The following is a 144,179-nucleotide window of genomic DNA, read 5'->3' as shown; positions in this document are numbered from 1 at the left end:
TAGTACTGATTAGTAGTGACATGAAATAGTGACATCATTAGACTATCCACATTATTCTGCCACTTTGTATGATAGAATGAGGCCTGTTATATTTGAAGTGCCATGTACAGACACATGGTATATTTGTAGAGAGACAATATATTTGTTGGGATATGTTGTTATGTATTATGTATGGATGTAGAGAGACATGCATTGAGTGTGTGCACTTAGAATATGAATTGAGCTTTGAGTATAGTGCTTGGTATGAATGAATGTGTTAGGCACTACATTCGAGAATAGAGAAAGCATGAAGCCATTCCACTGAATGAGATGCACAGAAGCACTACAGAGTGCAGGGAGTTGTTATGAATTAGAGTGTACAAGAATGCGTAAACAGTTTTTGTTGATAAGAGGTCGCCTTTGCCTTATTATAGTCATGGAGAAGGAGGCTTTATCACCCTGGGGTGGTGATACGCAGACAGAGAGAAGGTGGGGGTAGGCAGCACCATGACGGGAGAGGAGCTTTGCACAGAGAGACATGCAGAAGGATCGAGGGATTTGAATGGAGAAATATGAGAAGATGGTGCAGGCAGACAGAAGATAGACATGGTATAGATATGTAGAAAATGTCACGTTGACCAAAACACGCAGTGATTGAAAAGTACAGTACATGCATCACAGACATTTAGGCACTGCTCACATTTAGAAATGCTGACAGAAAAGGGAGGCATTTTAGCTTATAGAAAATGAGTGTAACCATGGATATGTACACATCATTGATCAGTATAATGAGAGGTGAGGCTTTGGGAGTTTCTAGTGGTTGGAGATGGAGTTTTGGATGGAGCTACTCTCTGAGAGGTTGAGAGGTCGAGAGACATTTGGATGACTCTGAGATCGAGGGAGCATTGGGGAAGCATTCTGAGCAAAGCTGATGAGATTGAGCTGGCAGGGATCTGGCATAGAGAGGCCTGGCCCTGACTGACTGGCTGGTTGCAGAGTTAGCGGGAGAGGATAGACTTAGCAAAACAGAGAAAGAGAAAAGGGGAGTATTGCTGAATAAGACGCATGCAATTGGAATTAGAATAGATTCTCACAAAGAGCTTTGGCTGACATCATAGATGGGGTAATCAGACAGGGTTTGTCTTAGAGAGAGAGTGTGAAGTATGGTGTGGAATGGAGAGGAATGGCGTGGCTATTAGATTGCTTGCATTACAAGCCTGTAAGGCTTACAGTCATTGCATTGCTGGTAGATTTGCACCAAAAGCTTAAAAGGTGCAAATTCGAGATTTGCATTATAGTAGTGTTTGCATCATGCATTGCTATGTATGAATAAAAGTGTTTCTATTGTTGAATCGATTCATGTGTTTTCTTTGTGTCTCATGTTATTGTGTCCTTAGGAGTAAGATAGGAGTAACACAGTGCACAATGGTCCTGAGATACAAGAGCAGGGGGGGCATAGTGATCCACATCCCCCTAGGAGATTGTCTAACACTGACAGCAGGTTGCCCAAGTGGGGGTAGGCCAGAGGTAGATTTGTGTTACTTCCTCACAACACAGGACTTCACTGATGCTGATTGATAACATGGAACAGAGGGTCTAGTCTGCAGAGTTTTGCAGCTAGCTTTGATCCACTTATCGATGAACTGAAGAAGAAGTTTGAACATCGTGTGCAGCTGTGTTTTCTGTTAGTTCATGGGAATATATATTTTATGTTTGTTGTTTTGTCTGTCTTGGAGATGTTATGAATTAGAGCATGCTTCATCCACAATTTTGTTCACCGTAGGACGGGGAACGCAATTGTCTGACTGACTTTGAATCCGGAAATATTAATTGGAATTGATCCAGAGCAGTATTTCATGACTGGCAATTTTTGGGAATGAATGTACATCCATTTGGCCGAGCTAGAAAAACATTTTTTTCTTGAAGACGCTTGTGGTATTTTGTTTGTTTGGAACTCTGCAGAGACTGACACTTTTTGGGGAAATCTGACCTTTGTTTTGTATTCCTATTGGTTGGAATTTGTGCACATTTTTTGGCAAGTCGACGACTGTTTCTGCATGTTTAGAGAAGTCTTGAAACTTGTTTTTTTTAAACTCATTTAAGTGTCGTGAGGTTTGGTTGAAGAGAAATCCTGAGGGTTAAAATAATTATTACTGCAAAACGAGCACTTTTATTTAGTGACTTGATGTCTGGGAAGTTTCACCTGCACCAACCATAATGATTGAAGAATTGAAAGTGAAGAGTGAAGTAGCAGGAACAGAAATTACACCATATATTAGTGACTTGCAAGCAATAACATATCGTCTCTTTGGGGGACTCATGGATACATTGGTAGCCAGTGCATGCAGAACACTGTGGAATGGCTGTACATCTTCGAATCCCTCATGTAGATGTGCACTGGTATGGAGTGCGTGGCATCTGGTGGCTGGTTTTGCTTCCTTTTTGTGCCACTTTGGCGACGCAGCATCATCCAGCCATTATTATTGTCCATTTTGGAGGGGCCAGTTTAGGACATGTTTACCAGAATCTCATTGCAGTTTGCGATGAAGCAGGCACTTGGGAAAGTCATGGACATGTTTCCAAAATCCCGAGCAATTTTCTCTCGCATTGCCCAGAGACAGATGTGGCTGCGTTCTTCTTCATTTGGTCCACAGATGGAGAAAGCGAGGCGCAATGTGAACAAGGCGGTTGCACCTTTTTGAGAGACGTTGGCATGTCGTCCTCCCACAATAAAAATATTACGTCTCGTAGCAACAACATTTTCGTAGAGATGGAGTCCATCTTACTGATGCCGGAAATCAGCTTTTTTGCGAACTATCCATCTCAGACATTTGATTGAAAACTGGGAAGATGTCCCAACAGCTTTGAATTGCCCATTGAAGTCTTTGTAAACAGCAGTGATGGGTGGGAACAGAGTTCCTAGGGAAAACCTGGTAGGGGTGAAGCACAGAGTAGTGCATGGAGAAGATTTGAATATTGTTATTGGGGAGAAAGAGTTACCTCAGAATAATGACAGAAATAGTGTGATCCAGACAGCAGTTTGTTCCACTGATAGTGCAGCAATAATTGCAGCAACAGCAGAGGAACAAATTGAACAGATTTAACAAGATGTTTGCCAGGAAATAGAGGAAATGGAGAGTGCATTTTTGACAGACATATCCAGAATGCATAGAGGATTTGCCTATGAAGATTTGCATTATGAAACTGTATCATTGGAGACACGTTTGCATGGAAACAGTTATGTGCATGGAAGCAGTTATGTGAAAATCTTTAATTTGAAATGCCACTGTGAAAGCTAACAGCATTGTAAGTAACTGTGAGTTGATGTGAGGAGATGGTACAAATTACAGTATGATTATTTGGTAGGTTATACAGGGCAAGTGGCAGGCACCCAGTTTACATGCATGCACAATATATACTTGCTATGCTTTGGTAACATACATGCAGTTTTCATTTTCTATGTACATTCTGGTCATTTTGCAGTAGGTGTGTTAGTGGGAAAAGTGATTGCAAAAGTGACAGAAGAAAAGAAGAAAACAACAGTTTCCACATTTAGCTGGGTAATAGGAGAAAGAATGCATGGTGTGGTAATATATTGAAGTCTCACATAGGATCTGGCACTTGAATTTGCTATACAAGTGTTACCAATGTGTGTTTTTACAAAGAAATCAGAGAGTGCTGCTAAAATTAAAATATGTGGTTTGCAGTTGTTATGCAATGGGCATTAAAAGAAAACTTTGAAAGCACACAGCATTGTAAGGAACTAACACTTGATGTCAGGACATGGGACACATTAGAGTATTATTATTGATTAGGTTATGCATAGTAAGTGGCAGGCACCCTTGTCAAATGCATGGAATATATACACTTGCGATGCTTTGGTAACATTAATGCAGTTTTCGTTTTCTGTGTGCATTACAAAACATATGCATACCTGTAGTTTGTGTTGCTGGATGTAGATCTGGATGAATCTGGAAGTAGAAATCTTGGAGTTTTGCAGTACTTTTGGATGCAGGTTCTTGGGATTCACAGGAGACCTGTACTCTGAGTGTTGAACAGTACATCTGGAGTGTTGAACTGAGATGATAGAGTTAGATGTAGAGATCTTGGATGTGATTGGTGGATGGGTGTGTGATTGCTTACCAATAGCCAAAGAGAGAGTGCTGTAAAAGTGTGAAGTGGAAAGGGAAGAAGGGCTGCTCGCATGATATGAGATCTGCGGACACGTGTTGCATCCGGGGCTTGTCAGCATGCTTGGCATGGAAATATGAGTGTACTATTGGGGATTATCCAATTAGGTGTTACGGGTGTGCTTTACAGGAAGGGAGGGTTATACTTTTTTACATTGCTGTGTTGGTTGTATGGTGAAGATGGAAGGATATTGTGTCTGGGTACTTGGTGATCGGTTTATTGCTGATCTGGAGAAATATTCAAAATCAAGAGGTGTTTCTGGAGATTTTGGGTTTCCAGCCATGGAGGTTTTGTGGTGGAGTATGCCTGGACGTAATTTGGAGGAACCGGCTTTTCTTTGTAGAAACATGTCTACTTTTGGCAGTCCAGACATCTTGTTGGTGCATTGTGGAGGAGAATATTTGGGGTACATCTGTGCCCCAAGTTTGATTCACATTTTGTAGTCCTTTATGGAGAGAGTAATGCACACGTTTCCATGTGCAAAAGTGGCATTTTCAGAAATATTACCAAGAGCACTATGAAGTCAGCCAAATTGTTGAATCCCCAGCAAAATCTTGGAAGTTTGCAGGTCAATAAAGGTATGGGTGTACTTATGCGACGTGCAAATATGTATTTTTTTTTCAATGACAACATTGACTGTCTTAATGTGCAGTTGTTAATGGCGATGGAGTTTCATTGTCCATTCTGGGGTATGCTTGTTTTTTTCGTAATGTAAGGGATGATGTTAAGAGGCTGAAAAAAGGAGGGAAGGAAGATATTTAATAAAGGGTTTTTTGTTGAAGCACCTTTAAAAAAAAAGGTCTTTTCAGAGCCACCACTAAAGATGAAATCACCTACCCTGATTGAAATGTATTCCCCCACCCCTGTGCAATGCACGATATGTCAGAGGACACCACAGTAGTCTGCGGATCGCATGTGCCACATTTGGGGCTTTTGAGGATGGCAGGCATGGAAATGGGATTGTGGAGGCTAGGGGGTCGGTCAATAAGGTTTCCTGGGTGTGCTGTGCAAGGAGAGAGTGTGGCAGAAGGTCTGTTTGCAGAGAGGAGTGCAGATGGCTATAGCTATGGCTGTGTCCTTCAGGAGGCAGAGTGTATGGATTTTGGGGGACTCATGGATACATTGGTTGCAGGTGCATGCAGAACACTGTGTAGTGGCTGTACATCTTGGATTCCCTCATTCAGATGTGCACTGGTATGGAGTGCATGACATCTGGTGGCTGGATTTGCTTCCTTTCGGTGCCACTTGGGTGACACAGCATCATCCAGCCATTATTATTGTCCATTTTGGAGTGACCAGTTTAGGACATGTTTACTGGAATCTCATTGCAGTTTGCGATGAAGGAGGCACTTGGAAAAGTCTCGTAGCAACAACATTTTCGTAGAGATGGAGTCCATCTTACTGATGCCGGAAATCAGCTTTTTTTGCGCTATATCCAGGATGCATTGCAGCCCTTTTTGCAACTGTAGCAGGAATTTTCACAGTTAGTATTGTGCAGTTGAAACCTTTCACAAAGAACAAAGAAACCCCAAAAAGGCTCTTTTCAGAGCCACCTTTTTCTCCCGGAAAAGAATGCAATTTTTTTGATAGCGCCACCCCCTACATGTTTTTAGAAATCAGCAGACTACCACACTGTCCGTGGACTTTTCAGAATGCCCAGGGACCTGCACCATTTCATTGGAGGAAGATGTTATGTTCGCCTCATGGAGGTAGGGTGCAATTTCCTTTGTGGTCCCAGACGGCAGCCTCAGAACCACCCCCAAACTACTCACCCCAGCAGAGTACTGCATCACAGTACATACACAAAACAGTGACCTTGGAAAGGTAAGGATCCACTGCGGTGTGTATGGCCTGTGAGGCTGCTTGATAAATCCTCTCTCCCACAGGAGTGTTCCTTGTGGTGACAGGAGCGAATGTTGAGGTTGCTGCAGAGGAACTCAACCTACTACCCTGTTCGAAGGGGATGACCCTCCAAACTGCTGCTTTGTGATTGGTTCTTAGGTGTTGCCGCATGGAAGTCGTCCATTAACTGTACAACCCAGGTTTGTCGTGACTGAGTATGAAGCCACACTCAGTGCAGCAAACCTTGGCCGCACTAGCCTAGTCCTTATTTCCAATGGTGGTAAAGAGCCTTCGCACACAAGACTCACGCTGTGAGCTGGTAGTGAGGACTTCAACTACCTCATTCTACATTAAGAGAAACTTAAAATAGGATTTCCATTTATGGGCATAGAAGACAGTTATGTTAGTTTAGATAAATGGAGATAAACACTGTAACAAGAGTGACTAGATTTAAATGTGTGAATGTGGCCCAACTGTGGATTATAGTGGTATACCATAGGATTAAATGAAATAACTGAAGTATTAGTTGTAGTTCTATTGTATGTTTTTATATAATAAATGATTTATGCTTTTGAATTCTACTGAATTATTAGTGTAGCGTGTGATTGTATTGTGTAAATAACTAAATAAATGGTGCCTGCTCTGATGACTACAGAATTCCATAACATGTTTGACACATTTTAATGTAAGTGTAAAAGTGTTGTTTGAAAATGTTGCAAGATAATTATTAAATGTTTCTTTTTACAAGTATAACCATTTCAGAGCATGTGCTGCATATGTTACAATTCTAGTTGTTATGCTGTTATTTTTCATTAACCACCCTAACAAATAAGTGCTTAATAATTGATTGGTTCTTTACTATATTAGTTTGATCTAATCTAATGTTGTTATACATAATAAATGTTACCCACGCTTGATCAATAATGATACATTAATGCTAATGTAATACTGATACTTTTCACAATACATTTCTTTGTTAGAAAAGAAAGTGAATATAATTTTTGTTAAATACAAAAATAGTTTTAAAATATCAACATCTTTAGCGAATGCATTCAATTGATTTTGTAGGCGAATAGAATATACACCAGTGTAATAAATATGCAATTTATTTGATAACTTTTTTTATATCACCGTCTTGTGGCCAATGCTGGATTTGACTTTTATGGATTTCATTCATTCATGGTGCGTCACTCTTTCTCAACTCTCATGCTGGACTTCCTTTGCATTTGTACTCATGGTGGCCCTGAATCATGCTGTTCCCATCTTCATCTTGTATCCTGGCTTGCAACATTATGTGTTACTAATGACTTCTGCAATTGTATTCACTCTCCACTCTTGCTTCTCTACTCTTTTCGACTGCTTAGTCTCTGTTCTCTCTTCCTTTCCCTTCTTCCTTTTCCTATCTCCTCCCCTTACTTTCTTCTATGCACTTACTCTATCAGAATTGTCCCTGGACCTAATATGATAGCAACCTCGTCCGTTTCCTCCACCCTCCCATTACTGTTTTTTTCCTCCCCCAACCACCTCCAGCACTATCTGAAATGTCATCAGACCTAGTATGATAGTCGCTTGTTTTGTTCCATCCCTCGCTTTCTGCACCCCTCTCCCTCGCCTTTTGTTTTTCTCCGGCTCTACCAGAAATGTCGTCAGGCCTAGTACGTTAGTCACCTGTCTGTTTCCATTTCCTTCCCACTCTCCCCCTCCCTTCCTTATCTATGTCTTAGCTCTTGCACTATCTGAAATGTTATCCGGCCGAGTATGATAGTTAATTTCACATCCTTACTGTTCATGGCCTGCAAGAATGTCATTGTATTTTCCCTTGTTCCCTCCCTTGCCTTGAAGTGCTTTGAAACACATTGTGTATAGGCGCTATATAAATAAACTATCATATCATATCATATCACATATTATGTTAGTTGATGTACTATAGATTTTGCTATATCAGTTTTTTGTTGTTTTAAAAGTTACTGTATACTAACACAGTCATGTTAAACAGTAACACATTTTCTTATTAAATTCAACTCAATGTTACATTATTTATAGTATGGTATATTAAAAAATAATATATACATTTGTATGTGTGGGTGTTATACTCTCCAGTACTGCCCAAGTGATTATTGCACAACATCTTAGATGATTGGGTACATGGAACATATATTACTGTACTGAAATGATAGGCACAAAGGAAATGTACTTGCATTTTTGTATTGGTCATATATTCTATTTACATATTGATTCACTGCTTTCTTGTTTATTGTATTTACAATAGAGGCACAGTTGGATGTCAGTTGCCATTGTGCTTGCTGAGAAAGGTGAGTTGTTAAACTCCTGTAGGTAAGAGTTTTCATGCATACCTGATTATAATATAAGTTTTACTACATTTGTTTGTGGTGTTGGAAATAAACATGTAAGAATTGCAATCAGGGAATGTAACATAACCCTTGAAATTCAGTGATTCTTTTTTAGTTCAAGCACAGTTAAAATTAAACACTGATGTTACAAAACCTTTGACATTTGGTGAAAAAACAGTAGATCAAGTTCAGTTAAGGTGTGGATTTAATTATTATTATTCATTTCGTATAAAACACAACATGCCCATAGGCCACAGTGCACACAAAAAACAATACAAACAACAAGTCAAATAAGAAAACATTATAAGGCAGAAATAAAGTAAACTAAGAATGTACTTTACAAAACCGAACAAAACCCCTGAAATATGGCAGGTGCTGGCAAGTACACACCTTAACTATAAGGCATGATTTGCACAGCCATTAAGCACACTGATGACATCATAATTTACATCACTCATAATATCACTTAAGGCATCATGAGTGACATTACTGGTACAGCAGATCACAAGTGCAAGAAAGAGAGAGATACCATTTAAAAAGTGTATTTCTGCATATAAGGGAGTATTTAGTTGCATTTAAAAACAATCCCTGTGATATGGAGACGTATCTGGGTAAGCTTCCCAAAAATGTACTTTCCCAAATATGGTACATGTGTGCATTAACATTTCACTGTGTCTGTCAGCATGCAACTTTCACTTTTCCATGCACATTAACCCTGATATCTACATGTGCAGTGACTCCAAAAAAAACACTGAATATAAGCCAACGTGTGCCCATAATTGATAATACTTGCAAGGTTTTCAGTGCTTCAACTTTATGTACTTCCTAGCCACTTAGGACATGTAAGAAGCCATCAGTGGTGACATCCCATGAAAGGTCAGGCAGGACATTACCTGCAACCTCATTAATGAGCTTTGTCCATCCAATACGTTTCCTACTCTAGTCCTGATTACGTTGAGTCCTCACAACATAAATATGTTTTTTTTAAATTGTTGCTTGTTGCAGGGCACCTGTCTTAGGCTCAACTATTTAACATGGTTATGGCCTAGCACTTGATTTGTTATAATATCTGCCATGGACTTCGGAACCTGCACATTATTATGTATGTTGTATTCTTTGGTGGACAAATCATAAATGGAGTATTAAAATATCTTCTTTGCATAGGATAATGTTTTTAAAACAGAGTGATAAAGGTACAAGAGTAGATCATCATGGTGAATGTGCAATCAATCAGATTAACTCTGATGGCCAAATTTACTATCTATGGGCCTCATTACAACTGTGCCAGCTGGAAACATTGGTGCCAGTAAACTTACCTAGAGTCAGACCTGCCTGGCGGGATGGCACCCACTTGCAGCATTCTCACGGAAGTACCAGCACTATTGTCCTATGGGAGTCCATGGGAATGGGGACTAACGAAATGGCTGGCGCCTGACTTTCTGGCCACTGGACCTGGAATAGCCCAGTGGCACCGGGAAGTCAGGCACTGGTAATTTTTTCAAAGTCCGGCGGAAACATGCCAGTTTTACCGGCAGGGTTGACGCCGGACCCGTAATGAGGTCAAAATTATTTTCTCCTTGTAAGTTATGTGATGGTCATTTCATCATACGTGCAGTGTAAGTTATGTCAAATCCAGCAAAAAAGGGAAAACTTACACCTTTCAAAAATTCAGACATTAGTCATATCTGATTCACTAAAAAAAAGGAGGTACACATGCCAGTGAACACGGAAAACAAACGTACAGCCAAACATGACAAACCTTTTCACTTTGCACTCAAAAACATTTTCACATACACTCACACACTTTCGCCATCGCTACATTACTGTGCGAATCCCCAAACATTCATGCATCAGTTACAAAACTTAAACAATCAACTTCATGCTTTATGTTTTGACAATCGACACATGTCTCCCAAGAGTTATGTTAATTTAGTGAATACCTGCATATTTGCACTTTGGGGGGATCACAACCACTGAGACACTCAAAACCTTTCACATGCCCATCTAAACAATAACACACCCATGGACACACCCCAGAAAAGAGGGACACACCTAACAGCACCCAGCAGAAATAGTCTCACATCCACCAACACAAACACAAATCACAGGACACACCCGCAGAAATGCCCACATTATGTGGGGCAGAGAGGCAGAACAACATCAGAAAGCACACCACTGATGCATTCACATTACATGTCTGATTTCTGGAATGAGAAATGAAGCCACAGGATAGTGTAACATCAGCCAAATGTAACATCAATGCCAAGATTATGTCTACATGGACAAGACACGCACAACACCAATAGGACATACACATCACACAGAGGCACAGAGACGTTCCAGCAGATGCAAAGATACAAACACTTAGAAGGTACACAATGACCAGACCACACATGCAACCCCATTAATAACACTTGGATTCTCAGTCTGCAGAAAAGGTGCATGCTCAGAAAAAAAGTGAATGTCCTGTCCACATGGTGGACTTGACACCTACATGCTCACTCAATAAACACATCAAAATGTGTTTGACAACACAAAACAGAATGACGTACACATCCTAATTACCGTCAAATGACTCCACCTCTGAAAATCTACAGAAACTCACCACACTAGTGGCCACAATCGCTGCAGAGTTCATGGTGTCCAGCAAGATGGAAACTGCCAAGGAGGTCTCGTGCAAGATGAACGTCATAAAAGGAGAGGCGGACATGACGATGGAGTTCATCCACAGCCACTGAGCCACCACGCTCTAGCTGACTGGACACCTCCACATGTAGAGCCAGTGGGACGACCCGGGCATCGAGCAACCCAAACTGGAGGAATTGCAAAAGAAGTGGTTGTACAACAAGTGTTGGATCAAACTGAAATACACCCAGTACACTCTGGCCCAATCTCTTGGAGGAGAACAAACAGTCCCTGGGTTGTATCTCATTCCCAGGGAACAGAAGACCCTGAGCCTGATCCAGGAGAAGGTGTGAACTGGCATATGAGGCACAGTGACATGCATGGACTTGGTAAGCACATCACCTTTGCACTACCACTCCAATCCCCATCCCTGCCACCCATTCAAAATCTGAAATAAGAATATGACTGCTCAAAGGGAACACAACATGTACGCACACAGGCCTTTACCCATACCCATTGCAAGTACACCGAATCATCCTACCGTGTGAAGGACACACCCCAGCACAAATGACTACACAGACCTGGATGCAATCCCTCATGAAGGTGACACCACCACTGGCAGAAGCATCACTGACCAGCAATAAATGCTCATAACTCAGTCACATGGATATCTTTGATACACCCAAAGGAAGTACTCCACCATGCCACATGTGCCACTTTTGACATATTACACACCATGCCTATGTGAGCCCCAACACCATCACCCATCAAGACAACCCACACATGACCCATGCCCCAACACTCTCAATAACCTCAAAAGTCAAACCACATGGACACAGGGGACATGATGACCACATGCAATGCACCTTCACCTACACGCAAAGCCATGCAATGAATCTAGGTGATGCCACCCTACCAATGCACACAAACACATGACACTTCATCATGTTGTCATCACATGCACCAGTCATTTCCAATGGCAGTACCAGCATATCTACAGGGGTCATTCATACATGGACAACAACAGTGCAATCAGAAGATGTGTGAGGACCACATGCATGCCACGATATAGCAATGTGTCAGTACAATAACGTCCCCTAATTGCACACATCATTGCAAGGTCATAGAATGACATGTCTCCTTTACTTTCAACTTCACAGCCATGGCTATAGAGGAAGAGGCCCCTGAAGAATGCTCCAACAGCATTAATGAGGGATAACAACACCTGCCTGCCCAGACCGTAAACACTGAGGAAGCCCTGGAGAAGGACGACTGGGGGGAACACATCTCCCAAACATAGGAGAAGCCAAGCCTAATTGCCATCGAGGTAAAGGTGTGTGAGACTCTGAATCACTCCTGCAGAGGAGCAACAAACACCAGAGGTGCTGGCCAAGGACAGCATGCCCATTGTGCAGGCAGAGGAATTCGATGGCTACACCAAAAGCAGAGACTCCACGCACTTGTTTGGGCAGCTTATAACTTTGCTCTCCCTGGACTAATCCTCACCAAACTTTGCAAAGTATATGGCCCACTCTGAATTTTTTTGCAACATTTGGTGAGGTTTGGTCCAGGGGGGCAAAGTTATAGAGGGTGTCCCAGAATGTATTTTTTTCCCATAGACTGAATGGGAAAACTACAGCCCAAACCGCTGGATGGAATTTCACCAAATTTGTGGTAGGAGCAGCGGCTTGGTCCCGAAAGCGTGCTTTTGTAAATTTGGTGAAAATCCGTCCAGTAGTTTTTTTAAAACAACCAAAAAGTAGGTCACAAATAATTAGTGATATATATGTCCGCTCCGCGGACACACTTCCCTGTTTGTTCCGCGGACATGACACTGATTGGTTCATCGGCTTGCGTCATGTCCGCAGACATACGACGTGTTCGCTGATTGGCTGGAATAAAGCGTGAGGTGCGTCACATTGTTTTGATGCGCTCGCCATCTTGGATCCGCAGACATCCGCGGACAGCGCGCTGATGAATCGGGGAGAAATACAACTTTGAGGATTGTGTTGGTGTGTAAGCGTGTTTGGGGAGTGGGGAGTAAGAGATGGGTCAAATGCCGTATTTGTTTGGGTGGCAGGTGTCCCTGATATGTTCATCATGTCCGCGGTCACCGGGGCTGTACCGGACATAGGACATAAAAAATATAGCATAGTTAAAATGTTTGATTCTAGAGTCTAGAGTCTTGGGTGCATGGCCAAAGGCCGTAGGTCATAGGCCATGCACCCAAGACTCTAGGCCATGGCCGCAACCACCGCAGCATATCACACCCATAGATCACACCCATAGAATCAAACATCTATCAAATATCTGCAAATCTACAGTTTGTGTACTGTTTGATTTATATAGTTTGTATGTGAAGTTTTGGCTACGTCATGTAATTAAGATTGTAGAGTTTGGTAACAAGCACTGCAGTATAACATATCCATGGAAGTAAACATTTTGTACTGTGCTGTATGGTTAGATGTTTGCTTCAATGATTGTGTTATGGAGCAGTATTTGTGAGTTGAACTATTATATACTTAATGTTTAATTATTTGTGATTGGATATATTTGTTTCATAACTTGTGTAACATGAGCATATATTCTTTTTCAATTTCTGTGGTAAAAGAACAGATCATGTTAGTGTAGGTAGTTTATAAAGACTTATTGCATTGCATAATAGACATTTCTGCTTTATTTTGACTGTCATGTTTAGTAGTTTACAAACCAGTGTACTGTGCAATTTGCTCACTTTCTGTGGTTGTTTCTTAAATCATTGGGTCTGTGGGGAAAACAAATCCATGTTGGATTAAAAATACACTTTTTTTGTTATGGTACAGTACATGTCTTTCTTTGTTTTCAGTGTTTATTTGTTGTGTATGGCACTTCTATCTGTTGACTTGATACAGATTGTTAGATACCTGTTGACAAATTCTAACTGGTTAGAGTTTTTTATTTATATTTTCAAGTTGCTCATCCGTCTGTTGGGTTGTTGCAAATTTTTGGGGCAGTTAGATACCTGTTGGCGTATTCTAACTGTTTATTTCTTGTTATAATTTAGTGGTATTGATTTATTTGTTTGGTTGTTGGAGAATCTTGGGGCAGTTAGATACCTGTTGGCGTATTGTAACTGTTTCGGGGAAGTTAGATACATGTTGGCATATTCTAACTGTTTATTTCTTGATATAATTTAGTGGTATTGATTTATTTGTTTGGTTGTTGCAAAATCTTGGGGCAGTTAGATACCTGTTGACGTATTCTAACTTTTTCTTTCTTGTTATACTTTAGTGGTATTGATTTATTTGTTTGGTTGTTGCAGAATCTTGGGGCAGTTAGATACCTGTTGGCGTATTGTAACTGTTTTGGGGCAGTTAGATACCTGTTGGTATATTCTAACTGTTTATTTCTTGTTATAATTTAGTGGTATTGATGTATTTGTTTGGTTGTTGCAAAATCTTGTGGCAGTTAGATACCTGTTGACATATGATAACTGTTTATTTCTTGTTATAATTTAGTGGTATTGATTTATTTGCTTGGTTGTTGCAGAATCTTGGGGCAGTTAGATACCTGTTGGCGTATTCTAACTGTTTTGGGCCAGTTAGATACCTGTTGGCGTATTCTAACTGTTTATTTCTTGTTATAATTTAGTGGTATTAATTTATTTGTTTGGTTGTTGCAGAATCCTGGGGCAGTTATATACCCGTTGGCGTATTCTAACTGTTTATAGTTTTCTAAGTGCAGTGTTATTAATGTTTATGCACAGATTAGTTATAAAATTTTGGTTTTAAGAATATTAAATAAGTGTGTATAAGATTTGCTGTTAATCTCTGCTTTATACTAATGGTACTATCATTACATTCAAACCATCCACAATGTTTTTTATATATGCAGCGTAGTGACCTGTCTTGGCTGTGGCTCCTGTGTGGTAGATTATGCCTATTGTGGTGAAGGTTTTCTTACCAAGTGATACTTGACCATGTGTAAATCCAGTCAGCTTGCAGTGGTTTTTGGTACCATCTATATTGTAACGTAGAAGCATTAGTATTACATATTTACTATGTGTTTGTATTTGTAAGGTGGAGCAATTATCTGAATTGCAGGTAGTACATATTCTGCCATGGATTGCATTTTGTACACTTTGCTGTAATGGAACGGATTCACAGTTAGGTTTGGATTGATACTCAAAGTGTTCATTAGGGATTTGTTCCTGTGCCACATTGTTTCAGAGAGTGCATGTATGTTTCCACATGTATGAAATCTGGAAGATTTCATTTATAGGTATGTTTTTGTTTTCCAGTACTTGTAGTAAGTGCATTAAGACATTTTTATGGATATTCTTGTGAGTTTGTAGTGAATTTCACCATTACAGCACAGTAGTGCAATTCTTGTCTTATTCCATGAACACTGTTTGTGTTGTCAGGATTGTTGCTTGCATTTCTATAAAGGACTAACTTTTGCAAACACAATTGGTCTGTATTGTGAAGTAAATGTTGTCAACAATTGGTGGCAATTGGAATAGAATATTTATTTCTACATTTGCGCAGCAATTTACACCAGTTATATTTGAAAATTTGATTGGACCAGATAGTTCTGTGTCCAAGTCATTTGTTCTGAGAATGTGTTGCTTCTTTGAAAAAGTACCTGAGTTACTTTGAGTAGTAGATTCTACTTTGGTTGTAGTAATTGATGAAGTATTAGCTTATTTTACTCTTTTTGGAGGATTTGCAGTGAGATCCTGTTGCATTTCTGTTTGAAGTAGTTTTCTTTTACAACGTTTTGTATTTTGTGGAACAGGATAGGTTTTTTATATGGGGTGTACTGTGAACGTAGTCTATTGTATTAAAAAATGCAAGGAATATCAGTGTTTACTTTACTTGCATCAAAGTTGATTAGAAATAGACCGTCAAGTGTACGTAAGCATGATAGTGCTACATAGCTCATGCCTTCTTTAAAGATTGTGTTCACAATATCTATTAATGCTTTATCTAGGGTATGACCTTGTGATTTGTGAATGGTGACTGCGTATGCTTGAGTTAGAGAAAATTGTGTACATACATGTCTTTGAAAAGAAGGAATCAAGCTGTTGCGGGTCCTATCTTTTTCACTTCTGATAGTTTGTCAAAGAGAATATTGACAAACTGAATGTTTTTGTCACGTGGGTATGTTTGAAAGCCAATAACTGTACCAAGTGCTCCATTAACTAGTCCTTGCTCCACGTCAAGGTTATGTTTAAGCATTACTCTACAGTTTAAAGATAATTTTAATATTTTCTTCAAACCAGCTGTGTTGGAGATAGAGTTTTCTAAGGTATTTAGTCTTGTTGTGGCTTGTTGACACATGGGTGGAGTCATACCATGTACATCCAGTTTTTCTATGGAACAAATTCCAATTATTGGTTGCATTTCTTTTTTCAACATTGTTTCATTGAATTTTGAACAGCTTGCAAGAGTTGGCATCAAGGACATACAAGTGACATTTATCTGTGCTAATTTTTCCATGACATCAGTAGCACATGAATTATGGCCATACAGTGCATGGATGTGCCGGCTTTTTAATATTGATTGTGCTTCTTTAGGTAGTACAGCAACTCTAATACTTTTTAAAATGTTGGCGTATGTGAGGTCTGCAGACTGGCGCATGTTTTCTGTTAATTTCTCTGTATTGGAAATGTTGCCAAAGGTTGGCATTTCCTATGCTGCCAACAGTTTTACGGCAGAGTTTGTGTCCTAAGGTTTTAAAAATAGGTTCACCTTTCACTGGTGTCAATTGAAGAAGATCTCTGAAAACAATAATGTGTTTTCCTCCAAAGAGCTCTTCGTAGTTTGTTTAGAGTACTTCTTGTAATCTGAGGTGAATCAAGGCCAACATTAGGTTGGAGACCATGCTCACTTCATCTATTAGTAGCATTTTCATTTGTTTTAACACTCTGTGTAGTCCATTGCAGCTTCTGTAGAAAGTTTGTAATATTCTAATTTGTTTTGGTGTTCTACTGGAAGGAGTAGTAATCAGTGTATAGTGACACTGCCTATGTTGTAGGCAGCTAAACCTCTGGGGGGCAGTTACAACAGCTGACAGTTTGTTATTTGTCAATTGTTGAAGGAACTTGCTGATGATTTTGATTAATAATGTTTTGCCTGAACCAGCTTGAGCACTGACATATACTAGTATAGGTTTGTAATTTTGGCAGATACATTGTTTATTTTCATGTTGTACACCATGTGCAATTTCTTTTGTTACTTCTTTAAAAATGGTATGCTGCTCATTGTTCAGTTTTGATTGCAGTACAGTAAAGTCTTCTGTATCATCTTCATAGTGACACATGGTGTTTTCTACTTCTGTCATAGCTAATTCTGTCTCATATGCTATTAGTGGCTGTCCCAGTGGTTCTTGGCTTCCTGTTATAGAAGGATAACTACTTGTTAGGAAAGATTTCTTAATTGTGGGTAATTTTCCTCCTGTGTGGCAACCCCTTAACTTTTTGCTGTTGTTTTCACCATGATCTAGACTTTGCCAGAGAAGTGCAGCTTTCTGCCGCACTCCTCTGGGCTTTCGCTAAATTCTTACGTGGAAACTGACATGCCCTTAAGACAGTCGGTACCGGGAAACGTTGTTTTCCGTAGTTCTTTTATCATGTTGCGGCTTTCGCGCAACCAGGCACAAGAGGGCACTGTTAGCTAAGTTACTGCTCTCTTGGGACTCTAGTCTTCTACAGGCCCTAGATACTCTCTTTGGATTGTTAACGAGCGGTGCAAGTGAATCACGGAAGGGACTGGTGGCAGCGATCGTTTCTTTGTGTTTTGAGCTCCTTTTGGCTGTTTAAGCACATTTCTCACGCTTAGCCCAAAATGGTGGCCTGGCTCCCAAAATGGCCAGACCACGAGGCTCTTTGTCCTGTCTGCTGAACGTCTTGCCCCCTTCACCTTCCCCAGGTCGATCCGACCCAGGGCCTTTCTTATTTGGGCATGTACTTTCCCGCGAAACACAGATGCTTTTGCGGGCTTCTACAGGCCTTGTGTGTGCCTCCAGGATGTGGGCTGGGATGTCTGGTCCCAATACACATCCTGGGTGCCAGAGAGTCTAGTGTGTCGTGAATGCCTGGGACCACCGTGGTCCGTGATAGGTCCATGTATGGTGTGAGTGTTTTGTGAGCAGATCTCCCATTGGGTCCCCTCTGTTTTGGCGCGAAGGGAACCGTGGATAAGAGGAGGCTGGAAACACCACTACCACATAGATCTCCTGAGTTCTCACGAAACGGGTGCAGTCAAACTGTAGTGGATTCTACCTTGTTAGACTCAGAGGAAGTTGCCAGAGCTACTCTGATGCCCACTAAGTTGGCTGACAGCCCACCTCGCATGTTTCCAGTAATACCTGTAAATCTTACTTTAAATGGTACAGCAGTCAGGATTCCAGTGAGCATTCAGAGAAACGTCCCAGGAAAGGTCTTGTTGGGCAACGATCTCAGAGCTTTAGGGCTCGTAGGAGACACTGCCGACAGACCCTGCACACGGTCTCAAACACAGGGAGCATTGGCCAAGACCAATACGCCGCCCCAGCCAAAGGGGAAACCCAAGGCGAAAGGAGTAAGCAAGTCAATACGAGGGAAAGAGAATATTCCCCCGAACTCGCCTACCACTGCGGTGGAGGAAGTTGGTCAATCACCCGGGCCTGACGAGGAGGTGGCGTTGCCTGAAGTATTTGACCCCAACGACCATCCTGAACTAAAAGACTTGTTCGTAGAAGGTGGTCCTGACAGGGAAGAATTCAGTAAAGGCCAACGAGAGTGCCCATCTCTGGAAGGCCTAAGGAGACAGGCCTGCTCCCAGCTTGAGGGTGAACCTCCTGGGACGCATCACATTTATTGGGAAGGTGGACTCCTGTATAGTGAGCCCACAGAGTCTACAGAAGGAGACCATAGGAGGTTGGTGGTTCCCCTTGCTGTAAGACCCTTCCTCCTGCAGTTGGCGCATGAAGTACCCCTTGCTGGTCACCTTGGTATTAAGAGGACCAAGCAAAGGTTATCCATGCACTTCTACTGGCCCAAGATGGGGGTGCAAGTAGAAAGTCACTGCAGGAGTTGAGCCTCCTGCGGTTATCTGGTAAGAGTGGCTCAACAATCCAAGCTCCATTGGTACCACTCCCAGTTGTGGGAATACCATTCGAAAGGGTAGGGATCAACATCGTTGGTCCCCTTGACCCGCAGACATCCTCAGGCAATAGGTTTATTTTGGTGCTAGTCGACTATGCTACCAGATATCCTGAGGCCATCCCATTGAAAACTGTAACTGCCAAGTCGGTTGCAAAAGCGTTACTTGGCATCTTTACTAGGGTTGGCTTCCCTAAAGAAGTTGTGTCTGACAGAGGCAGCAACTTTATGTCAAAGTATATGCAGGCTATGTGGAAAGAATGTAGGGTCACCTACAAGTTCTCTTCTGCATACCACCCCCAGACCAATGGTCTGGTGGAACGTTTCAACAGAACGTTAAAGAACATGCCAAGGAGAAGACAGCGTTTTCTACTCCAGACGGCCTTTACCAATTCAGGGTAATGCCGTTCGGGTTGAAGAATGCACCTGCCACTTTCCAGAGGCTTGTGAATCATGTGTTGAATGGGTTGGATGAATTCTGTCTTGCATATCTGGATGATATAGCAGTTTTCAGTGCCACCTGGGAAGACCATGTGAAACACCTCGGGATTGTGCTCCAGGCTCTTCAGAAAGCACACTTGACCATGTAGGCTAGTAAATGCCAGATTGGACAAGGCTCAGTGGTTTACCTTGGACATGAAGTAGGTGGAGGGAGGCTACAGCCTCTTCCCAGTAAAGTACAAGCAGTACAAGACTGGCCTACCCCCACTACACAGACCCAAGTGAGATTCTTCTTAAGACTCACAAGGTATTACCGCAACTTCATGGCACACTATGGCACCATAGCTGCCCCTCTGACTGCCCTCACTACTCCGAAGAAACCCAAGAAGGTAACTTGGACCGACGAGTGTGAGAAGGCCTTCAATGGCTTAAAAGACTCCTTGTGCCAGGCCCCTGTCCTCAGGGCCCCTGATTATCAAAGACCTTTTATTGTGCAGACGGACGCCTCTGACACTGGGATAGGAGCTGTACCATCGCAAGTAGATGAGAAGGGTAAGGAACACCCTATTGGTTTTATTAGTCGCCAGCTTAAGGACAGAGAGCTCAGATGGTCCACAGTGGAGAAAGAATGTTTCTCTTTTGTGTGGGCCCTACAGAAGCTGAGGCCCCACCTCTATGGAACCCACTTCACTGTGCAAACTGACCATAAGCCCTTAAAGTGGCTAATGAACATGAAGGGAGAGAATCCAAAGTTACTTAGGTGGTCCATAAGTCTACAAGGCTTCGACTTCACTATTGAGCATAGGCCTGGTGTCCAACATAGCAATGCTGATGGGTTGTCCAGAATGTTTAACCGACCTGAACAAGAGACTCATCCAGGGGTGGATTAGTTCCCCCTGTTCATAGTCTGGGAGGGGCGAGTGTTAGGAAAGATTTCTTAATTGTGGGTAATTTTCCTTCCATGTGGCAACCCCTAAACGTTTTGCTGTTGTTTTCACCATGATCTAGACTCTGCCAGAGAAGTGCAGCCTTCTGCCGCACTCCTCTGGGCTTTCGCTCCATTCTTACGGGGAAACTGACATGCCCTTAAGACAGTCGGTACCGGGAAACGTTGTTTTCTGTAGTTCTTTTATCATGTTGCGGCTTTCGCACAACATGGCACAAGAGGGCACTGTAAGCTAAGTTACTGCTCTCTTGGGTCTCTAGTCTTCTACAGGCCCTAGATACTCTCTTTGGATTGTTAACGAACGGTGCAAGTGAATCACGGATGGTACTGGTGGCAGCGATCGTTTCTTTGCGTTTTGAGCTCCTTTTGGCTGTTTAAGCACGTTTTTCGCGCTTAGCCCAAAATGGTGGCCTGGCTCCCAAAATGGCCAGACCACGAGGCTCTTTGTCCTGTCCGCTGAACGTCTTGCCCCCTTCACCTTCCCCAGGTCAATCCGACCCGGGGCCTTCCTTTTTTGGGCATGTACTTTCCTGCGAAACACAGGTGCTTTCGCAGGCTTCTACAGGCCTTGTGTGTGCCTCCAGGATGTGGGCTGGAATGTCTGGTCCCAATACACATCCTGGGTGCCAGAGAGTCTTATGTGTCGTGAATGCCTGGGACCACCGTGGTCTGTGATATGTCCACGTATGGTGTGAGTGTTTTGTGAGCAGATCGCCCATTGGGTCCCCTCCGATTTGGCGCGAAGGGAACTGTGGATAAGAGGAGGCTGGAAACACCACTACCATGTTGATCTCCTGAGTTCTCACGAATGAAGGAATACAGGAGCCAAGTATCCTGCAACTACGAGGCTGAACCGAGGAATCGGTGGTGACCCGCTGAAGGACTGCTCCTCTGCACTGCTGTCGCTTGGTGAAACCCTTTCTACCTCTGATCGAACGAGAAGGCCTGTACTGGTACTTCAAACCCTTGGAATAGTGGGAACAACTATTCTCAGCATCTTCACCATGTCCTGCACGTAAGCCTTCGGAAGTGTCTCTGGGCCATCCAGTGGACTGACCAGCCTACCCAGGAGTCTTGCTCTGTAACCGCCATCAGGTTGTGTTGTATTACGAGTCCTTGTCACTCTCACACGATTCATACACTTGGCATTCCCAGGTCTGAAGTGAGTAGTGTAAATTGGGCTGAAATACACACGCCACTCTGTTGCTCTGCTGTGGTAAAAAACTGTGCGGGTTCACTGCGTTTAGGACATCCTCAACTCTAACTTCTGCTGCTGCGGAATCTACTTGACGCCGAGACGTCACCTGCTCGTATCTGAACCTGCCAGCACTGAAACTGACACGGAGAAGCCTGGGTCTGCCTGCATCGGGGACCGGTGAGTAGCATCGCTAGGAACTGGTCGCCCTCCTGTATTAGCCCATAGATTTTCCTCGCTGTGTCTAACAGCACGCCTTTCCGTACTTGCGCTCTGCTTCTGCCCATAGTAGAGGCTGCGCTTGAGTCGCGGAGCTCTGTTCATCTTCTTTTTTTCATAGAACTTAACTGCCTGATTCCCTCGAAGAGACTCCCCTTTGCCCGTTGGCACCAGCGTGTGCAGGTACTTTTGAGCACAAGGCTCCACTCTTTGTAGGGCTCAGACTTCCTTTTAGTTAGGTGCCTCTGAAGGTGGACTGGGTCTAACTATTATTCGCACTGCCGTTTTCCTCCCCATCTAGGTGGTCTACACATTTCATGCGTCTAACCCGTTAGACTCATTTGTATTTGTATATATATTTTATTTGATTGGTATGTGTTGGTTTACTTGAGTTTTATTGTGATTTCTCGCTACAGTCAATGTTACAAAGGCCTTGTAATAAATGTGTCTATATTTTTAATATAACACCTGCTTGGAGTAATTTGTAAGTGTCCTTGCTTTGTGTGCTCATTGCAGGCTTTCAGTCACCCTCACCCCTCTTGAGACCTAGTCTTGACCGCCGCAATCGCTACCCTGATTGGTCTGGCTTGTCCAGACGTTACCCTGTTCCAAGAAACTAGGCTGGCCTTCTGAACCTCTGCCCCTCCAGGACAGAGTTCAGAAATCCATCTTAACACTACTGTCGGGAGTGTATTTATCTAGTTGGGCCTGGAGTTCTTCTTTATGTTGCTGTTCATTGTGCAACATGTTTTGTACTGTGTAAACATTACATCGGTTATAGTGCTTTCTTTTGATTTGAAAGTGTCTTCATAGGAGTCATAGATATCTAGTAACTCTTCTTCTTTTCTTTCTTCTTTATGATTAATTATGCTTTGTTTGGTAAATTTCACTAAGTTGCCTTCACAATTTGGCACTCTGTATCTACCTTTATTTTCATCTGGTTTTATATTATTTTTATATGTGAAGTTTTGGGCTATGTGGTCTAGAGACATGGGGCCTAATTATACAGTAGGCAAAGGACCTAGGTGCTATTAGCACCTTGGTCCATGCCGGTAAAATACCGGCACCGCCTTGGTGGAAATACCGGCACCGCCCTATTCCAAGATTGGCAGGGCGGTAATTCCCCCTTCCGCCATTGCCCTTCCCCATTTCCATTTTTGCCCCATAGGCCTCTATGGGAATGGGGAAGGCGCTAATTACGGTGCTGCAAATTGCGGTACCGTAATTAGCACCCTGGTCCCTTTGCGGGTTGGTTTTTAACGCCTGCTAAACAGCAGGCGTTAAAGTACCTACCCGCAAAGGGACCTCATAGTAAGGCGGTAAGTGTTAACGGTCACCGGTACCATTACCGGTGACCGTTAACCATTACCGCCCTCCATGTAATGAGGCACATGGTTTCTAAAGTGGTACTCCTGTTTGGGTAGTATGTGTCTAGTAAATTGATTTTCAAAATTTTCTTGACTGTTGGGATCATTTTGGGCTATTGTTTCTATGTCATCGTATGATTTGAGAACCAAGACTTAGCCATACTATATCTTCTGATTTCCCATACAAAGCAGTACCGGTTAAAAGATTGACAGCTTCATAGCAGCCACATTCTCTATGAGATAGCATTTTTATGCCTAAACTGTACAATTTCTGAGACAGTGTTTTGTCTGATATAGGTCATCCCAGAGGCTTGAAGCTCTGTTTTTTCTGCTTTGGGTAAGTAGGCTGTAACATATTGTGCAACTGCAGTGGAATTGTCTGCAATGTACTGCACATCTATGTTTGCATTCTATAAGAGGGCAATGATTGAATTGCAATCATTGATATATTTTGCTTATTCTGTTCTTTTTATGTAACATGTGTTTTTAGGTGATTTACCTTTTACACTATAATTAAGTGAATACATTATGTTGTTTGCTTGACCTGTTGCTGTAACTTGTCTAGGGAAACCAAAGCGGCATTTGGTGTAGTATTTCCCTTTGTTTTTGTATTTGCGATGACAATATTTACACATTTGTGTCTTTGAAATCGTACAATTTGTGCATGAAGATCACTATTTGTTGTTTCTGATGAAATTTCACGAGTGACATATTTTTTGATGAACTGTTAAACAGTGGCATCACTGTCTTGACCAAATTTAGGAGCATTTTTTATCCATAAAAGCATGTGGATATGTGGTGCTCCTCTGGCTTGGCATTCTTTTCTCCAAAAGAAGTGTTGCACTTTTCCAAGGGGAGGAACAGTTTTATTACAAATAAAGTGTAGCATAGCAATGAAGTGATGATGGAAATATCTTGAAACATTAACAGGATCTAGAGAGCAAAGTTCTCCAGGTGTTAGTATATCTATATGCGTTTTTTTTTTGTTTGATATGCATAGGAAATCATGTAAATCTTCCCATGCATATTCTGTACAACTTAATCTAACAAACCAAGTGGGTGGCCCAAGGTTTCTTATCTTACAACGTAAATCTCCATGACGTCGAAACCAGTCCTCTTTAGTACCATGCATGCTTGCTAACAGATTTGTAATGCTTGATTGTAAAACCTCATCTTTTTCTTGCACATTTTGTAGTAATTGCGTAGCTGATATATTTTGAAAGTGGGTACCTGATTTCAATGTGTGTGCAACTCCATAGCATAGAGTTGCTAATTCAATTTCAAAGAGTAGGTGGAATATGTATTCCACATTTTGTCTAAATCTGGGATCTTCAGAATACCCTCGTAACAAGCGGTATTCTGATGCTGTTATCTGAGTGGGTCTATCATCGTACCTTCCTCCTTTCCCAGTAGGAAAGAGTAGAAGAAAAGCATGTGCTCCTATACTTTTTTCCCCATTTGCTGATTGGTGATCCTTTGGTTTGTCGCATTTGGTATGTTTCTAGTGCATCATCTATGATGTCTTTAGAGTGTAATGGATGAATTGTATAATGGGCTAAAATATTGGATACTGTAGGAGGATCTAGAAGTTCAAATTGACCAGTTTTTGGTGACTCTTGAATTATGTCTGTCGTTTCCCTTAGGTTTTCTTCAATATTCATTTATTTGTAGTATTCATTGTTGTCTTTTATATATTGCAAGGCTTGTCTAACTTTATGTAACTCTACGAGTTGTTTCCAAATGTGTTTGTCTTTTGTAGGCACACCATTTACTAAGACAATTAAAGATTGCTCTATTGGACGTTGCACTCCTAGAGCGTGTACATTTTCATTCAGGTCTAATGGTAAATAAAATACATTGCCACAAATGCCTTTCACTAATTCTGAGGGAGGTAATTTTGCTGTTTTTGGTTGAAGGCATATTATTGCTTGAAATGGATGCCCTGTTTGAATCATGATGCTCTCATAAATTGAGTTGGTGCAAGGGTTTTGGTAGTGGGAATCATTCTAAGTTATTTGTGATAGCACGAGAAGAAGTTTGGTTGTTGTCAAGTTTTGCAGTGCAGTAACTGCAAAGTATTAAGGGGCCATTTATTTTGTATTTGTTTTCTGCTATAAGGTGTGTTTATATCATTTTTGTTGTTGCCAAATGTTTTTGGGGGTCATTACGAGGTTGGAGGTAAGGGATTACCGGCACTGGTAAGGGTGCCGATGCCGGTAATCCCTTACCTCCATATTCCGAGTTCCCTTTGCGGGTCCTTCCTACCTCCTGCTTTTAGCAGGAGTTAAGTACGGGACCCGCAAAGGTACCTCGGAGGTAATTACGGTACCATAATTTACGGTGCCGTAATTACTTCCTTCCCCATTCCCATTGAGCCCTATGGGGCAGAAATGGGAATGGGGAAGGGCAAAATGTGAATGGGAAATTACCGGTCCTTCCAACCCTGGAATGGACTGGTAATTACTCCATTCACCATGCCGGATTTGGGACGGTTCGGAGGCAAGCATGGAGCTAATTACTCCATGGTTAGCTCCAAACCTGGAATGAGGCCCTTTGTCTTTTGTAGGTACACCATTTACTAAGACAATTAAAGATTGCTCTATTGGACATTGCACTCCTAAAGCGTGTACATTTTAGATGATAATGTCCCATAGTGACTGAGGATGTCGGATAGGGATATTATATTTCTTCTCCTAATTTAGAGAGAGGGTTTTCTGTTGTGGAGATATTGCAACAATTGCTCACCTAACTGGAGTTCTTTCTATTTTTCTTTAGTTAGTAAGGTAAGTGCTTCCATGTTAGGTGAGCAATTGTTGCAATATCTCCACTACAGAAAACCATCTCTCTATACTTTCAAAACGTTCACCAAGCAAGCTCAGAAAAGAAGCAGGAGAGATGTGGGAGGAGGTACTTAATGGTTTGGTGCCTTGAGGGCCATTCAAGGGATATAGAGGCAAGCACTTCATCCACAATGCACATAACAGGAACAGCCTCAGATGGGAACAGTGATGCAGACCCACTGGCCGAGCATTGCAGTTTTGAATTTCAGATGTCTTGGAACCTCACAGAAATACAGCTTCAAGGTAGCACCTGCGTTCTATATTTGTCAAACACTCCTCTGGCATCTGCTGTCTCCTGGAGGAACTTGACCTTGATGTACTTCGTCTCACCGAGACATGGTTCACGCCCAGCTCCATCACAAGCTTTGACACTCTCCTCCCTGATGGCTACAAGATCCTCTCTACGCCCAGATATAACCGTTCCAGTGGGGGTGTAGCCCTAATATTCCCGGAGTGGTTTCCTGGCTGTGTCATCCCTATGCAGGCCTACTCCTCTTTTGAAAGCCTCACCTTCAAGCTCTCTCTCTCTCTCTCTCCTAGCCATTCACTTACTGTGGCTACTATCTATCGGCCACCTGGTCAGATCTCCTCCTTCCTCTCCTCTTCCCACCTGGTCTCAACCACTCAACTCCTCCTTCTTGGAGACTTAAACATCTGCCTGGATTCTTCTTGTCCTTCCTCCGGACTCTTTTGCAACATCTGCAACTCTCTCTCAATCTCTATTCTCCCCTCTGGCCCGACTCACTCTGCAGGGCACACTCTGGATTTTCTGATCTCTGGAGACCTACCCCTTTCTATCTGTTAGGCAGAATCCTGTGCAGTGCCCTTAGGGACTACTACACACAATTAAGACCACGGTGGCAATACAAGTTTACCTTTGGTACAAGCCTGTACTACTAAGTTATAGTGGTATCAGTAGCAGAGCAGCCAGGCTTATCTCAAGAGTATATGAGCAGTAGCAGAGATTACACAAAGGGACCACAATTACTTTGACTCAAGCAAACACTTACTCAAGGTTTCAGGTAAAAAAATATAAGTACATTTATTTTTACACCATCAGTTATAAGCACAACACCTCTATTAAACCATAAACAAAACCACATGTTAAATATGCTACAACTAACCAATTCACTTTGTACAGTATGTCTCAAGGTAAGTACCCTGTGTTTGAATGAACCAGTGTTATGAACAAAACACGATACCGCGGATACGGTTGCGATCACTTTTTGACAGTTAGGTCTACTTAATATACACGTATCCGTGACATGAAAGGCTACCGGGGCAAAAGCACACTTAGCACCTGAGATACGCAGAGGGAGTTGGAGGAAAAAATCACAGGCAACATTTAGGTTAGGCAGGCAGTATCAAGAAACACTCAGAAACAGGAGTTCAAAAGTCAAAGGGTCGGAGCGAGGTTTAGGTGACACCGGAGATCACACCGTTAGACAGTTCACGATTCAGCGTAGCCCAAAAGTACTTGGATATTGTCAAATGTTCGGAAGCAAAAGTTATAAGAAGGAGGGAAGACAAGGACGAGCCTTGAAGATGAAGAAAAGGGGTTCACCCAGTTTCCTCAAGTAGGACATAGTACCTTATTCCAACGATGCAGCTGGTGCCCTGGCAGTTGTTCCTGTTGGTTTCCCGCAGACTCACGATTCCTGGAGCTTCGTTGTGAAGGAGGACGTCTGAAGGGGGTCTGTACCACGTAGGGATGAAGCCAGTAGCAGCGACAATGAAAAAGTTGTGCTCCTTAAAATCAGGAGAGGCTCAGCAGGTGGCTACACGGACCACTACAGCAGTGTGCAGGGATTTCAACCACAGCGGAGATCTCTGGCTGAAGAAGATGAGTTGGTTATCCCCAACATGCTCAAGGGAAGAAGACTCCGGACTGGATCTCCTCTTAGTCGTTGAAGGGAAGATAGCTCAGGAATGCAGCAGGGCTTCACCGGGATGGGGTAGTTGCAGCAGCCGTCGTTCTCTCCGCTTCTCTTCGGTTCCTTGTAGTTCCAGAGGCGACTCTGACTTCTAGCCCAAGAGACCTTCCTTTTATGCGCAAAACCCCCATTCACACAGTCTGGCTGTCAATCACGCAGCAGGGGGGGTTGTCCTGCCGGGACAACCACCTCAGCCAATCCTGGCAAAGTGTGACTTGGGTTTCCTAGGATACACTGTGCAGGGGGTGACTACACCCCTTCCCCACATTCAGTCTACCTAGACACCCAGGTGCCAAGAGGAGGGCTTCTCTGCAGAAGCCTGCCAAAAGACGGTGACTAAAGAAGGCGAACCTAGTTTGTCGTGCAAAGTAAAACACAAGAAGGACTTTAACAAAAATAAATGGCGAATAAACCCAACCGGAGCCAAAAGAAAGACGATTTGGTCAAGCAGGTTTATGTTCGAGGCTAATATAATAGCCAAGAACAGTCCCACGTTTATTTAATATAATCGCGGCAGAAAAGTTAGGGTAGATACCACTGCCACCAGCCAAGTCTAAATGTTAAAAGAGCAAAACAATGCTCAGGGAGGTACAGACAGGAAAGGGGTACAAATTAGCCCTTTCCAGTAATCCATGTAAGATGGGGTGTACGGGGTCTGTGGAAAAAATGACTATGTAAAGTAAATGGCAACTTTACCTTTCTCTGGGGGACTGTAGTCAGCCCCAGCGAAATGGAGTCAGAGGGAAGCCTTAAAGACAACCCTGGGTTACTACACTAAAGGTGCTGTGTAACGCGTACAAGAACATGGGCAGCTGGAGTGGTGTGCTCCAGTGCCCAAGATCACACAATGAGTACAAAACACATAGGCCAAAACACATGTAAGAGTGGAAAAAGGATGTACACTCTTACCAGGTGGAAAAAATAAACTCCAGAAATCCAGCAAAGCTGCTGTGGGACCCACTAGGTGAGGGAAATTAGTCCTAGAAGGAGAATTCTCCCTAACACTATCCCTCTCACCACTCTTCTCTCCTGGAGTGATCACTTTCTCCTCTCCTCCCAGCTCATCCTCTCTACCCCTCAGGCCAGGCCAACTCCAGTACTGCCACCCGCCTTCTCGGTCATCCGACCCATGAAGCGCGTGTCAGTTGAGGCTTTTGCTACCACCTTCTCACCCTGCTCTCCCCCTCTGGCTGACTCACACCCTGACACAGCCCTTTCCATGCTCCACTCTGCTATATCTGATACTCTCAACGTACTTTCCCCTGTCATGAGGATCCACTTGAAGTCCAAAGCCAAGTGCAACTCCTGGTATGACTCAGACCTCGTCACCAAACACAAGTGCAGGGTGGCTGAGAGGAAATGGTGTGCTTCTGTACATCCTCTGACAAACCGACCTGCCGCCTGCTCCAAAGGCAATAATGGCTCTCTGTCTGCACCAAGAAGAGAGCTCACATTCAAGCCTACATCTCTGCAGCATCGAACAACTCAGCCAAACTCTTTAAAATCTGCAAGGAACTGGCCAATCCCGCTGCAGTCTCTACCTTTCCTGTCCCTTCCCAGGCCCTCTGCATGGCTTTGGTTTCTCATTTCATCTGTAAACCTCAGGACATACTGTCCTCTCTCTCTTCCTCTTCCCCTCCACCCTCTACTCCTTGCTCTTCCTCTGGCCCTTCTTTCGGCAACTTCTCCTCCCTCCTTCTCTGCCTTTCCCCTGTTATCCCCAGACGAGGTTTCTAGACAAGTCGATCTATGAAAGTCTCGTCAAAACAGGTTTATCCTTGCTCCTCCAAAGCTATCAAGGACCACATCAACTCCCTGGCTCCTGCTCTGGCCGACTTCTGCAACCACTCCTTCACCACTGGAGTCTTCCCATACGCCCTGAAGCACTCCCTTGTGCAACCTCTTCTTAAGAAACCCTCTGCAGACCTGTCCTGCTGGCTAACTATTGCCCAATCTCCATCATTCCTTTCCTGGGCAAATTCCTGGAAAAGCTGGCTATCTTCCAGCTCAATCTCCACACTGAATATGTTAGTTGTCTTCATGATGATCATCAGTCTGGCTTCAGAGCTGCCAGAATCATGGAAACTGCTCTCCTGAACATCTGTGAAGACCTGCTCTCCAACCTTGATTCCAACACCCCCTGTGTCCTCATCGTGCTTGATCTCTCTTCTGCCTTTGACACAGTCAACCATGACATCCTGCTCAGCCGTCTCCGTGATAACCTGTGTATAACCTGTGTATCACCGGTCAGGCCTTGGCGTGGCTGGCTTCTTTCCTCTCTGATCGACCCTCCCAGGTCCAACTTGGATCATTCCTCTCCTCTATCTCTATGTCTACCTGTGGTGTTCCCCAGGGATCTAAACTCTCTCCCTGGCTGTTCAACCAATACCTAGCACTTCTTGGCCACCACATTGCTGCTCTCTGCCCCAACTTTCAGTGCTATACGGATGACACCCATCTCATTTTCAGGCTACCTTCAGCCACCTCTTCTCCTTCACTCATCTCTGACTGTCTCTATGCTATTCAGGAGTGGTGTGCCACCAATGGCACACCACTCCTGATCTCTGCCTTAATACCAGTAAGACTGAGATCTCTTCATCGGCACACCCGCTCCCTCCTATCTTGCCACTGTCTGGCCAGCCTCTCTTGGCCTTCTTCCTGCTCCCACCTGCAAGGCTAAAAACATTGGGTTTGACTCCACACCATCCTTCTCTCCTCACATCTCTGATGTCTCTAAGAAGTCACACTACCAGCTGCATCTCCTCAGAGGTATTCTTCCTTTCCTCTCCTTCCCCCAGAAGCTCACTGTCTCCGGAGCTTTGGTTCTCTCTATGCTGGACTATTGCAACAACCTTTTTCTAAATCTGCCTGCTTCTACTTGCCACCCTCTGAAACTCACGCAGAACAGGACTGCAAGACTTGTCCTTGGCCTGAAGTCCAGGGATCGTATCTCTCCAGGACTGAAATCTTTGCACTGGCTCCAGTGGCTGCAAGGATTACGTTCAAAAACCTCTGCATTGTCCACAAGCCTTCTGGGGCCTGGGGCCTCAATACCTTCAACTCTCTCTTCCTAAATATCTTCCATCTCGAGCTCTTCACTCATTCACCTCCAACTCTATCAGGTCAGTCGCTTCTCCACGCAACAAGTTGGTGGTAGATCTCTTTCCTTGATTAGGGCCTCCCTCTGGAACAGCCTCCGTGTCTCCCTGAAACTCCGGAAGCACCTTAAAACTTTCCTCTTTGCTTCTGCTTTCTCTCCCCCTCTCCCCTGCTGAATTCCTGGCTGTGACTGAAACTGCACTGGTTACCTGGCCACCCTTCTGATCTCGGGCCCAGGTCCCGCCAGTTGCCCACCTGCACTGCCTCCCTGGCAACCCCCGCACCTGTAGACTGTTTTTCTGTTTCCCTACAGTCCGTTACCAGAATTTATGTCTGCACTTACCTTGCACTTGCCACCAGGTGGCCGTATTTTCTTTTTAAATGTATCTTATTTATTCTATTAGCCCATGTACTGCACTTTGCCCTCCTCCACCGCACGTTTCCCCTTCCCCCTCCCCATGCACTTGCGCAATCTGAATGACACTTGGCCCAGTAAGATCGTTGTCTGTCGTTCTCTGTTCCCCCTCCCTTGCCTCATCGCGCCTTGAAACACTTCTGTATAGTTGTGTTATAAATGCCATATCATATCATATCCTACACCTCCCTTTAATATTGGTACCTGTTGGAATTGGGAAGGGGGCAATGGGACAGGATTCAAAACAACCTATAAAGGTGAAGGAAGTGTCAGATAGGGAGGAATATCATGCCTCAACATCAGATGTCTCACCCCCACTCCCCGAGGACCCCTCACCTAGGTGATCCTCCTACACTTGTCCACCACTGTGTCTGGATCCAAGGGTGATGACCATGCCCTGCCCACCTGAACATGAGATCCCAGGGGTTCAGAAAGCGAGACACCCTCAGGTTTTTCACACTAAGTATGTTTAATTTCATTACTTTATACTACAACACAAACTGATGTTTCACTATATAACATATATTTGAAAATTACAAAAGAGTAAAACCAAGACAGACCTATGCCTACAAACATCAGAAATAATATATTTAAGGTGACAGCATAATAAACGTTATTAATACATTTAAAAATATTATATTTAAATAAAAAATCTTAACTCACCCCGTTTTAATATTTGTTTTTTGCTCTAAAATATTTATATTCACAGTGATACGTGTTGCGTGAATATTTGTTTATTAATACAAATGTTAAACAGTTTTTATCTATTTATGTTATTGATGTGCATTCCATTTGTGCTGATTTTGTTAGTATTTACAGTTTTTATTATTTACTAAATTTAATTTAGCACACATATTAAAGGTTTGCATTGTTTATTGTGGTGAATCGCGGGAATTCGTACTTTCTCCCTAAGTGGGTCCTCCCCGTGAGGCTAGGGAGGTGTGGCTGCTTCGCAACACCTACCCTAGGGGCAGTGGCATAGCGCAGAATTACAGGCCCTCCCTGCAAGACCAGCTGCTGCCCTCCCCCAAAGCTCCTCGAAGCAGCAGAGGTTGCGCCACAGACTCCAGGGCCAGCCTGGAACACCATGCATGCACAATGTTCAGGGTGATGATGCTGCTGCAGGGGCACACCAAGCACTGCACTTGGTCAAATGTGTAGTTAAGCTTTTATATCTTTCACATAGAGAATCAACAAGGAGGCAGTGTCTGACCCCAGTCATCAAACAGTACTTGCCATCACTGTGAATGGCCAGTTACATTAGTATGCACATGCCACTGTTGGGAGGATGGCCAGCTCCTAAGAAGGTGCTGGCATTGTAGACAATTCAAAGTCAGTGGCAGCAGGTGCATATTTAGGTGGAGGGGCATTAGCATCTGCAACAAATTAATTCAGGCTAGGTTGTTGTCCCCGGAGAAAATATTTACAACAATGTTAAAAGGTGGGTTGTGCAACACAATCTTTGAGAAATATGGGTTAAAAGCCATACAATTTACAATTGGTTCTCTAGAATAACACATGAATCAATTCAGCAAATGCCATTGAATAAACAGTATACAAGTGAATTTTACATTTTCAATATAATTTTACATTTTCATAAGGCCTAAATCGATTTCATGAAGCTGCAGCCACAACGTATGTCAGAGCTTCCTACTGACTCATGATTTGTGGGTCTGGTTATAATCAAACCACACAAAAGTCACAGAATAATCTTCTGCAACACAGGCTTCGATGTACGTAACATTAAAAAGAAGCCTAGCAGCAGTACTTTTCCCATGAATGCTTTGCTCCTGCTGCAGCCAACCCTTGCTTGCATTTTACTGACCCCTCCCCTTGCAGTGGTTCGATGCTGAAGCATCATGGCCGGCCAACCTGACTCAGATTTTAAATCAGAAGACCTAGAACTGGAGCTCGGCTGAGTGTTTATGTCCTGCACGTCTCTGGCCATTTGAAGTGTGGAAAATTCAAGTAAGCAGTGATAACGCAAACATTCCTTGAAATCAAGGTGAAATGTGAGACAAATAAATGTCATATGCTGTTTTCTTTCAAGCGTAAAGATTGTCTTGACACGATTCTGCCGTTGTTTAGATGTGTTTCCGTAATATTTCCTTTTAAAGTGATGGGTGTAGCCCTGCAAAGTTCCCAATGAAAAATCTTTTTAAGAGATCAATGGGAGAGCCTAACACACACGTGATTATTAGTCCCACTGAGAAAAGTTAACATTTATGCTATACAAGTAAAGTGCATTGTAAATCCCTGTCATGAAGATGCAATCACAATCAATTCTCCTTTTCCTCCAGCCAGATACGTACACTTGACTTGTCGCTCTTAAAACATGCACATTCTTGCACAGTCTATCAGTCAGCCACTCAGGGACTGACTCAGACACTCACATGCCGGTGAAAGGAATTTTGTCACCCAAGGAAAGTGACATTTTGTCACTCCTGCCTCCTTCCAGCCTGTACTGTACACTGTTATAATGTATTGCTTTGCCCCGTCCGTACAATTTAAGGGACTCTCTTTCAAAGGGAGACTCCTATGGGATTCTCTTCAAATGGCAACTAGCATACCCTTAAAAGGATGCCTCCTATCTAATGCATTTCAAAGGACATTTCCCATTTGGGACAAGTGCCAATGAGTTGAAAAATCTTTCAAATACATTTTTTTTAAAAATGGCAATAAGCGTGGAATAACGAGCATTGTTGCTCTGTTTTAATGGCAGCCAAAAGATAACAAAAACATACCCACCACCCGTCTTATATTTCTATATTACATAGAGAGGCATCTGAGCCCTATATTAAGAGCTGCCTACATTAAATGTACTCAACATATCTACCAGAGATGGATGCAGACTTAGTTGGCAAGTTCCAAGGCTGCATAGCATATGAAAGGGGTGGAGCTTGGAGACGAGAGAAGCCCACGAGTTACAATTTATCTCACAGGCTGGCACTGAGCAGGTGCTTGACTCTCCATGTCCTAAACCTATGAGAGAGCAGGAACCAGAGAGAGACGTAAAGAGTCTCACAACTACGATAAGAACAGAAGTGAAGTTGGCCACACTGCGTTCTAGAAGCTGGGAAAGGAACGAGAAGGAGATTTGTGGTGTGACCACAAAACACTCGTGGTGGACCTGCGGTCCTATAAACAATGCTGGTACTGGTTGAGCGGAATAGAACAAGCCAGTAACTAAAAAAACAAAGTGCCTGCAAATACGGTACTGCAGAGGATGAAACGTGAAGTAAACATCAGAAGCCAATGTGAAGAAGCAGATAGACAACCAGGAGAGAACGGAGAACCCGGTGACATTATCCCTACCAGCAACAGGGAAGATGGGAGACTCGAGAGAGGGATGTAGAACTCTTATTGGAAAGCTCATACTTGGAGAAAAAGACTAATATTAAAAGCCAGTAAGCCAAAAAGAATCATTATTGGAATGCTCAGACTCGTCCCAGTGAAGGAGAAGAACATATCACATTGATGTCTAGAAAGGTGAATGAGAATCGTTATTGGAATGCTCATACTTGTCCCAGTGTAGAAAACCAACTTTAATATTAAAAGCCAGTGAAACAACTATGGCTAATTATTGGAATGCCCATAGTCGTCCCAGTCAAGGAAAGGGGTATGTCACATTGATGTCTAGACAAGTGATTTAGAATTGTTACTGGAACACACATACTTGTCTCAATGAGAGAGGAGAACATATCAGATTAATGCCCAGAAGAGGGAATGAGAATCAGTATTGGAATGTTCATATTCATATCATTCAGGAAAGACTAGGTAAAGAAGAAAGGCCAGGAAATACAGATAGTATCAAAGAAGAGACTTGGATAACCCTACCAGGGGAACAGAGAAACAATATAATTGATAAAGAAAGTCGAAAGGAGAACAAGAAATTAAAGGAAATCTATAGCCAAAGGAAAGAGAGAGGGAAGCCCAAGAAAGTATTGAATGAACTTTATGAATTGATAAACGAAGTCTCCAGAGACTATTTGAGGATAATCTATGGAAGCAAAGTTCACAAGACACAAATACACCAGGAGAAGGGAGTCCTTCTCATAGCCTTAGTTATTAGGTTAGTGGTAGGGTCAGATTGGGTTAGTTTGGATGGTGGACAGATTATTTTAAGACTTTCACTGATGACTGATGAGCACTGAGAGTTGGCGTCCTTCTTCTGACCTGCCACATAATACACAGTGTAAAGACGATACATGTTGAGTGTATGGTAATGTTATTTGTGGACGTAAATGTTACTAAGGTTTTACTGTAAATGATATTTGAATACGTTTGTATTGATTTTGTGTATGTTTTATTTAACAAAATGTTGTAAGTACATTTGATGTATTTACAAATATGACCTTGTTCATTAATATTTGTATTTGTATTAACTTATAAAGTTATGTGTGTATTTAAATAATTGTATATGTAAAGTATAAGACTTGTTATTGTAGATTTATTTTAGAAAATATTCTGTGTATTTTTTTAATTGCAATGTATTTGGAGGAATTATTCTTATGTCTATCATAATGTAAGTTTATTATTCTGTAATAATTTATATTACAAACATAGTTCTTATGTCTATCATAATGTAAGTTTATTATTCTGTAATAATTTATATTACAAACATAGTTTATATGTTATCATTTTATGGTAATATTGTATTTTTTTAAGTGTGTGGGTGAGTTAATGTTACCATGATATGTGATCTGATTACACAATTATTGATTCTGAGTGTTTATTGTAATACTAGCCTGTAAAGTAAGACAGAGCATGTTGCATAAAAGCGTGCAGCATACATTTATGCATCGTAAATGCACCTTTTATATGTTTTTGTGTTGTAAGACTGTGTGTCATAAGATTGTGTGTCTTGGCTGTTGTAGGAGTAGGTGTTGTAGGAATGTGTGTTGTAGGAACATGCATTTTAGGAGCAAGTGTAGTAGGAACGCATGTTATTTCATTTCTTTACCTAGTCTTCAGCTATCCCTCCGCAAATACCTCCCCTCTCAAGCTCTTCGCTCCTCTACCTCTAACTCCCTCAGGGTCAGTTGTTTTTCAAAGAAACAAGCTGGGGGTAGTTCTCTGTGCTCGGCTGCGGCCTCCCTCTGGAGCAGCCTCCCTGCCACTCTAAAACTTGAGGAGAACCATCTCCAGTTCCGGAAGCACCTCAAGACCTTCCTCTTTGCTTCTGCCTTCGCTCCCCCTCCCCCTGCTGACTCTGCTCTCTCTTGGCACTGTGCACCTGGCCACCCCCTTTCCCCTGGGCCCAGCTACCTTCTCACCCTGCCACCCTCCTGCACTGCCTCTTGGCCACCCCTTGCACTTGTGACTGTATCTGTAACCATACAGTCCCCCACCCCATTTTTTTCTTTTTCTGCACTTTTTCAGACTTACCCAGTCTGCTGCCATAAACACAGCACTTGCCACATGCTGGCTGCACTACCACTTTTTATTGCCTCTATTACCTAGTTAGTTTTATATATTATTATTTATTTATCTGTTATCTTCTGCTCCGCACTTTCCACCCCCCCTTTCATGCACTTTTCCCTTTTCCCTTTCCCATGCACTTGCACGTTCCCAATGCCACTGGGCCTAGCAAGATCGTTGTTGTGTTCTCCCCTGTTTCCCCTCCCTCGCCTTGTCGTGCTCTGAAACACTGGTGTATGAGCGCACTACAAATAAAATATCATTCATTCATTGTGTGTTGTAAGAGCATGTTTCGTAGGAGTATGTTATTAGAGTGTGTGTCATAAGAGTATGTGTGGTAGAAGCGTGTGCCATAGGAGCATGTTTCATAGGAGCATGTGTCCTAGGTGCATGTGTTAAGAGCGCATGTGTTCTAAGTGCATGTATCCTAGGTGCATGTGCAGTAGGTGAATGTGAGAGCACATGTCATAGTCGGCACGTATGTAGTGGGTATGCATATTATATCGATAAAAATCATAGGAGTGTGTGCTGTAGGAGCGTGTGTTTTCATTTATTTATTAGACATTTGTATGGCGCCTATAGACAAGATGGGGGGGAATAGGGGAATAAGAGCAAAACTAAATATTGTTATATTGTACTTGTGACAAGCCTACCATGCAAGTGCTTGAGAAGATGGTAAGTACAGGGAGTAAGGGGGTAGAGTGTGAAGTTCCACAGTGGGGCGCCCCCAAGGGGGGGCAGGGAACTGCTGGGAGGCCAAGAAGGCAAGTCCCAGTGGAAAAAAGGGGGAAAGGGAGGATGAGTGTGTTGGGCATGGTGACATAAATTGGGTTAGTCCGGGAAAGGGAGACCAAGGGAAAGTGCTGGCAAAGGATGCAGGAGGGACTGGGGGGATGGTCTGGCCCTTGTATGTCTCTGAAAGGACTAGTCCTAGTCGTAGCTGCAGGGGGAGAGTTAGCACGGGAGGAGGAGAGGGAAGGAAGTGGAGAAAAGGAAAGTCTTGAGGAGTTCCCAGAACTTTAGAAGATCCGTCTCAAGACGGAGGGGGAAGGAAGGCCAATCCAGATGGAGGATCTGACTGCAGAAAGGGATCTACCTCCCACTCTCTGCTTGGAGAAACATTTGACCTGCAGAGATTTGAAGCCAGAGGACCGAAGAACTATGATCTAAGAAACGAGCTGGGGCCTCCCTCTGGAAGAGCCTCCCTATGACCCTAAAACTTGGGGAGAACCACCTCAGGTTCCGGAAGCACCTTAAGACCATTCTCTTTGCTTCTGCTTTCACCCCCCCTCTCCTCCGCTGATTCTGGTCTCTTTGGCATAGTGCACCTGGCCACCCTCTGTCCATTGGGCCAAGGCTCCTGCTATCTTTTCAACCCTCCTGCACTGCCTCCCGGCCACCCGTTGCACTGGGGTCTGTATCTGTACCCACAAAGTCCCCCCTCTTCGTCCTTTGCACTTACCAGACCTACCCTGTCTGCTTCCCTTAACTTAGCACTTGCTGGATGCACTACTATTGTTCTGTGTTTGCTGTTTTATCATGTACTTATCAGTATTTATTTGTGCTCTCCCCTTGCTCTGCACTTTCCACTTCTCCTTCCTCCCTTGCACCTTTCCCTGCACCCTCTCCCAAGCACTTGCACGTTCTCAATGTCACGAGGCCTAGTAAGATCAGTGTTTTGTTTTCTCCCCTGTTCCCCTCCCTTTGCCTTGTCGCGCTCTGAAACACATGTGTATGAGCGCGATATAAATAAAATATCAATCAATCAAGTAGGAATTTAAGGAGGGAAACCTGGATGTAAAGAGGTCGCAGGTACCAGACGGCCTTGTGGATGATGCAGAGGGTCTTGAATTTGATCCTTGCGGTCACAGGGTGTGAGTGTAGAGATTTTAGGACAGGAGAGATGCAGCCCCTGGGCTTGAGGCCAAGGATAAGTCTTGAGGACAAAGGGAGGAAGAGGCAGATTGAGGAGGGGGTTGTTGCTGTAGTCCAGCCTAGAGAGAACCAGGGCTCTGGAGATATCGAGGTTATGGGGGAAGGTGAGGAAAGGTAGAATGCCCCTGAGAAGGTGGAGCTGAAAGTTGGACTTCTTGGACAGGTCCGAGATGTGTGTAGAGAAAGAGAGAGAGAAGTCAAAGATGATCCTAAGGTTTTTTTCCTCACAGGTGGGTGAGCGGATGGGACCCAAGTAGTCTTGCAAGACGGGGGGGGAGCAGGTGGCCCAAAGGCATCCCGTTATTATAGCAGCATCTGTCATAGGAGCATGTGACCTAGGAACATAAGTCAGAGGAATGTTTTTCATTAGTGTGTGTAAGAGTGAGTATGCTAGGAACAAGTGTCATAGAATCTGGTGTCATAGGAGCATGTGTCATAAGAGAATGTGTTGTAAATGCATGTGCCCTAGTAGTGCATTTGTCATACATTCACATGTTATGCATTGTAGGAACATGTGCAGGAGTATATGTTGTAAGAGTGTGTGTCATAGGACTGTGTATTGTAGTATAACATGTCATAGGAGTGCATGTTGTAGGAGCATGTGCCATAGGAGTGTGTGTGTTGTAAGAGCATGTGCAGTAGCTGCACATGTCATAGAAGCACGTGTTGTAGGAGCACATGTTGTAGGCGTGTCCGTCACAGGAATGTCGTAAGAGTGTTTGGTAAGTGTGCATTCTAAGAGTGTGCATTGTAAGAGTGTGTGTCATTTGAAGTAAGACTGTGTGTGGTCAGAGTGTGTGTTGTAGGTGCATTTGTGGTATGTGCCTTTGTGTTTTATGTGCACATGTAACATGCGCATGTAGTAATTGAGCATGTTATAGGAACATGTATGATAGGAGTGTGTGTTGTAGGAGCGCTTGTTATAGCAGCATGTGTCATTAGAGCAAGTGCGGTAGGTGTGTGGGTTTGTGTGGTAGGAGCATGTGTTGTAGAAACATGTGTTGTAGAAGCACGTGGCATAGGAGAATGTGTCATAGATGCATGCTCTATCTATAAAACATTCATACAGAAAGTGCACAAAGTCATCTGTGGCTTGCCTTTAAAGTAATTTCATGGAGATTTTAATTGTGTAAAGTAGGGACTGTAAAACTCATAGCCTCTGTGGCGAGTTCATACTGAAAGTATACATGTATCCCATCACCTTAAAACTCACATTAAATTCAGCAGAAACTTGCCTTTAATGTGCATTTTTAGGAGATGTTAATTGTGAAATGTACATATTGTAAAACTCATTTACTCTGTGGAAAGTTTGTATTGAAAGTGTACATGTATTCCATCAACTTAAAACTGGCATCAATTTCATATGTGACTAGCCATTGATGTTAGTTTTTAATAGATGCTAATTTTTTAATGTGCTAACTAAAACTCATAAGCTCTGTGTATGTGATTACAGAGCATGTTGTAGGTGCTTCTGTGGTACTTGTATGTATTGTAGGAGCGCATGTTATAGTTTTTCATGTCGTAGGAGTGTGTATCATAGGAGCATGTGTCGTAGGAGCATGTGTGTTATGAGAAAGGCATGGTATCAACAGAGACACAGACTCAAAGGTAACAGTTTCAAAAAACATTATTTAATAAAGTTCCGGAGTTGGTGTAATACCTAACTGGCCCTAACTCTAAAGGGGTTGTTCCCTCAACAGATGTTTCTAAGGGCCATCAATGTCTGAAAGTCCAAAACCAAAATCTGTCTGTGTATAAAACAATGCTTGCCCTCACTCTTTGACAATATGTGATAAGAAGTCTTCATAAAGAAAAATTATTGTTTAAGAAAAGTAAAAGTAAACCACAGCTGGTTTCATGTAGTCTTACCAATAGGTCTAGTTCTGCCAGTGCAAGATAGTTCATTTCATAAGGGGAGCCCTTGACACGTTCCACACAGGGCTCTTGTAGCAAATCAACAATGTTCACAATGTCTCTGGGTTCCCTTTCCCAAACTTAGACTACTCTGATTCCAAAATAAAATACACAGATCTTCTCAGGCCTCTCAGGGTAACTTCCCCAAGTCTTGGCCTCTCTTTATGAAGTTCAACAATGTCTCTCGCACAATCCTTGTTAGGCCTCTCAGGGTTCCCTTGCACAAGTCTAGGCCCCTTTCGTCTTCAAATAAAGAAAGTTCTCCTTGTCAGGATGTACCTTTCACTGTACAGTTCTTACTTGGGTGTATTATCAGAGACTTTCTAAATCGCTGGGCACTTTGCTCCTCATAGGCATACCTACCACTTTGACCTCTAACCCCTCTCCTTGCTCCCTGTACCTTTCTTCTGACACATTTTTCCTTCTGTGCCTCTTTCTCTCCATTCTTTTCCACTTCAACAAGCCTCCTTCATGGCTTCTTTTCTAATGTGCACACTTGCAACCTTTTTCAACCTTTGGGTCGCTCAGACCCACTTTTCGCTTGCTCTCGCTTTTACTTTCACTTTTCCTGCCTGTCGGGTCCCTCGCACCCTCTTTCCTGTTTTGGTTCACTCACACCCTCTTTTTCTCTTACATTCCTTAAAGTTCACTTTCCGCTTATCTTGCTTTACTTCAGCGCCACTAGTATATCTTTCTTCAAGCTTTCTTTATTGATTCCCGCTCTCAAGCTTACTCTCTTGCTTTAGGCTTTCTTTACCTTCATGCCACTTATAAATCTCTTCTTTCTTCACTCCCTACTCCAGCCACCAGCACGCTTCTGAGTTTCTCTCTTTACTGTCACAAAACTCACTGGGTAGCACAGTGCTGGTAAGCGGTCTCCTCAGGATACACTGTGTCGAGGTCAGTGTCTCAACACACGTCCCTTAGATACTCTCGGGAGCGGCACACGTTCCAAGGGAAAAAAGCATCTTTCTGTACTTGGCCAGCAGGTCGCAGTCTACCTAACTCCAGCTCTTGGGAGATACAGCTCCTCAGCCACACTGCAGTCCCTCAAACATACCAGGACAGCGTCTCGGTATGCTGCTCCCTAGGTGTTACGCTCACCTGGTCTCTGCGGCGGCTTTGGGTGCGGTTGGAGCCCTCCCCGGACCTGGCCCCCGTGGATCAGATCTCTTCCCTCAGCCGCTGCGTTATTGAGGACCACAAATACTGGTTCTGCTCCTGAGAGAGGATGAGAGATGGTGAAAATGGCGTGGTGATGTCGGGATTCTCCTCAACTCTTTCTTGCAAAAGGTTGTGAGCAAGAGTTTGCCCATGCAGGCTCACCTGTTTTAATCGAAAGATGAGCTCTCCGTCCTGCTTTCTTCCAGGAGGGGTGCTGTAGATGGACCTAGTTGCGTCACTGGTCCTTGGCGTGAAGGTCCCGACCAGCTGCAACCATTCCGTCTTGAAGGTAAGTTTTGTAACTATGATTATTGTTCGTAGTGCTTGTGTTCATCTTCCTCCATGATTATTGTCCTTAACCCTATATTGTCCTTTCTTTCTTCCTTAGGTATGATGATGACCCAGGAACGTGTGATGACAAAGTCTGCTCAGGAGGAGCTACCAGAGGTAAGTGGCCTCCACTTGAACCTCGCTGATTATAGTATGAAAGTCTAGGCAAGTGTTAACCTTGTGTTTCCTTTCCCTTTGCAGGTGCAGCGGACAGTGTTTTATGGGCGGTTTCCGAATTCTTTCAGGTGGCCGGAGATGAAGATCCTTGAAGATGGTATCTCGTAAGAAGATCCGTATTGATGGAAGTTCGGGACTGGTAAGGATGCCGGGTGACACCCACGTGGCTGCGGGAGGGAAGCGACGGCAGTGCTTCCAGCGATGGTGCGGCTGACTCAGGTAAGATGCATGCGTCGCTGCAGAAGTGACACAATGGTATGGCTGACTCGAGGTAAGATGCTGGAGGGTTCCAGGGTCTGAGGATACAGGTGCTGAAACAGGTAAAGGCTTCTGAATGGCGGTATGCGTTACACTGCTCTAGAACACTAACGCAAAGCACCAGCATGTGGGTGGGGCCACACCTTGCCACTCCTCCTGCCTTCTGCACGTGCCTTTCATGCATTGCTAGGGCCACACCCTGTCCAGATGCACGTGCCTTCAACAGTCTGTGTGCAAAGCACACTTTATTATGAGCTTGGTGCCAAAGGCACCAAGACTGGGTCCATTGGGACCCTGCAGGATGTGAAGTAACTGGCCAATGACCAGTGGCCATGACACTAGGCTTCTCTTCCTGCCACTTACCACACCTTGGCTCCTCCTGTCCAGTCAGCATCTCCAGCTCGCTCCTTGCTTTTGGCAAAACCACATCTTTAATACTGGTGTACAGAGTCAATTGGAGTCAAGTGTGCACAGTTAGAATAGACTGGCTGACCTTGCCTGACTACCTAGTGGTAGTTTGTAGTAGGCCCTGTCTTGCTTCCCAATGCTTTTCCTATAGGTAATCCTCAGTGTTCTTAGTTATATCTTCCTCTTCTCAGTTGGAAATGGGGAGGGGGAGATGAAAGGTGACTGTAGATTAGATTTATTTAGTGAAATATTAGTGGGTGACTGACAGGGGATATAGGAAAAACCTCTAGCCTTGTTTTTATTTAAAGGGAAAGCTATCCCTCCGGGTAGGTCACTCTGTACTCCTGAGATACTGATATATGAGCGTGGGACTTGATAGTATTCGCTGTGGTCTAGAGTAGTGGAAGTTGAATGGATACTTCCCTTAAGACAATGGGCCTCATTCCGAGTAGGGCAGTAAGGGTTAACGGTCACCGGTAACGAGACCGGTGCCATTAAACCCTTACCGCCCTACTGCGAGTTCCCTTTGCGGACCCTTCCTTAATGCCTGCTTTTAGCAGGCGTTAAGGACGGGACCCGCAAAGGGACTTCAGGGCCAATAACGGAACCGTAATTTACGGTACCGTTATTGCCACCTTCCCATTGAGCCCTATGGGGACTCATTTGGGAATGGGGAATGGCCCCGGTGAATGGGGAATTACCGGTCCCTCCGACCTCGGAATGGACCGGTAATTACTCCATTCACCAGGCCGGCGTTTGTACGAGTTCGGAGGCAGCCATGCCGCATATAGCAGCGTGGTTACCTCCGAACTCAGAATGCGTCCCAATGTCTTTGTCTTATTAGATCTTTTTTCTCACATAGTTTCCTAAAATAAAGTCATTTCTTGTCCTCACTTGGATTGGGGTTACTGAGGCCTGGATCAGGGAGGATGGAATTAACATATCCCATAAAAGCTTCCGGGACTTCTTTTTCCTCACTTATCGTCCCGTTGGGATACCACATCTCACCTTTGGATGCTCTCCTCACAGTTCCCAAGAACCCACTATACAGGTAATCCTCCCTCACTTGTCCGCCCCCAGGATTGGGACCATGAGCGATGGCCCTCCCCTGGCCACCTGAGCAGAGGATCCCTGGGGACTACTTGTGAGAATGCCCTCAGGTTTCTCACAGTGTGTGGTAGGACCATGTGTATTAGCTACATGCATCATAGAACAATGTTTTGTAGAAACGCATGCTGTAGGAGTGTGTGTCATAAGAGTATGTGGTAAGTGTGCATCATAACAGTTTTGACGTAAAGGTGTGTGTGTCTGGAGCATGTGCCATAAGAGCACATGTAGGAGATTTTAATTATGTAAAGTAGGCATTGTACACCTTGTTTGCTTGTATACATTTACTCGTTACCCTTAAAACTCCCATTAAAATCATCTGTGACTTTCCTTTAATATGTATTTTTAGGGAATGTTAGTAATGTCGGGCTAGTAACACTCATATGCTCTGCAGATAGTTCATATTGAAAGTATGCATGTATTCCATCACCTTAAAACTCACATTAAAGTCTGCTGAGACTTTGCTTTAATGTGAGTTTTTAGGAGATGTTAATTGTGAAATGTATGTATTGTAAAACGCATATGCTCTGTGGACTGTTCTTCTTGAAAGTGTACATATTTATTCCATCACCTTAAAACTGACATTAATGTCAACTGTGACTTGCTTTTGATGTGATTTTGTAGACGATGTTAATTTTGTAATGTACCAACTGTACAACTCAGACGCTCAGCATATGTGATTGCAGTCCATGTTGTAGGTGCCTATGTGGTGTAAGAGTGTGTGCCATAGGACAATGTGTTGTAGGACATAGGAGCGCATGTCATAGGATTGCATGTCGTAGGTGTGTGTATCGTAGCAACATGTGTCGAAGAGGTGTGCCTGAGTGTGTGTGTGTGTGTAGTAGGAGCATGTGTAGTAGCTAAGTATCAAGAAGCTGGGAAGCACAAGAACACTTTGTGTATTGATTTGTTTACCAAATTCAAATATTGGGAATCAAATTCCAACAATTACAACTATTGGAGTAGTGCAATCCTTACAGTTGATGTTGTTGTCCAATTCATTGTTCATACTTACACAGTACAATGTATTCTACCCTTGGCCTTAAAATGTAATGCATGGCATACAATTAGGTAGCTTAATTAACAGATGTGTGTTAACCAAACTTCAAACCAAACTCTTAGAGTAGATAGTATCACAATGTAGATGGGCACATACTTTCTTTTGTATGGAATACATTTTTTTTTTATAAAACCTGCAATTTACAAAAGAATATGTTGATATATTGTTATTACACTGAGAAGAATTGTACATTTAAATGTGATGTGAGAAACCTAGGGCTATTCTCCCATGTAGACCACAAAATTCCTCTATTCAGGTGGGCAGGGGAGCGTTTTGGATCCCAAACCTGGGTGTGGACTAGCGAGGGAGGATCAACTTGGTAGGGGAGGCCGGGATTGCCCTCAGGAGAATACCCTAGGAGACACATGGTATTCCAATGGGGCGATAGGTGAAGAGATCCCCAAAGCTTTCATGGGTTATGCAGGTCCCATTAACCCTAATATCAGAGAGAGACAAATCAATTTTCCTAGAAAAACCCCGGGAAAAGTGGAAAGCAAGGTAAGATATTGACATAATCTCAAGTCCAACCCTTCTTTGTTTTTTCCCAGTTCAGATCATGGGAAGGGTTATATGGGCCAGGGGACGCATTGCCGGTTGGTTAGGAAAGGGAGTGAGTTAATACAAAAACAAAATACTTTTTTCTACCAAACTAGGGCCACTGAGTCATCCCCCTTCCTTTACCAATCACCTTGTAATGAGACAGCCTATAAATCTCAGCTCCAATATCACCCCGTCTGCCCCTACACCAATTCCAACAAATACTGAGTTGAGGAAGAGGCAACTAAGATCAGTAAAGAAGACCCATAGCAATAACATGGGGAACGTAAGGGCAACCTACCCAAGAAAGAACTTGAGTTGTGCCACTAAAAGAGTTAGGCAGGGTCAGGCATTTAATACTGACCATTAACACCTGACTCCACTTGACTGGTTTTACCCCTATAAAAGGTGTGGTTTCACACAGATGTATGAGCAAGCTGGAGAATCACTTTGGATGAGAGGATCCACAAAGCTGAGAGCTGCAAGAAGGAGGATCCGGAGAAGAGTGGCATGCTGCAATGCTGGCCCAGTGTGTGTGGAGCGGTGCAGCATGAAGCCAGTGGAGTAACTTTGCTGAAAATGATAGGGGGGGGGGGGGCATGACATCTGCAGAAAAGGTACCCAGCCAAATGAATGAGGACAACATGGTGTGCCATGAAAGTTGGGGGGGCAAACACCCCTGTCCCTCCCCTAAAATTACGCCCATGCACAAAGCCATGTCTCCTGAGAGCTGGAGCGAGGCAGCTTAGACCCTGCTGGCAGAGTGTGTGCAATTGCTCGTTCCCTTGGCCCATGTACCGGGCCAAACAGTGTCTGAGGGGCAGATAGTGAGACCCTGACCTTGGCCCCAAAGCATCCTGGGAGACCATGCACCAGCGCTATGCTACCGGGTGAGTTTTGTATGACAGAGAGAGAAACTCAGGTGCGTTCAGGTGGCTGAAGAGGGAAAGGGAGGAAAAAGGCAAGTCAGCACGAAGCGGAAAGCAAGTAGCAAAAAGTAGAAAGAAAGTAACAGGAGTGAAACGGTGTGCATGAGCAGCACAGAAATAACAGGACAAAAAGCAAACAGATTTGAAAGAGAGGGCAAGTGCCCCGAAAGGAAAGTGACAGTTTACAGAAGAAAAGTACAAGAAAAGTGTGAAGGGTGCACAGGAAAACCAAGAGAGGGAAAGCGGCCCAAAAGGAAAGGAAAATGGTGCCACTGAGCATGGATAAGGAAAGTGACAGTTTAAAGTTACAAGGACACATGGCAAAGGAAAAGAAGTGCAAGTGTACACAGCCAAAGGCAGAAGGGTGCAAGAAGCACAATAAAACAGGAATGTGCAAGAGGCACAGAAGAAGTGTAGAGTGGAAAAGAACAGTGCAAGTGTGCACATTAAAGAAAAAGGAATACAAGACAATGCAAGTGTGCACGATAAACCCCTAAAGATAAAAGGTACCAAGGAAAGTGCAAGCAAGAAATCAAGAGAAGGGCAAAGGAGCAGAGTGGTCACACTAGGGAAAAGCAAAGAGCCTGGTGTTTTCGAAAGCTTCTGATTATACCCCATGAGAAGAGTGTATGGAAGAAAATCTGTAAATAATGAAATGCATATCCTGACCAACTGAATTTGTGTTTGGAATTAGAGAGGCCTAAGCTTGGGAAAGGGCAACTGGAGAAACCTAAAAGGAACTGTGATATATTTTGTTTTATGTTGAAATTTGGAAGGGGCCTATGTTTGGAGAAGGGAAGCCTGAGAGGCCTACTTAAGAAACCAAAGTATATCCTGATAAAACTGACTTTTATGTTTGAAAGCTGAAGGGGGCCTGAGCTTGGGAAAGGAAACTCTAAGAGGCCTGGCCAAGTTAGAGACTTATTGATTTGCTTTATAGTGTTGAAAGGACTGAAATGTGGGGAAGCGAGCACTGAGAAGCTTAAAAAGAGAACTGTGATAAATGTATTTTGTTGTGTTTGAAACTTGAATAAGTAGAAACTTGGGCAAGGGAACCCCAAGAAACTCAAACAGACTGAAAGTATTTGAATGAACTGTAAGGACCCTGTGGCGAACGTCTTGCAAGCAGTCTTGTTTGATAGAACTTATTTTTGTAAGCTTAGAATGACGCCTGGCAAGAAAGCCACCAGATACCAACCTTGGTTTTCCTATTTTTTTTGTTGAACCACTACTTTTCATTTTTGACAAAAAACACTGTAACACATTGTTTGTGTAGAGTGAGGGCAAGCATCGGTTTAGACACAGACAGGCGTTTTTTGGGACTTTCAGTCATCACTGGCACTTAGAAGCAGCATTACAGGGTAACATCCCTTTAGAGTTAGGACTAGTTAGGTATTACACTAACCCTGAAACTTTAAATAAAGGCTTTGAAATGTTATTTCCCTAGTCTGTGTCTCTCATCACCAGGCCTGTCTCACAGTGAATATTGACTGTTTTCATAGCACCTGCTATTAAACATGTTTCTACGTCTATTCCTATTGTTTTACTACTGCATATACTTATTATTTTATGTTTTAAATAATTTAAATAGATTTACCAGGTCAACAAAAATATTCTAACTTATTCTAATCAGTAATGTAACATGTTATGTAATTATTAATCTCATTGCTTATGTATGATGTAACTAGTGATGCCACCAGTTATGTCATCAGTGATGTCAAGTATGATGCCATCATTCTGGTTATACACTGTGCAACAGTGGGCGCATAGTTAAGGCGGACTTACTCAAATAAATATTCTGAATTTCAGGCGTTTTGTTGTGTTAAATCTGATCACCTTAACTCTCTCTTAACCAAGGTTGATTTGAATGAATATAAATATATATTGCTAAATTGAACTGTGGTTTTGATTGTATTACTGCTGTCTTACTAGGCATGCATGTGTCAGGACAACATATGTTTAGGAAACAAGTGAATCAACCGGAGTAGTGCGAGATGAATAATAACCCCGCAAAACAATGCAAGGAGCTATAACATACGCAATGGAGACACATTTTCTTGGACTGCATTTTGCAGTTATTAGACATACATCCATGTCCTAATTGAAATGATCTGTATTCATACTAGCCTTGAAATGTTAGCAGCTGCTTCATACACGGACTGCTTCTATTAACATTAAGCGAGTGCTATGGCGAGCTAAGTCGTGTTACAACATTTATACAAAAACAAGACTTAATGGTACACAACAAATGTGCCGCTATCGTGTACTCGGAAATATATCAGTGTAATGGCTCTTTACAGTGACTTACCGAAATGCCAGCCGACTTTACCTAATAAAGGCTATTACAGCAAATGACTATTGCGCTGCACTCGCTATTCTGAAAGAAGAAGCCGTCTAGGACCCCGCAGTGAGCGGAAGCTGCTAGTGACTCATAACTCTCCAAAGGGCAATGCTATCACCAAAACTCACTGGAGGATTCTTGGCTTTAATAAGGTCCTGATTCAGGAGCCATTAATAACTTTTTATTGATCATCGAGGAATTCTCATCTGAATTCCGTCTCTGTAGAAACCCCAATAACACCTTAAAGTCACATTCTTTCTCCAAGACTCATATCGCAGAAAATGTTCAATTTGCTTTTTTCATCTTTTTATTGTCTACTGGGATGTACAGATTGTACCTTCTGGAAAAGGAAGCTGTTTTGCGTCAGCAATTAGCCCAAGTTTCTCCCCAAACTTTATTATTTCCTCCGGGGATGTGTGAACATTCTAGTGTAAATCATCACTTTATGAAAGTTGTAGACAGTGCAGCAAAAACAATCTATTGATCTGCACTTTAAAAATATCCTATAACTGTAGACGTCTGGGTGCAGCTTTCTGCTTGAGCAGTATAGCTGCAGGTGTCTCAAACATATCGTATAGCACAATTGCAAATCAATGTAGGTGAAATATCTCTACAAGACTGGTAAGAAGTACAATCGTATTCCATGCTTTTCTTTTTTTTATTCATTTGGATATAATACATTCAATATTCTTGTTTTTCTTATTGTCTTGCACACTGTGTCCTAGTTTACGTTCGTTCACCACCACATTGCTTACGGTATTGATATTATTGTTTTAATGAAAGATAAACGTGTTATAATGTGATAAACTCAAGTATGTAGTGGTTTCTCATTTTAATACCACCTCAAATATGGGGATGCTAGAAAGGTTGAAATGTCAGGCAGTGATAAATGAACGAGAGATGGCACTAAAGAGCTACTGTTTGTTGATCTCCTGCACACCCATAGCGACGGAACATGGCAATCAACAGTGTTATGCCAAATAGGTTCAAGCCTAACAATGTACTCTCAAAGTTATGTGTTACTTTCTCAAGGATATCATAATGTATGCGATCCTTGGCCCATGGGTTCTGTTTTACTTTCAGAGCCCAAATGACTGTGCATTTAGACGAGGACATATGCACTTTGCACATTCCCAGTTGCATTATCAAAGTATGGTAATCCAAGCCCAAATGCACAATATATCCTGCTTGGCATATTGGTGATCATGTAATCAGACATTTGAATTTTTTGTGTTGATAATTGATTATTGTGGCTACATCTGGGTGCAGTTAGTATGTGATCTAATTTTAAGATTCATTCCAAAAACAGACCTGCCGTCTCTTTTGAAATTGTGGAGTCCTGGGAAGTGGCAATAACGAGCAGTCTTGGGCTCACATGATATTAGAGGGCCTGCAGTAGTAGCCCTGTAGTTGCTGTTAAGTTGCTCAACTCATAAGAAGAGATTTTGGGTGGCTTAGAACAATGGCAAAGTTCGATGAAAAAAGTATATGTCCCCCTCCGAAAGATTTTGTGAAGTTTGTGGATGGTTCTTTAAGGGGGTGCAAAGTTATAGGGAAGGTCAAAAACGTTTTGAAATCTAGATAGACATACATTAAAAAGGTTTTGCTCACGCCAACAGCCCAAACTACTGGATAGATTTGCACCACACTTGCACGAGGAGCGGCAGTCTGGTCCTGAAAGTGTACTTTAGCAAATTTGATGTAAATCCATCCAGTAGAGTTTATTCCAAACACTAAAAAGTAGGTAAAAAAATGTGTGATATCTGCGTCAGTCCCCGGGCTCACTTTCTGGTTCGGTGTCTGTGGACACCTCTAAGCCAATCATGGAGCTGAGTAACATTCACAGACATCATTTGCGCCCGTTGATTGGCCAATGAAAAACTGGACGTGTGCCAAAAACCTGGAAACGGTGTCCATATTGGAACCTCAGACCACGGCTTTTGTGCGACAGAACAAACCTCTGGAAACTACATTTGCGATAATGTTGTAGATGAAAGAGCATTTGGGAAAGGTGGGGGAGTGGAAAAAGTTAAGATTAACTTGTGGTTATAATAGCCATTATTACTGATTGCATTGTATAGAACTGAATACATCAATAATGGAATTAAAGATAACATAACTTATAAATTAGCTCATGAAAACTTTCATTACCTTAATAACAATTTAGGCTGTGAACTTGACCATGGCAAAGGCTGCGGTCTCTAGCCAGCACCAAAGGCCATAGCTAAGGGTTGCTTAGTGTTCAAAAATACCAATGGGCATGGTTAAAAGCCATACCTAGTAGCCCGTCACTGTTTCAAAATATACAGTGGACAACGCTGAAGCTGTAGTCAGTGGCCATGGCTATAGGCCATTGCTGGTTCCCATTAATATGTCAAAATATACAGTCGGTACAGCCAAAGACCGTGGCCACTGGTTAGGTGTTGAAAACCATGACTAGCGGCTGGGTATTGTATATAATATACAGTGGGGGCAGCAGAAGAACATGGCTAGTGACTGGTTAGTGTTGTGTAATACACAGTGGGCATGGCGGAAGGCCATCGCTTATTGCATTTTATTATTTTAAAATGTACAGTGGGAATGGTCAAAAGATGTACAAACTGATCAAGGTCAAAGGCCATAGCTAGCGGCCCATTTATATGTTAGACTATATAGTGGGAACAGAGAAAGACTGTGGTCACTGGCCAGTATTGTGTTAAAGTCCATGGCTAGTGCCTGTTCAGTGTGTATAATATACAGTGAACACTGTTGAAAGGTGCATCAACTGGTAAAGGCCAACATCTATGGTTGGTAGCTTGTTAGCGTTTTAAAAAATTCAGTTCACATGGGTGAAAGTTGAGACCACTGTCCATAACGGAAGGCCATGACTAGTACCCATACATGTGTTAAACTATATTTGGTAATACACAATGACTATGGCTGAAGGCCATGCTCAATGTCAGTTACTGTTATAATGTAATTAGTGATGTCATCAGTGATGTGATCTGTCATGTCATCATTGTGGTCATAGTCTGCGCAACAGGGGGCGCAAAGTTAAGGTGGCTTTAGCTGAGTTTCCAGGGCTTTGTTGCATTAAGTACTCACCTTAACGTCCCGGAAACTAAAGTTTTCCTTTCATTTTAAAGGTTTTGTAGCAATGTATTACTCACCTCAACATCCCTTCAACAAAAGTGTTTTCCTTGAATTTCAAGGGTTGTGATATTCCATAGATTTTAGAACCCTTCCAGACCACTAGTAATGTCTTTGCCCATGGTCAGTGGACGTGGCCTTTGCCCGTGACCACTGTCCATTTTAAAATGCTATCAGACCACTAGACATGGCCTTCGGATTGCTTGCTTTGAGAACTCACAATGTTTTTAGGCAATTTGCAGTGAGATTAAAGTATTTTGCATGGAGCACAAACTTTGTTTAAGCAGCGTTCACCAAGCGATACACCCTTTTTTGGCACCATCATTTTGGTGTGGGCCATTTGGCATACCCATTCTGCCGCAGCACCCATTTGGGCACACCCATTTTGGCACGAAAGCCATTCTGGCACCTTTATTTTGGCGTTAGGGATTTTTGGACGTGGCTGACATTGCAGCCTCATCTAAATGTTAAATAAGATCAGAGGACTGTACTGCAACAAACCTTGCCACATCTCAATTGTGTTGCTTTTATTTTAATTTAATTAATTACATTTAAAAACACACAGTCTCAAACGCTGTGTTGCCAGAGTTCGAGGCACAGCACTTAACCACCTGGGCACAATGGCTTTGTACTTCATGGGGCATACTTTTCATTCTTAGCCTATCATTTAATATGTTCAATGATAAAAGGCTCGGTATGAAACTTGTGAAAATTCAAACACAATTATCATTGTAAGATAATGGTCAAGTGCTGCGTCTCGAACTCCTAAAGGCCCGGGTTCTCTGATACCAGCGTCCAGCATGAATGTAATTTTTATTATTTCCTTTTTCAGTTTTATAATGTTTCCCAGAGACGGTCTAGTCCTATTTTTGAAAATATGTGCTGTGTAAGAGGGAATGTGTGGTGTGAGGGAGTGCATGTCATCTGGGAGGGTGCGCATGCAATGTGTGTGTGTGTTTGATGTGAGTGTGTTTGTGTGTGTACAGTGTATAAAGTTGTTTGTGAGGGATGGTTGCATGCAGTTTCTAATGCAGGAAATAAATGTGTTTTATGCTTAATACGGGTTCGATTCGACAACAACAGTGTAATACATGTCCCATCATGTTTTATAATGTTGCAGTAAATACATCTTTTTTACTTCTAATCCATATTACAATCTTTAGGTTCATGCCAATTGTGACCTCTCGTGCCAAAACATCCTTGCGCTGAGAGGTACAAAATGCAAAGTGGCTATGCCGCGCCAGTTTTAACCTCTCATGCCAATACATCCTTCAGCCAAGACCTCCCTGCCCCAACTTGCTGCATTTAACGGGGCATGCCCATACAGAAACTTCAGCGTAAAGGTCATGCCATAACGGCGTGCACCCATCTGGCCATGCTGAAATGTCCTGTCCCATGCTCCAAGCCCCTTTTTTTATGGCCAGTCTCTTGGTGACTGTTGTGATACATCACACAACCCCAATTAACCATGTTTAAGCAGCACGGAAACAGGAAAAAAATATATAAGGCTGCGAGAATAACATATGCCCGGGTACTTTCTGCACCCATAGCGAAAATCAAAAACTGGCCCCCATGAATATGCACACATTATTGCTTAGCTTGAAAGTGAGTAAGGGGCCAAGTTCTCTCTGTGCCTTGTAACTTTTCCTCATTTATTAGGCACCATGGCTTGAGAGAGCTGGAATTTTTTTTTGTCATTTTGAAGCTAAGCAGGGTCAGTTCTGGTTACTGCATGGATGGGAGACCTTGGTCACCAGTGATTGTTTACCCTCATGTCACTGTAGCTTTAAAAATATCTATTTTCTTTATTATGTATAAAACATTGCAGGCTTTGAGAACTCCTGACATTTATAGTTAATGCCCTGTGTGATTACATTTTGTGCCAAGGATGACACACTTTGGTTAAGCAGCATGCTACTAACTCCTTGTTTTATGGACTGTCTATTGGTGACTGTTGTGATATGTTGCACAACCCCAACTACCCACATTTAAGCAGCATAGAAAAGGGTAAGAAATGATGGCTGCAAGAATAACATATGAACAGGTATTTTTGCCCCCATAGCGAAAATCAAAAGCTGTCAACCATGAATATACGCACAGTAAGTGGCCACATATTGTAAAGTGAAATATACAAATGCTGTTCAATTGACCTTCTCTTTAGAAGAATGTGTGCCAGACAAAATAGCATAGGATGTTTAAAACAAAATGAACACCAGAAAAATAACCTGAGAGAGGAAAATTTCAATAAATATGCTCACCTTTTAAGCCCAGCAATCTGTAGTGAAATATTCCCTGGAAAACAAAATCCATATTTGAATATGAAACAAGTGTGTGTGTGGTCTTGTGTGTAAGCGTCTTCACTGGGAACATGACAACCTGAGTAAAATCCTGGTTTCCAAATGCTTGAGCAACCTTACCAACCTAAAAAAGAAACAAAGGGTTGCATCCGCCCTCTGAAAAAAGAGTGTGCTGTCCACCCACATGTGTCATTTACTGGTGCCCTGAAAAGCAACCACAATCAGGGGAAAATAACTACACCGGTGTCCAGGATTTCATACTCTCTTGCCACATTGTGGCCAAATACTCATGACTTACTTGCCCTCTCATCATTTCACCTTCATGTCTGTCTTTCAACAATACTCTGCTTTATAAAGCTAACTTCAAAAGTACACATAACATAGGGACACTCAAATATATACATCCATATAGAACTATGTTAGGCAAAATTGTACAATTGTGGCATTTCCTCCAACCATCTTGACTGTGCGACTACAAATACCAGAATTCAATTCAGAAAAAGACAAAAAGAAAAATATACGCTTACAGCTCACGTACTGGTCAATGACGAATTCAATCCCCGACAGCCGGCAAACCGGTTTTACAAAAGAGGTTGGGGTGGAAGTAAACCTGCTCCTAATGACAATTCTAAAATTGGAAAGTAAAAGGGCCAAAACCAACCTGTACGCAGCCTTCATCGATCTACGTAGTGCTTTTGATACCATTAATCGCTCAAAATTCTGGGCTAAATTAAAGAAATTGAACTGCCCAAGTAGCTTGATAGATCCAATAAGAGCGCTACACTCAAATACCTCAATCAGCATCCGATTAAACAACCAAGGTGCTCTTTCTAACCCTATACCAACAAACACAGGGGTGAAACAAGGATGTCCATTAGCAGCTGAGCTATTCAAATTGTTCATTGCCGATATACCTGAACACCGAATAAACGTGAGATGCTTTCCACCAACTTTAAACAACATCGAAATCGGTCACTTAATTTACGCAGATGACATAGTCCTACTGGACAAAACCCAGATAGGCCTACAACGGCAATTGGCCAACCTAAAGGAATACCTCGACTGTAATGATTTGTCAATCAACACCGACAAGACCAAAATTATTATTATCGGCAAACCAAAATCTAATAAGCAACGTCCTTTCACCTGGCATATCAACAAAAAACCACTAGATGTGGTCGACTCAATTAGATATTTGGGGATATCCTTTAATAATTCACTCTGTGAAACTCCTTGGAAAGTAGATTTGAAAGCCCGAATGGTACAGTTTGGAATTCAAGCCCAGCTACTAGATAAATCTTATGGCAAATTCGCACTCACCCCAACCCTGAAATTCTATCTGCAGAAAGTCGTTCCAGCGATTACTTATGGATCCGAAGCAGGGTGGTCCATTGATGCGGCATTCTGGCAGAAGCTTGAAGGTGTTTTCTGGCGGCGTGTCCTGAAGCTACCAACCTATATTTCAATGATCCAATTAAGATACGAACTTTCCATAAATTCGCTTCATGCTTGCGTAATGTGGAAATCTCTGATGGCATTTAGAAAAATGATTATGCCGTCCAATCCACCTGCCTATCAGCCCTTTCTCACAAGATCTGGACCTGGGAACTCAGTATTACTTGAAGAGTGGAAACAACGCCTGACAAACATTCTTGCCCACGCCAATTCAAATATTGATGAACTGATAATGCGACCTCAATCGGTTAAGCAAAAGGTCGACACCATGCATTGGATCCAGAACAATGACCAACGTTGCAAGATGGTTACAACTTTAGACACCGGAATTGGACAACACAAGCTGGGTGTTCTATGTAAATACTTGGCAAATTGTCCTTCCCGTCATCACCGGGCTCAGTTCTTGCGAATTCGATTAAATGCAATCAATACAAAAGCAGCATTGTGGCTTCGCCATTCAAATAAAGTAAACAACGACAGATGTCGCTTCTGTATGAAAGAACCTGAATCTATCGAACATCTGATAACCAAATGCACGTCGCTCACAACAAAACGATCCTTACATTTAGGCAACTTTTGCCCAGCGGATCCAGAAGCACGTGATTGGTGGTCGCATGCAATGGCCGGGAATGGTGTAAAACTTTGCTGTGCGATAGTCAACTTTATAGATGCACTTGATCTAGAGAACATTGAAGGATAATCCTAATGGAAAGTACATTAATTGAATTTATTGAATTTTCTTTTTTTGACGACATTTGTTTGTAATAAAAGTCTGATGTCACGGTACTTTACTGTGACATATTTTGACTGATGTTTCAATAAAAAAAAAAAAAAAGAAAAATATCTGTGAGTGCAAAACTTTCAAGGACTGAGAGTAACATGGTTTTAAATAAAATAACGCAGATGCCGTGAGCTTTGAGATATTTAAAACTTTGAGAACTCACAATGTTTCTAGGCAATGCATAGTGATATTAAATTATTTGCCATGGATTATACACTTTGGTTAAGCAGTGTTCTCCAAACGGTACACCCCCCGCAAGTTGATTAGGCACGAGCATTCCAAGCAGCGCCCATTCTGGTGTGCCCTTTTTGGAGCGAAATCTATTGCAGCACCATTATTTTGGCTCGAGGGATGTTTGGACGTGGCTTACTTTGCAGCCACGTCTAAATAACCTCATACTTAATACGATCGCCTGACTGCACTGCAACAAACCTTGCATCCATCCATTTGCCTTGCTTTTCTTTTAATTAAATAAAATAAACATATAAAGCATTGCACTCTGGTCTGCCAGAGTGCAAGACCCAGCATTTAACCACAAGGCCACAATGGCTTGCTGCCTTACGGGGCATACATTTCATACTTAGCCAATAACTTAATATGTTCAATGATAAAAGGCTGGGTATGAAACTTTTGAAAACCCAAACAATAACATCATTGTAGAATAATGGTTAAGTGCTGTGTCTCAAACTCCTTAAGACCAGGGTTCTCTGATAGCAGTATTCAGCAGAAATGTGATTTTTAAAAAAATGTAAATGTTCTGTTTTATAAAAATGTGGATGCCGTGTTTTATGAGATATTTAAAAATAAGAAAACACACAGCATTCAGGAGCGTGGACTGTCTGCAATCCATGCAGTAACCTGGACCATTAGGCTTAGTTTCAGAGTAATGAAGGATCCTGCCCCCTTAGGCCATGTTTCTCTAAGTGTTCTTCTAAGGGACAGCCATATAGTATGCAGCATGGCCTTAGTGGGCTGACCTCTTCCTCACTTTGAAGCTAAGCAAGGTTTGTCTCAGTGACAGCAGGGATAGAAAAACCCACTGTTGCTGTAAAAATACATGTTTTTTTTTTTATTTTGTATTATTAACTACAAATTCCTGAATGCAATTAAGCAAAAGGCAAAAAATGGTCTCTGAGTGCAACACCTTCAAGGACTGACAGTAGCATGGTTTAAAAAAAGTAAATAATTCAGATGCCCATTCGGTCGTCCATCCATGCAGTAACCGCGACAGACCCTGCTTTGCTTCAAAGCGGGGCTGACCCGGCTTAGCTTCAAAGCAAGAAAAGGGACGGCCCATTCCTCTAAGTGGTCTTGTAAGTTTGGCTCTTTTATCAGGCAACATGGCCTGAGGAGACAGGCCCCTTTATCACTTTGAATCTAAGTAGAGTCTGTCCTGATTACTGCATGAAAGGGAGACCTGGATGGCAATTGAGTCACTGCCATGGCCCTTTGCCATGGCCAGGGAATTTTCACCTCTGACTTCACTATAGTTATACAAATATTTTCCCCCCAAACATTTTTAAAATGTAACCGCGGCTGCTGAACTATACATACATTTGGTTATCTGTAGTCCTTTGTAACCTCAGATATAACCACAAATATCGGCAAAACAGCAGAAAAAAATGCTTCCTTCACCAAGTGTCCCCCTCATCAATGCTTCCCTCACCAAGTAACCCCTCATCTGTGCCAGCTCCCCCCACACCTCAGATGACCTCCTCACCTCTCCTGCCGTCTCCCTTTCACCCCAGAGAACACACTGCTTCTGTGACTGTTTGCTTTCAGATGGCAGCTATAGCCGAGGCTACAGAAAGTTTAATGTGCAAACTCGGTCCCTGCACAAACTCCAACTCCCAAATTTCACTGAGTGCTTTCTAGCTATCCCCCACCTTTAGCTTCTTGGCATTTGTAGGTTTTTTGACCTGCAGATAGCTTTTTACTGCAATTAATATTCCCATAGCCTTGGCTATAACAGCGAATATCTCTCGCATACAGAGAAAAACAAGATGCAGGTAATTTCATTTCTGAAAACCATGATCCTGCAATGCACCATGGGAGATATAACTATAATTTTTGGGGAAGTGGCACCCCCTTCTCCATCAAATGTTAAAATACCTATGGCACAAAATAACCCCAAACCATGCATGGATCGCAAGTCAATGCTTTGTGCCCAAGTTGTTTTGGACCAGGTACAAATCCATCCAGCGGTTTAAGCTGTGCACTTTGGCTAACATTGACCTTTTTGTCTATGGGAAAATTAATGGGAAGTAGGCTGCACCTTTGGAAAAAAAAAACATTTTGGAACGCTTCAAACATTTACATTTTTTAACAAATACTTACAACACTTTGCAGTCTGGGGAGGACAGACTTTTATTACATTCAAAATTTCGGCAAAATCCATTCCTCAAATCAAAAGTTATTAACAATAGAATTTTGAGGGGTTCCTATGTGTCTTCAACTCACCTTAACTATAGGGCGACTATTGCTATAGTTAAGGTGAGTCGGAGACACATAAGAACCCCTGAAAATTCTATTGACATTGACGGCAACAGTATCACGGTAGCCAAAGAAGTGAAAACACAATGGTGTATCTGGATTCATCACTCTCCCTAACAAGAAAGGCCAATGCCACCTCTCGGTCTCAGCCTACACTGCCAAACTCATCACCGCTTGCAGACCCTTCCTAACTACTGCACTAGAAGAGCACTTCTCCTCTCCAGGATCGATTACTGCAATGCCATCTTTGCAGGATCCACTGCGAAAAAAATTAAGAAACGCCAAACCGTACAGAATAACACAATTAGAGCTGCACTCAATATCCCCAAAACAGACTGCATCACCACAACCAGAAGAACCATCCACTGGCTACCAGTGAAAGATCACATCAAATTCAAAATACTATCCCTAACAGATAAATGTCTGTCCAACACTGCCCCACTATACCTGACCAAACACATCTCTAAAACCCAATCTACCAGACCAACCCGCACGAAATATGTCAGCCACCAGTCCACCCAGAGGTTCAAACAACAAAAAGCAGGAGGTTCCTGCTTTCCGGTTTATGCAGCCAGATATTGGAACGCTATGCTGTTGGAGCTTAGAACAGACCCACCACTCTGGTCCTTCCATAAGAAACTCAAAACTTGGCTATTCAGCCAAGTCATTGAGAACTATACCATTACCTATCACTGAGAATAAGGCCCCCATGTAATAAGTTGTTCTAGCTATGTATGCAAACATTGTATATTACCCATCCATGTACTTCCTCTAACCTGACCAATTCTGCAATGCAACTGATCATGTATGCAATGTAACCATCTGTACACTGACTAAGAACTTAATGTAATGGACTGAGTAATGTACCTGACTAAGAATGTAGCGCAACCGTCTTCTTAAGCATAAGCGCCCAGATGCCTAAGTGTTAGGTGCACTCTATAAATGTAAAATAAAATAAAAATAATATATATATTCAAGGAAACTCTTTAGTTTCAGGGACGTTAAGGTGAGTAATACATTGTATCAAAACCTTTGAAATTCAAGGAAAACACTTTAGTTCTAGTGATGTTAAGGTGAGAACTTAACTCAACAAAACCCCTGAAATTCAGCTAAAGAAACCTTAACTTCGCACCGCCTGTTTTGCTGCCCATGACCACAATGATGACATCACTAAAGAATTGCACGTTCTACTTATTCCTTGACAAGCTCAACATTAGTTTGAATAATTGTCTCACTAAGCAAATTAATATGTTATTACGCTTTGTTTTAGTAAAAAATGATTCTTCAAAAGTTTCAAAGCTTCCAAGCAAATCACCCTTTGCACACCATGGGAAGAACAACAGCAAAAGACAAAAATGTAATTTAAATAATTCCTTTTTTCTGCAGTTTGTCATGTGGTTGATGAGACTTACCTCCTCATGTCTCACTAGAAAACCAGTACATCCATGTCACTGTTTGCTTCAATATTTTGATATGAGTAGCATTCTTCTAGTTCATATAAAGAAATATGCTTAAACTCTACAAATGGATTTTGATAATATGTATCAATCAAGTTGATTTTAAGAATCTCTGTAATGTCAGGTTCTGTGTCAGGTAACTGCTGAATTTCACTCAAATGCTTAAGTACCTGATCTCTAGTGCTAGCAGGGCCAAGACTTAACCAAAGTACATTAATGCCACATCCATATAGAGGAAACTAGTTAGCCAATTTGCAGCTTCATAGCTACCTCACTCTCTTTGTGAGAGCATCTTCAAACCAAAGCTTAGAGGTTTCTGACTGAAAGTTTTATCTGCTGGTAAATATGCCAATACCATAGCTGCATTGCTCTTTTCAGCTTTTGGCATGTATGCTGTAACATAATGAGCAACAACTGTTGTATCATAAGCAATATACTGTCCATCAGTATTTGCATTCCAAAGCTGAGCAATGATAGGATTGCAATCATTAAGGAATTAGCATTCCTTATGTCTTTTTAAATAATAGGTATTTCTTGATAGCTCAACAGTAGCATGGTGTCCAACAGATGACATCAAACTATTCACTCAACCAACTGGTATTGCAATCTTCGGAAAGCCAAATCTGCACTGAGGATAGTACTCGTCTATACTTTTGTATTTTCTCTGACAGTACTTTTACATGAGGGCCTTTGGAATCTTTCCGCCTTGTTCCGTAGATCAGCATTCACATTTTGAGCAGGAATAGAGCAAGTAACATATTTTACTATGAACTCCATCACACAGTCATCACTTTCTTTTGCAGACAGAGGAGCATCTTTAATCCAAAACGGCATATGTATTTCTGAAGCCCTGCATTCCTGGTGCTGTCTCCTCCAAAAGAAATGTTCCACAGTGCCTAGTGGATCATTTTCTATATTACATATAAAGAGTAAAATGCTTACAGTGTCCATGGTAAACAATGCTCATGGTGTCCTGTGTTCCCTGTCTTCTTTCTGTGGATTACTTTCACAAATCCGCTCTGCAAGAACATCCCAACCACACTCAGCACGACTTGAAGTCACAAACCAAGTTGGAGGGCCCAAGTTTCTGATCATGCATCTAACCTCGGAGTGTCTTCTATACCATCATTCCTTAGTTACTATAATTGTAGCAAGAATATTGGTAAGTTTACCATCTAAAACGTCATTGTTTTCTTTCACCTGCTGCACCATCTCACCTGCAGAAAGATTTTGAGATCTAGTTCCAGTCTGAATTGTATGAACAGCAGTATAACATAATGTTGGAAATTCACCTTAATACAATAAGTGAAAAATATATACAACATTAGTGTAGAATCGTGAATCTTCAGAAAACATAGTTGTACAACAATATTCTGAAGACGAGATTTGAAACTTCCAGCCATCCAATCTGCCTCCTATACCAGAAAGAAAAAGTATAGGGAAACAACAAGCTTCTAACATCATTTCGCAGACACTGACTGGTGCACCTTTCATTTCTTTCATTTGAAACAATAATAAATTGCTGCCCATGACTTTAAGTCAGTGTAGAGGATGAATAGTGTAATGATCATGCAAACTATTCCCTTCTGCAACAGATAGACAGTGGAACTGACCTTTACTTCTTTGATTTTGTTTATTCAACATCAAGCATAAAGAAGTCTGGCACAGTCAGACTGCATTTGAATAAATCATTGTGCTCCAATTGAAACACTAATGCGTTGTTCACCATTCCATTATCTATATGCTGTTGCAAAAATGTTCTTATCTTTAGTAGCAACACTATTTAATACAATAAACAAAGAATCTGCATTGTTATGCTTCACTCCTAGAGTGTTGAGATTGTCTTCCAAATTGAGAGGTAAATACACAACTTTGCCTCTCACACCTTGCACTAATGATGTTTCAGCCAGGTTTGACATCTTTGTTTGCAATCTAACAAAACTTGGAAAGGATGAACAGTTTGGAATGCAATTTCTTCAAACATGTGCACTGGATATTTTAAAACACGAACATGCCACCAACAATAAACTTTGGCCTACACCAGTAGTTACAGCTTTCAGTTCTGTCCACTGTATATTATATACACTAATAAGCCAGACCATTGGCCACACTGGCAACAACAGTAAACATACAAACATGGTCGTACTAGGCCTGTGCATTCGTGAAGAGAAGTGCAGGGAATTGGGAAGGTGGCGGGTATGGGCAAGTGCTGGTGAGAGCCCGGGAGGGAAGTGCTACGGTCGCTGGGGGGATGCCACTGCCTAAATGCTAGGGGGAGGAATCCCAAGGGTAGAATGCTCAGGTGTCAGGCTGGGGTCCGCACGGGCAGTGCTAAGGGGAGGGAGGGTGTTGGTGTAGACTGGGTGTAGGGCCTGGTAGCCTGTGAGATTCATGAGTAACCAGGCCACCAGTCTCTGTGGAGGTGGAGTGATTAGCAGGAAAGGGAAAGATGGAAAGAAGTCAAGAAAAGCATAGTTTTGAGAAGTTTCCAGAATATAAGGAGGTACGGTTCAAGTGTGAGAGGGGTGGGAGGCTGTTCCAGAGGGAGGCACCAGCCAAGGAGAGAGATCTACCCCCACTCTCTGTTTGGAGAAGCGTTTGACAAGAAGAGAGTTAGAATTAGAAGAGTGGAGGGCTCTAGCAGGGAGGTATTTATGGAGAGAAACTTGGAGATAGCGTTGTCCCAGACCCCAAAAAATCCTTGTGGATGATGCAGAGAGTCTTGAATTTGATCCTTGCAGCCACCGGGAGCCAGTGGAGAGATTTTAGGGCTGGAGATTTACAGTCCCTGGGCTTGAGGGCAAGGATATGTCTAGCAGCCCTGTTCTGGATTAGCTGAAGGGGGCATAGTGAGGAGAAGGGGAGATTGAGGAAGAGGCTGTTGCAGTAGTCCAATCTGGAGAGGACCAGAGCTCTGGAGACTTTGACCTTCTGCGGAAAGGTGAGGAAAGGGAGAATGCCTCTAAGGAGTTGAAGCTGAAAGTCTGCCTTCTTGGCAAGGTTCAAGATGTGAAGGGTGAAAGGGACAGAGGAGTCAAAGATGACCCCATGGTTTTTGGCCTCACATAATGGTGATGGTAGAGGTCCCAAGAAGGGCAGCAAGAGGGTAGGAGGGAAGCAGGGGCAGGTTTGCCAATAAGAAGGATCTCTGTTTTACTGGCATTAAGGCAGAGATCGTTATCCACACAACATGCCTGGATGGCAGACAGACAATCGGGGATGAGAGAGGAGGAGAAGGTAGTAGAGGAAGGTTTGAAGGAAAGCTGTGTGTCATCAGCACTACACTGGAAATGAAGACAGAAGAAGCAGATCAGGTGAGCCAGAGGGGCAAGATAGATATTGAAAAGCTACAGTGATAGGATAGAGCCCTGGTGGACGCTGCAGGTAGAAAGTGAGGTGACATAGGAGAAAGGGCCCATTTGCAGCTGGGAAGGATGATTAGTGAGGAAAGAGGTCAACCAGTCCAGTTTCCGACCTGTAATACTGAGGGTATCATAGAGCCGTTTAATGAGAATAGAATGGTTGACCATGTCACAGGAAGAGGAGAGATTAAGGAAAATGAGAACAGCAGTACAGTTAGAGTCAAGATTTGCAAGCATGTCTTCATGGGTGTTCAGGACAGCAGCTTCCGAGTCTCTGGATGTCCAGATTAAGTAATTATGAGCTTCTTAAGCAAAGTTCACCACCCCAAACACTAATATCCCTCTATATACACCTCCCACAGATTTTATGTACATTTAAGAAGCAATCCTTTTAATTATTTTTTATATTCAAAACACAGATTGCTTCCTAAAAACTTTAAAATACTCCTCTTCCCCAAACTAGCAATCACAGTAATTGCAACATCTCAATTTATTATAGTTGTGAAGGATTTACTCTTTTTTGACACTCAAAACAAATATCGAGATCTCGACAAAAAACGCTCAGAAAAACTCTAAAAAAATGAACACTATCCCCAAGCCACAGATCTTCACAAATCATCCTTTCCTACCCTGTCCACATGCTCCCAAGCATCAACAGTGCCCTATTTTTACTCCTTATATCATTTTAGGGCAGTTTCCCAAAACGATTAGAGATCTTGAATCTTAAATTATGTATGGATGGATTTTCACAAATAAAAAGGCTTTGCAGCATCAATGCATCATAGGAGATATAACTAACTTTTTTGGTACAGTGGCACGGCACTCTACGCCGTCCAGTGGTTTGGGCAGTGCACTTGAACAAAAAGTGAAAATGTTCCCTATTAGGTGAAAAACACACTCTTTTTTTACCCTTTATATCGTTTGAACCGAAACCTAGATTTGGACAAACCTGTCCAGTGGTACAGGTCCCAGCCCTAACTCTGTTTTTAACATTCCATGCTGATCCCTCCAATGGTTCAAAAATTATTAGACACATCATTTTTGCATTTCCTATGAAGAATAGGTTTCAACTTAACTATAGTTAGCCCATCGCCGGCCCGGAGCAAGGCACGAATTAAGGCACACCGCTGATGGTGCCTTCCACTCGATCTGCTGCCCCTCCAGAGCAGGAGCTCTGGCATCGCTCCCAATGCTGCAGGAGCAGCCACCATCTGAAACACCATTGGCATTATATGGTAAGCCATAGCCATGATGCCCGCTTCCTAAGCCACACTGTGAATACCGTTCACAGCACGATTTATTTTGCCCACTACCTGTATCTCTTGTTGCAGCCAGCATCGGCCTCACCGCTTCCTTGCATCCGCCTGAATTGGGGCCCAATTTCACCATCCCCCCCATCTTCAGCAACGAGGAGATTCCACGCCAAAAGGGCTGCCCAGCTCGATGCGACCACCTCTAGTCTCCTTCTCCGATCATCTGTTTAGCAGTAGAATCCGATTGGCTGTCTACATATTCTTGAACCAATCCCCATGTGCCGGCAGGTGAGCGTCGGCCCCAAGCAAGGCACGAATTAAGGCACACTGCTGACGGTGCGGACCGTGCGCAGCCGTCGCAAGTCTCGGATATGCTGTTCCTTCCACCCTACTCACTCTATGTCGCACACTGGACTATACAGCTTCCCCTAACACCTATCTGGACTGAAGTCGTCATACACGGCGCATATTATAACCACAATGATTCCATATTCCCAGTCATGTTCCCGCTTACTTAAGTTAGACTGTAATTTTCCGATACCGAACCCACGATTGTTCTAACATTTGAGACTCCATCTTCCCACCACCCGTATGACTTTGTCTCCCTACAATCAACCTGCATCATCTCAGCATACACCTTGTACATAAAGGCATGTATCCACACCTAGAAACCACATTGTTACAGTCTGGCCCCAGCTACCCCTAGCATCATCTATGTACGAGCCCATCTTCACTCACCATTGATGAACCAACTGCAGCTGCATACTGATTAATGTTGAGTTAGCTTGATATGCTCCCATGTTGTTGACCTGAGCTGCCCAGTATTAATCCCACATGCGGTCATACTGCTGCTGTCTCCAATAGCTCTCTACCTTATTCCCGCATTGTCTAGTGCTGATAACGGCCTGCCTCTAGTTGTCCGCTGCTCCAAATCAAACTCATATGTTGTATCATGTTTTGATGACTATCAGTCAACTGTAGCTGCCACTCTACCTGGCAAGCCCACTCATAAATGGTTGTTGATATACTGTTGCTTGCAATAGTTTCTCCCTATCCTGCTAGCCTGCCGTTAAACTTCTGTTGATATACTGTTGCTTGCATTAGTTGCTCCCTATCCTGCTAGCCTGCCGTTAAACTGCTGTTGATATACTGTTGCTTGCAATAGTTGTACCCTATCCTGCTAGCCTGCCGATAAACTGCTATTGATACACTGTTGCCTATTCGCCAACTGTGCCAATCCTGTACTAGCCTACCTTGTAATAATGATTATCTTTAACTGCCTTCATAGCAACGTCTCTACCTGCTCACAAACCAGCCCACCACCCACCAACCCACCTACCACCATGTGTTCTTCCCATAGAGTTACATTAGCCATGGCCTCTCTACTACCGCTAGTTCACACAGTCTCCCCAACAGACTTTCTTCCTACTCTCCTACCCACCTTCTCCCACAACCACACCATTAAAGCACACTTGAACACAGTAACCAGCAACTCGCTCAGCCCTCTTGAATGGCTACAACGTTATACTACTCCATGCCTTGCCCCATGCCACCTTCAACCAATATACTAGGAGATCTCATCAATGCTCGCTCTCTTGTAGCCCATGCCTCAGAGATTGCCGACCTCATTATCGCCAACAGCCTGGACTTCTTGGCTATTACAGAAACCTGGCTACATCAGGCAGCAGGCCCAGCACTCTCCTTAGCCCTACCAGATGGCTACACTATTATTAGGGCCGACAGAAACTTGGACAAAGGTGGACGAGTGGCCTTCATTACCAAAACCCACCTAGCCCTCAGAACCATTCCCAATACCATCACCTCTCTGCAGAGCACCTATCAGTGAAACACACTTTCACCCACACAAACTATTCTCCTACACCTTATCTACCCACCCCCTGGCACCTCTCCCTCCTTCAAGGAAGACATCACAAACCTCCTATCCACCAACACCAAACTTGGCTCCCATACATCCTCCTAGGTGACCTTAACCTTGGTCTCCATGACCCTAATGACCCTCAGGCCTTAGCTCTGGCTAACGCCATCACTAACCTGGGCTTTAGACACAGAGTCACATCTCCTACTCACTCCAAAGGTCGGACACTGGACTGGGTGACAGACCTCAACTGTTCCATCAACATTCTCCAGAACAACCCAGTACCATGGTCGGATCACCACCTCATCTTCTTCTCCATCCCTGGATCCTCCTCATCTAAAACCACCTCAGCCCCCCCCCTACGCTCTCCAGAAATTTTTGCAACATCACCATAGACAACATCCAGCCTCTCATCAGTAACATCCTCAATGAGTCTAAGTTCAGTAACCTGGACCCTACCAAACTGATAGACCTCTACAATGATACCTTGAAATCTTGAAATCTGTGCTAGATACTGTGGCCCCCCTTAAACTCAAAAAAGCCAAACCTATTGCACACCTCAACAAATGGTTCACCACAAACTAAAACACCTTAGAAACATCAAAAGATCAGAGGAATCCACTTGGCGGAACTCGCCCACCAACACCAACAAAACTGCGTTTATGTCAGCGGCTGCAATCTATAAAGCAGTCATCCTCTCTGCAAAAATATAAGCCTATAATTCCAGAATCCACAACCCCATATCCAACACTGAGGAGCTTCAGCATCTTTAAAGAGTTTGAATCCCCAGCCCCTCCCACACAAGATTACATCAAAGATGCAACATGGTGCACTAATATACAGCAAGCCCTTTCTAACAAAATAACGCTACTCCAAAATTAGATCGAATCCAAAAAAGCTAGCCTCACCAACAACTCCCAGACCATCCCTGACCCGGCAAAAAGCCCACAATCCTGCACCCTATTCACTTTCTTGCATGTAACACCTAAGGAAGTTGAAGACATCATAAAAAGCTTAAAGCCCTCGCATTGCCAGGGAGATACTTGTCCTGCCTCCATCATTAAAGATGGAGCCAAACATTTGGCCCCTTTCATTACCACTTTGATAAACTTCTCCTTTTCTTCCAACCTTGTCCCCAACAATCTCAAGGAAGCCTGGTTCATGCCTCTTTAAAAAAAATAAACAACCTTGATCCAAATATCCCCACAAACTACAGGCCCATAACCACCGTACCATTCCTCCTCAAAATCTTGGACCGCATGGCCTATTTGCAAATTCAGAAGCACCTAGAGGAGAATGAACTCCTAGGCCTTAGACAATGAAACTTCAGACCTAGACATAGAACTGAGACAGCTCTCCTCGACCTCAAGATCCAAATGGACGAGGTGAGGGAAAAAGGTAAGCTAGCAATCCTCCTTCTCCTTGACTTATCTGCGGCTTTCGACCTTGTTGACCACCAAATTCTCACCAAACACTTCACCACAGCTGCAGCATTCTCCTCTAATGCTTCCGATTGGGTCAAATCCTTCCTCTCTAACCGAACCACCAGAGTTTTCTCCGCATCAGCCCAGCAGACCCAATACCCACACTCTGTGGAGTCCCCCAAGGCTCCTGTGTGTCACCCACTCTATACAGTATATTTATGAAGTTACTATTCGACCATCTGGACAACTTGGGTGTCATCTATACCAACTATGCAGATGACACCTAATTCCTCATCCCGCTCACTGGCCACTATGACCATGACGCTAAGCTACTGAACAACATTTATTTAGAAATCCAAGCCTGGATGGACACCGATAGTCTATGGGCCTCATTATGACCCAAGTGGTAGAGGGTTAACGGCACCGGTAGAGCTGCCGGCGCTGTTAATCCTCTACTGCCTCATTACAAGGTCTGCTCGCGGGTCCCGCTAAGGACATCTGGTAAAACCAAGCGTCCTTAGCGGGACCCGCTAGCAGACCAGGATGCTAACAACCGGCCCGTCATTAACCCGTTGTTAGCATCCTCATTGAGCCCATGGGGGCTCAAATAGGAATGGGGATGTACCGGGTCCGGGTCCCGGGAAAGGGAATTACTGGGCCCTCCAAGGTCGGAATGTCCTGGTAATTCCCCATTCCAGGAACCCGGACTGGTACCCGGTATGGGGGTAGCCATGCCGCTAAAAGTGGCATGGCTACCACCATACTCGTAACGAGGCCCAATGTCTTAATGATGACAAGACTGAGTCAATGATTGTGGGCACTCAGGCTCGCTTGAATAAACTCGAGACCAGATATTCATCCTTCAGTATTAATGGCAACCCAATCAAGGTGTCTAAAGAGATAAAAACCCTTGGGGTCTACCTTGACTCAACACTATTGCTTAAAAAACAAATCAGCAGTGTGGCATCCTCTACAGCTGTAAATCGTTGTTATCCACAAGTAGTTGTCTAACATTAGCCAGAGCTCTCGCATTGACTACATTAGATCACTGCAAAACTCTCTTTTTAGGCTCTTCTGAACAAAATCTAAACAGACTTCAGGTACTCCAGAACAACTCACTGAGAGCAGCACTCAGTCAACCCAAATCCTGCCATATCTTCATTCACAGACACAATGTCAACTGGCTGCCTATCCATGACAGAATCACACTACTCACCTTAGCCATCACACACAAATGTCTCACCAACACAGCCCCTAAATATCTTAATGACAAAATCTGCGTGTACCAACCTATACGCGCCACCAGATCTTTGCAATCTCACAACCTTGTTGCACCAAGGTTCAACCTGAAAACAGCTCGGGGAGCCAGATTCCCAGTCCAAGCTGGCAAACGCTGGAATTCCATCCCCATCCCTCGCAGACAAGAACCCTCCTTCCTCACCTTCAAAGCCAGCATAAAAAAACTTGTTGAGTAACATTCAGTAAGATGGTACCCTCTTGCTTATCCGCCACTGCTACTTATAACACTGTCTCTGACTCTCTGACCCATCTGTAACCAGGGCCTCAATAATTGTATATATTGTACATATTCTTCCCTAATGTACTTTTTCTTAACATGTATGTAACCAAGTTTCTCAAGCGCCCAGTTACCTTAGGGTTCGGTGCGCGATATAAATAATAAACAAATACAAAAAAACAAATATAGGGCAACTCGCATCTAAACTAATTATCACAAAACCTGATGTACTGCACCCTGTATAGAACATAAAACGGGATCATTCTTATGATTAGTGAAATGTTTGTCAACCTTCTGAAAAACGTCATTTACATCATGTTGAATGTTGGCATTTTCAAATATTGCTATACTGTGGTCATAGAAATGCATTGACAGTTCTAGTCCCATTGCACCTGTTTTTTTCAATATGTGGAAACAATTATTTTGTTCTTTCCCACAATGTCTTTGAGTTTATTCTGGTAAAGGTAAATGGGGTTTGTGAAATAACAGCTCCAAATGCATCTTTCCACCAAATTGCGAAAATATTACATAACAAATAATAAACATTTACCTCAAAAATGATTAATAATTAGCTGCTGTTTGCAATACACAATGTGCTGACACATTGGTCACACCTGATTCCACTTCATAAAACAGACTCTGATCTTCCATCTCACTGCTATTTATTAAATGAAAAGTTAAATCTCCTATCTTTCTCTGTGCTTTGGGTTTTCCCTATCTAACACAACTAACTAGGGTGCTCGGCAGTCATCAGTAAGAGGCCAAATTAACCCATCCTAAACCTATCCCTATTAGAACAACCAAAGCACAGGAGAATGACTCCCTTCTCCTCTGAGCTGGTTCTTCACCAAGTTCAGTTCAATAAAGTATACTTAGGTACTTCTTGGTAACTACTTTTATTAAATCACACAGTTGATACTGGGTTTTTCAAGATGTCATCGGTCTATTTCACTCAATTACTATTTCTTACCTTCTGGGTCTCTTCTTCACTTATTATATTTAATGTTTTATCCTTTTCTGTTTATGGCATAACTTTATCCAGCCTTTAGAACTGTTCCCTCAATCTGCTCTTTCGTTTTTTTCCCTCTCACAGTATCTCTTATTCTGTAATGTCTGAGGGTCTTCTCTTTGACCTCTTGATGGTTAAACTGTTCTAGTAAGGATCATCGTTCTCTTTATTTACTATTGATAATCTGCCTTGACTGGGACAAGTATGACCATGCACATAATGATGCTTCTTCTCATTATTCACTGTTGATACTCTGCCATGACTTGGAAGAGTATGAGCATTCCAGTAATGATTCTCACTCTTCTTTTACTCTTGCTACTTAATCTCGACTGGGACGACTATGAGAGTTCCAGTAATGATTCCCTTTCTCTTCATTTACTCTTGATACTTTATCTCGAAGGGGACGAATATGCGCGTTCCAGTAATTTTTCTCGCTCTCTTCATTTACTCTTGATAATTTATCTCGACTGGGATGAGTAAGAGCATTCTAGTAATAATCTTAGGTCCCTCTCCCTGGTCTACCACTTTCCGCATTACTTGGATTGTGCAGGGATAATGATAATGGGATTCCTAAACAGTGGGACCCTCCCTTTCACTTGCCAGGATGGCTTCTTGTAATATCTGGGTCTCACATACGGGTCCTCTGTTCTTTCTTCGGGTCTGTCCGGTTTGGGTTACATCAAAGGAAGTGGATCAGCTTTGTTCATGGAGCCCGTGATCCCCCACGATTTGCATGTGGTCACACCACCACTTATCTCTCGCTCAGGATCAGGATGCTTTGCATCCACCTTGGTTTCTTGTGTCTCCTCTCCTTTCCACCGAGGAGCATCAAAAGCTGCACTTGGGCTTCTCTTTGACATCGGATGTCGCGCACCCAAGTTTTCTTCAGCGTATCACTGCAAGGAGATTTAAAAATCACGGGTTTTGTCTCTTACAGTGTCTCCACCTCTAATTTATAATATGCTGCCATGGGACTTAAAAGTAGTCAGCCATCTGCTCAAACTCAATCTCCTTGCAAGCGTATAGTCACCAACTGTCCATGTTCACAATACCTCTACCCATTTCCCACCAGCCACATCACCTCCTTCCACCCAACTTATATTTTTGAGAGGATGACAGTTTACCTTCCGGTGCTGTCCACCAAAACCACCATGGCAATGTAAGAAAATGTCCACTCAAAACCCTAACTTACGTCTCTATGGCAAATAATTCAACACCAGCCAGTGCTGACTATACAAAAACCACAACCTTTGTGTTTTAAATCTATATTTACATATAGCCCCCTGAAGATTTGCCTCAGAGTTCTAATACATTAATATCACATTCCTTTGGGGTTATATCTTAAGTCCTGAACAATTACCAGCCAGAACAGCTTCGGTAATTCAGTTCTGTAGCTTTATTATTTTCAAATATATCTTAAGATCGTACCAGTGGAATACATTCCTGAAGATAACAAAGGCCCATCTTTACTGTTATATATCTTTCTCTTTTGCTATTTAAGCAGTAACCCCCAAGATGGGTTTACAGCCAGGTAGGGGCCCTGTTTTTGAGTTACAATCCAAGCAAAGCAAGGGTCTTAATAGGATCAACAGTACCATTACCTAACCACCAATGCCTTCTCATCAGGAAAGTTATAGCTATTTTAACCCGAGCCTAATTACCAGTCTGGCAATATCTTTTTTTTAAGTTAAGACAATGTGTAGTGAACATGAGAACACACACACTGCTCTTTACTCTCTAGGCCACAAACAGCAAAATGGTATGTGAAGATCTAGGGGGCAGTACAGGTATTCTTTCATGATAATGGGTTTTGAACCTGAATGCAATGCCCTCAAATGGCTTGCTTAAAAGTTGTTGAAACCTGCAACGCGACCTATGAGGACGGTAATAGTGGTGTGGGAGGCAGGATTCATCTTAGACAGAGGCTATGATCTTCTGGGTGTTAACCTGAATGATGGCTAAATGAGATCACAGTATGACTTAGAGTGGGATGGGGTCAACCAACAATATATTGTTACTAAGTGTGCACTAACTTCCACAAACGTTGCTCTGCAGTGTTACTTTTTCATTTCGAAATTCCATTACACATCAATCTTTGAACTTTCTACAGTTAGCTACAATTGTAATAGTTAATCTGCATAATCCTGGCTTTTCTACACTTCTCATCCGTGGCTTCAATTACATTGTCCTGCCAAAGGAAGGCATCAGGGGTGTACAATATGATTACCTGTACATTTTCAGATGAATTTTATCTCATATATAGCATTTCAGACCCCCGACACACCCATTAAATCCATTAGCCAAAGTCATGCAATAGTTTGTTTGATCTCCATGAACAAAAGTAAACAAAACCTTGCCTAGACATATTTTCAGATCGGAAAAGAGAAAGTGAAGGGATGTATCAACAGTGACATCTACCAGATGAAGTAAGCATTTCTTCCCTCTCTGATTTTAATAGAAAGCTAATGGATGACACTGTTATTCAAAAATATGATAATTTGAAAAATCATATATTTTAAAAGCAAGGTATTATCAACATGGAACCAGCCTCATATTATAGAATGAAAATATGTTTTTCATCCTATATGAAATCTGCATGGGGTGCCACAGAATTCTTTGGAGATAAATGGGAAAAACACATATCTCTGAAAATATACATCACACATGGACAGACAGCAAATGTGATTATGCACACAGATCAACACAATAAAGTGATCTAGATTGTATACATCTTGCATGTTCACATTCAGAGTTAGGTGGCATAAACAGAATTGCTATTTTATATCAAGAGCCCATTTAACACTCCCTACTAGATCATGGGACTGGCGAAAACCACACCTAGTCACACGTCTGGGTAGGAACAAAAGAATTTATAATTGCATGTACAGAGGTAGGAGAATGAATTAACATGGGTAGAGGAATATTGATGATTTTCTGGATACAACTAGAGAGAGATGGCTGAGGAGTACTGAAGCCTGGAGACTGATTGGAAGGCAGATTAGAGAGATGAGCAGGACTGGACTCCAAGGAATCAGAAGAGCACAGACTTTGATAAGTGCCGCAGTTCAATGTAGAAGGCCCAGCTGATGTTCTTCAAATGAGAACCCACATTTAAAAAGGTATATCAAAAACAATGTAACCACTCATCGTCCCAATATTGTCCATGGTAAAACCCTGGGAATAAAAGGGGCAACAAATTAGGGTAAAATCCTAATATGACAAAGACACAGGTGCAGTGTTAGATATCATGTCCATTTACTTTGAACATAAAATGAGTCCAAAATAAAAGTAATTTCCTTAAAACTCAGTCCAAATTTATATTGAGAGACACAATTTAAACTGAATGCATTTCAGTCTGTTTTTGCAAGATTACACATCATTAAATAGAATCCTTGGCTCATGCTGATGCAGAATCAGACAAGCTACAATGTATTTGCAAACCACTAACGTCTAATGTGATACCATGCGATGAGCGGTCTTTGAGAGTCTACACAGAAATTCGATTTTTTTCACAGAACGTGTATCCTATTCTTAGGAAATTATAGCAACTGTTAAACCTTTGCAGTCCCTAATTTTAAAATGTACAAGCAGACCTATGTAAAATATGAAAGGGTAGAGGTATTTTAAATTTTAATTTTACAAAAGATTATTTAATATTATATCTACAATCAAAAATGTATAGAGCTGTAGGTAGATACTCATGAATAGATTGGAAGCTTTGCACACACACATACACACACGCACAAACACATGCCTTTAAACTGGCACATAGACAAGTAGAAAGAAGACTGCACAAACACTTGTAGATTGAGGGTTACCCACACCTGTTCATCAAGGCTGCACATCCATATTCTGAGAAGACTGCACATGCATGTGTTCAGAGCAAAATGCAGGAATCCACAAGAGCATTTATTTTAATCCTAACCTGTGTGAGGCATATACAGTTTGGTTCTTGTCTACATTTAATTGAATTGCAAATAGCCATCACATTAACAACCCCAGATACTTGTACAGGGGAATTAAGTAGAGTGAATGTATGTTAATGAATATCATGTGTTCAATTAACCTTTATCAGATACTATACTTGTCTTGTTATTCATGAAAAACAAGTATTATAGAAGAAGTTTGGAATATATGCATACACTTGCCATTAAGCGACACTGATATAATTGAAATAAATCTGTGTGAATTAGTAGATAGATTCATGCATGTATGGAAAATGTATATTGTTGATCAATTATGTATGAGTCCATACAATGACTGCATTCTCCTTGGTGTAAGATTGGAAACCACATTTTTCTAAAACACTTGCCCAGAAGTTTGGGATGGGACTGTATGTTAGGGACATGAAATCTGTTGTGCTTCCGTAGCTGACACTATAAATAAACCTATAAATAGATATGTTTGCATCTATAGGCATTTGATTACATATTGCCATTTGTTTTTGGAAGAACTAATGTTTTGTAGCATGCTGGAAAACACATCATTAGTGCTTGTTTTCTTTGCAATGCATGGCTTGGCAAAGGACACCATGACAATGATATTTAGCCGGTGCTCTGTGATGCTTAGCAAAGGACACCCAGTACACAGTTACAGACATGTAGTCAGTGGCCAGTGCAGTCATCCACATGTCCGTGGTGAGGTCTACCATCTCCATGTCATGATTTTTTAGAGTTTTCTGTAGCTATCTGAGAAACATTTAATGCAGCTCTTGGACCTGCAATAATTGAGAAGTAGTGCTCGATTAGTATGCAGACACCAAGGTGTTCAATACAGGACAATGGCAGAAGATCCTGGAATTAATCTGATGATGTCATCAATCCTTAGCCACTGGTAGCCTCTCCCCATGTGGCCAGGGGATGGCAGCCACTACCGGATCCTGACCTTGGGAGCGGCTATATGAGGGAAGACCACATGGGTATAGGTGACACTCAAATGGGTGATACATCATCAGGTGAGACATGGTATCCCCCTTTTCCTTTTAGGGATACCCCATCCATTCACCATGCCTTAATGGAATATAGTCATGGCTTGCTCAAACCATCAATGGAAGTCACTGAGAATACCTTCCAATGTTCTATGCATAGGTTAACAAGAACTGATTACTATTTCCATACATGTGAAAGTACTGCAACAAGACAGCTCTAGAAAATAATGAGGATCCGTAAAGTTGAGAAGCACAAGATGCTCTCAAGTGGTTACGAGTGCATAATAGGTGCTGGGATACTTAAAAACCCTAACCATCTGACAGATCAGAGACACTGCCATGTGGAGCCTCATCCTCTCAGTGATGTCCGAAGGCCTACTGTGTTGTTAGGAAGATTGTGGAGCTTACCCGCTCCAGGGGAAGGCCAGGGAAAGAAGACTGCAGGAGTCAGTCCAGCACGTAGATGCCACTAGAGGAAGAGAGAGGACAACTTCCTGCCATTCGTGGGAACTGGAGAGCAGTATTCACGCCACCTGAACATGGAGAAGCTCACAGCAGGCAAGTTGAAGCTGCAAAGGATGCAGGAGCGAAAAAGCAAAGTCGGTGAACCCAAGAAGTGGGGTCAGAATGCTGAATAGGTACTTCTCATTCGCTGCGGGAGAATCAAAGGATGCCACAGAAAGCCGGTGAGTCCTCAGGTGGGAAGCTGGGACACCGGGGTACGTTTGCCACCTTATAAAGGACAATTAAAGATAAGGGAACACATAAAAGGGTATATGAGACCACATATTTTAAAAGGGAAAATAACAGAACGAATGCAAGATAAGTACAATCTGCTAGTTTGTTAAGTGAAACACATGAGAAAGCCATGGAAGGAGGCTATACCAGGCAAAATCAAGTTTGCAAATGTGCAAAGTGAATCACATGATGAAGTTCTTCTGGTAGTAGAAGGCACCAGGGAAAGCCAAAGACTGTAAGAAAAGCTTACATTAAAGTGGAGAAGAAAGCTGGCAGTGTAGTACACCGGGCCAGATTACAGAAACTGTGCACTGGTGCAAGTGCAGAATGTGCACTGTATTAGCACTAGGGCAAAGTTTGCCCTATTTTTTAAAACACTAGGACATATTGGAAAATCTATTACACAATGACAAGTGCAGCTTGTGATGTTATAAGCACGAGGGTAAAAATTGCCATAGTGCAATAAAGATACATTTTCAATGAGTTCTTTCACCAGGGCAAAATCTGCCTTAGAGCTAATACCATTCCGTATTAGCACTAGGGCAAACTTTGCCCTGTTACAATAATGCAGTGAAAATGTATCTTTTTAGTTCAACGTCAGTTTTTGCCCTGTTGCTTATATGCCAAACTGTACTTGTCACGGTGCAATAGTTTTCTAATCTGTCCCATTGTTTTTAAAAATAGTGCAAACTTTGCCCTAGTGCTAATACCGTGCAACTTTGCACTTGTACCAGTGCAAAGTTTCTGTAATCTGGCCCCAGGTATCGTATCAAATTGAGACTAATAAACAATTAGATTTATATATATGTAGTTTTTACTGTATATCAGAGAATTCCAAGGACGTCTCATACCCTTAGGGGTTTAAAGTGTATTGGAGAGAAATCCAGGGGAAGGGGGCCATCCTCTGGAACTGTGAACTTTATCCACTGGGAGCGTTTGTGTTGGAGTTAAACTTTTCTTTTTGAACTTGAATGTTTGTGCACGTTCAAGGCCGAAGACATTATCCTTTTCACTTTAGAGTTACTTTTAGAATGTGAGGGCCAGAATAGATTTTCGGACAGAAGAGATTTTTGCTTTTAACATCTGGAAAACAGACAGACCATTAATTCCAGTTGAGGTCAGTTGATACCTCCTAGAATATGGACAGAGAGGCAGAGAGGCATTTTACAACCCCCTTTTATTTTGAATAATGGTTTATAGCCAAAACTATGAACTCTCTGTGTCCGTGTCACATTCCTGGCTTCTCAGAAACCACAGCAAGCATCTTCATGTCAGAGCCTCAAATTGATGAGCAATCAGGTGTTTTCAATCATAGGAGGTTTACTTTTCAAATGCATCCATTAGCTGCCACATAGTCCCTCCCCTCCCAGGCATTGCTGTTGTTGTTGTTGCACAGTGCATTGTCTATTCCTGAACTAGCAGCCCACCAGTGATGTTACTCTTCATGCTGGCTTAGCTTCACATCCACGTGCTATCTGGCCTGATGTTTTTAGATGGGAACCTAACTTGACTCCACCCGCTTCCTTCTTGAACAATGAAACATACGCAATGCTGCCCCTTGCTTTTTTGACAGTGAAGTAGTGCAACAATGCTGACTTGGTGTGGCATGGGTTGATTTGTCTGCTACACTGAATTCTGTTGATGTATGGGGCTGCTGTTGTGGTTGGGGCATGACCCAGCGAAAAATGCCAATTAATACTGGCGGTGCAATTAGGTGTTGCTTGTTGGCTACCAGCAGGTGAAAGTGAGTGGCAAATGATGGTATTATCAGTATCAGACTTTTTACATTGTTTTATTAGTGTTGTACAGTTAAAACAACTTGACACACAATAAAACATATAACACCAATACTTTTTTATTTTTTATTTTATTAAAAATTGTTTTAGTTGAATTAACAACTTTTTCAATTATTTACATTATCATTTACATTTCATTCGTTTTAGGTTACACAGCAGTTCAATTGAGCATAGATTTGAACAATTGAGTGTTAGCATAATTGTTATCACTAATAAAAGAATAGAGGTTTGGCTTTTCCGATTCTTTGATAATACCAACATTCTTTGTTCCGTAGAACACTTTTTAACAATTAAGTCAACTGTATTCCAGAATTAGGAAGACTAATGGAAAATACAAGCATCGTAACAATAAACATAATTTGATTTTATAAAAACAGTTCAGAATGCAAATAAATTTTAACATTATTAATCTCATTTGAACAGCACTCTACTGAAACGAAATTAAGTTAAGTGTCTTCAAAAATTGTACAACATCAATGATAAGTGAAGTATTGGAGACATTATTGCAACCCATAAGTTATCTTTGGTTATTAATGATAGATGACTAAAATGTTTAAAAAGGTAACGAGTCCTTATATCTACCAAGGCTAAGCAATCTATCAAGAGATGTCTTGTTGTCTCAATAGAATTGACAAGTTTGCAGTAACTAGAAGACCTAGACAAATTCGAAAGTTTGTCAGATGAAGCAAGTTTATCTTTTCTAAGAAGCAGATTGAATCGAAAGTGTAAGAAAGCATCTGCATATTGTCTATCTGGGAACTTGATTAGATATTGCGGTAACACATTGACAGCACATAATTGGAATGAACCCTTTTTAAATGCTTAATATGAGTTGATTTTATCAATGGTGCTGATCCAATCTTGTCTCCACAATTTCATCTTTGCTTTATCCGGAGACTCCAATAGTAAAGGTATTGAGATATCAGCCTCTTGGAGGATTAGAAGACACGATTTTTCCATTCGTTCAATGGCTTGAAGTTTGGTGCCAGTAAGTCCTTTTTCAGTTTGGGATACACATTTCTAGAGGAAGCAGAGGAAATTAGGCATTTTCTATATGTAGCTAACATTAGCCAGGAAACCGATGCATTCAAAGAGACAAGACCAAGCTTGTATCTAATGAGAGAGATAGGAGTACATGTGGGCAACAAAAGAATATGCTTGCAGTAAATGCCCTCTAAGATATCCCACCTCACAACTTTGGGGCTTGCCTTGTTTTGGCTTCCATGTGTGATTATTGGTATGACTGTTTGTGTATAGAAAATCCTAGCAGGTAAAATGGAGAATTTCCCATAATTTAGCTGAAGTGGTGAATTCATTCTATTGCTAATAATCTCATTCTGGTGGAAAGTTCCCCCTTCTAAGGTTGGTCCGAAGGGTGCATATTTATATTTACACCAAGATATTTAAATTGGTGTATTTGAGTTAGAGAACACTTTCCCAATTTCCAATTGAATTTGTAATTTGACAAAGGTTGTTGATGTCGAAAAATGAGAACATTAGACTTAGATGTGTTGATTACTAGATCATTCTTTTCGGTATAATCATACAAGGCAGTAAGTTTCCTCTGTAACCCAATGGGGGTCCTGTCCAACAACATAAGATCATCAGCATATAACAGGTAACATATTTCATGATCATTCAATTTTGGCGAAAACGTGCGTATGGCATTAAAAGCAAGGTATATGTCATTAATATAAAAGTTAAAAAGAATAGAGGCAAAGGGACATCCTTGTTTTAAGCCAGAATCGGTTTCAATTGGTTGGGATAACAGACCATTGGTTGTCAGTTTGACTCTTATAGAGGTATTAGAATAAAATGTGTAAATTAAAAATCTAATGTACAAGGGACAATTTGCATCTAAAAGTTTTCGCCATAAAACATGCCTCGAAACCGAGACAAAGGCTTGCTTAAAATCTATAAAAGTTACAAAAACAGGTTGCTTGTTTAAAAAGGCTTGTTGTTTTATAGTGGACAAGATTTAGTGCTGTACCAATACCAGGTACAAAGCCAGATTTGTTTATGTCCATAAGGTGGTTTTTGACAAGCCATTTTGACAGATCTCGTAGAACAAGCTTTGCAAAAAAATTCCCGGGAGCATCTAATAAATCTATGGGTCTATAGTTATTAGGATTAGAACCATCTCCTTTTTTGAAAATAGGAATGATGATGGCCTGTTGCCAAGATGGAGACATTTGGGTTGTGTCTATCACCCTCAAAAATATAATTTCCGAGAGTGAAGCCCATTTCTGTGGATTAGTTTTTAATATAGCATTTGTTAGTTGGTCTGGGCCCGGAGCTCTTGACAAGCTTAGTTTTTTTATTACAATGAGAATATCTAGTTTGTCTAATTTAAATTTGGTTAAAACCGGATGGTCTGTGAAGTTTATGCTTTGTGAGAAATGAGATTTTAGCAAAAGTGCTTGATAGTGCAAGATCCATAATGATTCTGAAATGGGGTTCAACAGAATAGGTCTATGAGCATTGGAGGGTATGTTGTTAATCACTTTCCATAATTCTCCAGATGACTTAGAGACTAGGGCTTTCAACATAAATTCAGCTTGCTTCTGTTTGTAGACAAGTAAACATTGTTTTATTCTGTTTTTATACTTAATCTTTATTTGATTTCTTAAGGTTTTACATGATTTAGCGTTAGAAATTCTTAGGGCACGCTTCATTTCTTTTGGGTTGATAGTCGAGGATATTTGTGAACGAATGTAGGTCGAATCGACCCACAGGTCTCTTGTTTTAACATCATGATGCACTCATAAAAAAAATGTGCGAAGTAGAAGATGAGTTTGGGTCAGTTTGTTTGATTCTCTGTTGCTGTTTCAATATTTGAACAGGGAACCATTTGAGACGATGTCCAGCATTATGTACATCAAGATTAGAAGTATAGTAAGCAGAGTTTTGCACACAGTGAGGCACCCAGCAGACTTTAAGGATGTTATGGTCGCTGAGTTTGGTAGGTAGAACCTGAAACAACGCTATCAATTTGTTTGAACCAGCGGAGATGTACACGTAATCTAAAATAGATTTGCCCAAGTTTCTAATCCATGTAGGATTCGGTGGAGAGTCTTCAGTCGTGGACGCATTTAGCATGAGAAGTTTTCTCACATTCATCAAATTTACCCATCTCGAGGCTCTTGAATTAAACTCAGTATTGGAAGTAAGGAGGCAATTGAGGTTGTAATCACCTGCAATTATTATGGTCTTGATGTCGGGTTTGAGCAAAGATTGATTCAAGATGTTTTCAATTTTGTCAATGAAGTGGGGTTCAGTAGGGGAAACCGGATTCCAGTAAATATTTATTAGTAAACAACTTGGGAAAAGAGGATGATGTGCGTTGATCGTGGAGAGTTTTACAACTTGGATGCCTGAATCGGGGGAAGGCCATGCCACAAGAGATAACTGAGAGTCGTTGCGAATTGCAACTAAAAGACCTGCGGTTGGGCGCCCTCTCGTAGGTTTTGACGCTTGAACAATTTTAATTTGATGGTTCCCCCAAAATTGGAGCTGTTTGTATCCAAGTTTCTTGCAAACCTACTATATCGTAACGATTTAGATTAGAAGTATCAATAAAAAGTAGGTGGGAAAGCCCCCTGGTATTCCAGGATGCTAAAGAGCAAACAACGTAGATGTTCAAGGGATTATCCTAGTGGGCTGTCAAATGTGGGTGGTCTTTCATCTCATTTCTGACCCAGTCCCACTTTGATGGAGGGGGTTTATTACTAGGTCGAAAATCAGGCATACATGTACAACAAGGTACTTCGTTGTTGCCATTGGAGGCTGGGAATTTCGAATTTGAGGCTTGGTTAGGCAGACTCAAAGGAGGAGACTCTTTATTCAGAGGAGGAGGCAAAAAAGCTTTGAGACACAGTCCTTTGGTGAATAATTGCTGTCTTTCGCTCTATACTAGATTTTTACGATTTGTGAGCGACTGGTAATCACACTAATATCTTGCTGTGCCGGAATAGGATACCTCACTGATTCGATGTCAATAGAGATAATCTGTTTCAGTGATGGAATTGAGTTGAAGACCAGAATTATTGTTGTACGATTTGGAAACGGATCAGAATATAACATATGTAGCATTGTGATATGAATGCTCTCATCTTTTTTTTTTTAAACACTTTATTTAAAGTTTATGAAAAGCGATAACAAATAAGCAATCAATACATAAGTAACATATGTAGTACAGCAAAGTAAAACCATCATTCTAAGCAATTAACAATTAAATCAGAAATCATAGTATATATAAGGTGAACAATGAATCTAAATCACTAATTACAAACAATGGTTAAATAATATACAGTTCAATAAACTAATAAAACACAAAACACAACACATGACAAAACTCATACTCACAACTCAAAACCCCACTAGACAACATCAAGCAAAGTCACAAACACTCTGTCTAAATATTAATCATAAAATTCATTGAATGGTCCCCATTGTTCCATATAAACATCCTCCCTATGTTGCTTACCAAACTTAACCTTTTCAAAATTCGAGAGAATGTTCACATTAACAAGCCATTCTGCCACACATAGCTCCTTCCTGGTTTTCCAGACTCTTAGTATTTTCCTTGTTGCGGCCAAGAGGACTTTGTTAATCCAACCTAATGCTGCACAATCAATAGACCTACAATACTTTGGGGATTTTAAAATCACTGCAGATGGAGTTCTTGGAAATATAAGATTCCATATCAAATCAATTCTATCCAATACGTAATTCCAAAAATCCCTCACCCTGGCACAATTCCAAATAATTTGTAAAAGGGTACCTTTCTCCTTCTGGCATCCCCAGCAATTTTCACTTCCTATCAATCCCAATCTGTGCATCCGAACCGGTGTCCAATAAAGGCCCCCCAATATCTTCTGGTGAATATAACGTAAATTCAAGTCAACTTTCGCCCTGATAGGAACCTTCCACAGACTCTCCCATTCCTTTATTGAAATAAGGCTACCCAGTTCCTCAGACCAAGTAAGTCTCAACTTATCCCATGATTCAGCCAGATGAACCTCTAATGGGAAAAGTTTCAAAAAAGTTGACACTTTATATGGTGCATATTTCAGAAGGTTACACCCTTCCGGTCTCTGCATCAGAGGAACCTCTAACATCCGTTGTCTTTCTGAAATCAAGGCCGTCAACAAATCATATCTCTTCAACTCTCTCTTATGCAAGCCAAATTTCTCTCTTAAATTCTCAAAAGCCACCATGCTATCATCACACCAGACATCCCCAATTAACAATACACCTCTACTAATCCAATTCCTCCAACATAACAATTTGTTATTGATCTGCAAACCTGGATTGTGCCAAATGGAAGCCTCCCTATACAAGAACAATCCATGCCCACTCCCCAATATCATTGATGTAACAGCCTCCTTGGTTGCAACCACTGTCTGCAAACAAGACACTGGCTTAGGTAAATTCCCCATTGAATATAAACTCTCAATCTGATACGGCCCCATTCTTTGATTTTCTATTTGTGCCCACAACGGAGTCAAGGAACTATCCATGTTGAAATAAGCGACAGATTCTTTCAAAATAAATCTTTTGCAGTAATTCCTAAGGTTAGGGTATCCAAATCCCCCCTCTTGCACACTACGAACCTGGATACAGCAAGGTATACTTGGACTCTTACCGACTCCCCACAAAAATTCCTGGAACACCCTATCAATGCGCCCTAAGTTTTTCTTTGTAAACTTAACAGGGAGCGACTGAATGATATATAGGACTTTCGGTAGTAGTACCATTTTTATTATGTGAATTTTTGCCCAGATACTTAACAAAAGACTTCCCCATTTACAGATGTCCCTACAAAGAACCTCTATTATTTTATCTACATTATATTCAACCAGCCTCTTCAAATATCTCACAAGATATACCCCTAAATATTTCACCATACCGTTCTCCCATTTGCAGTTCCAATCCATCAAACAATAACGAACAGGGGTGTCTCTGGCAGGAAAAACCACTGTTTTCTCCCAGTTAATCTTATAACCTGAAAAAGCCCCAAACTCCTCAACCATTTGCTTCAGAATAGAGCCCCCCTCAATTGGATTATCAAGAACTATCCTGACATCATCAGCATAAGCTAGTACCTTGACCTCTTGTTCCCCTATTTTTAATCCTTTCAAAAGCAGACTGTGTTGAATTTAAATCAAAAAGGGTTCCAGCGCCAAATTAAAAAAGGTAGGGAGACAGTGGGCACCCCTGTCACGTACCTCTAAAAAGATTAAAAGAGGCAGACAATTCCCCATTCACCCAGACTCTAGCACTAATGTCCAATTGTAAAGCCCCCACAGCATTAATAAACAAGGGTCCAAAACCCATTTTCATAAATGTATAGTTCAGAAAGATCCAGTTTACCCTATAGACGGCTTTCTCAGCATCTAAAAAAATGAATAATAGCCCCTCAACCTCTGAGCTTGTCAAATTCAAAACATCTAGGAGTGTTCTAATATTATCATACCCATAGCGTTGTTTCATAAAGCCAACTTGTGTTCTATCAATCAGATCCCCAATGTGTTTATCCAATCTGTTGCCCAGAATCTTTGTAAAGATCTTCACATCCACATTAAGCAATGATATAGGACGGTAATTACAGCACTTAGACACATCCCGCCCTTCCTTGGGGAATAACCGTAATTATAGCTTCTTTCATCGAGGGACATAATGAACCTTCTACTAGAAATTGATTGTAAAGAGCACATAATTCTGGCGCCAATTGGACCTCAAAAGCCTGAAAGAATTCGGTTGACAATCCATCCGACCCTGGGGATTTCCCAACATTGAGACCATTAATAGCTTGAAGAACCTCTGCAACAGAAATTGGAGCATCTAGAAACAAACAACCCTCATCAGAAAGACAGGGAACATCAATTTTCCCAAAAAAGTCTGCTAGTTCACACTCGTGTGGGATGTGATTCTCAGAATACAGTGTAGCATAAAACGTCTGAAAGGATTCACTAATCTCTTTCTTTTTAACCACCCCACCAAGACCATTATCGATTTTTTAAATAAAAGATCTTTCCAAGAAACCCCTCAACTTATTAGCCAACAACCTACCCCCACAGTCTCCTTTATCCCAATAGCATTGTTTCAAGTAACACGCACCCCTATCCACTTGAGCATCAACTTCACATCTTAACAATTCCCTAGCCTTGTCAACCTGAACGCGATCTTCTACAGATTTCGATAGAGCATAAGCTTTTTGCAAGTCTCCTAACTCCAATTCAAGTTCCCTCAATTTAATTCCTCCCTATTTCCTTATTATAGCGGTCCAATTAATCAATTTCCCCTTAATAAAGGCTTTAAATGAGTCCCATACCATTAGGCTATCTGTTGAACCACAGCTCTCTCTAAAGTAGTTTTCAATGGCAGTACATAAAGCCTTCAAAGCATCATCCTCTTTCAGGATGAATGGTTTAAGTCTCCACCTACCGAATTCCCTTCTGCTCGGTTCTATATTTAACTTAATCCCAACCAATGAATGATCCGAGAGATGTCGTTCAACAATATCTGCCTCGATTACAGCTTCAACTAGTTTATCAGAAACAAGGACATAATCTATTCAAGAAAAAGAATTGTGAACCGGGGAGTAAAACGAGAAAACCTTTTCCCCATGGTGCAGATTTCTCCAGACATCAACCAAGTCAAACATATCATTAAACTCCCGAAATTCTTTCCTTGATTTTTGTCCAGTAAAGGAGCATGTCGAAGATCTATCAAATGTATAATCTAACACACAGTTAAAGTCTCCCCCTAAAATCACCACTTCCCCATTCATATCATTTAACATTTTGGCCAAGCTTGCAAAAAAATTACCCCCTCCAACACAGGGACCATGAATAGAACCAAGGGTGATACGTTTGCCCTCATAAAGAAAATCAATCAGAATAACACGCCCTTCTCCATCCAAAGCTACTTTATTCATATGGAGACCCAGTCCACTTCGCAACAAAATTCCTACTCCTCTTGATTTTGACGAATAGCAATTTAACCACATCTTTGAATATTTTGAGCTAGTGAGAAGATTCCTTGAACCCTCCACCAAATGAGTTTCCTGCAGAAGAACCACATCAATTCTAGCCCTCCAAAGTTTAGCCAGTATTTTCTTTCTTTTCCCCGGGCAATTCAAACCTTTCACATTCCATGTACCCAATTATAATAGCCCCATCTTACCTTACAAATTCAAGATCCTAAATCCCAATTTTGACACAAACACTGTAACCACATGTGAGGCGATTTCCCCTGACATTTGCAGTATTAAACAGAACAGAAGAACAAGTTGACACAGCGAGTGATGAATTTTAAGCTCATTAGATTCTTTTGCAAGACACAAATTCAGAGTGTGAAGTAACACATTTTCCCCAACATAGACAAACACAGAAACAAAAGACAGAAACATACTAAAATATTAATTGAAAAGAGTCCAATACAAGTTAGACTTAATCAAAGTACTATTATATACAAACTGAAAAACATTCCTAACTATACCCCCCAGTATCTTCAGGTAAACCCAGGTTTATGGGTACAGCTGGTCTCTTTGGCGACCAAAAAACTCAATAAGATTGTGCAAGAAATACGGTAGGAAGGACAATAAGTCCCTTGAGTTTCAAACAGTATATTCAGGTAAGGTCGCAGGTCACTGGATGGACGGGAAGCCGGGAAACCCGTCAAATACAATTTAAAGAAAGGAGGGATATCCAGGACGGAGCGCCCAATCAAGTGTAAAAAAGATTGTTTTATGTATATTTATTAACAAAATTGCCCTTGGTATGACACGTGTTTCGGCCCGGACGGCCTTTCTCAAAACAGGGCTAAGTGCATTCCTTTAGAAAACATAAAAATAACAAAAATTGTGTATGCATATACAAATATTACAACATGATAGTTGAGATCATGCAAATATCCAATACCATGCCAATCAATACACAAGTACAATTCACAAAGCATCAACATCAAAAACCATTGTAACTATTGCATGTTCATAGGTTAAAGCAAAAAACACATTTGTGTTGTGCACCAGACAGAGAAAGAAGGATTGGCAATGGGAAGGATACAAGGGAATTCGTGAAAAACAAAATGTTGGGTGGATCCAAAGGGTCGTTCCATAAATGAAACAGTAAAAATATAAATTATATACAATACAAACCACGATTCAAGTAGATGGGAAGGGGAGAGAAAACATACAAACGAAAACACAAGACAAAAAGATATGTCCCATTAATATTCTTAATTCCAAATCAATTTCATTGGTTAAAACCAGATCTCAAACTATAAGGCTTACCCTTTTTGGGAGTTAAGCTATTCATCACATAATGTTCTTGGGTTTGATCCCATAGGCTTCACAGCTGTTGTTGTAATAATTAAGATAGGGCAACCATTAGTCATGACTATCACCAAAGTCATGATAACAAGATATGTACAAAGGTTATGTACCAGTGTATGAAGTAAATGTTTTGAAGTCCCTCGATTGTCACCAAAAATTCAAATATGCGCGACCCGCTAGAACGGGCTCAGCAACACCTCAGGTAATATATATTTTAATAGTTCATGCGATCAGAAATCAGCAATCAAAATACACTTCATGGTGTTTAAACCACATATAGTGAATCCCTGACAAAACAAATTGTTGCTATGACGCCGAAAGCTGTAAGCGTAGTTTCAATTTAAATACTCATACGGCCCAATGTCAGTAATTCACACAAACTCTGGGGTATTTAAACCCCATATGTTGTAAAGCTACCATGCCAAAGCACATCTAGTGTAAAGCTACCAAGGCAAAGCACAATGCTTTGAAGCCGAAAAATATGAGCACCACAAGTTTACCGAGCCATTTGCGTTGGCCAGAACAGTAAAGGTAACGCGGGCGGGCGCCATCTTGGGACTATTTGTTTACTAGTTCCCAAGGTGACGCGTGGATCAGTCCGCCTGCTGTATTCTGTTGCTAAGCAACACACACGGGACTTTCTACATAAAGTAAAAGGCTAATGCACAAAGATATTCAAGGTTGTGAATTATTCATCCGATATTTTGTGATGACTAATGGTAATAGGTATATCTATGCTTGAGAAAAAGGAAAGTAATAAAGTGTAGAAGCCATGTATGGCGAATGCAGAGACACATAAGTCACTGCCAACAATAATAAATCCTGATCGGGTCATTACCAAACTAACCACCTCCCCAGGTGGGAATTTATAGGTAAATATTTGACGTATTTCACTGCCAAATTATTCACTGCATCGTAAAGTATACAGATATCTAAATATAAACGATCTATTTAAACGCGCAGTTTTGTAATCTTTTCTACTAATCTAATTGCCCATAAAAGCGCACAAAGGTAGTCCCATATTTTCCACTACTATTATAGATCCTGATACATTCCAATAACAATAATGTATTTATACATGCTAAATATTAGCAGTCTCTTGTATTAGTCAAGTCAAACATTAAAGCTCACATACTCGCTCAAAAAGATATATATCTTATAGGAATGACACCATTTCCGTATCAAAATTCAAACCCAACATGGTTGTGTCTAAGTAACATATGAGTCTCGCCTCTGCTTTGCGAAGCGCTAGGACTCTGTCCCCACCTCGTTTATTCATTTGGACCTGTTGCAGCCCTATGAATTTAATTGCTGATTTATCATAACATTGATGGTTTTTCTGCCAATGAACCGAGAGAGGTAGAGTCGGGTGCTGGCTTCCTATTTTACTTAGATGTTCACGGATCACAGTCCGGAGTTCTCTCTTGGTGCTGCCGATATAAAACTTATTAGAGATACAGATAATAACATATATTAGAAACTTTGATCTACAGTTTAACATCTGTTTGATCCTAAACTGTTTCCCATTAGGACCCATGAGTTCTTTGGTCTTGTCCCATGCATGAGGGCACATCGTACAATAACCATATTTGCGAAAACTAGGTACATTCTCAGTAAGCCAGTTACCCCTCTTTTGAGAAAGGCCGTTCAGGCCGAAACACGTGTCATACCAAGGGCAATTTTGTTAATAAATATACATAAAACAATCTTTTTTGCACTTCATTGGGCGCTCTGTCCTGGATATCCCTCCTTTCTTTAAATCATACCCCCCAGTAGCCTATGCCCTCATTATAAGAATATAACCCTAACCTTTCCACCATACATATAACCAATCTTACATTACGTCCATGAATCTGTATGTAATATAGAAAACCACTAATTTATTCATAGTGTCAACCAAGCTAATAAGACTGAAGCACCCAACACTTAGGGATATCAACCACCATAACACCCCCATCACGTAACACAAGGACTTGCGCAATGGATGCACAGTATTAGAATCACACCATTGCTGTGGACAATATGTCATTCAGACTTGTAACCAGTAAATATATGTGCATCATCCACCAAGTTGTGAACAATGACTCCCCCACAAATTCTCCAACACCCATAAATGACATCGATATGGCTGACACGCCAACGGTTGAACGCCCCTCCCTCCAACCCAATTCAATGGACATAACAGTCAGCTAAAGCTACAAAGATATGAAGAAGCATGCCATCTCCACCACAATATATATGTAGCTTCTAGCGACAATGAGTCATGAGTGCAGCCCAACAGGATGAAATAACACTAAACATAGACCAATCAGATATAAATCTAGTAACAGCTAGTGAATTAACAAAGTGCCCCAGTTAAACAAGGAACATAAAGTGTGTCCCAAGATAGTTTGTCATCAAGCAGGACCACATCCTTGTTGGAAATGACACCACATCAAGAGGCCATCTCATCTTTTAAAACTGGGGGATTCGGGAAATAGACATCAGGTCTAGGGTCATCGTGAATTGTGTCTAAGGGCGTTTGAGAAGAAAATCTGACCGAAGGTCCTGTCATTGAAGAGGAAATTAAATTGGGGTCATCAATTGTAGGCAGTTGATATACCAAATGAAGTTGAGCCGACTTCAGATGAATGCTAGGCAACATTGAGAGAGAAGGAACTGATGATAAGGACCCTTCTGTTGGAGTGCATGTACTGAGGGGTAATTCATTTCTTCTTTGATCTATGGTTTTAAAGGATCTAAAAACCATATCAATGCTTACATGGAAGGTTGGCAACAACTGGTGTTTATTACGTGAAGGGTTGTGTAGACAGTGATGAACATCCTCCACAATAGGGTTGATGTCATTTGGATAGACAGACAAATTCATAAGTTGTTCATGTGTGTTGTTCAAATTAGATTGATTGGGTTCCTCACAATCACTCGCAAATGCATTACATACAGGATATACAGGGTCGAGCTTCTTACCCTTGGAGATGCCCAAAACAAGATCGAGAGGCTTGGTTAGAGCAGAAACTAGCACAGGAAGATTTGGCGAATGTTCAATCTGCTGTTTGATGCTCTCATTAGATTCCTGGTCACAAGCTGTAATGTTTGCCACAAATTTCTTTGTTTTCGATTTGGAGCTTTTATTTTTTATTGGAGTAATATTTTTAGATTTTTTGCTTTTTCTTTGATCAATTTTCTGATTGCGGCTGGAATCGTTGAAACTTTGGGATGTGCATTTTCTGTTACTTTTTCTCCTCTGCCTACTGTTGTGTGATGGTCTTGAAAAAACTTTATAAAGAGGTTTTTCTATAATTTGGATGTCAGGTGAGCCACATCCAATCTCATCAGTGTGAAGCATTGTGGGAGAGTGAGATTGTGTTTATGATTCTACGCCTGCCTCTTCGATCGGTGGCATCCCCAAGGGTATTACAGTGTGATGCTCTGAAATTAACTCTGGAGTAGTGTTGTACAATCTATTTGCTGCAACCCAGACCATTTTGTTATGAAGAACAAGAAAAGACTCATTTTGCGTGGCTGATCTAAGTTCCAACACTTCAAACAATTTGGTTAATGTAAAAATACTCGTATTAATAGCTGTTAAAGCAGCCTCCAAAGCAGGATTGGAGATGGAGGGAAATACAAAAGAGGGACGTGGAAGAGATTTCGAAAATGAGGCTACTAAAGATGATTCTGAATCACCAGATGAAATAATGTCTTCAGGCGCGTCGGTAGGATATAACTCTGGGGATTTAGAAAGAGCTGAGATGTTTGCATCATTTTGGTGAGTGGTTTGATGCGGGATAGAACTTGAAACTATAGGATCTGTCGTTTGGGTGGAGAAGGAGATTGGTAGTGGGAGAGGAAGAGTTAAGTTATGGTGGTTGGATAAAGGATGTGCAACATGACTGTGAACAGAGTTTTTCTCAAATGAAGGTCTCGCCACCTGTGAATATAAGACATGCAGGATGCAAGTTTGAGGAGGTTGCGAGAGATTGATCGCTAGCGGTTACATTGAGAATTCAGGTAAATAGCTTGGAGTGTGGAACACCTCAGCATTCAGAGGGCTAGGTGAGAGTGAAATGCAACATTGCATTGTTGCATCAGAAAGAAGAGATGGCAGGTTAGCCGCAGTTACCCCAAATTGATCAGAAACACGCTGATGAATTAGGGCACTGGAGACAGCATTTAAAGGCTGAGTATTTAAAGAAGTAGCAACTGTAGAGTCCGGATTCAACAGAAAATTTTGAATTTTGGGTGAAAACCTGATGTTTTTCTTAGAGGCAGACCCTGATTTTGGCATGCCTGAGCTTGTTGGGAATTTCGTCAAACCTTGGCATTGTAGTAAGTGATTCGGGATACGGGGCATGCCGGCGGTGAGCCGATTCATTTTGTTAAAGGTTTTATAAATGCCAAACGGGAAAATGACAAGATTGACCACACCAACAAAATGTTGGCTTCAGACTTACATTAGTGAACGAGTCAAGATATACTTACCTATAGAGGCAAGTCTACCAAGCCAGAAGGACTTGAAAGAGAAAAATGAGAACTCAAGACCAGCCGACAGAGTGACATGCTGACTCGCTGCACCGCGGCTCAGCGGTCAGCAGTCGGTACTTTGCGTGTACTCGGCTGGGTGTGCGCACACAGGTGCGCGCAGGAACTGAATTAGTAGGTTGAGAGGGAGCCGCCACAAATATGAATGCAAAAGAAAGGTTGTATTATGTACTTGTAGAGCACAAGTAATAAATGATGACAATTTAGGTGGAATACAAGTTCAAAAGGTACACAGCAAGGTAAAAAAAAGTCCAGTTTGGTTGTAGTGCAGGAATTAATCCACAAACGAAGGCTGAGTGCGGAGTAGCAGGCGCTGTGCAGACGTGCGGTCAGTACTCTGCGTGTACTCAGCTGGGTGCGCGTGTGCAGGTGCATGCAGGAGCTGAATTTATAGGTTGAGGGGGAGTGGCCACCAATCCAGCAAGGTGAAACAAAGTCCAGTTTGGTTGTAGTACAGGAATTAATCCACAAACGAAGGATGAGCGCGGAGTAGAAGGGAGCTGTGCAGACGTGCAGTCAGTACTCTGCGTGTACTCGGCTGGGTGCGCAAATCAATAGAACTAAATCAGTAATAATAATAAAACCAACATAAAAAACATCATAAACTAAAAATGATGTAGAAATGGAAAAAGCATAGCAGATAATCCATAGCGCCACAATCCGAGGGTTAGATGACCACAACTTCTACTTAGAATATTTCATCGTAGATAGTCCCAAGCTATAGATCCTGGGGATTGATTGTAAGTAATCAACTGCAATAGGTTCTCCATTAGCAGTTCAATGGGTTTTTGCCCCGGTCTCATAGTAAGCCTCCCTTCTATCACCACTGATACCCTCAATATGGCCAATGTCATAGATAAACTAGGACCAGCCACACAAAAAAGCCAAAATATCTCACTGTGAATCTCATTCAGTTCCTCAACGTGTGGCCCTTAGTGCAAAGCATATGTGCTTATTAAGGAATGACAGGAGGTCAATGCATGCTGTGCAGTCTCCAGTGAATCAATCACGCCACATAGCCGGCATGTATGTTTTTATATAGGAAGGCCAGACCAGGAACCTCTGATAGCCAATACACTCAGCTTATTAAACTTTAATAGAATGAATATCCATCTGAACGTTAAGGCTGTGAATTGATAGATGTACTTTTGAGGTGTCTCAAAGGGGCAAAACATCCTGCCGAAGGAACTCAATGATTTTTATTTTGCGACGTGTTCCTGGTTATTAGCCGAAATCCCAACTCTCTGCCTGTTTTTTTAGAGTGAGTGAATAAACTTTGTTGATCAGCTTTCTTCATTTTAGATAGTTTGCCAAGTCCCCAGCACTGCTTTGCAAAGTCAGAACCCATGCAATTTGTTAAAAGAATTGTTCATTAGCTGTTCTGAATATTTCCAGTGCGTGGCAAGAATCCGTTATTATTGCCTTTTTAATTAATTTTTGCTAATAATGAATTTTCGGCAGCTGTCATAGTCTATGTGAACAAATGATCTCTCTTTAACTTCAAACGGGTTGCTAGTGACATGAGGCCTTATAGCCTCTATCATCAGTCTAATCATCAGTCTATGAGTGAGGCCAGTATGTTTGTACCATAGGTATCACTCATGCATTTTAGACCATACAGTTAGGTCAGTATAAGAAGCTTCCAAGGCATATAATATGCAAGCCACCAGCTTCTGCTTACACATGGTCATGACCCCTAACCAACTGTACCCAGCAAAGCATAGTGCAAACCATTTTTATCAAAAATAGCACTGATAATGCCCTCAATTTCCTTTTATATAGCAACTCAGTTTCCTCCTTTCTTTTCTCCGTCTCATAACCAAGGTATCTTTAGCTATAGACCCTAGACCCTTTGTATAGCACCTTCAGTGGTATGAATCAAAGTGTTAATCGTTTTGATCTTACTGAAGTACATGAACTTCGTTTTAGTCATATTCACCTGCATCACATTGCTTTTCATGTAGTTCAAAATGATTTGCAAACTCCAACAGATGCCTATGTAGGTGCTGTCAAAGACAACAATGTCCTCTGCGTAGGCCAGTCATCCTATTCTAGAATGGCCATGCCTAGATGGGAAAGATATACCCCTCGCCAGAGCATTGCCTATATCTGATACGTAAAGATTAAAGAGCAGGGGGGGGGGCGCAGAACACATCACTGCCAATTTCTATGGGCACAAACAGTTAACCGGCTCCATTAAGGCGTATTCAAGATTTGTTATGATGATACAGGATTTTTCAGTGGTGCAGTCGCCCGTCTGGGACACCAAGTGCGTCTGGCTTTACCCATGAATGTGATCTGTCGACACAGTCGAAGACAACTGAAAAGTCAATAAATAAGGCATATAGTGGAGCTGCATACTTCACACATGCTTGCTGGACTAACATATTCAAGACAAAGATGTTAAAGATTGTTGAACTGCCCTTTCTGAAGCCCGTCTGTAAGGGGTTGAATACCTGGTGACTCTGGAACTGCTCATTCAACCTGTGCAGTACAAAGCTAGCATAGATTTTACTAATACAGTCCAACGAAGACAAGAGGTGGTAGCTTTTCACATTTCGTCCTCCTCCCCTTCGTATAGACCGGGATTAAGTGTATCATGCAGCAATACTCTGTGATCTTATCAAACAGGAGGCACGTGATGATAGCCCACACTACTGGATTAGCTTTCATAAGCATGTTTGGGACTCCATATGACCTCGGGGCTCTGGAAGGCTTATGTCCCTGGTTCACCTCTACTATACTTTTATGGTCATACACAACTTTAATAGTTCTGTTATGAAGAGGAGGAGGCAGGAAACACATGGATCTACATTTCTGCACTAGGAATGTGTTCCAATTCTCTTCCCTAAAAACATTAACTAAAGCGTCAAGATCAAGGTGATTTCTGGACCTAAACTTTTCTCACAACTTCTTTGTATTCCCATCTTTTAATATAGCATACATTTCTAGCCATGCAGTATTATGGCAAGATGCATTGTATTGTTTTACCCAGTTATTGTAGGCGTTGTTAGGCATTCTTCTCCGTGTCTGACTTAATTCCCTCTTTGTAGCCTTAATGACCATATTATTCATCTTAATGTCTTTCTGGTCACGTATTGGGATTATGTACCTGCATATAGGGAGAAATCTAGTGGTGATATCTGAAACCCATTTGGTGATTTTGTCTGGGGTACTAAAACATTTATCATCAATCTCCAGAGTCATCATTTGATAAAAAATGGAACAAATATTCCTATCCGTCCTGCCTATCCTGTTTTTTGCCAGAATACACCACAATCGCACCTCCTCGAACCCACCTCTTTGGTAGTAACAAAATGTATATACACAAATAAGGTCAGGAAAGCATGGTCACTGTAATCATTGAAAGTAATATTTATGGTCGACTGCGTGCTTAATACTTCAGAATTCACATACTTATGATCAATGGTGGGTAAAGAAATATCTCTTTTCCAGGTTTCTGACCCTAATATATCCCCAGGAACCTGACCATTCAGCCTAAGTAATTCCAAATTGCAGAAGAAATCCACCCAAGATCGATCAGCTTTTCTGCATTGCTCTCCCTGGCTCATTGTATCAGCCGTCAAGACAGCAGTACCGTTAATAATTATGTAATTGCTGCATTTGGAATTCAACCCCCCCACACCCAGCTAGGATCCATCTTATATTGTGCTTATTCTGTTGTGCCATAAGAACACTGTAAAATAAATACTGCGAGGCCTCTGAGCGTCTACATCCAGGCAAATCGAAAATATTGAAAGAAATGTGCTCATTAACTTCAATAATCACTGGCAGGACAAACCGTTAGTTACCTCACAAATTACTTGATATGATTTAAGGTGGTTAGCACATAATGTAATTAAAGCACCATGTGGGCAGCCTAACCTCCCTTTCCTAGCTCTCCTTTTATAGCAAGAAATACAATCAAAAGCGCCATTCTCCACCACCCACTTCTCATGCAGAAATAAAATGTTTGCAGAATATAATAAATAAAAATATGTTAAATTATCAGAAAACAGATAGAGAATAGCCCCTAGTTTTCCAAGACTTGATTAACATAGATGAGGCATTAATTTGTAGTGGGGGTAAGAACGAAAGTAACCAGATCTAGTGTGAATTGGTACCGGCATCAGTCATACATAGGTTAGAAACAGCATCTCCTTTCCTCACCTCTTGCTTCACGGATCTAGCGTTCAAGGATGATCTAAGGATGATCTAAGGCCCTCTAAAGTAAAGACAGCCTTAGAATCAGACACTCTTTGAACAGGCAGATCAGTGTTATACCCCATGTTGATAAAGCCACAGTGTTAGATCTAACTAAGGCCACCACCTCTGTATAATAACAATGGACTCTTGACATAGGGGGAGTTGATCTTCCAATTTTTCGAGGTTGACATGTCAGCCTGCATCCTAGGGTATGCATCCCAGTTTACCATATATTGACAACTCACACATTCCCAACAACCCTATTGTGGGTTAGTGGGGAGGTTTAGACTCACATGTGCTTTACACCTGAGTGAATAGGAGAGCTATAAGGTGGACATCATACAGTGCATGTAGTCTCCTTCATATCAGGGCATCAGACATCTCTGACTCTCATTGCTAACTCGCTTATGCTAACCCCATTACAAAGCTCTGTTCTTAAATGCATGTCCCAACATTGTTGTGGCGATACGTTTGATAACCGTGAAGTTGCTACACGTTTTACTGGAGTCATGGCATCAATTTGTTTGGTGTATTGCATCTCATCTGAGATGGAGACATAGGCTGTTTGTATGCACACTTGTTGTGCAATGCACCATATTTGCCCTGCACTGACTCTATGTACCATATTTAAGGTGACATGATAGTGTGGTGGTGTCAGCATAGGAAGTGTACAAATGGGACTTGATGTTACTGCCACCAAGGTGAATATGACTTTTTCTTGTCCATTTCAGCCTCTGGTCCCAGCAAGTTCATGGATCTGGCACAGCTACCACAAGACGCTGCAGCTGAACTGTGTCCTGCACGCTTTTAGAGCCTGCAAAGGAGAGTGGTGGAGATTGCAGAGGCGAGGGTTGCATAGGTTTAGTATGTGGAGGGTAAGGAGCAGCAGCTGCCATTGATGGCATGGAGGCATGATCATCAGATGACATCTGAGTCAGCAGCTGCTGTGGCTCATGGGACACATGTTGCTTCACCTGCCTACTGTCTTTTGTTCCTGAGCATACCCTACATAGCCACCTGGAGGAAGACACCTCTTAACTATCAAGTGCCTCTGACAAAGCTCCCCTGCAAGTGTCTACCCCCTATTCAGGGTACTCTGCCAGCACCAGATGCCTTGGAGTGTCCTCTTTCTCCTACACTTCAATGGTTGGACATTCGATCTCTGCAGGAGAGGGGCCTCTTGAGGACCTAACATCTCAGTGTCCCCAGCTTCTACTGAGAATGCCATGTCATCTCCGGAAGCACCATGACAGCATCATTCAAGGACATTCCTGATAACAGCTGTGCACAGGTCACACTCATTGAAGTTACTGGTGAGGACTTCAGCCATCGGCTGCTGGGGCTCATGCAGGCTGCCTATAGCGTACGTATGGTGGAGGTGGAAAGGGAGGTGAAGGACACAGGGGAGAGAAAGGCTGCAGCTGTGAGGGAATAAGAGCATGTTGCTGAACAGGCAGCGAAGGAGGCAGCAGGATCAGTGAAGGATGCAGCTCAGGGCGGAAGCACAGAGTTTGAGGGAGAGTATGGCAAGGGTGGGTGCTGAGGTGATAGAGGATAGGGGCTCTCTGTGGCAACCTGTAACATCTGCCAATGCAATAGAGAGCCTCTGCCCCCACACAACCCTTGCATTATTCCCCTACTTCACTCCTCCTTCTCATGTCTCTGGGCCACCATCTGAGAGGTTGTCTTTGCAGTGACCGTGATCCTCCATCTCCTCCTTCTCAACACTATTAAGGCACTGGCCCACACTTGATGAGGTGAAGCAGGGATATATCGGAGGTGTTGGTGGACAAATCTGTCAGCAATTACCCAGATGACATATGAGTAGTTTAATAATGCAGCCACTCTTCCCTTTGTTTGTAAAACCAAACCCTACTCCCCTTCCAATAATGCATTGCTTGTGACTTGTTTCTTATTTGTTGACTTTGCATGCCATATTCATTCCCTTCTATATCATGGTTTGTGTCACCTTTTACAGAATAGTGACTTCCTTTTTTCAACTCTCCACATTTTATGTGTGTTTTTTGCATTTTACTCATGACCTTTTCACTACACCCCTCCATATATATGTCCCTGAGGCCGATGTCTTATTGCTACACGTTATCTCATATTCTTTAAATTGGTATGTTGATGGTGCAGATTGCACTTGTGTATCTTCTTAGTGATCATTGCAGGAATGTGCAGGTTGCAGGGCCATAGTTATTCCAACAACTCTGTGCACATGGTATTTCAGGATTTGAAGATAGCCATCTACATGACTGGCCAGGGTCCCCATGTCTTCTCTAGACAAGCAGATGTTTTCTTTGGCTCTCCATGGCTGTCCGAATGTTTTATGCATTTTCCTGCTCTTGGAAAGACTCTGCTTCCCAATGTGAATGTCCTATGGGCATAAGAAACCAAGCATGTTAGAGCCCCTCCATGGAGCAGACTGTGAATGAAGCTGTGGTAGTGTTGGGACAGGTGTATTGGGGATGTTTGTGTGTGAGTCTGTATACCATGGTCATGGTATGGGGCATCAGAGGAATCATACATCTCCTGTTAATTGATTTCTCCCTCTTTTCCATCTGTCTCCTTGGTTGCATGGTCAAGAATGCATGGGTGTGCCTGAAGTAGGTGTGGTGGAAATGCCAAATTCTAGCTTTCTGTTTTACAGATTTTGTGTTGGAGGTGCAGTGCTGATGTTAGGCCACGATTGCTGTGGTATCTTCTGCAGCTATTGGGAAGTGGTGGGCCTTGTGTGTTCCCATTTTCTTCATAGATTCTGCCCTGGGCAGGATCCACTAACCTGGCCTGTTCATGGTCTTCTTGGACTTCTTGTACAGCTGAATGTGTGTCTCCTTGTCCTGTGTGTACCAATGGAACAGCGTCAAATGGCTAAGTTACCTTGACACACTTACATTTTATCTCATTATAAGGTGAAAAACATATATAGGTAGTGCAGAGCACTGTTGCCATGTGTCCCAGGGCTCATGTTGTTGGGATTAGCTGTTGTGAGTGATCAAGGGTGCACATTTGTACACTCTGAATGTGTTCACTGGAGCAGACGTCCATCTGAAGAGTGGACGGGGATATGGACAAATGTCTAGACTGGCACACAAAGTTATCAGATAGAGAAGGACCTGTTAGGGAACATTCTTATAAATGGTTGATTTCCCTTACCTAATGAGTCCCTCAGCAGCTTTGCTGGATTTCTAGGGTTTATTTTTTTCACCTGGTAAGAGTGTGAGCCTTTTTCCCACTCTTACATTTGTTTTGCTGTGTGTGTTTTTACCATTTGTGTGATCTTGGGCTCTGGAGCATCATCTACACCAGGAGCATCATATGTGTGTGTGTTACACAGCATCCTCAGTGCAGTGACACAGGTTTGTCTTTTAGACTTCCCACTGACTCAATTTTTCTGGGGCTGACTACTGTCTCCCAGAAACATGTAAAGTTGTCATTAACTTTATGTAGTCTCTTTAAACTACAGACCCAGTACACCCCATCTTACATGGAGTATTGGAAAGGGTTAATTTCCATCTGTTTCTCTTGGAGCACTGTTTTGCTCCCTTTTCATCAAGACTTGGCTGGTGGCAGTGGTAACTAACCTATTTTTCATACCGCGGTTATCTTACATAACCATGGTATTGTTTTAGGCTATTTTATTAGCCTTGAACATAAACTCGCTTGATCAAATATATTTTATTTCGGCTCCGGCTGGGTTTATTCGCCATTTCTTTTTGTTACATTCTTTCTGGTGTTTTACTCTGTGCATCAAACCAGGTTTGGTCCCTTTGCTCGCTGTCTTTTCCTGGGCTTCTGCACAGAAGCCCTCCTTATGGTGCCTGAAAGTCTGGGTAGGCAAGATGTGAGGGAGGGCTCTTAGGACCCCTGCAATGAGTTCCCTTGGTAACCCAAGTCACACTCCTGTTTGATTGGCTGGGTGACTGTCTTTGCCAGGACAGCCACCCTGCTGTGTGATTGACAGCCAGGCTGTCTGAATGGGGAAAACTGCATAAAAAGAAGGTCTCTGGGACTGGAAATGCAGAGTCGCCACTGGAACGAAAGAACCAATGGGGAGCTGACTCATGTCCCCTACCAGTGACAGGCACCTGCCAGCAGGCCCCAACTCATGCCCACCCACCAGTGACGGGCACCTGCCAGCAGGCCACGACTCATTTCCACCCAACCAACACGTTGTCACAACATACATGCATGTAGCAAATGTCCACCCAAATGCCACCTCACGCTGCCCCCTCACAGTGCAACTACACACCCATCCATTGTCCCCACTTCCCAGTACAGGCCCCATGGTGTGTCATTCACAGAAGCATACATGCATGCACCCAAAGATATGCCCAACATGGCCACACAGCAGCGACACATGACTGAGGCAATGATGACTGACACATGCACCAAATGAATGAGAGCAGACAACACAAATATATGAACAGATGAAAATGTATTAAAAAAACAGAAATCTCCCAAACGAAAAAAAAACATGACAAGCAAAAATAAATGAATGTGAACTGAACTGAAATGTAAATAAAAAACAATGATTAAAACAAAAGGAAAACCTCCCAGTGGTCTATGTCCAGAAAACAAAATTCTGAATCCAAAGGGTAAATAAAAACATTCCATCATGGGTGTCAAAAACATAAAAGAATAAAGTCCACAGTTCCAGAACTATTTACAAAGAAAGATCTTAGGGTCCATGATCCCAAAACCAAATGAAACCTAGTAAAAATCCTACTTAAATACACCTATGTACAAAAAGTCGAGCAATGTCCATCAACTCCAAAATAAAAATAAAAGGAAAGGAAACCTAAGCCTAATAAACTATATACAATGGCGGTGGGTTAGTCCTACGGCTCACCTTTCTCCCCAAGAGTCTTGGCCAGGGCATCATCGAACTCTGAGTCTATGGCCTGGAGTCGAGACTGGGCTCTGTCTTCAATGGCTCGCAGGGATGCTGACATGCTCTCCACCAACTCCATGCGAGTCCCCTCAAGAAGCTGTGCCCGCCTCAATGCCCACCCCATGGAGTTCTCCAACCTGACCATGGTAAGCCGTGCCTTCTGTGCCCGCCGCCGCTCTACATTCATTTGCTGGCCCATCCACTGCCACACAGAAGACACACATAGTCCAGGGTCCTCCTGCCCTTCGGCTGATGCCTACCCCCGTGATGTTGTATGCGCCAAGTCCGGACGCCTCCTACGTCGAGCCTGGGGCTGCTGCTTTGATGTCATCTGCCTGTGCCACCACAACTGGCTCCGGGATGCTGACGACCCCTGGGCCTGTCATGGACGTGCCCTGCTGGAAGTTGCCTGCACATCCTCCATTGCCAGGGATCCTGTTGCTTGGGTGACCACCTCTGCTGCACCTCTGACTCCTGACTGTGGCAGGGATGTGATCTCCACCAGCCTGGAAGCAGTGGATGAGGCAGGTCCACAGGGTGCCCTGGTGGCATCTGGGCTGGAAGACAGCATGGAAGACGACTGGCGCATAGTGGGTGCAGAGGAGGAGACTGTCGCCAGAACGGCCAGCACATGGAGGAACCCTGCGACAATGAGCCATCCTAGCCAGTTCAAGATGGCACACAGCGATTTGTGATGATGTGCGTTTTCCTTACTGGAATCACACATCATCACAGATTATGCTTGTATGCATCGCGACACCGACTAGGACGAGCTCAACCCTGTCACGGATTGCCTCGTCCGAAGCTAGAGGAAGGTCAGTTGACATGGACACATCCTTTACCTGCGGAGGGGCCTGGACTGAGGCATCCATGCCGGTGCACAGTGGTGCAGTCTCAGTTTCAGGGACAGGATCAGGCACAGGCACCTACGTGGTGACCTGCGCTGCCTCCTGCCCTTTCCCCTGGACTGCACCACTTGCACCAGCGGAATTACCCCCACCAGGCCCCATGTGTGGATCTAATGCAGCCTCCTCCTCCTCACGCATCACCAACCTGGATGCCTCTGTACTGTCTTCCGCATTGTCCTACCCCTGTGGGAGCTCACCTGCCCCTTCTGCTGCTGAGGAGCCCACTCCCAACCTTGTCCTCTTGGGCCTCCCCTCGGCAGCTGCGGCCGTAGTGGCGGATGTGGCACCAGTACTCTTGCTCCTGGAAGATGGCATAACCTGGGAGGATGACTGGGCCGTGAATCTCCGGCTGGTGGAGGCATCCCCTCAGCTCTGCTCCACAGCGCCGCCTCCGCCCTCTTCTTCACTGGCCACTGTGGAAAAGGGGACATTGAACACAAGCATCAGGGTACTGAACGTAAGTCTGCTAGACACAAAGCAAAAGCACATGAGTGGCACTGTCATATGTCATGGCCATCATCATCTTCCACAACACACAAGGGCCCTTGCAAGCAACACACATGCACATACAACACCGCACAGTCATACATCCATCCATGTCAACCTCCCATCACAGTGCAATCATGGACAGCTAGGCCACAACAATCAATGCACGCATCGTGATGTGCATGTGTCATGCATTCATGGCATTTCCAGTAACACACTCACCACTCAGTAACACGCACATGTACACCATGCACGTCCATGAAGGTGACATCAGCATCCATGGTTCACACAATAGACATGGCCAGGCACAAACACAGACATGCAATCATGTGTGCATCGTCAAATGCATGTGCACATCATGCATAGCAACACACACACCATTGTCATTGCACACGGTTGACTCACATGCTCCATTGTCATGTCCCTGCACGCAGACATACATACATGGGTCATGCCAGACATACGTCCAAGTGCACACACCTGACACACCTCAACATGCACTACGCTGGACAAGTACACAGGGACACTTACCATTCGACTCCAGATGGGTCTGCAACTCGAGGACGTGATAGTGAAGTGCTGGGCGTGTGCACTCTAGGACCTGCATCTGGATGTTTGTCAACTGGTCCCGGTGCCCCACTACTCCACAAGCTTGAACGAGGTGCCAGGCCTTGCTATGGGTCCTTGATCTGAAGTCCTCACAGCACTTCAGGATGTGCTTGTAGTCGCGGGATGCCACCTCCTCCGTGTTGATGGCATCCACAATGTCCAACCAGATCCTCTTCCATCCTTCCTTGTCGAGGCAGGATGTTGTTGAGAAGAGGGAATCATAATGCCCCAGGACTTGCTCCAACTGGATGCCAACTTCATTTGCAGTGAAGCTGACAGCCCTTTGCCTGTCTGCCAGGGGGGTTGCCACTGGCCCCGGATGGTGTTTGGTCTGACATGGCAACCCCTGATGCAGGTGTGGGTGGGAAACTGGGTCCTGGGGCTGGGCTGTGGAGCGATGGTACACCAGTCGGGAGTCTTCTGGGTCAGCAGAGGTGGTCTCAGGAACAGGATCCCTGGCTATGGCTTCTGTGCATACACCAAATAGCAGGGCAGGTTAGCAGCAAGTAGGCTGGCAGGAGCAGATGGCTCGTAGGAGGCTGTTCAGGGCTCTGGGGGGCAGGTAAATGGCCTTCTGGGCAGGAGCGTGGTCTTCCGTGTTTTGTCACGTGGCCAGATTGATGCAGAGTGAGTCCGCATGGGAAAAACAGCACATGAACATGTAATTCGAGGATTGGCCCTTAGCGCGTAAGCGCATAAGTGACGTGATGCGTGTAGCATTTTAAGGTCCGCATGGGACGCCATTTTGCTGTATGTTTATTATTGTGGAGGGCAATTGTGAAGATTATTCATCTTCTTTTGGGTTCACACGCGATTACTTCACAATGGTTGCAGTGCATACTTGTTGTTTACAGCGCCAGAGCTTACTTCTTGTTTTGGTGGGGGAGTTGCCAACGCACACACTTTTTCCAGGCAGACGGTGAGTCGCACATGTATTATTCCCACTGTGGTTGCCCCTGTGTGTCGCGTACCACATTCAGAAGGTCATAGTAGCCTGCGTATTCCACGCATACGCATTTTCTGTGTTTATGGGTGCCACAGCATACTGCAGGACCTTCATTCCATGCACGAGGGCACCCAGGGGTCACATGCATGTTTGTTTTTGTTTTTGGAGTGCCTGAGCATTGCGTGACCTGTAATTTTTCCCCAGGGCTCACAGACAGCCTTGCAGGAGCACAGGGGTACCTATTCTATCTAGTACCCTGCCCCCTTCACCCCAATCACCCAGGACAATTGTTTTCTGCACCTCCCATTCGCACAAGTACATCAGTGCCATGGTTGGAAGGTGACCAAGTGGTAAGGGAGGCAAAGCTGGGCGACCTCCGAGAGGTGTCTGCGGTAGGGGATGTGGCAGGATGACCAGTGTGGCCAAGGTGGCATGGGCAGGGTGGCTCAAGAGGGCAGTGTGTCCAGGACCATTCATGGACAGCTATGCCCCCCCCCCACAGTGGCTCAGGGAGATGCAGCTGACACCATCCCTGCTCAGGCCCTGCTAGTCCAGCCCGGATTGGTCACGGAACAGGCACAGGATGACTCACAGGCCGACTTCCGTGTCACAATGTCCAAGCCACGTGTGGAGGTGAAAGTTGCTGTCACCAAGGCCATGTGGATATGGAGCAGCAATGTCATCTGCTGCCCCAAGCAGCCAGGTTGGTGAGGCTGCAGGGGCAGCTGCAGCAGACACCACCCCGGCTGTGTGTCACCCAGTCGGGACGGTGTTGGTCCTGGCCCCTCACACCAAGGCAGTTGCGGCGCTTGGTCCTGGCAACAGCACCCAGCAGTCAATGCCTGCAGTGAGAACTTTGGTCTTCGTGCCATTTGCCTGCTTCCAGTGGGCAGTCCACCTGCGCTTCAGCCCCTACAGACTGGAGCAGCGTAGCCACTCAGGGTCCACACCACCTCTCAAGAGGAAGAAGCTTGCTCTTGTGGAAGAGGCAGGGACCCCAGACATGGCTCGGCTCTCCGGCACGTCAAGGAAGCAGAGTTTCAATAATTTGGAACTGGACGCACTTGTGGGCTACGTATCGGAACACAGCCACGACATGCTGGTGACGGCAGGGTGCAAAATTAGCCTGCTCAGCATAGTGCCCAATGGCAGTGCATCTCAGACCACATTAGTTCCTTGGGATTTGTGAAGTGCACAGCTGATGATTGCTCGAAGCGTTGGAATGACCTCAAACGCCGAGCTAAAAACAAGCTGGCTTCTATTCACGCCTCTACTCTCCTGACCGGCACTGGGTCACCACCAGTGGAGGATGAACTCACAGAACAGGATGCAATAGCTGGAGAGTTCATTGCAGAGGATCAGATCCAAGGCATAGTAGACCTCCCAAATCTTGAGACAATGTCCGGTGAGTGTCCATGCGTGTGTGTCCAGACCATGTGTATGTTGCTTGGTTGATGTTCACTGTATCCCTACTAACCACTGCAAACACTTTGCACATGATGACTGCACTTGCCCTTAAACTGCCATCATGACATGACATTGTAATTACGTTTTATGTCTCTTTATTGACAGCTGAGGACCTACACATGTACTGCACCCGCTCACTTCTGAGCCCGGTTTGAACCTTCAACATGCCAATTGACTTGTGTCATGTCAAAGTGACCTACCATTGATGTATCCATGATGTATCCATGTGCCTCCCATCACTGTATTTGAAAAAATGTTCTGTTTGATGAAATGCATTCTACATGGATGGGGGACAGTAGTGATTAACTCCCATCTGGGTGTCCTTGTCAGTTCTGCCATACCAATGATACGTGTCATCTGTGTGCTGGCAACTGTCATGTTTGTGGATTTTCCATGCCACTCACAGGCTTATGTGTGATGCAGGTGCTATGAACCATGCAGCACATTTGTTGCTTTTCCATTTTAGACAAATCAGTCACTGCTTTCAGGGTCCCCTTTCACTTCATTGCCGCTGCATGCATGGCTGAGTTTATGTCATGTATAACATGTCTGATTAATGTATTGGCTGTCATCATTGTGATGCCTAGTTGTGTGGGCTATGCTGTTCACGTGTGTGTTCATGACTTCTTTTTCATTTTGTACAGGTGATGAGGCACTGGAAGCTGTGGAGGAGGAGATGGCACAGGGGCATGAGTACTCAGAGCCACAACCAAGCACCAGTGGAGGAAGTGGGGTGGTGCCGGACGATAATTCATTGCTCCTACAGACTATCCTGTCCACGGGTGTCTCTGAGTACACCTCTGAGGATCTCTATGGCTCAGGTGGTAAATCAGACATTGACACATATGTTCCATTGCAGGTGAGTGTTTCTGGCAGGACTACTGTTCTGTCCAATACACCTGCACTGGGGGTAGACCCCTCAATGGCCCATTCATTGTTGGAATGTCCACCTGTGGTGGTTATGGATGCAGGTTCACTCTCCACACTATTTGCTCCTGTTCCTGGGGCAGCAGATCAAAGGAGGAATGCAGTCCTGCAGCCACAGGCAGCGCCAGCACAGCTAGGTGCATGTCTCCTTGGGCCCGACAGGTGTCGTGTCCGGCAACGCGGTGGCCGTGCGCCTCCGGGCAATACTGTGTGGGAGAACTCCATGTATGCAATTGCACAACAACAGGGGGCATCATGTGAGATGATGGTGCAGGCCGTGGAAAGGGTGGCCACTTCCATTCTCCTCCCCAAAAGGCAGGTGGAGCTCCAGCAGCAGGCAACGCGGTCCACGAGCCACTCACACAGGCAGGACATGTTGGCTGCCAACAGGGACCGACGGGCTGAACTGGGGGCTCTGCGCACAGCCATATCTGCAGAGGCACAGGCCCACAGGGATGCCCTGAGGGAAGATAACAGCTCCCTCAGAGCTACTCTGGGTGCACTTGAGATGGCCGGGAGTAGACGGTCAGAACAGCAGCTGGAGCAGCTAACACGCAACATCTCAGCTGAGCTCCAGGCAACCCGTGAGGAGATCCATGCATCACGTGAGGCCTTGCAGGCAGAACTCTGTGCTACACCTGAGGTGCTGCATGGGGATCTCCAGACCATCATCCTGTAGAACCAAACCTTTCAAACCCGCATTCTTACTGCCATGGAGGAGCATGCCAGGGCTTTGCGTGGTCTGCCACACGTACCACTCACACCTTCTCATATTCTACCAGAGGGTGATGACAGCGGCGGCAGTTCTCTCATGATCGGCTAGCCGTGCAGGCCATGAGCCCATGGAGGATTTTTTTTTTTCTCAACATCCATGCATGTGGGTGTTTAGGTGCACCCTGCACCTCATTGCTCCTGTGTGCCCCCCCCGGTCAACCATGCACATTTTTTATTTTTTATTTTTATTTTTATTTTTCTCTTTCTTTTTTCACTTGTTCTGTCTATTTTGCATTCATGTAATAGTCTGTTGCTTTGTGTGGCATACAAAGGCATCCACTGTGTGTTCCAGCTGGGCCCATGCATGCTTGTCTTGTGTTTGTGTTTGAGGCTTGGGTTCCAGACACATATGCCACTCCTGCTTCCCCTTTCCTTGCGCTTGCAAGGATGGTACCGTGTGACAGTAACTTACACAGAGGCGTTGGGCTTCTATCAGTTCTGTGGCCAGTCTGCAGTCCATACTGTGTATACACCCCTAGCGGGATTCATGATGGTTTCTCCACTGCATGGGTGATATGTATATTGCTTTTAATATTGCTCATTTTGCATATTTACATGCTGCTTCTTCATGTGTTACCTTGCCTGTTTCCATTGTAGATGCAGTTCATGCTGTATGCAGTACCCTGCCGCATTTACCTACCAGCAACACACTGAGATGGGAGGGGTCTATGTGGTGGCTTTCTCAGATTGTGACACTTGGGCTATTGTGATTGGTCACTGTCTGAGGTTGCCACTGTTTGGGTCCTGTATTCATGATTTGTCATGCAGGTAAGTATATGTTCATGTGTACAGTTTCATTTTGATATGTGAGAGGGAATTGTCTGTGGCCTGTTTCCATTTCTGACGGTGCACTTTGTGACAGTTGTGTCAGTTGTTGTGCATTTATCTGGTTGCTTTCACATTGCATGCCATGGCATGGTGTGTCGGGCGGGTGACATGGCCTTTGGGAGGGGTTAGGTGACATACCAGTATTTGGCTGTGCTTATTTGCAAGGGTATAGTGAATTATGCAGCATGAATGTGTGCCTTTTGGTCACACAGCATTGGGTTTCTTTAAGTAGCTATGGATGCACACAATGTAGCACTTCCAGGGACACATTCTCAGGGTGGTAAGGTTATAACAGTTGACTGTCCCTTTCTCATCATCGATTGTCACCTGGTGTTTGCCAGCCCTGTGTGCACTCCGCACGGGTGGGATTTTAGGTGAAAAATGTGGACACAAGCTGGGTATGGGCTGTCTCACCACGTGCCCTTTCCCTTCCCATGCGCAGGGGCCATGTGTGTGGTTGGGGTTGTGGGGGCACCACCATGTCCACCGGTATGCCCCGTTGGGTTGCAAAGTTGTACAGGACACATGCTGCCACAATGATCCTGCACACTACTGGGGGTGCATATAGTAGCGGGCCACCAGAGCGGTCAAGGGAGCGGAAACATGACTTCAGCACTCTGAATGTGTGCTCCACTATACCCTGGGTTGCAATATGGGCTGCGTTGTATCTTACCTCTGGTTGTCTGGTGGGGTTCCGTATTGGCGTCATCATGTTGGTGCTCAGAAGGTAGGCACTGTCTCCTGGGGAGGTTATAATGGTTGTGATTAGTTGGGTTTCTCCATTTCACTGTGTGTGACATGCATGCATGTGCACAGGCATTTGTACTCACTAATGAGCCATGTCTCGCCATGCCTCCCAGCTTCCAGGTCCCGGTTTAGGGGTGACATTCTGAATATGAAACTATCATGGCTGGACCCTGGATAGTTTGCGTATAGAGAGGTGATTATTCCTTTGGCATCGCATACCACCTGCATGTTGATGGAATGCCAGTGCTTGTGGTTGCGCTAGATGTGCTCAGTGGCCCTAGGCGGATGTAGAGCCACATGGGCGCAATCAATGGCACCAAGCACTTTGGGGAAGTGTGCCACCCCGTAAAAGTCCTGGACCACGGCCTGCCTTTCTGCGGGTGGTCTGGGCATGTATATGTGCCTGCGGACTGAGGGGCGTGCAGTCATGATTACCAACACCTGGTGTAAGCAGCGTAAGTGCATGGGCTGTGAGACGTCCCCAACTATGGCATTTGTCTGCTGAAATGACCCAGTGGCCAAAAAATGCAGTACATTGAGCACCGTTTCCACGGGGCTCAGTGCTTGGGAGCACAGGGTGGGTGATGTGAGGTCATCCTCCCACTCAGTGAACAGGTCTAGGATGATATGGAGTAGAAACCTGTAACTGCCATAGACCTGTTCATCAGACATCCCAAAAATATCATTTCTTTGTGGGATGTTTTTTCGTCGGGTTCCCCCACAAACGCCCATCCCCTTTAATTTTTTATATATTCCCGAACACCCACACCCACACCCAATTTATATTTTTTTCTAACCCCCACCAAACAATTCAATGAGCTTTTTTGGCAAAAAATGTGCGATAAAATACCCAGCGAAAAAACATTCCATTCCAGCTCCAGACACCCCCAACAAATCACTATCCACCTTCAAAGGAGCGCTCATCAATGCCCGCTCCTTAGGGGCACATGCTATAGAAGTGCACGACCTCATTATGGAATCACAGCTCGACATACTAGTAATCACAGAGTCCTGGCTCCATCAAGCATCAGGTCCCCTACTAACTCTGGCAATCCCACCCGACTACACCATATTTAGAACAGATAGGACCCACTCACAAGGAGGAGGTGTCGCTATTATAGCCAAGACTAAATTACAGCTTAGATCATGTCCCATCGAAAGTATAGAAGGGTATGAAACACTACTCGTAAAATTTCCCATAAATGCTAAAACTACTATTAATTTAATAGTAATTTATAGAGCACCTAGCCCTAACAACCACCCAGAGACTGAAATTCCGTTGCTATTAGCTCCACTAATAAAACCTAGCTCGAAATACATCATCCTGGGTGACCTCAACCTAGGTTTCAATGATAGCCAAGATGCCAAAGCAGAATCACTTCATTCCGCCCTGAAGGACATGGGTTTCAGCCAACTAGTTAATGCACCCACACATATCAAAGGCAGGACCCTTGACTGGATCCTCTCCCTTAATACACCCATAACCATTGACGCCATCTCCCCTCTCACTTGGTCCGATCACCATAATATTGTATTTACTATCAATCCCTCCGAACCCATACAAAAGAAACCTAAAACCATGATTACCTATGAAACTAGAAACGCCCGCAAACTCACGCCAGAAAACCTCACGCCGCCTCTTTCAAAAATCCTAGATTCCACCTCGATCACTAGTGACAACCCCTGTCTCCTAGCTGACATATATCACAACTGCCTCACTGAAACCATTAATGCCATAGCACCGCTCACCACCAAGGCAAAACGCTCAGACAAGCGATCTAGCTTCTGGTTCAATGAGGATCTTATCGCCCTCAGAAGAACCAAACGCGCGCGTGAACATACCTACAGAAAGCATCCTACTGCAGAGGCAGAAAAAGCCTACCAAGAAATAAACAAAACCTATAAAACAGCTACTATTACTTATAAATCTAATGCGTACAACAATAGGATCAACAATGCCACCTCAGACACCAAGGAATTATTTGCCATTTTAAAAGAATTGGAAAACCCCACCCCAGCCATAAACCCAACCATCCCCAGCAAGGAATGGTGCACCACTATTCAAGACGCTCTAACAGCCAAAATTGAACTACTCCAATTAAAAATCACATCTAAAAAACAATCACTAGCCGATAAACCTGCCCTCCTTAATCTAAATCGACCACACCAGGAATTCACCAGCTCCCCATTCCAGTTCACACCAGTATCCCAAAACGTAGTGTTTGACACCATCGCCAAACTCAAAGCCTCCAATTGCAGAGGCGATTCTGTCCCCGCATCAGTAGTCAAATCCTGTGCCCACACCCTCACCCCTATTATCACCAACTTCGTGAACGCTTCCTTCAATGCCAACCTAGTACCAGCTAGCATCAAAGAAGCCTGGGTCACCCCTCTCCTGAAAAAACCTACCCTAGACCCTACGGTGCCCACTAATTACAGGCCAATAACAACTGTCCCATTTCTCTTCAAAATATTGGACAAACTAGCATACAACCAAGTCCAAACTCACCTCGAACAAAACCACCTCCTTGGCACGAGGCAATCAGGTTTCCGCCCCAACCATAGCACAGAAACGGCGCTCCTTGACTTAAAAATCCAGATGGATACCATCAGAGACTCAGGAAAACTCTGCATCCTCCTCCTACTCGATCTCTCCGCAGCGTTTGATTTAGTAGACCATAATAAACTGTGTGCCACACTAGCGAAAGACTTTAACTTCTCCACCGAAGCTACTACCTGGATCAAATCCTTTCTTGCTGACCGCACCTCCAGGGTCGCCATAGGTAAAGAAGCCGCCAACCCAATCATAGTACCCATTGGTGTCCCCCAAGGGTCCTGTCTCTCACCAACATTATACAATGCATACACTAAACTCCTCTTCTCAGCGCTAGACGACATGGGTGTCATCTACACCAACTTTGCAGATGACACCCAGATCCTCATCCCTTTATCGGGAGATTACACTGAAGACACCGACACTATCAATAAAATATATGCCATAATCCAAAATTGGATGGCACTAAACAGCCTCTGCCTCAATGATGAGAAGACTGAGGTTCTCATTGTGGGCTCCCAATCCAAAATAGAAGCCTTACACCCTGATTACTCATCCATCAACATTGATGGCACAAACATATCAGTACTCAAACAAGTCAAAACACTAGGTGTCTACCTTGATGCCAACCTCACCATGACCAAGCACATTAACGCCCTTTCCTCCTCTACTTCCTACACCGCTAAACTTATTGCTCTCAGTCGCCAATTCTTGACACCCACTAACTGTATCACGCTGGCAAGAGCTTTAATCTTATCCAGACTCGACTACTGCAACGTACTCTACCTGGGCACCTCAAAAGCCAATCTAAACAAGCTACAGCTTATTCAGAATAAAGCCCTTCGGGCGGCCCTTGGAATAAGGAAGTCAGATCATATCTCAAATATTAGAAGAAACCATCACTGGCTCCCCATCAAAGCCAGGGTCACATTCAAAGCCCTGTGCGTCACATACAAATGCATCCACTCATGTGTCCCCATCTACCTCAACCACGCCATCACCAAAAAAGTATCAAAGAGAACCCTCAGATCTAACAGTCAACTACTCCTAGCCATCCCCCGATACAAGACTACCAAGGCAGGAGGCAGTAGTTTCCAATATCTCGCACCCACATATTGGAACACTCTTCCCCTCCCCATAAAAAATGAGCAAACGTTCGCAGGCTTCAAGAAATCTCTGAAAACGTGGCTATTTAACCAAGACTAAAAGCCTCTTCCATGCTTCAGGAAATATCACTGTATTTAAGCCCTGCATTTAAAGTTTTCATGTATGATTATTTTGTATTCACATGCACTGCGCCCGACTGGCAATTTCCAAGAAATGTTTTAACTAAGCTGTCTGTAACATCGCCGTGGTACCTAAGGGTTTGGGCGAGTAACAAATGCAATAAATAAATAAATAAATAAAATAAAGGACGTTGTACCCCAAAAAGGGAGGTTCTGGGAAAAAAATCTGTGGCCTGGCTATCCTCCTCCTCCGGTGTCCCATGATCACTGCTGCAAGAAATGGGACATTCATCGTAGCTGTATATGCTTGTTTGTTGTTAGCATGCACTTTTATGCTGCACTGAGGCGGTTCTGCCTGTTTTCGGGTGGTGGACGTATTTCCGGCTTTGCGCGTCTATTGGCGTGCGCGGCTTTGCCCTGTTGAATTCCATGAATACATGTTGTTAGCGTGCATGTGGGCTTTGCGAGGAATTTACTGCTGTACTTTCCCCGTTACGCCCACATTTTCGTGTTATGTTCCCCATTTTGTGTGTTCCGCTCCTTTTTAGGTGTGTGTGCTGGACGTTGTGCGCCTTCACTGGATGACTCGCGCACCACTTTCGGGATGTCGCTGTGACATGTGTGCCACGGGCAGATTCAGTGCAGGTCCCAGGTAAACCACACGCAGTGCCTTCCATGAATTAGTAACGGGTGCATGCGTGTGTTTTGCACACGTGCGCTGCATTTCTCATGCTTGCACTAGACATTTCAGCGCACAATTATTCCTTGAATTACCCTGAAAGTGTTTACTATCTTGAAGAAAACATCAGAGGCCCTCACCCTTTGTTGAAGATTCTTCCCCTAGCCTGTGGCTTCACCGGGTGCTTTGTGTCAGACTTTCTGTAGTGATATCCTCTCCTACTGAATGCCATTAAGTTTAACTTTTCGAGGGCAAAAACAGTCTCCTCTGTTAAAAGGATGTCTTTAAGTCTTCTAAATTCTCCTTCAAATCCTTAACATGGGCTACCTATTTTTTGTTTTTTGACCTCGTGGATCATTGGAAAAATACTTCGTCCGAAGCACTAGTCATGTCAGATTTTGATGAATGTAACACTATAAATGCAATTGACAGTTACTGATATAATAAACCAACAATACACAAAGCAAAGATAAAAGAAACAGGTGACTTGCAGGTACCAATAATCTAAAGGAAAAGTGCTTTAAACTAAAGAAGAATACTGTACACATATTTTAAAAAATGTACTTTGTTAAGAGTGCAAAACACATTGTTCAAATATACAACATTATTCATGCACTCTATTAAAGAAGGTCTGGGCATTCATGGACATGTCCAACCATGCATTGCATTGAGAGCACAACAGTTGCAGTACAGTTGCGGAGTAGCTGCAGAGTAGCAGTCTCTGCTACCTTCTATGTGTTCCTTGGCTCCTGTGTGGCTGTGGAGTCTTTCTAGAGTGTTTTTGACTGAGAGGGCGGGACTCTGCTTAAAACCCCTCTCATTCCGCGGAGCGGCCGCAGAGTAGCTGCAGAGTAGCAGTCTCTTCTACCTTCTACGTGTTCCTTGGCTCCTGTGTGGCTGTGGAGTCTTTCTACAGTGTTTTTGTCCGAGAGGGCGGGACTCTGCTTAAAACCCCTATCATTCCGCGGAGCGGCCGCGGAGTAGCTGCAGAGTAGCAGTCTCTGCTACCTTCTACGTGTTCCTTGGCTCCTGTGTTGCTGTGGAGTCTTTCTACAGTGTTTTTGACCAAGAGGGCGGGACTCTGCTTAAAACCCCTCTCATTCCGCAGAGCGGCCACGGAGTAGCTGCAGAGTAGCAGTCTCTGCAGTCTATGGCAGCAAGGGCGGCAAAAGGAAAAGGCAGTAAAACCGCTGCGCTTCCCACCATCGCCAGACCACTTCTGCAATCCGACATAACACAGCCGGGGTCGAAGGGCCGCTGCCTACGGAGCTCCACAAAAGGCATGGCCCCCCTGTTCCCCCTAGTGCTGCACTCCTCTCCCCCGAGTCGGGAGGGGGAGCCACCCGCGGTGAGGCAGGTGCCCCGCGCAACAATCGAACTTGAACTAGCTCTCACGGCGATGGACCAGGGAAAGCTCAACCCTCCTGCCCCCAGCCCCGCGCCATATGAGGCGGGTTCAGCGTCGCCCCTCGGAGGAGAGGAAACGCTGGCCGCTCAAGGTAAGGAGGCTCTAGCGGGAGGATTAGGGAGTAAAGGGGTCTGTGCTTCGCCCGCATCATTCCATCTTGTGTCAGTTGTCAGCAAGGCATAGCGGAATCCACCTTCACCCCTCTTCCCTTTCACTACCCCTCTGCCGACAAGAGAGGTGCTGCAAGACCAGAGAGGGGAGGGGATTTTTCCAGCCCTGACAAGTCCAGGAAACATCGCCCCATGTCTGACAAATCTGACAGTGGTGCCCATCCTACACCACCCCCGCTCCCAGCCGTTGGAGGGGCTGGCTGGGGTGGGGTCCCTCACGTCTGGAATGACGGAGGCTGAGGAGCGGTAGGACACACCTGATGAAAGGGCACAAATGGAGTCGGACACGCATGCTGTCAGCCCGAGAGACCAGCTGCAAGGCAGTAATGCCAAACTCCTACATGTCTCTGCTAATTCCATTCAGCAAAAGAAAAAGGGAGCACCGGCAAGAAGGAAACGATGTGCCCATCTGCAACATAAATCTGGCCTCAAAGTGCAGTTGACCTCGCGCACCAGACTGCCAAACCCATCTCCAAGGCCCCTGAACTTGCCCCCAACGGGGGATGTGTCAATATCAGCAGCCAGCGATAAGTTCTTAAAAAAGAAACCAACTGTCAGCGAAGAACTTTCAGATGCCGCGATTCTGAAATCAGTTCTGGACCAAACATCTCTTACAAAGAACTCTGGGGGGACACCAGCGGCGGGTCTAGCCTCCTTGACCGATTCTGTATGAGACCTTTTCACCGGCACCGTGCTGGAAGCAAGAGTCAGATGGCACTTTGGCTCACCGCTTCCTGGTGTCTCGCCCTTATCAAAACAGCACGCTCCCCTCATCCAGGATGTGGAGGAGGACTGTACATCACAGCCCCCGAGATGCCTGTTAACACACAGGAAGGCCTCTCTAAACCCCGGATCACAAACGGGGAGGCCGTCGATCCCCTCCCCCCTCTTTGCGGCTGTGTCGCCTACCCCTGACTCAGTACCAAGCCATCCGGCACCCGGGGGAGCTACGGAGGCCGCACCAGACACACCAAATGCTCAGGAGCGACATCCCCCTGCGCTGGGGCCCTATACGAAAGAATTCGGCCCCTTCGACACCATCCAGGTCCCCTCCACCCCAGGAGCGACCACGGGGGCTCTCCAGGGAGGAAACTAGGCCCCACCCCAACCCCAGGCTGCCGTATCCTTAGAGACCAGGGGTCATATTGCACCGCCTCCTGAAAACTCAGCACCCCGTGGGGCCTTGCGTGAGACCAGAGCCTGGGCCCACACACCCCATCAAGTCCAACGAGATCTCGACACTCAAGCGAGCAATCAGGAAATCTTCCTAAAGATTCCCCGGCAAAGAAGACTGATCTAAGATTGATTATGTCCACAGTAACACTGGCTCTCACACCATTCTGTAAATTGTATGAGTCTATAAATGACTCCTTGAAAGACCACACTTCGATTACAGCAATGATGAACAGTCGTTTAATCTTTCTGGAAGGTTACATAAATGCGTTAAACAGCAGAATGGAGAAACGCCAGGCAGAAGAAGAGAACGCGCAAGCCCAGACTCGGGCACCAAAAGACAGAAATGCGCCCTCTCAGGTACTCCCACGAGCTGCTGTCAGCGACTTTAGCTCCCAGACCCCTTCCGCCTGGTCGACCTCTGTTTCAAAAAGGCAAACCGAAACACCAGGTCCAGAGACTGCAGGTCGGGGGACCGCCGGGAGCAAACCCAAGTCAGTGGCCACAACCAAGAACGGTGCCATCAACAATGAAGTGATCCTAATCTTACCAGTTTGTGACCTGACCAAAGATCCAAACGAAAAGGAAATTGCACATGCAAATAAAGAATTCACTATCTTTGATAATCAGAAAACAACCGTAAACCCAGCCCCACCACAGCTGAGTCAGCCCAGAGAATTGTTTGTTACAAAGGAAGGCAGACCCCGTATCTGGACTGAGAATCCTGTCCACACAGAACCACTGGCAACCATTGTCCATCAGGAAAACCCAAAAAGGGAGGCAGAGAGACCCCTCCCGGACACTGCCCCCGCACCCAAGGTGGGAGAACCTGAGGCAGAGGAGGACCTACTCAACCTTAGTGTCTACTCGCTTTCTGATAATCATGAGGTCAGCGGCCAGTCTCCATACAGGGGAGAGGAGACCTCACCCTTTCAGACCCTGGAAAATCGCTGCAAGATGCTCATCAAAAAGCCTACCTGGGGACCGGTGCCCATCAGGTCCCCCACTCTGGAACTTTCAAAATGCATTCTCAAAAAGGGAGAAGGTCACTCAAATCGTGCTCACTCTCCTCCTAGACAGAGGGTGGAGAAAGCCGCCCTCCCCCCTACACCAGCCCATGTGCAAACGCAGAGATGGGTGCACGCCACCCGAGTTAAACGGCAATCTGGCACGCAAAAATACGCCAAAAACTCCATCACAGAAAACAATACTAAACACGGCCTTAACTCTAGCCCAAAGCGTGTCCCGGGGAAAACGGCCCCTCGCACCAAATCAGAGCGCACTTTTAAGATCGAACAGCTACTGGACAACAAAAAATACGTGGTTCTTAACCGCAGCTTTGTGCTCCAACTCTTTAAATGTTTGCCGTCGCTCAAACGAGTGGAAACCAATGACATTGTCTTGGTTGAACCCTTCCATGAGGGCAAAACTGCCAGCGCATACTTACATGTGCCCTCCAACTGGGTGAAAACTAGGATTTCCGAGGCGGCCGAAAATCTGCTGAAGCTGGGGTTTGACCTGCTCGAACTAGATGAGAGGGGCCCTTCTATTTCATCACGACCAACTTCTGAGTTAGCTAGGCCCCAAAAAACCTGCAATCTCACGAGCTCAAGCAGCAAGCCTAAAGTGTCCCGGAGGACCGCTGACTCGACAAATCATGATCAGCAAGTTCATAACAACGACACAAACGCTTCAGAGGCCCCCAACTACGAGACCTTATTCAGACCAGAGACCAGAAAGTGCGGATAAAGACCCCCTGGGAATAGGAAGATTCCCGATCGGCCCAACGGCCAAGATCCAACGCACCGTCACCCAATGCCTCAAACCGGAGGACCCCGAACTCCTCCAAACTGCTAAACAAACCCCACTCATGCAACTATGGGGGCGGATACCGAAGGCCCTTTCGCTTAAAAAGAACAACTAGCAATGCGTCAAGCGCCCCTCTGCCTCGCTCTCCACAAAAACAATCATTGGGAAAGAAGAGATGACGCTGGGGTCGTGGAACACTCAGGGTTTCCTTCATCTGACAAAGAAAGGCGATCTGAACCTTGGATGTTTCCACATCATTTGCCTTCAAGAGCCCTAGATGACAGAATGCCCCACAATGGACGGATATGACATAGCGTGTGCTCCAGTTGCAAAGGGGGTCTTTGGTCGTCCTTCCTCTGGCCTGATAACAGCAATCCGTTGCGGCTGCGGCTTACACCTACAGAAAACATTGAAATCTTCCACACATCTGCTTGTTACAGAGATAAACTGGGATCTGCCCTCAGAAGAAAATGGCTCGTTTACCCAGCTGCTCTTAATTATCATCAACGTCTACTGGAACCCTGTAGCTACAAGTGATACCTCTTTCATAGCCTTGATTGGGCAGTCTATCGATGAAGCCCGTGTAAATTTTCCTCAGGCTCTCTTGATACTCTGCGGCTATCTGAATGCCACCTGGCCCCCGCATGACGCAAGTTGCGCCTACAGTTCTCCTTATCCCCGAGAATTAGCCGGGGATCTAAGTGGCTGTCTTTGATGTCCTCTAGAGATTTGTTATGCGCTGGTGATCTGTTCTCAAGAGTAAATCGACCACCAATTTGGGAGAGAGGAAACTCACACGCGGACATCGACCATATTTTTATAAGCAGACATCTGGCAGCTTTAACAAACTCATTCGATGTACTAAAATCTACAGCCAGCGATCACAACTTGCTGGTCTTGAAGTGGAAGACCCGCTCAACCAACAAACTTCATATGCTTGCACAAGTGGAGACCAATAATAAAAAAAAAACGTCTCAAACTATCGGTAACCTCCCTCATGAAGATCACAAACTATTATCTAAAAGAAGAAACCGAGCACTGTTCAAAGCACGAGCAATTATTACCAGATTACCAGCCCCTCCTGGTACCATACATATCTGTAAGCAACAAGTCTAGACGCCCCAACAAACCTTTCACTCACGAGTACAGCAAAGAACTGGTGGAGAAAAGGCGTTTAGTGAAGAAAAAATTGTGTGAACATCTTACGCCAGAAAATCAAGCAAGTTTCAACAAGGCTCAGCGAACCTATAAATCCTGGATAAGACAACATCTATTACACTTATACCAACAGGACGCAGAAACCATGCTGAAGCTGATCTCTGGCCACCATCCGCGAGAATTTTGGTCTCTTTTAAGATCAACTTCCGCCCCTATTGAGGATTCACAAACAAACCCAATCAGTGAGAAAGGCTGGACGAACTTTTATAAAACCCTCTTCCAGCCACCGTCGATGGAAACCCCTTCGGAGCCCAGCACTCAATTGGATCCCTGGGTCAATCTAACCGACGAAGAGGAGATAATCAAAGTTCTTCATAAGCTTAAACCATCGAGAGCGCCAGGCCCGGACGGTATCACGAACTTTGACCTTAAACAAAGCCCAAAGGAATGGTCCATGCTGATAAGCGCAATTTTCAAACGCTGCACAAAAATCAAGACAAATTCCCTCCTCATGGACTACCTCAACTGTGGTGCCTATATTCAAAAAGGGGCGTAAAGAAGATCCAAAGAACTACCGCCTGATAGTATTACTGGACACCATCGGTAAAGTCTTTGGAGCACTACTACTACAACATTTCCAGAGATGGGCCATTCGGGCTCCATGCGCGGACTCGTTTCAAACTGGGTTCACAAAAAATAACGGTACGGTGACAAACATCTTGTACTTGAGCGCACTGAAGAGCAAAGTCCTTGGAGAAGGCCCTTGCGTCTTCTTGGCGTTTATCGACCTGGCACAGGCCTTTGATCAGGTAAACAGAACAACTCTGTGGGACAAACTGAAACACTAGAACTGTCCCACAGATATCGCCCAACCCATCCGAGCGCTGCATCAAAACATCAAGCTCAGAGTGAGGCTGAACCAAGCTGGCCTACTATCGGCAGAAGTTCCAGTGGGAAGAGGAGTGAAGCAGGGCTGTCCATTAGCTCCGGCCTTCTTCATTGCTTACCTCGGCGACTTTAAAGACTCCGAAACAAGATATCCGCTCTTTTCCCCCGTCTATGGGCGAGCAAAAAACAACAAGGCTACTGTACGCAGATGACTTGATCCTGATGGATTTGACCCCCATAGGCCTCCAGCGCCAACTAAACAACTTGGCTGCTTATACTCGAGCAAACGATCTCACCATCAACGCATCCAAGATGAAGATATTGGTCCTGGAAAAAGTCAAACGCCCAAAAGAAAAACTGTCCTGGTACTTGGAGGGGACTGCACTAGAAAAAGTTGACAACTTCAAATATCTAGGAGTCACTTTTGACTGTTCAAGTATCAACACAACCTTGCAGTGTTCTCTAACGGACAAAGTAAAAAAAACTGGCGGTACAAGCATGTGCACTGGATAAAAAATTCGAATGCTTCTCCTTGTTGCCCTTGGTTCAGTTCTATCGCTCAAAGGTGGTCCCGTCCCTCACTTATGCAGCGGAAGCTCTTCTGCATACCCCAGCGCCCCTGTGGCAGAAATGAGAAGGTTACTTCTGGCGCACGGTTCTAGGTCTGCCCAAATCAACCTCCATGTTATTAATCAGAAGAGAGTTAGGTCTCCTCTCCTTGGGCGGGACAACAGAGATAAAGAGCATGATGCTGTACAGGAAAACACTGCTCCCGGACTGCCCGCCTGTACTCGCTTTAATACGATCAGAAACTGTGAGTGCATGCTGTAGCGGGCTAAAATCTTGGGAAGAAGCGTGCAAACTGAAACTATTGGAAATCAATTCTTCGGAGGTCGAGCTTCTCCGACATCCGAAAAAAATAAAGAGAAAAATGGCTGAGCTCGACTGGATCAAAACCCTGGATAACGCAGCAAATGCAAAATCAGTTAGACACCTTCCACCTTATCAAAGCAAACTACTTGAGCAAGTTTCCTAGTAAATCTGCCAGAAACCTGTTTTTGAGAGCACGCCTAAATCTTCTGGAAATCTGCCAGAAACCTGTTTTTGAGAGCACGCCTAAATCTTCTGGAAACCAAAGAAATCCTAAAACTTAGAGGGCTAAGTAGTTCAGAAACCTGCCGCTTCTGTAAAAACGAAAAAGAGGTCAAAACCCTACACCATTTGTTACTAAATTGACCAATTAAACAAAAGAAGAGGACCTCTGGTCGGGTCGCTTGATCAGCGGAGAAAGGACCACCTGGACAATTGCCACCACTCAGACTCTCAAACACATTCTGGGCCTCATTACACGGTAGGCGGTGAGCCATGGCGCTATTAGCGCCATGGCTCATGCCGGCACCGCCTTGGTGGAAAGGGGATTTACCGCCCCATTCCAAGGTTGGAGGTGCGGTAAATCCCCCTTCCACCATTGCCCTTCCCCATTCCCATTTCTGCCCCATAGGGCTCTATGGGAATGGGGAAGGCGCTAATTACGGCACCGCAATTTTGCGGTGCTGTAATTAGCTCCGAGGTCCCTTTGCGGGTTGGATTTTAACGCTTGCAAAAAGCAGGCATTAAATCCCCCAACCCGCAAAGGGACCTCATAGTAAAGCGGTAAGGATTTACCGGTACCGGTATTTTACCGGTACCGGTAAATCCTTACCGCCATCCGTGTAATGAGGCCCTCTGTCTCTGTGATGTAAACGCTGGGTTCTTGAGCAACTAAGAATACACAGCGACCTCGAGGACTCAAATTTACACACCTACATTATTGCCTGCAACCATGTTTTATTTCTCCTTGCTTCATCTACTTCATGTTTCTTCTTCTTCTTCTTCTTCTCCTTCTTTTTTCCTTCTACATATGTTGTTCTGTTTTGTTCTCAGCAGTTTTCTTCTTCTACATTGTTTTGTAAAAATCATTAAATTGATTAAATCAAACAAATAAATAAATAAAAATATAAAATTACACTGCATTTGTAGAATACAACTCACTTTGGGCACACATCTTGTAGGGGCAACATGTGGTTGCTTGCACTGTATTAAGAGCACAAAACTATATGTGGGCTCATAGTTGGCAGAGACTATATTATTTTTATTAGTGTTACTATGGTTAAATAAACCTTTTTACACAAAACACACTCCATCCATATTACATATTACAAATACAAGTACATAGATATTGCAAATAAATAATATATACAAGTTAACATACACACGTATAAAATGATTCACAATATATAAAAGCAATCTGAAATCAAGAGTTAGATAGATAAATACGACTTAAAAATGTGTTGATTCTTTTGCATGGCTAGTACTAATGAATCCTGTATTTTCAGCCATATATGGTATAAGGTAAAATTCAATATTGTAGAGTTCCCTGAGAATAAGAGTCCACAAGATTGGTCAGATGAGGTATTTTCCAATTTATATCGTAGAGTGAGAAACCCCTTTTTATATATTTCATGTAATTCATCACATCCTCTTAAGAGATGTGTTGGAGTCACAATTTCAATGTGGCATATCCTGCATAATCACTGTGCATAAGGTATCCCTTTCGAGGTAGAATGACATCTAAGATAGTTTAATAATCATAGAATATTGACTCTGGATTGACATCATACATAAATACAAGATTCCCATACGTATTCTCTTTTGTGTATAGAATGAAATCAGTCCCAACTCACAGACTATCCCTTCAACCGGGGTATTTTTGGGTAAACCCATAGCTCTGTGGCATAATCATCCTTCAAGTTTCTTAAGTCAACTTGTTTCCTTTGCAGTGAATATTTCTAATCCATAAAGCAAATGAGGAGTAAGACATGTTGTATACAATTTAACCTAGCCTTCGACTGAGTAACCACCTTTATATCTTATAAAATGTTACACTGCTATAAATCTCTTCTCGATTTTCTGACATACTTAAGAGCTGTAAGCTTCAGAGTGTCAGAGATAAAAATGCCCAAATATACATAATTTTGAACAACCTAAATAACTTCCTTGTCCATCTTACAAACTGAGATGACAGTTTGACATCTGTAGTTGTGTTTTTAATCAAAGACTTTATCATTGCTTCTTATATATATACTGGCATCGTTTTATGGCGAAATTAGGCGTGGAATATGCTTGCTGACATGGGAACTACAATATTGAAATGGTCAATCATGCATCTAGAAGAATATAGCTTTGTTGCAGCAGATAATGCCTTAACAGATGCAAAAAGCAGCAGTGTGTGGTAAGAATCCCAGTAACATAACACAACTTTTCATATACATTGTGGTTACATATTTCACTATTGTAGGAATTATGGCCTATAAAGCAGTAATGGCAATGTGTGGTGAGATGCTATGATTAATAGATTATGATTTATCACTGATCTTCTGCTTTATGCTTTCAACTTTTGTGCTGAAGTATGTGAAAAAAGCATCATCCAACTTTATGGATACTGTGCCTCCCTTTTTAGACTGGCCTTGAATGGAGATTTCTTAATCATCGCGTGATGATTTTATGCAGATTGAGATTGTGTACTTTATATAAACACATACGTGTACTTTATATTTCACACAGTATGGCTGTGTGTTCTGCCCTGAAAGCTCCATGACTGAAAATGAATATTTTGTTTGCCTTGAAATATAGAAGTCTAGACAAATCCATACTTAAAAATTCATACATTGACTTACAAATTAAGGGGCGTTATGCCCAATGACATATATCATATAAGTGGTCAACTTCAAAGTGAATGACCTCACACTGTGTGCACAAAGTTACTTTAAATCTACATTATATCACGCATGGTAAAATTGCAGTGGCCAGAGAAATTGTAATGCTGATGTTATCAAACAATTTTTTAAAAAATCAGGATGATTTATTTTGGATCATACTACCAATACTTAGTTTTGTCAAAGAGCTTGGATTATTGAATGGTTTAATTGTCCGTTTATGAAGACACTGAGTAAAAGTCGAATGAGCAGAGCAATATTCCCTATACAGAGAGAAGACAACACTGTTCATGGTTAGTGTTTCTTCATTATATTAAAATGATAAGCTTTGTGAAAAGTTTTATAAGATGCATCTACCACAAGGCTTTCTGGGGCCGGGGACCATACTACCTCCTACTTTCTCTTCTTAAGCATCTTCCTTCTCAAGCCCTCTGCTCATCCACCTCCAACTCTCTAAGGGTCAGAAGCTTCTCCAGGCAGAGAGTGGGGGTTACATTTTAGGCCCTTGGCTGGTGCCCCCCTCTGGAGCATCGTCCTTGCCTCTCTGAATCTTGAGCAGGACCACCTAATGTTCCGAAAGCAACTCAAGACCTTCCTTCTCGCTTCTGCTTTCTCCCTCTCTCCCCTGCTGATGCTCCTATCTATTTTGCTAACAGGTTAACTGGCTGCCCACTGAACCTGACGGGCACAAGGCTTCTGCTCTACTTGTGACCAGTAGCCCCTTGCACTGCCTCCGTGCCTCCCACCCACTTAGGGAAAGTATCTGCAACCCGAGAGTCCCCTACCTCACTGCACTTACTGAGCCACCACCCTGGCAGCACTTACCGCATTCTTGCTACTGCACTCTCCCCTCCCACCTTCCCGCTGGCACTTCTATTCTTCCCTACCCCTGGCATGTGCACGATCTAAATGACACAAGGCCTAGCAAGATCGTTTGTTTTGTCTTCCATCCGTCTACCCTTCCTTGTCTTTTCGCACCTAGAAGCACTTGTGTACAGGTGCGTTATAAATGACTTATCATATCATACCGCCCATGTTTCTTTCGTTCATAGGTACAATACATCGCGGAAAGGCCTTTTAAATTATACATGCTTTTCTAGGAGGAGTAGATATGGGATACAGATCTAAGGAGCGGAAGAAAAACGAAAGGGATACGAAACCCCATCAGTATCTGAATTATTTTTACTCTTATCACAGAGTACGACACAGTTCTAAAAAGAGGTGTGTCCCGCGGTAGTCGTATTATACAGGATTGTTTTTCTTTTCCAGTTTTTCAATCTCTTTCTCAAGATTCGTTTTTCAAAAATGATCGACTTCGGGGAGTGAGTATGGCTTGGGAGGCAGAACTGAGAAGGATTTTTTAGGCCGGTGTGGTTTTTGCTCTGACTATAGTTTCTGTTTTTAAACAATGTTTTAATCTTTATTACGATAAGCGATAGTTATTGCTTCTGCGCTTTTTTATTTAATTAAATTTGTTTTTCTAAAATATGATTATGAATAAACTACTCACTATGTATAAATTATGTATGAAAAGTGAGTCTTGAAAGAGATCGAAAAACTGGAAAAGAAAAACAATCCTGTATTCCATAACCTGAGTCGTCAAGAACTTGATGCACTTAACATTCTCTCTAAGAATGTAGAAATCATAATTAAAAGGGCAGACAAAGGAGGAGGAATAGTGATACTAGAAAAAGAGGACTATGTTAACGAATGTTTGAGTCAGTTAAATAACAACAAATATTGCAAAAAAACTGGCAGAATATCCAACCAAAGAATTCCAAAAAATGATTGAATCTAAAGTCGGAAAAGCGAAAGAATGAGGCTGGATAAGTCGACAAGAAAGTGAATTTCTAACTAATACCTATCCCTCTATCCCAACCTTTTATTGTCTTCCCAAGATCCATAAAACCTTAATAAAACCTCCGGAACGACCAATAGTAGCTGGTATCAACTCTGTTCTCGAACCTCTATCCAAATTTGCCGACCATTATTTGAAAATCTATGTTACCTAACTGAAATCTTATGTAAAAGATACCAAAGAAGTCATCAAACATTTTGAAAATCTCCCATACGACACTAATATCTATTTTCTAATAACTCTAGACATTGTTTCACTTTATACTAACATAGCTCAACAAGAAACAATCAAAACCATAGAAGAAATACTTCTGACACGTTTAGACACCGACCCTGTTCCAACCTCGTTTATACTTTGGTTTCACTAACAAAGAACTTCTTTGAATTTCAAGGTCAGTTTTACCAACAAATAGAGGGAATGGCGATGGGAGCAACCATGGCCCCAAGCTTAGCGAACTTTTATGTAGAATTTTTTGAAAAAAAGGTTCATCTATACTAATAACCCGTTTCAAATTCACCTTCTTTCATGGGCAAGGTACATAGATGATGTCATCATTATCTGGCAAGTGACAGAGGACGAGGCTAACACCGTTTTCACATGGTTAAATCAATGCAACCGCCATCTGCAATTTACCATGACTATTAAAAGAAATGAGACAAACTTCCTAGATCTCACCATTTTTCATGAAGAAGGATCCATACTAGTGAAATCATATCACAAAAAAAAGATGCAAACTCTCTTTTACACTACCATAGCCACCACTTGAAACACCTGAAAGACAACTTACCTTATGGACAATTTTTGCAGCTAAAAAGAAACAGTAGTACTAAGGAATCATATGAGGATGAAGCAAGAGCTCTTTCAAAAAAACTCTGTGATAGAGACTACCCAAAAAAACTCATAAGAAAAGCTGCTAAAAGAGCCTATTATAATAACTGTGAATCCTTAATGGAAGGTGAAAAACAACTCGAAAAGAGTTAGTGTCATTACATTCACTAACCTTAGTCTATCTATCACCAACATTGTGCATAAGCAATGGAAGATTTTTGATCAATCATCTACAAAACCTCCATGTCCGCTTTTTTCATATAGAAAATCTACTACCTAAGGGAATCGGGTAAGCAGTAGCAGATTTCGAGGAAAACAACAACAAGCAGCAACTAAAGCATGGGGTCTTAGTCCTATAACAGGCCACCATCCTTGTGGACACTGTTCGCTGTACAAATATACTAACAAATCTAAAGAAATTGATATAGGCCTGGATACACCTTGGCAACAGTTGCAATTTACGAACTGCAACTCAGAGTTTGTTATATATATCATACATAGGAAAAACTATACGGAAAATAAAAACATTCATCATTGAGCAAAGGAGCTGTATAAAAAATAAAACTATAATGGCCCCAATGGTTGAACACTTTTTAGAATTTAACCACTCAAGTGAAGACTTTAGATGGACAGTCCTAATGACCCTAAAAAGGAATGATATTATCAAAAAGAAAAAATGCTCCCAGAAAAGGAACAGAAACTTATTTTCCTTATTAAAAGTGACCAAATAGGACTAAATGAAGTCATCCAGTGGCATAAAATCTAAAATCCACTATATCCCGATGGAATAGGAAGTCTTTGACAATAGGGGGAATTTGTTATTTAGTTATTTTTTTCTCTCTAAACAACGGCTCTGTACACCCGTAACAAATTTGAAGTTTGCATTTGAAGTTTGCAGTGTAAAATATGTGACTTATAGATCCATTAACATCTTTCAAATGTAAACAAAGGGATTTGCTATGTATAATATATTTGGGAACATGATTCAATCTTCTTTGAGAAAGAAAGCCCCTTTAGTCAAACGGATCCTGACGTTTTTTGTCAGATCGCTTCCAGTGTTTCTCTCTACGATGAGATCACTCGAAAGTGGGACAAAAAGGTTCTACTAACAATACTGTAATGAAGACAACATAAACAAAGGACTAAGTGTCTATATTACCATACACACCCAATATGGTGACCGCGTTGCTTTCCACTTCTAAAGACAGCCGGTCACGGACGCGTATGAGAGACACTGAGTAATGGAGTGATCCTAATAACCAACAACAGACAGTCTAGAGCAGAGTCGCAGAAAACTAGGTTAGCACTTTTTAACAATAGATTGAGTTTGTTAATAGCAACGCTGATTGCAAGCTAAAATACAACTACTGCGGGACACGCCTCCTTTTAGAGCTGTGCCGTACTCCGTGATAAGAGTAAAAATAATTCAGACACTGATGCGGTTTCGTATCCCTTTCATTTTTCTTCCGCTCCTTAGATCTGTATCCCTTATCTACTCCTCCTCCACTATCTGAGGACACTGAGAGCCTTCAAAAAAAGAAAAGAAAATAATACTATCTAGCTCACAGAGCAACATGGTACAGCCAACAGAACTACTAAAACAGGTGAGCCCTACTCCAGGTAGATATGATGCTTCTTAACTACTTAGTCTAAATTCATCTAAGATAAGGAGATATCGACTAATCCACTGCGCCGATTTTACCGTTTTTTACAGTTGCTGCACAGTGCCTATTACGATATTTAAATTATGATTGATGGGAGATTCCCCTTCTTAGGACGCATACGAGGACTACTTTTATGACTAGCCTTTGATTACTACAAGGCCCCTCCAGAAGAGGTAAGCCATGGTTTCACTCGATATATGGGTACAACGATCTAGCCCAGTTATACTAACAGCAGGTTATATAAATAATACAAATTGAAATTGCAGGTCGTTTTCGACTCATTTGCAAGCCAATAGCAGACATAGAGGACCAACTCCTGCTTCACTCAGGACCCGACCTCTCCAAATCCACCTTCATCTACTTGACTAGGTAATTTCCTTCCCTAACCCAGTATGATATAAAATGAAATTATAAAAAAGTACTAGAGCAATTATAGTTTACCCTTTTCTTTCTGTTTCTTCCTTTTATATCAGCAGCTGCAGCTTGAACACTAAAGTTCTATGTTTTAAACTGCCAACAAGAATGATGACTGATATCAACCTATGCCTTCATAGCATGTCTTGTTTTTTACTGTAACACTAGAAGATACAGTGGCATACCGCCTGAAGAAAGTTCAGTAAAAAATTGTATGAGAATTTAAACATGTCGAGTTTTCTCTATCTAGGCAAGAAATAACTAGACTGATGAATAATCTACTCCAATAAGAGGTCTTGTGATTAGCGTGAGACGGCCAATGACCCCACAACAATCAGAAAATGTAATTTATGTCAACTAGACATACGGTACCTGACTCTATTCAGGTGTTTTTTGTCACGACAATGTTATGTGTTTTTAGACGGTGTTTTAATCTTTGTTACCATAAGCAATAGTCATTGATTATTCACTTTTTTATGTAATTAAATGTTTTTCTAAAATATGATTATAAATAAACTACTGACTATGTATAAATTACAGCATTGATTTAATGAGTGTTTACTGTAAGCTGTTGATATTAGCTAACTACCTCTGATGTCTTAGAGTGAGTATGACATAACCATGTTTGCTTCTAACAGAACATCACATCCAGTTTTTCATTTAAATACACTTTTCATTGCTGTTATTACAAAACATCATATACATGTTTATGTACATTTAAAAACACATCAGCCTCTGTCGTATGTAGCTCCTGTGGTTTAGTATGTGAGTGTATGTGTCAAATTACATTGTAACAGAACATCTCAAGCTTAGAATGTGTTTTCTCATAGAACGACCTTGAATTGCTTGAACAGTCATATGTGGAGTGGTGGACAAATCACTTAAACAATGTTTTTGTCTATCTGCATATGAGGCCATGGATACTTGGTTTGTCTGGATGGTCCTCTGTTCGTCTTCTCTATGAGGAATGTCATTCACCAGGTTTCTTATATATGCGATGTTGGCACTCCATGTTTCAGCCTAGTATGGTGTTGTACACATGTATGTAACATAGTCCTCTATCATATTTATTGGCATGTTTTCATCAGGACTTCAGGAGCTATTTCTTACAGAGATCCTGTTCTATTCAGACCCAGTATGTTCTCCGGTGTCACTTTACCATGAACCATGAGTCAAACTCCATTTACCCATTTTGCACTGCTAAATTGTCATCTATCCAATTGGACACTAATCTTGGTTCCGCACACATGATGTCGGCTATGTTTTGTTATTCGTGTTTCCATTTGTTTCTGTTGTTCTGCTTCTGTGACTATAAACACGTGCAAAGCAAATGTTTTCTTTTGGTTTGTGGTTGATATCATTTTGATTTGACCACCTTATGGCTATAAGGGTGGTCAGCTATTTTAATTTCGATTATGTATCAATATAGTCACATTGCTATCAATGAATTTCCTTTCATTGTGACTCAATATTTCACTTATTATTCAGAGCACCTATTATTCAGGTGTGTTTTCTGTGATGTGTAGTGATGCCCGTAATGCATTCAGTGTTTGATTACCAAATCCACCTGGGGCTTAGTTATACTTGTGTTAAATATCTCTAAATATCTATGCGTCCGACACAATGAACTACATTGTGCAGAGAACCTCATACCTGTAATCTGCTTGTAAAACAGGCCATCGGGAAACCTCAGCGGTCTCGAGGGTGACAATGGGGCACCAGATCCCAAGATGCTGGTTGGTTACTCTGGGTATATAAACAATCGGCGCTGATTTCCATTCCTTGATTTATGAGACAACACTCACAATCCCATGTAGTTTTATTCTCCAAGCAAATCTGTCCGGTGACAGAGATAGACAATCAGTGGCCTTGTTTGAACACACCCATTCTCCAAAGGAATCCTTGTTCAGGCTGTTACTGTTCTCAAGGATAAGCATCGGGACAGAGCAAAGGACCCCCAGATTCTGAAGAAAAGGTGTAGACCTGGTATGGGCTAGCCATGAAAGGTCATTGGTACAGTCAAAATACATCAGGACAATGAGGACTTTGCAGTGACATCCTAGCTCGTGAATGGACCAGAGCTTAGACCAATATAGCAGTGGTCTGATGTCTGTTTGCTAATGCTGGTCAATCATAGTTCAAGAAGCCTGCATTTCGGCATACTTTTGGGAAGCATAAGTATCCTCTGAGGAAAGATATTTTCGGTAGTTGTTATGAAATAAAGTTTACCATGACCCCCACAGTTCCGCGCTATAAACTACTGCACTAACAGCCTAGAGATCTACAGATTTCCAGAGAAGGGATGACCACATTATTACCAGACTTCTTAATGAAGTTCAGGATTGCTGAGCATCTACAGGACAATGCTAGATTGGCTTTCTCTGTGTGTTTGTTCCATTTACCAATGTTGGGCCCAGATAATCAAATGAAGCAACTTCACCTACCACACTGCCTCTAATATAGATGGTTTTGCTGGTGTGCTTCTTCATCTTCTTTCTGCAGCACATACAATTAGTTTTATTGGTGTTCACCTGTAAGCCCTTCTCTTCGCAGAAATTAACAAGCTGTCCAACAACATCTATAGCGCAATGTTAGATTGGCTATCTCTGTGTGTTTGTTCCATTTACCATTGTTCCACAATCTGAAGCCCAGATAATCAAATGAAGTAACTTCATCTACCACACTGCCTCTAATGTATATTGGCTGGTGTTGGTGTGTTTCTTCATCTTCTTTCTGCAGCATATGCAATTTGTTTTATTGGTGCATTGGAGGGTCTTCTCATCGCAGATTTTAATAAGCAGCCCACATAGTTCAATAAGGCCACTGAGTTTTCGGGAGACAAGGATAATGTCATTGTCGTACATTGAGATATACATTGTTCTCCTCCTAGCATGGCTAAATCAGTGAAATCTATTTGTATAATGTTTTGTAAAAAAAGCAGTGAAACATATATTGAAATAGAACACTGGATATGATGTTCTGTTAGTACAGACATTGTTGTGCCACAACACAAACCTTCAGGATTTGTCTTATACACGGAAGGCAGGGTGTGGGTGTTCTACTATTTCTACAGATTTGTTATATTGTACCCCTCTCTTAATTAGAACCCATCTTGGTGGGGTGACCTACTGTGAAGATTGAGTTAAGAATTTAGGTTGCTACGTGAACAAGAGTATGCCTAGTAAACAATTGCATGCAAGTCTCGGAATATGGTGACAATCCTGCCGGTGTAAATGGGGGCTAATTCATCTGGAATGGCATAAGGTATTTTCCAAGATTTAAATGGGCATATAAGGAAGTGAGTGAAAGTTTTCAATAGCGTGAATTTCCTGGTATTCACAGGTAAGGAAGAAAATCTGGATTCATGAGTATGGAACTGGAAACGAGGCATTGAAAGGCGTTTGATGTACAATATAAGTGGATCTTCTACAAGCAGACCCAAGGCCTCAGTGTGTTTTTAAGTGAATCAGACAGTGTACACACAGTTTTCCACAGAGGGCAAAATCTGGAGTCACTTCCATGATCAGGTGTACGTTATACCACAGGTATGCAGAAGGTACAATCTCGGAAAGGTGTAGAAGCACTGTTTTATTATTATTAAGGACATGATGTTGGTAATTCTGTCTCAGAAAGGGTGGTCTACTAACCAGACCCACTTTTCAGCAGACTACATACAGAAGGCAGTGTGTACACCTGTGCCTTGATACAACAGTATCCTGATCTGCAACACCAGTTATCTTGACAGCTGCAGTTACAGCCAAGCACAGGGGCGGCATTTTAAATATGCACTTCGGTTCCCATGCTACATAATTATAAAAAACCACCATCCAGGTGGCAGTTACAATCTTCAAACATAAGCTTAACATGAGTTACAGTATGGTATCTGGCATTTTATATAATTATTAATGCAACACCTGAATCTGCCTCATACAAGGCTTGTTTGATCCTTTGTGAGTTCAGGTAACACCTTTCTCCAGCAATACATCCGCTCAACCGGAGCTGTCTTGGGTAACACGATTTAAAGGACACACCCTATGCCAAATGATCGATCTCACACCAGGGTGAAACCTAACTAAGAACCTTCAATGCTAAATTACTGAGAAGAGGTGGGGTTAGTGTAGACTGAGCGAGTTCGGCACAAGTGGGGAAGGGTGCTGCTATCTTGTTTCTCTCTGTACTTGTCTGTTTCATTCCTGTCTCCTCCAATTCATTTAGCACAAAGCACTTTGATCATGATGCAATCTGGCAAAAACCACTTGTCACAAGAAAAGGGATTGGACCCCTTAAAGCAGGCTTGCTTTTTTACAATCACCTCTGACCATTTTCCTATAACATTGCCGGGGGGCTCCCACTCCTTATTTGAGTCCCTTTCACGCCGCCCAGAGCATAAGGACACATTTGTTTGCTCCTCTGTTGGAATAGTTGGCCTTTCCAAAGCTCAGTCATGGAGGTGATGAACGTGTATTCTAAGGCAGAGGCAATCTCTGCCCCCTACGAACATTGATGGCACATTGCAGCCGACTGCAGTGGGTTTCAAATCATCTTGAGAGACAGGACAGCTGGGATGCCTGTTTTCACTATCAAACCACATCAAGCAACCTATGAGTCACAGTTGATGCAACCAAGCCTACATGGGAACCACCAGTTCCTCCTTTGGCACTCACACAACTTCGAACCACAGTGCTTGCCTCATCGAACTGGATCAACGCTGTAGCACTTCAGCAGAGTCTCATCAGCTGTCCGACTCCAACACTATTGCACCATACACTCGACTCTGAATTGCCGCATCGGCACAGCATTGAATGATCAGGACTTCATATTGTAGCCTGGTTCAACTCCATGTGTCATCATTTCAAGCATCTACCCAAACCCACAGTATTCAACCCCTCAAAACATGCTCAATCGTCGAAGCCCTACTGTTGATTCCTATAATGTGAACTACCCAAAGCTGCTGCAGCATATAACACAGAGCACACACTCAACCTGATTCTATGCATACTCGCCACTTGGACCAACCTCTGACACCTATTTGTCCCGCAAACACAACCACTCGACGTTTGTAGACCACTGAATATTAGTTGAGCTACTTTGAATTCACCATGTCCCTCAGTTCTACCTTCTGGGGCACATTTTTCCACTAAAAGATATATCCTTTAAATGCATTGTTGTTGCTGATTGTCTTTTCACCACAGTTTCATTACCCATTTGCTGCATATTTCGATCTTCTGCATTTCTCTGTCTTTCATTTAAATGAAGGGGGTGGGTTATAGTGTTTTTATAGTTATTTGTACGGCAGTGCATTTATTTAAACTAAATATATTTTTTATAGAATCTTCTTACACATTCCTGGTGTACTTTGCTGTTTGAGTTGCTACTTGATCAAATTCACAGCCCTTCTGAGAAAATAGCCTTCCGTTGGGCCATGTTACCACAAAAGGGAAAGGTGCTATATCCCTTGGCTGCGCTTATTTCACCTTGATGATTTGGATCACTGTTGTTATGTAGAAGTGTGAGGGCTGAGCAGGCCGTTTAGTCACCACTCATCCTTAATAACCTGCATAGCAGAAGCCACTTTGTCACCTTATTAGAAGCTAAACTTACACAACACAGGTTTCTCGATGAGTTTGCCCAATTGTGCCAATCTCCGCTACAGTGGTTGATGTGTACAAGTTCAAGAACACATTTGTCTATGGGCTGCTCCCTTTGATATATTCAGTAATTACGACCATTTGCTTCTCGCATACGCTATTCCAAATCCATTTTAAACACTGTATATTAGCCTTGTTCGAGTACAAAGTGATTTGTTCTGTTTAGAGTTCTGATGGATTCATTTCCCTTCAATCACTGATAAGTGAGAAAAACGAGCACCATAAACTGCGCGGAGAGTGTACTTGTCAAAATTGCTGTTATAACACATTACTAATTATTTAAACTAGCAGTTAATTCTTAAAGTATGATGGATTTATTTCTTCGTCCGTATTCATTCTCTCCCAGGTTTTCATGGCATTTCTGAAACAACTAAGCTCGGTACTATTCTACAAAACTATCTCTATGAATCTTAAGGTTTAAAGAATACGTTTTTGATTTTTTCATTTCCAGTGTACACCCATTGTTTGGCTAAAACTTGAACCTGTGCTCATGAGAACTGTTTCTCTTTCAAAGTCTGTAAAGCTGACACAGTGATTCAGTAGGCAAGTAGAAATGTATTCGTTATAAGCATTTAGCAGAAAAAGACTAAAATAAATAATGCATGCATTTCTTTGCACCAGGGCAATGCTTTCTTATGCAATATACTAATGCACTGTTTTCGCTCGGGCTAAGACGTCCCTGGTGCAAAAAGTCATCGAAAGGAAAAAAAAAATGTAAATAGGGCACTTGTGCTAATGCCATGCAAAAATGCAAAATTGTACTTGCACCTCTGTGAAGTTTTGGAAAACGGTGCAGGCTATTATAAAATGCATGTATCTGAAATTGTGTTTGAGGTAGATATTTGATTACTGATTTTTGACCTATTTTGAGCATTGGAACATTATGGGAAACAAGAAAAGCAGAGCCAACCACTTGCATACATTTTTAGAACAGCTTCGTTGGCTACAAGTTGGTACTGAATCTTTGCTACATACATCTTAAAAAAACGACCAGCAAAAAGTTTTCAGGGTCACCTTTCCGGTGTCAGAAAGCCAACAGCAAAACATTGACTGCAGTGTTCTTGTTTACGCTGCCCCTCTCCCCTCACAATTTTATAGGGATTTGAGAGGAATATGAATAGATAGATGGTAGTGGGAAGAGCGAAGTGGAAGCATTTACAAGGACATTAACACGATATAAATAAACACAATGAAAGGGTAATGTCGCACCACGTGTGTTCACTGCAAAGGGCCAGAATGCATTCTCCTTTCCTATTTCTTAAGCCTTTTTGCATTTTCTGAAACAAATAGGATCATCATACCTCTGTGGATCGAGGGTGAGGCCAGGCACCCTAATTTTCTCCATAAAGGTGACCTAAGCGCACAGACATCAGCATCTGAAATCTGCAGCACACTTCTCTGACGCAGCCACTGCTTGGATCAGCTCCTTCTTGGCAAACAGAACTATGAGGGTCTTCTCTCCCACTGATTCTACTGAACCTTCACCGGTACCTTCTGGGGTCCCGCAAGGCTCCTGTGTGTCTCCAACGCTCTATATATCCTTGACTATCTGGGTGTCACATATACTAATTATGCGGACGACACCCAGATACTCATTCCCATAGCTGGTGACTATGCAACAGACAGCATAACCCTTAATGAAATATACGCAGTAATACAAGCATGGATGGCTCATCACAGACTTTGTCTCAATGAAAAAAAACGGAGCTGCTTATCCTTGGTACTCACGCCAAACAAAAAAAACTAAATACTGCTTTTAAATCTTTCACTATAGATGGTAACACTATTCCCGTCTCAAACAACACTAAAACCCTTGGTTTCTACCTGGATGCCACCTTATCCTTCTCCAAACAAACTAATGCAGTAGCATCATCAGCCGCCTACACCTGTAAACTTATCACTGCATGAAGCCCGTTCATCTCCACACCTAACTGCATTACACTTGCTAGAACGTTAGTTTTGTCCAAAGTAGACTATTGTAATGCCCTCTATTTAGGCACTAGCCACAAAAATATTAACAAACTACAAGTAGTTCAAAATAATGCCATCAGGGCAGCCCTCACCATCGCTAAGAAGTCGCTAAGAAGTCGCACATCTCTGAGACCAGACGCAATCTCCATTGGCTCCCAGTAGAGCACAAAATATCCCTCAAAACTCTTGCCCTTACACACAAAGCCAGGGCCAACCTTGCACCATCCTACCTCACCAACCAACTTACCCCGCACACATCATTTAGACCTCTTAGAGCAGCTCAAGCTAACACCATGTTCAAAGCTATGGAACACACTCCCCGCTCTCCTCAGGTCAGAACCCTCATTCAACCTATTAAAACGTAACACTAAGCGCTGGCTTCATTGTCGGAATTGAAACAATATTATGCCTCCTATCGCAGCAATTGTATGTGTATTGGCCTACGCCAAGTTGTCTAAAACATCATATGCGAACAAACTCTGTGGCAAGGTTTTGACCTTAGAGAAAGTAATGTAAGTCGCCATCTTGGATTAAGCCACCATTTTAGGTTCTCTTGTAATATGGAAAGTCACCCTGAACATCAAAATGGAGGCCGAATGACATTCTGAGTAAGATTCTGGCCGTTGTGACCTCCGTACACACAAATAATTAATATACCTGCAGGTCACTTGTCGGGGTCGCGAACTGTGACCTTGTCCTACTGTTGACCTATGTGTAAATGTACAACTATATCAGTGAAACTAATCAAAATGCATATATTATAGGATTGACCTGACTAGGAACCCATAGGCCCGACTCCTATAATGGTTAACCCGCGAGAGGGTTGGCCAAGGGCTGGACAAATCATATAAAAGACCCAAGTATTCCAATGTACGCTCTCTCTTACTAATGCATCGAACCTTCGTTGAAGTTTGTTACGTTACTCTGAGAGCCGAATAGCTATCCGTTTGTCAATTGACTTTGGTAACTGTTGTAGCTTTTAAATAAAGCACTTGTATGTTCTTTGTAACCTGTGTTGGTGTGTTTCTTTCTGGGCTTCCTGGCCTCATATTATTTTTATGTTTTCACAGTTGGCGCCCGAATAGGGACCCTCAAGATTGATGCCGGATCATTGAAGGTTGACGCAGACTATCGAACCGGGATCGGACGGTGTGATACTGCGGGCCCGACCGAATGAGACGCGATACCTCGGCTGCGCTGCACGATCCGATCCTTGGACGATAGTCGTGTGGTTTGACAGGGCATCTTGACGAGGGTCCATTTTTTGAGGCAGGCAGATTTGTCGAAACCACCAAACACAAGGTAAAATTCGTTAGGTAAGTTCTTTGGTAAACCGTACGGTCCTCCTTAGGTTTGGTCAGGTGCAGTCATGACCCGGCTCTTAATTTAACCCTGACAATTTGAATTTGGCGTATTGTATCTGCAGACACAATTATTGACCAGGTAACACCAATTTTTTGTGAAATGCCTGGGAAATTGTCTAGCTGCTTTAGGGCTCTGCTCCGCAGCGATCGACAATCTTTGGAATTTAGCCGCCCGGCACCACAGGAGGGGTCCCCAGCGTGTACTATGTACTGTAAGTATGGCATTGGAAGTATACTATTTAATGATATTTGGCTCAGACAAACCAGACATGCCTCCGAATTTCAGTGGCCAATCAATGGTAGTTTCGAGATCCCCTGTATTGAATACCTAGAATCGGTCTTGCTAAAAAAGAAGACAGACCTGCAGCATTTGATGTTTTGCAGAATTGGAAAAAAGAAGCGTTGCAGCAGCTTAAAAGTAGGGATAAACATGCACGCCGTCATAAAACAAATGCCGAAAAAGCGTTGTTATATGATAAAGAAAAACATTTGGAGTCAGTCAAAAATATGGATAGGGCTTTCTCACTAGGTATCCAGAAAATTTATCCCTCTAAAGATTTCCATGTTTCTGAAGAGTTTATTGAAAAATTGTTAAACGAACGCAGGCCTGGTGCCTCTGCGCCACCTCCGTATGATCCTCTCCCGGGTACTCTGCCCATTCCTGCTGTTATTCCTGTTCCCCCTGTGCAACCTATTGTTCCCATTCCTCTAGTTGTTGTTCCTCCACCTATCGCACCACCCCTTTCTCCTACGCCGATCGTTGCACCCCCATTGAATTTGCCCACACCTTTGCTCCTGAGTAGTTCTGTATTGACTGAAGTTGATCAGGGTGCGGGGTCGAAGATTGTCACTCGAAATACTGTTTCTGCAGGCAAGAAACAGGAATTATTTGCATGGGCTAAGCACTGTATGGAGAAAGGTGATCAAGTTAAAGTTTTTTCCACATTATCAAATATGGACAATTTTCCCGAGAAAAATGTTTTTATCAAAGGTTTGGGGACTCATTTATGTGTAATGTGGGGTAGATTACAAAATTCGGATCTCCCGCAAGGGGTGAGGGATCTAAATACTTTAGTGCTTTCGAGGGACACAGAGGAGAAAGTACATGGTCATATTGAGAGATTGTTTGAGTATAGGAGGGACTTCGAAAGATTACGAGATGAGGATGAGGAAGACGACAGTATGTATGTACAGAAACGGTTCCGTTCGTGTCGTAGATCGGCACCTGAGGAAGTACGAATTTGTAGCAAAGATGCGATTCGATGGATCTCGGATTCATCGGTACCGCCAGATGAAGTATATGACACATATAGTCAGTATACAGTAGAAATGAAGAAGAAGGTGATTCAGGTAATGGTACAGTACCTACAAGATGAATGTGTAAGGAAGAAGGTTAGTTGTCCTATAGAATTATTGGGTATTTGTAAGAGGGCTTTTTCACCCGACACTCAGTTGCCTATGAGAGAGGTTCCTCCGACATTTGTCCCAAAGGTCGAGATTCCCGCTAACGCTGGGACTGGTGCACCCGCTGTGAACATCCCTGCACACTATGTATCGCAATTTGTTCACGTCCCGTTTTCACGACAGGAAGTGAACACTATTAGACAATCAATTTTCGACGTCAGAAAAAACCCAACAGGGTTTTACAAAGAGATAGAGTCCGTTTTGCACTCCTCTGTGTTCACCTTAAGTGACATTGACTTGCTATTCCCTGTACTACTGCCCGTAGATTTATGGAAGCAGGTTCGAACAATAGACGATGTGCCAGGGTTAGGAGATACGTGGGCTAACATGACTAGGTTTGATGGGGAAAGACCAGCTGGTGAAAAACCACCTCAGGTAATACTTACTTTGCCTGATAGAATTGTCGCAAAATTGAAAACCATAATTCCTGAGAAAATAATTATTTGGGACAAGCTTACGGCCTGTGTTCAAGGAAAGACTGAAGGTGCCACCGAGTTCTTTAATAGATTCGAACTGGTATTCTCTGATTTCAGTGGTCAGGACTTGGGCACAGAGTCCGGGAAAAGGTTGTTTGTGGAAAAATTTGTACGTGGGTTGTTGCCCGACATCCAGTCACAGATTATGTCCTCTGAGAGCGCTTGGCAGGTGAAGTCCCAATCTGAAGTTTTGCACATGGCTCAGTATTATGAGAACCGTGTGAATAATGAAAAAGAGAAAATAGAGAAGAGGAAAGGAGATTTGAAGACTAAAGTATTGTTACAACAAATTGTTAGAAATCCCAGAGGAGGCACGTCACAGACCAGAGGTCAGTATGCCCAAAAGGAAACGCTCCTTTGGGTTCTGTGAATATTAATCAATGTGCCTATTGCCGCTAGGAAGGTCATTGGCGAGCACAGTGCCCCGTCCTTCGACAAAGGTCAAACAATGCGTTTGGGAGTATGGGTAGACGACCTAGAGGTCGCCCTGGAGCAGGGGGCCCTGATAGAGGTCAGTTTTCACAAGATCCTCAGCAACCTTTTTCACAGGTAAATCAGACTTCGAGTGTGGATGCAAGAAACATATTTGATCACCCTTCTGCTGCCTACCTTTCTGAAGAGCTTCCTTTCGATAACATTTTGTTTTGTTAGGACTGCCCGAAGCAGGGTTTGGAACCTTCACCTATTCCCGTTAATCAGAAAGGTCCCTACGTTGAATTTTTAGTGGGGAATAGGAAACATCAGTTTTTGATAGACACTGGAGCACAGAAGTGCTCCATTGATCATTCCCGGGTTCCACACATTCCACTGTCAGGGCAAACAAATGTTCCTGTAGGGTTTTCTGGTATACCAATTATCTGTCCGGTTTCTTCGCCGGTGTCTGTTTCTTTGGGTCCCTTTACGGACCATTGCCCTTTCCTTCTGACTTTGAACTGTGGAGAGAATTTGCTGGGGTTAAATTTGTTAAAGAAACTCAATGCAGTAATTAATTGTTCCTCTGATGGAGTACGACTGACGGTTTCACCACAGCACCTTCCCAATTCTCAGTTTTTGACTCGACCATTGCCTCCTGAGTTTAGTGTTGTCCCGGAATGTTTATGGGCGGTTGACGACAATGATGTCGGGGTACTACAGATTGAGCCCGTTAAAATAGTTTTGAAACATCGAGTTAAATTACCACGCATTCCGCAGTATAAAATATCAGTTGAGGGCGCGCGTGCTTTGAAGTGCATTGTCTCCGATTTTGTGCACCGAGGGGTGATTGAGGAGATTGCAGGTAGTTTATGTAACAGCCCGATTTTACCTGTATACAAGAAAGGCGACAATGCAATCCCATACCGTTTTATAATTGATCTTCGTGCTATTAACAAAGTTGTTGCCCCGCAATTTTCAATTGTGCCTGATGTAACAACGATACTAACAATGATTCCTGCTACAGCTATGTATTTTAGTGTTTTGGACCTAAAGAATGCTTTCTTTAGTATTCCTATACACAAGGAGAGTAGATATTTGTTTGCGTTCACCTTGGGGGGACGTTCATTCACATTTACTCGGGCACCTCAAGGGTATACTGAAAGTCCAAGCATTTTTAGTAGAGCTTTGAAAGAGCAGCTTGACACCCTTGAATTCCCACCTACTTGTACACTACTTCATTATGTCGATGATTTGCTTTTGGCTGCAGATTCTGAAAGTGCTTGTAAAGAAGGTACCGTATTGTTACTTATTCATCTGGCCGAAAACGGTCATAAAGCTTCGCTCAAGAAATGTCAATATTGTTGCCAGGAGGTCGCCCATTTAGGTTACCTCCTGTCAAAGGAGGGGAGAAGATTGACACCTGAAAGAATAAAACACATTTCTGGCATGTCTGTTCCAAATATGCAGAAGGAAGTCAGAGCCTTAATAGGTATGGCTTCTTACTGTAGGTTGTTGATCCCAAACTTTTCACTAGTGATAAAACCGATGTTGGCTTTGACGAAGAAGGGCCTTGCTCTGCCACTGCCATGGAAATCGGAACATCAACGATCATTTGAGCTTCTCAAAACCGCGTTATGCTCTGCACCGGTTCTGGGTACTCCAAATTATGACAAGGCCTTTGTGTTGTTTGTGCATGAATGTGATGGATGTGCTTTGGCTGTGTTAACGCAGGAACATGGAGGGAAGAATAGGCCGTGTGGCTACTACTCCTCCACCCTTGATCCTGTCGCATGCGCTTTGCCGAGATGTTTGCGAGCTGTCGCTGCTGCTGCCGCGTCCGTAAAACAGAGTGAGGGAATGGTTCTAGGCCATGATTTAATTTTGATGGTACCTCACTCTGTAGATGTCCTATTGAATAAGACTCAAACGCAACACCTCACCTCTGCACGGCTGACAAGGTATGAATTAATTCTGTTTGCCCCTCTCATTCAAATTAAGAGGTGTTGTGTTCTTAATCCGGCTGAACTTCTACCTTTTCTGCAAAATACTGTTTGCGGTGACAAAGAATTACATGACTGCCTGTATGCCACTGAACAGGAAACCAAGGGCAGGATAGACCTTATAGATACTCCTTTGGACAATGCAGAAGGGGAGCTGTTTTGTGATGGCTCCTGCTTCAAACTTCCAGATGGTACATCTACAGCTGCTTACGCAGTTACTACATTGAGTACGGTTGTTTGAACTAAGAGAATTCCGCATAACTCCGCGCAGGCCGCAGAGATTATCGCATTGACCCGAGCTTGTGAACTCTCCGAAGGGCATATAGTAAACATATATACTGATAGCCAGTACGCCTTTGGGGTGGCTCACAACTTCGGGAGGCTCTGGTCGGAAAGAGGGTTCTTAACCTCACATGGAACCAAGATTCAGCACGGTCCCCTCATAGTGCAATTGCTATCGGCACTCTCACTCCCTAGGCAGTTAGCAATCATGAAATGTGCAGCACATCGTAAGGTCATAGATGATGTGGGAAAAGGGAACTCTTTTGCTGACCAGATAGCCAGGCAAACGGCCACAGACCTTAGCGCAGACATGTATGCTCTAAGGGAAACAAAAGATGCCTATATAATGGATGTAATCTACGGCACGGGTCTGTTCCGTGCATTTGGAAAGAAGAAGTGATTGAAAGTTTTCTCTCGTAAAAGAAAGTTCCTTTCGAACAAAAGGAAAAAAAAAGGGATTCTGCTGGCTAGGGTTGGGAAGGACTAAGAAGTCGCGCGACCGTAGTGTCGCCAGCAACGAACATTGGGGTCGTCGATTGAAAAACTACGATGCCTGCCACCTCCACCGCTGCTCCACGCACTGGACTTGTAAATAAGGGGGTGACCAACTCGGACAACGAACAATGTGCCTGGGCCCCGAAAACGTATTGCTGTGTTGTGTTAATAATAATTGGAATTTGTGTAATTACTGCTGTGGTACTTCGAAGAAATTTACCCTCTAAAACCTCTACTGCCAATTGAGATTGTACCTACTGCTTTGACTCCCTCTGTACACCTCCACACCTTGTCACCTAGAGACTCCCAGCATAGACGAAAGTATCAAATTAACACTTTAATGATAGTAATGAATGCAAAGCATGCCATTTTTAATAAGAGTAATTGCTGGATTTGCACCCATTTACCGCAACATGGGAACAAGGGGCTAGGATGGTATGTTCACCCTTTACCTTTAACGACTGCTTGCTATGCTTCTCTTAGAGCACTATTCTTTGGCCATTGGAATGATAGCGTCTCAGGGAACTTTGATGGAACTCATTTAAATGATTTTGAGAAACGTGAATTGACTCCCCTGGGATGCTCGCTTTTTGCAAATAGAAGTAGACCTAATGTTGCTTCTATTAGGCCATCTGATAAACTATCTCTTCCTTTCCAATCTCTAATTTCCTTTAAAATGGCTCTGATAGGCAATAAGGACGCTGTGCCCCCTTCCTACTCTATTAATCATAGCCCCGATTCAGTCCCCTTTTGTGTACAAAGAAATGGCACTCGGCCAATGGGAGATTTTGAAGGTTGTGTGAACATTGAAAATTTGACTGGGGAGAACAGGCCTCTGTACATAGGGGGGCCTGTTTATTTCATTTGTGGTAGTTCAGCATTTCCCTGGTTGCCCAAGGATTGGCAGGGAACCTGTTATTTAGGAATCCTGTTACCTGGGGTATTTGTAGCTAGTACATTGGAAGTTTCTAAGGCTCGCCCACGGCGGGACGAGGATGGGGATACCCCTGGGCAAGTATTGGGAGATATAGCGAAATCAGTTGTGCCATTTTGGGGACAGATAGCAAACTCTGAAAATATTAGGGGACTAGCAAGAGTACTGGAGAGAACCATCAACCGGACCACGGATATACTCTACAAT

Source organism: Ambystoma mexicanum, chromosome 6q (genome assembly GCF_040938575.1).
Source record: "Ambystoma mexicanum isolate Mex_15411 chromosome 6q, UKY_AmexF1_1, whole genome shotgun sequence".
Classification (NCBI taxonomy): domain Eukaryota; kingdom Metazoa; phylum Chordata; class Amphibia; order Caudata; family Ambystomatidae; genus Ambystoma; species Ambystoma mexicanum.
The sequence above is the reverse complement of the archived record's forward strand: the minus strand, read 5'-3'. Positions refer to the sequence as shown.